Raw genomic sequence first — 137,055 nt, forward strand, 5'->3', positions numbered from 1 at the left:
GAAAATTTAATGGCCAAAGAAGAATCGCCAAATTGAATTTTTTTTAGAAAATAGGACCCAAAAAAATCATGATAAAAGAGAAAAAGTCATGAACCACATATACTAAGTTATTATCTTCTAGAGAGAGAGAGAGAGAGTCAACAGCTGGGTGCTTCCTCTTCATTTCCTTCTAGAGTGTCCTCATTTCCAATATTCGGGGAAACTCACTCACTCCCAAACAGGACGGGGAGAAATCAAATCACTGGGCTTGCCTAATTCTAACTTATGATCAAAGCGTACTGCTGCCGGCAAAAAATTCATTTCCACATATTTGACATCCATAAATTGATAAATTCGTAGATATATAATATAAAAGGATAAAACTTTTTTGTGCATGTAATTTTTTTGGAATGGGTTGACCAAAAGTAAACCTTGTTTTTGAAAAGGATGTACATATAGTTAAAACGTCGACGTTGGGGCTAGGTGACTGAGTCTTCCATTCCCCCCCCCCCCACTCCCGACTTAACTCGCTAGTGTCCACACGCTAAGCTCTCTAATTGATTTGATTTTAATGTCAGCCGCCGCCGTGCAATCAACGGAAGTCTCAACGCACCACGGAGCACACATCAAATATTCACTATTTCACCAAAAAATTACAATTCACTCTCTCTCTCCCTCTCTTCCACCTCTTTCTACTCTTTGCTCTCTCTGAACTTCTCATACTGCTGTGTCATTTCTCAGCCCTCTATTTATAGGGTTGATCTTCCAATCACTATTTAATTACAATTTAAACATAATCAATCAAAACATAGGAAGTTACAATCATGAGGTAAATAGAGATAAATTGCACTGCGTGAGATTAATTGCAACGCATTTTTCAACTCAGCTCCATGAATGGATCGCATCTCCAACTCAGCTCCAGCTCTAACAATCTCCCACTTGGAGATAAAGACGTTTCCTTTGTTAGAAACCTGTGAGCATCTAGATCAAAGTAACACCAAGAAATTTACGTGGTTCGGTCAATAACGACCTAAGTCCACGGAGCATACACCAACTATTCACTAACTCGCCGAAAATGTTACAATTCTCTCTCTCTCTCTCTCTCTCTCTCTCTCTCTCTCTCTCTCTCTCTCTCTCTCTCTCTCTCTTAGCTCTCTCTGCACTCTCTGTGCTTTCTCTGCACTGTGCTATGCTGTGCTGTGCCTGCACTACTATACTGTATCACTTTCCACAGCCCTCTTTATATAGGCTTGGAATTTACATCATGATTAAATACAAATCAATTACAAATTAATCACAAATTAGAAGTTTATAATCAAGAGATAAATAGAAAATAAAAGCACGTGTTTCCTGACTCAGCTCAACGCGTCTTTAGCTGTGTTTCTGGCTCCATCTCTAACATCCTTAACCAGTATCATGAATAAATAATGTGCTCAAAATATGTCTTCAGGCATGAAGACCAACTAAAGTTGAACACGACTTCAGTTTCTCTGTAGTTACCATCTTCCTGTCTGCTCGATTCCTACAGACTAATCTGATGGCTGTCATCTTCACAACTGGTGTAAAAATGTTGGTGTAACCAATCCCTTCCTTCTGCTCGAAGTTTTTGACTACCAACCGAGGCTTGTACCTTCTGGAGCCGTCATGCTCCTCTTCGATTCTGTACACCCACTCGTTGTGAAGGCCTTTGGGCAACTTCCACGTTCTATTGGAGGCGAGGGACTTTATCTCATCCTTCATCGCAAGCTCCCACTTGTTTGTATCTGCCACCTGACATGCTTCATCATAGCATTCGGGCTCTCCTCCATCTGTAAGAAGTAAGTAATCAATATACATTCTGTTTGGTATATGGGACCGAGTATATCTCTTAAGTTCTGGAGTTGGAGTAGGAGACGGTGGTGCGACAATTTGCTCTATTGGTTCCTCCACCTAAGGATTCTCAGTATTTTGCTGATGTGTTCCGACATATTCTGAGTGGACCAATTCTAGTCCCTTCTTCTTTGGGCACGGGTGTTTATCTGGAAACTAACTCTTTTCTATTTCCCGACTATATAATCCTCACACATGTCAATCTGCACTGACTGTAGACCACTAAATTTTTCCTTTGAGTGCATCACCCTGAGTCCCTTCTCGCTTATGTGACCAAGTCGTTGGTGCCAGATGTTGCTATCGTCATTTCTTGCAGCAACTGAAATAGACATGGAGGCATTGGAGGTTAAAAAAAGTGTTCCGCTTTTCTTATCTTGCGCAATCGTTAGTACACCCTTTGAAACTTTCCATTCATCGCCAATGAATTTCGTCGTGTATCCCTCATCTGCCAGCTGACCAACTCAGATCAAATTCTTTCTCAGGTCTGGAATATATCTGACATCCTTTAACTTCCATACTAACCCGTTTATATTAATCTTCACAACTCCCTTGCCGGTTATGTCGCAAGGTTGATCGTTGCCAATGTAACACCCCAAACCCTTAATCTTGGGTTCGGTGCGTTATACCTGATCATATCCTGATAAATCATAATCCATAACATACGCAGCAGAAAACATAATCATAATCTCTATATAATATAATACCAGAGTTTACTAATTCTAACTATAATCCATAATAAATCATCCATCACTTGCATTTCCATAAATCTACATAACTCTCAAAATAATTCAGTATTTTCACAATCATTCCTTATTCAATAGCCTTAAAACATAAAGGCATAAAACATAAATATTTACATTCCCCAAAATTAACATAGAAATATACCATTTTCTTTTTCTATTTCCCAATAATGCTATAAAAACCTCGAGCTCTCAAAGCTCGATCTCGAGAAAATCCTAAAAAAAAAGATACATTTTTATATTCGGGTGAGACACATCTCAGTAAGGGAAGAAACCATATATTAAAACAGTTTGGGCCAATATGAGTTTATATATAACATAATATTTAACATTTGAAAATCCTTAACATAATTTTCGAAATCATTTCCTGATCCTAATTAAACATATGCAAATGTTGAACCCACGAGATTACCCGAGGATAGGGGTGATTACCCGCCTATACAAGTAGCACCCCTCTGCTTTGATATTTAGGCAATCCAAAGGTCGCAACTAAAGCATACCAGAGCACTCACCTTACTCAGTAAGCCCTCAAGTGATAAATTGACCTCGTACTCACACAGTTCATACAAAAGTTTACCGGCAAAGGCCCTAAGGATAGGAAAATCTACCTGCCCATACAAGTAGGTTCCTTCTGCCCTAGTATGTTATGCAGCTACTGCCACATTTGTAGCTACTAGTGCACTCGCCTTACTCAGCAAGCCCTCAGGAGAAAGGTACGCCTCATCCAATCGTAACATGTTCTACGTACATACATACATACTTCTAATATCATAATACATCATTATTTCCATCGCTATTCAATCATTCACATTCTTTCATGTTCATAACTTAACATTTCCTTGGGTTTCACTTTAAGTGACTCTTTCCCATTTGTATTATTCACCTTTCACATTTCATTTCATTGTATTGTCATTCCTTGTCATTTCATTGCATAACATTTTCATTTCATTCCTTTGTACTACAGCCGTTCTTTAGCCGTCATTTGTTAATCCACATAGAAATGCGCTAAAATCTAACACAACTTCTTTTAGCTGTCATCAGTTAGACCACATAGAAATGCGCTAGAATCTGCTAACTCGGCTTTCAGCTATCGTACCTTTACATAGTTGCATTTAACATACACAGACAACATTGTCCATATCATATTTTATTCACATTGCTTTACTTACTTAGCCTGCATCTCATACATTTAACATATAATTTGCATAGATTCTCGTGCCACAAAATTTAATAGTAAAATTCATACATATTTATCATAAAATAAGCCAACCCACATTTAACATTTATGTGCTCAAAATACATTTCATTTCTTATTTAATTCATCGGAAAATTCTTTTCACTTTCATTCGTTCACTTTCACATATACATAACTATATCAACAATCCTAAACTCAAAAAACATAAATTTCATGGCTGCATTTTAAATCCACATAAAAAAAACATATATACATAAATAATACATAGTCATTTTTTATTCATGAAAAACCTAATTTAATATATAAATTTTCCCCTTACCTGATTTCTTGAACTACGCTAACAGGGACTCCGAAAAATACCTGCGACGCTCACCTAGACCCTGAAATTAAATTCCTAGTTCCAATAAATTATTTCTGAATAGAATATTATTTAAATATTTCCTAGGGTCATAATTCCTAAATAAATAATAATACCCTTAAATATAGTCAAATTTCTCAAATCTCACTCTCGCTTTGGAGTAGGACTTAGAAAACCTCAATTGAAAAATTACCTACGCCAAAATGACGACGACGACGACTAGGACCCCATGGTGGTATCCGATCGTCGATTTAACCGCATATTAACAGCAAAATTGAGAAAATAAAGAAAAATTACATTTTCCCAGGAGTAATGCCTAAGTCATTCTCATGAAAAATCTGCTCTAGTAGAAATATCGCAGAACCAGGATTCCAACAGCACCTTCCGTTTCTCGATCCGTCGCAAACTCGTCGAAAAATTGAGAGAATGAGAGAGACAGAGACGAACACGCAGGGAAATATAAATTTGAGAGGGGGGGGGGTTGCGTGCAGCTCTGTTCTTCTCGTGCTTCTTCTTTCTTCTTCTTCTTTTACTTTCTTCTTTCTCAGTTACTTTATATATATAATAAGTATAAGATAAGATTTAATATATATATATATATATATATTATATTAACCTACTATATAAGTGTGTATATATATATATATTTCTCTTATTTCAATTAGGTTTTTTTTTTTTAAATCCAATGTAAAAATATTTAATTTAATAACTAATTATTTAATTCATCTTAATTTAATTTAATTTCTTTAATTTTAATTTTTTTCTTTTTCCCATGCCATTCCTTTTATTTATTTATCTATTATTTTATTTATATTTTTTTTCTAATTATTTTAATCCTTTTAAATTTTTGGGTCTTTACAGCCAAGGTACACCTTACCAAAATTACCTGATGTGTACTCCTCTAAGCAATTTTTGTAGCATGTGGCATGAAATGAGGCTCCAGAGTCTAAGACCTAAGACTCATGCTTGCTCTCCAAAGAGCAGATCAACATCTTATATTTCTCGGAAGCAATATTTGCTTCTGTCTTTGCCCTCGTGTCGTATTCTTTCTTCTGACTTCTGTACTAGTTCTTGTAATGACCAGTTTTTCCATAGTTCCAGCACTCAATAACTTTTGTGCTCTGGGAACCTGTGTCCTGCGTACCTCTGGGATTTCTAGATTTAGACCGCCTAGGCCTAGATCTGCCGCGGTTGTTTGATCGTCTATGCCTATTTCCTCTACCTCGACTCTCCATGTTCAAGTTTGAACTCGAAGTGGAGCTATGGTTCGATTGCATTCTGATTTCCTCCGTCAAAATCATGCTGATGACCTCATCGTATACAAGCTTCGATTTTCTTGCGGAGCTATTGATGGCAGTGATGACACCATTCCAACTTTCAGGAAACTGACTAAGAATCAATAAAGCCCGAATCTCATTATCAAACATTATCCTGACTGAGGCGAGTTGATCCGACAACTCGTTGAAATTATTCAAATGTCTGCTTAAACTTTCACCTGCAGACATGTTCATCGTAAATAGTCTTTTCATGAGATGTACCTTGTTTGCGGCTGAAGGCTGCTCGTACATATTAGAGAGCGCATCTAGCAGAGACTTGGTGGATGTTATATGCTTGATATTGACGCCACAGATTTCGACAACGTCATTTTGATGGCTCCAAGGGCTTTTCGATCAAGCAACTCCCACTCGTCCTCATTCATGGATGTTGGCTTACCCTTCAATGGTAAGTGCAATTCCTTCCCAAACAAATAATCTCCTATCTGCATCTTCCAGAAACCGAAATTGTTTCCATTGAACATTTCAATTTTTGAGCTTTTTCATTTGACATCTTGATTTGCTAATCTAGAAATGGAATTAGCTCAAATGGATAGTATGGTTGGATTCGGAACGATTGAAAACCCTAGAAATAGTTCAAGTCGCTCGAAAAATGAACCCAAAATGACTCCGAAAAGCTCAGTCAAAGTTTGGTCAAACCTAGTCAACTATGCTAACGTGGCAGCTGACGTGGCAGTGGGGTCCACCTAACGTGGCAAGGTGGGGCCCACCTACTGATGTGGCACTCCTGGCTGGCATGGCACCCTTACTAACGTGGCACTTGGATGCTGGCATGTCACTCTAGCTAACTCAGCGATGCTGACGTTCTATGTCAAAGGGTCGAATCCGGTTCTCGGGTTGATTCGGGTATGAGTGATCTGCCGAGTCAGGTCGGGGTGTGAATCGAGTCGGGTCAAGGTTGTCCGGGAGAGGAAGATGCGTGCAACGCATGCAGCACGTGTGGAGCTGGTCACTGGTGCGTGGCAAGGCGTCCTGCTACGGCGAGGCGCATAAGGGCGCGTGAGGCCATGTCTGAACTCCGTTCGAGCTCGGGTCTGCACGGTTCTCTTCATCTTAGTGAGCTGAATGCGATGGTGGCCTCAAAACGTAGTTTTGATTCACTAGACAGAGCTCTGATTTCGGGATCACTTCTGATCTAGCTTTTCTGCTCCAACTGGGCTCTGATACCACTTGTTAGGAACCTGTGAGCATCCAAAAAGATGTGACACCAGAAATTTAACGTGGTTTGGTCAATATCGACCTACGTCCATGGAGCACACACCAAATATTCACTATTTCGCCGGAAAATTACAATTCATTCTCTCTCTCCCTCTCTTCCATCTCTTTCTCCTCTCTACTCTCTTTGAACTTCTCACACTGCTATGTCATTCCTCAACCCTCTATTTATTGGGCTGATCTTCCAATCACTATTTAATTACAATTTAAACGTAATCAATCAAAACATAAGAAGTTACAATCATGAGGTAAATAGAGATAAATTGCATCGCATGAGATTAATTGCAATGCATTTTCCAACTCAACTCCATGAATGGATCGCGTCTCCAACTCAGCTCCAGCTCCTAGCTATCTTTTGGCTCCAACTCTAACAAAAAAGATAGAAAGGAGTTCCCAAATGCTACCTCTTGGGATAAAAACCTCATAACGTCACAATTATCAACTAATCGTTATATGCAGATACTTTTATTAAGAGGGAATGTTGACTTTGGTGTATTCCCAATAAGGGGGTGAATTGGAATTTTAAAACTTTTTTTGGGTTAAGTTCAAATCTACAAGCAGTATATTGTAACCTAGAGTCTTTCTAAAGATATGCCAATTACCCAACAAGAATTTAACTGAGCAAATAATCAAAGCAAGTATAACATGCTCAATTTCTCAATCATTCACAATAATAAAACATAAATATCTTAGTGCAGAAATTTAAATTGCGGAGATTAAAATCAGGTACAAGAAATGTTATCGAGGTTCGGCCAATACTGTCTACGTCCCCTCCTTAAACAGCAGCTCAAGGATTCCACTAATTGCTCGCTTACGGGTGGAGCGACACCGATTACAATACCTTGCCAAGATGGTGCACCTAATTCTCTTAACCAGGTCTAAACCAATCCGGTGCTCACCTAACTGAGTCTGAGCAATTCGAGACTATTCATAGGGTTAGTATCCCTCTTCTGACCACCCATCGAGAATACAACAGATAATCAAATATTTGTGTACAAAGATTCCTTCATACACTAAGCAGATATGTACCACAATAAGTACAATGTAATCAATGCACTCACAAATGATAAGGAATGAAGCTCAATATGAGTATAGGCATTTTCTAAATGTAATCTTTGAGAATGATGTGTATGATAATGCACTTCAAATATTTAAACCCTAATACAAATTTTCTCCCCAAAATTTATTTTTTGATAAAAGTGTAGGAGAACCTAGGGTTTTACTTTCAAACGATTTATGCCCAAATATATGTATATGATTTTTGATTTAAAAACAGAATATGCAATAAATATGTTCAAAGATCTTAAACCCTTAAAAATCTTCTCAATAATGATATTCAAATAATATAACTCAAGGAAAGCAAAGGGTTAAGCTCAACAAGATTTTTGTAATAAAACAAATATGAGCTTTTGAAGTCTTGCAATGAAAGTGCAAGATTCACTAGCTAGAAATAAGTATCTTCCAAAAATATTTACCAATGAATCTAAATGAAGAATCTTTAGATTTTAGTCTCAAAAAGATGATTTAAAAACAATGAATAACAATGAGAGTAAATGACTTTTGGAATGAAAAATTGCCCAAAATAAATGCTCTCTAAAATAAATTTGTCAAAAATTAAGTGTAGTAGAGTATAACAATGAAAATGATCAAAAATATTTTTGGGAGGATTTTCTCTCTAATCTCATGCTTAATTTTGAGTAATGAAGGGGTATATATAGAGTTGGGTAAAAAAATAATCGTTGAGGACACAAAGGTCATTTTGGAATAAGATTAAAGACGTTTAATTAAAAATAACCTCGTTTACTTGCGATAAAAAATTGACCAACCCGAGAGGTTCGGTCGACCAAGGACAAGGTTTGGTTGACCACTTTTATAAGTTCGGTCGACCGAGACAAATTTGAACTACAGGTTTGGTCGACCATATTAGGGTGTTTCTAAACTCTTCATGGGTTCAGTTGACCAAGGCAAAAGTTGGTTGACTATTCATATAGATTTGGTTGACCAAGGTCAATTTGAATTATAAGGTTTGGTCAACTAAGTAGTTGGGGTATCAGAGGTTGATGGTTCGGTCGACCGAGGACGGTGCGTTCAATTCAGTATGGTCGACAAGTGAAATTAACATGTTGACTTATGAGCTATTTGGTCGACCGAGCCAATTTGTGCATAATGGGGTCGGTCAACCGAGGCTTAGTCAAACTTTTGACTTTCTGGCTTACTATCTGTTCGGTCGACTGAGCTAGTTAATACTAGAAGGGTTCGGTCGATCGGACTTTTAAATTAAGCCCAAAAATCCAATGTCGGTCGACATGCAAACCATTTTTTTTTTTTAACCATAAGTTATTTTAAAAACCTTTGCATGAGTTTTAGCTTTTAAGAAAAAAGTTTTGAGTTTAGGTTGGGGGTTTGGATCCCTACGATCAGACTATGGTCATTCTGAACTTGCCAATCCATATCATGCATGACATGCAATTATTACAAACTAAAATATTATAGACCCAAAATATAAAACAAAATGCATTTACAATATAGAACAAATGTCTTCTCCTTCTTCTTTTACTTCTCTGATTCGTCATGGAATACGCCGGATGATATGGTCTTTATGTTCCTTCTGGCTTCCATCTCTTCCTTATGTGTGCGCTAAAATATTAAGTCTACTCAAATATTGAATACACACATAAGTATCTTGCGGTTTGTCATTGTCGACACCCCAATTTTAATCAGGCTACCCCAAGAAGACCCGGCACAATAAAAGTTGGCTTCTTGTCTCGAAAATTAGACAACCCTTTTGAGAAACCCGACCGAATCTTGGTATGTTTTCAATGAGTCCCAATGTTTGTACCAAGTCCCGGTGTTTTACCAAGTCCCGATTTGTGTTCAATCGAGTCCCGATGTTTTTACCGAGTCCCGGTGTTTTTACCAAGTCCCGGTTTGTTTTTATTGTGTCCCGATTTGTTCTCAATGAATCCCGATATTTTTACCGAGTCTCGGTGTTTTTGCCGAGTCTCGATTTGTGTTCAATTGAGTCTCAATGTTTTTATTGAGTCCTAATTTGTTTTCAAAAAGTCCCGACGTTTTTACCTAGTTTTGGTTCGTTTTCAATGAATCCCGATGTTTTTATTGAGTTCCGGTGTTTTTACCGAGTTGTTTTTATCGAATTCTGAGCATTTTGGAAAAATGGAGTCTGAGTCCTTCCATTTTCGGGAAATAAAGTTTAATTTTTGACCAATTCTCTTTTTTAGGAAAGATAAGAGTCGATGATAAAATTACAAAAAATATACAAAAAAGGAAGAAAAAATACAAAAAGCCTATAATTATTAGTTTTATTATTATTAGTAGTAGTAGTAGTAGTAGTAGTGTATTATTATTAATATTATCAGTTTTAGTATTATTATTATTATTATTATCATTATTAGTTTACTAGTATTATTATTATTATAACTATTAGTATTATCATTATTACTAGTATTACTATTATGATTATTATTATTATTATTATTATCAAAACAAAAGGAAAATAAATACAAAAAAATGCCTATAAAAGGCCAGTGTTCACGCACGAGCAAGAGAGGAGATTTTGGCACAGTCATTTTCTTCTTCACTGTCCATTCTCACACCTGCAACTCACCCTTAACCTCCATAACCTCTCGCCTCTGTCTCCGGCCACCTCCCACAGCTCCAACACCACCACACTGCTCACCACTCTCCGACCACCCTCAACCTTCCCTCCCCTCTCAGCCGGCTAGCCGCAGTAGCGAACTATTAGCTCACACCGCCGGCCACCATTGTCACAACCGCAGCAAACCTTCCCCATAGAATCCAACTCGTTCCCCACTTCTAGCAAGCTTCTCTTCCTCTCACTCCAGCCGAGATTCACTCACCACCATCCATCTCCACGCCATAAGCAGCAAACCGGACTCTCCATTCTCCCCATTCTCTCACTTTCACTCTCCCCTATTCTGCCATCTCTATCTCCTTCACTCTCACCTACTCTCCTTCTCTCTCGGCTTCCTTACAGCTAGCATCCCTCACCTCGCTATCTCCCAGTTCTTTCACCCACTCACGGCCACCCAGCAACACAACCAAAGCTCCACCCAGCATCACCTGCCAGCCCTCTCGCTCACACGGTTATCTATCACCCAGTTGATTCCCCCAAGAACTCCCCACACCTGTTTGCCCTCTCACCCTCTTTCTCTATAGATCCCGCCTCACTCTCACCCATCATCCTCACCATCTTCCTTACACCTGCACAAACCGATCCCACCTCTTCGCCTAACTATCAACCCTCACGATCCTTGATCTCCCTCTTTGGACTACCTCATAGACTCGTCTCCGGCCATTCAGACCACACATAGCCACCTCCCACGGCTCCGGGCACGGTTCACCTTCTTCTTCATTCTCTCCTCTCTCTTTCTCTATTCATTTGGCCCAAAACCCCATTTTCTTCTGAGCTGCAACACCAAAGGAACAAGAAAAAATTGCAGAGGCACGGACCCCCCTTCCGGAGCAGCACCAACCTTCACCGGAGAAGCTTCTGCCCTTGGATCGTCTTTTTGGCAGGACCTTGGCTCTCTTGCAACTGTGTGGCTCCTCAAATGGCCTTCCATGGCTCTACCATCGTCGTCTTCTCAGTCGGCGGTCGGAGGTGATTGACTAATCCAGCGGAACCGCAGGGGGGACTCTCCATTTTTTTCATCCTCACGCTCGCCTCACCCACCATCTTCAGACCAAACCACCCCGTCACCTTCCTCCCAAGCTCTAAGTCACTATTCATCATCACGTTCTCCCCTCTCTTCTTCATTCTTCTTCCTCTCTCACCCACTCAGCAGTCCCCCCTCTCTCTCGTCCTCACTGTCGCCACCATCTCCTCATAGAGCGTTCATCCTTAGCAACAAACTGAACTCTCCACTCACCCTCATTCTCCCAGATCTCTCCCTTTTTTTTCAATTTTTTCTCCTCACCAACCTTCGTCTTCCTCCCTCAATGGCGGACTCAACCACCACAGCACCTCGACTTGCCATCACCGAGCTCCAGCACAAACGACAGCCTTCACGGTCCTCGGCTCTTCCCTTTGATCCAGCCATTTCCCCATCTATGGCAAGCATCTCCAACTCTAGCACCTCGCCTCTGCTCAATCTGTCCATGGCAGCATCTCTGTCTCAAAGCACCCTTGGTGTGCTCTCCCTCTCCCCCTCTTACATTTCATGGTTTTTTCATTGGGGTTCGTTTTATTGCAGAATGGTGGATCGTGTGTACATGGTCGTGAGGTGTTTGTGAAAATGCCTGAATGAAGACACACACTGTTCACACACCTTCACACACGCATTGGCACCCACTGTTACACACAACGCACACATTTGCACGCATACACTTAATACAGTGTGTTTGTCTAGGTACCTTTTGTACCATATCCTGTCTTATACTCAACACAAAGATGCCTCCATGGAATTGACTGGAGTTTCCATAGTTTGCTTGCTTGTGGGTCTCATTGGTTGTGGTAGGATTTACCTTGGCATGCACAGTTTGATTGATGTCATTATTGGCCTTGCATTTAGGCTAGTGATCCTTGCATTTTTGCTTGCCATGCATGAATACATTGACAATTTCATAGTCCCGGTGTAACGACCTGCTATTTATTTTCCAGTTCTGATTTTTTTTTTTTTATAATGTAAAATTTATAATGCTCTGATACCTACCAGATTAAACCAAACCATCAACCTATGCAGCGAGAAACGGAATTCATATAAACACAATCAAGAAAATATATAATACCAAAGTGCTAAAATGTGTCCCCAAAATGTACATATATGATTGTTTCCCAAAATACCCTCAATTAGGTTAGGGCTATACATAAATACTCTAAAAAATACTCACTCTTACTGATAAGGCAGTACTGAAGCCCCTCTATCTGCGAGCCTGATTTACTCGCCTACCTGGATCACCTGAAAAATGTTAAAGTTATGGGATGAGCCAACGCTCAGTAAGACGAAATATGCTATTACTAGTGTGTGGCAAATGAGTTACAATGGTATGAAGATCTATTTTTATATAATCATGTATAACTGAATTTGTAAATACAGTACACATAATATAAACCACCACCCTTTTCCATGTTGCTTAACATATCTGTGTTGTAAGTTTCTATACATAATACTTTTAATATAACTACATATATTCCTTATTTCTGTAAAACTGTATATATGTAATAATAACTGAAAACTTCCCTAGATGAATAACTGTATGTCATGATTTAATCCCTCATGACAGGGTTGTGTGGCCCGTAGGCGGGATCTGCCCTGGTTGACTGATTAGGATAAACCACTATACTCCATCAGTCTGATCAACCCTCCTCAACCCATATCTGATGCGAAGCTTGTCCACTCGTGGGCATTTGATCGACCTACTTACCGCGTATTATCTAAATAGGTGGTTGCACTCTATACTATATGTAGCAACGGTACCATGCTCTGTAACTATATATGTAATGATCCATTAGGGTCTGATACTATATAATTCATCTCTATACACAACTATCTGTTTTACCATGATTCTGTAATAACTATATTAACTATGACAATGTAGTAAACTGTATCTATATCAATTGTATTTCTGAAATGAACTGTAAAACTGTATGTCATGGTATTGTTAACTGCATAATCATAGTATTCTGTAATTAATGTAAAACATATCCACTATCTGTATATTCTGTCAAACATAACTTTGAAAAATACTGTAAAACATGTTTTTGTACTATATCTATATTCTCAAGTCACACAGTAATTTAAAACATATTATTCATAATTGATAAACTATATAAAGTTCTACTGTGAATAATGACCTGATAAAAATATACATTTCATACTGAAAATCATTCTAAAACTGCCTAGCATAGCATATTTCCCTTACCTAATTTCTGCTAAAATTCCCTTACTGTGACAGGTTCTACACCTGCAGAGTTCTCCACTCAACATCCTGAAAACTATATATCCTAAAAAAAAATATTACTATTTCTACGTCTACAACATTTCCTACAACTGCTGGAAAGTCAAATTTCAACAAAAAGGTCTTACCACCGACGATCTGCTCTGGCAGACTTGGAGAAAACTTCCCCAGGAGCGTCGTGGTGGCCTAAGATCATCGATCTGGTGACTAACAGGGCTGAAATCGAAGAGCAAAGAGGAAGAGACCCTAGAGAGAGAGAGAGTTTCTATGAATTTCCTACGTAAAAATCCAAGTTTCAACTATTTATAGAACCAAATTCGTCGACGAGACACGTCACCTCGTCGATGAGTCCTATAGAAAGTTCGTCGACGAACCTGTACCCTTGTCGATAAATTTCAAATTTTCAAAAATTTTCTCTCAGTATCTTCTCGTTGATGAAATTTGTCTTCGTCGACGAGACCCTCTTGTACCCTCGTCGACGAAGTTGACTGCCTTCTTCTGTTACTATTTCCATTTCCCTCACTCTTTATTATTTAAATACCAATATTCTTCGGATTGTTACATTCTCCCTTCCTTATAAAATTTCATGCTTGAAATTTACTATTCATATAGCTCATCATCCCTTAAAGGAAAAATGGTCTACTTATTTTATTACCTGCCCTCACTTATGGCGGAGGAATACCGTGGTTACATGGGTAGTTATGGGAGATTACAAGTATAAAATAAAATTTCCCCAAAACCAAAATACCATTTATCTTATACACTACATTACAATTCCACTGTTTAAACAAAATAAAATTACTATTACCTTATTTATACATCACTGTTGTAACCCACAAAACAGGTGGGGGTATTTCTGTCTAATCTCGTTTTTGAGCTCCCACGAGGTTTCTTCTACCGCGTGATTCCTCCACAGGACTTTTACTAGTGGTATCTTTTTATTACGCAATTCTTGTTCATTTCTATCTAAGATCTGTACTGGAGCTTCCTCATATGCTAGATCACCACTGAGTTCCAATTCTGCATAGCTGATGATATGGGGAGGATCTGGGACGTATTTCCTTAACATAGAAACATGAAACACTTCGTGAATCCTGAATAGAGATGGCGGTAAAGCTAGCCGATAGGCGACTAACGCAATCTTCTCAAGTATCTCAAATGGGCCAATGGACCTAGGACTCAACCTACCCTTCTTCCCAAACCTCATGATTCCTTTCAGCAGTGCTATTTTCAGAAATACATGATCACCCACTTCAAATTCCAGTTCACGGCGGCGAGTATCTGCGTAGCTTTTCTACCGACTCTATGTTGCACTGATTCTATCTCGAATGAGTCGTACTTTATCGTACGCCTGCTATACTATCTATGGCCCCAAAACTCGCCTCTCACCTAGCTCACTCCAATATAGAGGGGAACGACACTTCCTACCATAAAGTGCCTCATAAGGAGCCATGCTTATGCTAGCCTGATAGCTGTTGTTGTAGGCAAATTCAACCAATGGCATATACTGAGTCCAACTACCCCCAAAAATTCAATACACACACTCGTAACATATCCTTGAGTACCTGAATCGTTCTCTCTGTCTGATCATCAGTTTGAGGATGGAACGCGATGCTAAATGCTAGTTGAGTCCCCAATGCCTCTTGCAAACTCCTCCAGAACCGCGATGTAAAATGTGGATCACGGTCCGAGACTATGGATACCGGCACTCCATGGGGTCAAACAATCTCTTGTATGTAAATCTCTACTAACCTGTTCATAGGGTAGCTAACCTTAATGGGTAGAAAGTGCGCTGTCTTCGTCAACCTATCAAGTATTACCCAGATGGCATTCTGACCATGCGGCGCCGGTGGTAACCTAGTAAAAAAATCCATGGATACGTGGTCCCACTTCCACTCGGGAATGACAAGTGGTTGCAACTAACTAGCCGGCCTCTAGTGCTCAGCTTTAACCTACTGGCACGTCAAACACTGCTGTACAAATTCTGTTATTTCCCTCTTCATGTCACTCCACCAGAAATACTCCCGCAGATCCCTATACATTTTCGTACTGCCAAGATGAACATTGTATAGAGATTTGTGTACCTCTTTCTAGAATCGTCCTCCTAATACTGTCATCTGTAGGCACACACAATCTAGTGCGAAATCTCAAAGCCCCATCGTCAGAAATACTGAATTCTTCCCCCCGACCATCCTGTATTCTGGCTATCACTTCTGCCAATTCTGGATCATTCCCATGGGTAGCTTTAATCCTTTCATAAAGTGTAGGATGTACAACCAGACTAGCAATAAATTCCTGAGGATCATCTGCTACTAAATCCACGTCGAGCCTTTCCAAGTCAATTTGAATTGTGTGCTGAACTACTGCTGTTAGTTGTGCTGTATTTTCTGATTTGCAGCTTAAAGCATCAGCCATCACATTTGCTTTACCGGGGTGGTAACTGATGGTGCAGTCGTAATCCTTGATGAGTTCTAAACATCTCCTCTTGCGAATATTCAACTCTTTCTGTGTAAAGAAATATTTTAGGCTCTTGTGATAAGAAAATATTTCACATTTCTCACCATATAAGTAATGTCTCCAGATCTTTAGAGCGTGCACCACTGCAGCCAATTCCAGATCATGAGTAGGGTAGTTCTTTTCATATTCTTTCAACTGCCTGGATGCATACGCCACCACCCTACCATGCTGCATCAGTACACAATCGAGCCCTTTCAAAGACGCGTCACTGTAAATTACATACCCATCACCTCCTGATGGAATCGTCAGTACTGGTGCAGTGACAAGCCGCTACTTTAATTCCTGAAAACTTTGCTTGCATTCTTCATCCCACACAAATCTAACATTCTTCTTGGTCAAACGTATAAGAGGTCTTGACAGAGCCGAAAATCCCTCTACAAATCGTCAGTAATAACCTGCCAGTCCTAAGAAACTTCTGACTTTCTGCACGTTCTTCAGCCTGGCCCAATTCACTACTGCATCGATCTTGCTGGGATCCATTGAAATATCGTCTCCTAAGATCATGTGGCCTAAAAATGCAACTTTCTCAAGCTAGAACTCACACTTGCTAAACTTGGCATAAAGTTTCTCTTCCCTAAGTGTATGCAGAACTTGTCTCAAATGCACATCATAATCCTCAAAACTCCTTGAGTACACCAATATATCATCAATAAAAACTACTACAAACCGATCTAGATACTGGTGAAAAAATCTATTCATCAAGTCCATGAACACAGCTGGGGCATTCGTCAGATCAAAAGGCATAACGAGAAATTCATAGTGCTCGTACTTGGTCCTGAAGGCTGTCTTTGCAATGTCCTCTGCCTTTACTCTCACCTGATGATAACCTGATCTGAGGTCGATCTTGGAATACACCCGTGTACCTTAAAGCTAATCAAACAGATCGTCGATACGGGGTAGAGGATATTTATTCTTAGTAATAACTTTGTTTATTTCTCTGTAATCAATACACATCCTCAAAGACTTGCCTTTCTTCTTTACAAATAACACTCGAGCTCCCTATGACGATACACTGGGTCGTATAAATTCCCTATTCAACAAGTCTTGCAACTAATTCTTCAATTCTCCTAATTCAACTGGAGTCATACGATAAGGAACCTTAGAGATCGGCGTTGTCCCTGGAGGCAATTCTATAGGAAAATCCACCTCGCGTTCGGGAGGCAACCTTGGTAGCTTCTATGGAAAAAAATCTAAAAATTCTCGTACGACCGGGGTACTATCAAGCTTCGATTCATACTTTGACGCTTCGTTTACAAAAGCGACAAACCCCCTACTTCCGTCCCGGAGTAGTCGACTTGCCTGCATAGTAGATACCAACTGCGATGACGCACGTATACGTGAACCAGTAAACCTAATTTCTTTCTCACCAAAGGGTCTAAAAACTACTTCTTTCTGATGACAATCAATACTAACGTGATTAGTTGTCAACCAATCCATACCTAGTAGCATTTTTCCCTGAATTTCTATAGGATACCCTCTGAGCACCCTCTGACACCTCAACACTGACCCAGATGGTGTAGCTACTAACAGTCCTCTAACTAATAACTGAGTCTCACTTCTAGATAATTTAACATACGATGCAGAGACAAAGGAATGAGTAGCACCTGAATCAAATAAAACAATAACGGAATGTGATAAAATAGTAAAAGTACCTATCACCACATCTGTAGCAACCTCAGCATCACCCGACGTCAACGCGTAAACCCTCATCGGGGCCACATTCCTCTGCTGTCCTCCACGAGGCACCTGATATCCTCCTCGATAAAACCTGGGAGCTGGGAATTGGTCTGGCGGACTAGGGCATGCACGTCCCATGTGGTCGGTTCTCCCACAGCGATAGCATACATCTCTTTTTACCCGACACTCCCCCAAATGACGTCTCCCGCACGTCTGACACACTAGGAAAGTCAGCGCACCCTGATTCTCATGAGGTCCTGTCGTCTGCCTCTAATCTCTTCTATCGCGACCTCCTCTCCATGGACCCCTACTAGAGCCAGCTAGCCCTGAGGCGTAGGCCTCTTCCTCTAACTCTGAGCCCCTATACCCCTTTTGTATACCACTCTCAATGATCGCAGCTCTCTCCACAACGTCCGTAAATTTCTTAGCTCTAAAGCCAATCGCCTGCTCTGTAGTGACCCAAAGAATAATAGCATTTTAATAATAAAGAGGGAGAGAAAATAGATATAGAAACAGAAGGAGGCCATAGACTTCTTCGACGAATACAGGGTTTCGTCGATGAAGGCCTTAAGGATTTCGTCGACGAACACAGGGTTTTGTCGACGAGAAAATACCGAGAGACGATTTTTGGCTGCTCTGAATTTTGTCGACAAATACAAGGTCTCGTCGACAAATTTAATGAAGGACTCGTCGATGAGGTGATATGTCTCGTCGACAAATCTGGCCCTTTAATAGATAAAAACCTGATTTTTAACCCATTTTTCACACTTCTCTCTCTCTCTCTACGGATCCTCTCCCTTCTCTCCTCGTTTCTGGCCCCGCCAGATGCAGGATTGACGATCCAAAGCCACCACGACGTTCCTGGCGGAGTTCTCTTCAAGTTTGCCAGGACGGATCGTCGGTGGGATCGAGTTAGATTTCATCCCAAATTCAGGGTAAGGCATGTTAGTCCCTTTTTGGCCGTATGATAATTATATAAAATGATGTAGGCGGAGAAATACTGACGTTATGTTTTGGCAAATATTATTTTCAGGGTGTTTTGTAGGAGGCCCTGTGGGTGTTAGGCTAGTATTCTATAGGGGCTTTCCAGTACTCAGGTAAGGGAAATATGCTATGCTAGGCATTTTTAAAATATTATGCAGTTTATTAATTGATGAAAATTATGTATTACAGTATCGTGTGACTTTTGATTATGAATACAGTACGAATGTATATGTTACGATATTTCAGTATTCTGATTTTATGATATTTCAGTACCATGATTTTATGAATCTCAGTATCATGATTATACGAATATCAATATTATGATTATGCAGTTTCAGTATTATGATTATGCAGATGATAGTATTATGATTATACAGTTCTCAGTATTACGTATGAACTACAGTTACAACTTATGCAGCATCATGGTTATTTCAGTACTTCAGAATCACGGTAAATCAGATAGATATGTATAGAAATATATTATATGATATCAGATCCTGTTGGACTTGCAGCTACAGAGCACGGTACCATTGCTACAGATATTATGTTACTTTATGAGTGTAACCACCTATTCAGATAATACGTGGTAAGGTCGATCACCTAGGCCCTTGAAGAGGTTAGGCTCCCCATCCAGATATGGGTTGAGGTGGGCAGGTCGACTGATGGAGTATAGTGATTTATTCCTGGTTGGCTAGCCAGGGTAAATCCAGCCTACAGTCCGCACAACCCTGTCATGAGGGGGTAAGTCATGACACACAGATAGCCATGGGGAATAGTTTCAGTTACTATTACATACGTACAGATTTATAGAAACAGTGATCATACTTATGTATACTAGAAGTACTTTGAATTATAACCTATAATACTGCTATGTTAAGCAACATGGAAAGGGGGTGGTGTATTTTATTATTTGTACAGTACTTTTGTATTTAGTTATTCATGTTTATATGAAAACAGATTTCATGATATATAGTAGCTCATTTGCCACACACTAGTAATAGCATATTTCTTCCTACTGAGCGTTGTCTCATCCTAGTGTTGAAATATTTTTCAGGTAATCCAGGTAGGCGAGCAGACCAAGCTCATAGATAGAGGGGCTTCTGTACTACCCTGCCAGTGGAGAGTGAGTTCATTTTGGGAGTTTTTTTTTTTTTTTGGTATATCCTAGCTAGTTAAGGGTATTTTTGGGGAACAGACATATGTATATATTTTGGAAAACATGTAGTACTCTAGTATTGTGTGGTGTGGTATTGTATATATTTACATATGGATATGTTTATTTAGTTCTACTTCTTGCTGCATAGGTTTATGGTTAGGTTTATCCCAGTATGGTATCAGAGTATGTTGAATGTTATGGTATTAAAAAAAAAAATCAGTTTATTTAGCAGGTCGTTACATGCTCAAACAAGTTGTGCCTCAGTCCCTCTTCAAACTTCCTTACCTTTTTCTTTTCATTAGGTGTCAGATGTGGAGTAAAATACGACAACTCGATAAATCAAGCTACGTAGTGGGATACGGTCATCTGCCTCTTTACCAGAGGCATAAACTCTATTGCCTTCGCGCTTCGAACGATAGAAGGAAAATACCACTCGAAGAATAGCTCCTTGAATTGGTCCCATGTCATTGGTACTGGAGCCGCCTTTGCTCCTCTATCAATCGTGCTGATCTCCACCAGCGCTTCGCCTCTCCTATCAGTTTAAATGCTGCAAACACTACCTTTTGCTCATCTGAACAAGGAAGCACAGCCAATATCTCTTCTATGTCCCGGACCCAATTCTCAGCTACAATCGGGTCATCTCCTCCAGAAAAGGATGGGGGCTTCATCCGCGTAAACTACTCGATCAAACAACCACACTGTAACGACCCAAAGAATAATGTTATTTAAATAATAAAGAGGGAGGGAAATGGGAACAGAAACAGAAGGAAGTAGCAGACTTCGTTGACTACATTGCACTTTGGATATAATAACCCAATGAATTTTCTCATGGCCTCGTCGACGAACATAGGGGATTCATCGACGAGGGTACAAGAGGGTCTTGTCGACGAGGACATGTTTCGTCGACGAGAAGATACCGAGAGAATGTTTTGGGCGATTCTGAATTTTGTCAATGAAGGGGAGACTTCATCGACAAATTTCTTATTAGATTCATTAACAAGATGATGTGGCTCGTCGACAAAGGCCGCATTATAAATAGCCCTAAACTTAGTTTACTAGCAGAAAAATCAACGCAAATCTTCCCCTCTCTCTCTCCTACGGTCTCTCCTCTATCTCTCTTCAAATTCGGCCTGTTGTTCACCGGATCGATGATCTGAGGCCACCATGATGCTCCTGGCGAAGTTCTCTTCAAGTCTGCTGGGGCGGATCGTTGGTGGGATCGAGTCGAATTTCTCCAAGAATTAGGGGAAGACCTTTTATTCAGTTTTGGGCATTCTGGTAATTGTAGGAAATGATGGAGACAAAGAAATAATGATATTTTATTCTGAAAAATATTATTTTTAGGGTGTTGAGTAGGAAGCCCTGCGGGTGTTGGACCAGTATACCATAGGGGCTTTCCAGTAGTTAGGTAAGGGAAATATGTTATGCTAGGAAACCCTTTTACAATTTCAGTACGAACTATATGTTTTATTAAATTATTATTCAGATTATATATATTTACAGTTTCTAGAGCTTGATAATATTAATATTTATTTGTGTGGCTTAAGTTGATAACATAACAGTATTATATTTATAGAATTTGTGAATACCATGTTTACAGTTATTAACGGAAATACCATGATATTTGCATGTTTATAGAATGCCGAATTTTTTAGTGTACAGTATACTCAGAAATATGCATTTTCAGTAATTTCAGAATAACACGTTTATCAGTACCATAACACCCCAATATACAGGTATTTAGACAGTAGTTCAGTTATACAAAAAACAGATTTTCAGTCAGTTTATTTATAATTTTAGATAAATTCTATGGGGTTATGGTTATTTTAGAAACCACAATAAAAATAGTATATTACAAATATCAGTTACCTATATAGTATCAGATCTTGATGGCTCAGACAGCAAAGCACAGTACCGTAGCTAGAGATATTCAGTTCAGAGTGCAACCACTTTACTCAGATAATAAGTGGTATGAGGTTGATCGTGCCCACGTCGGGACAGATTCTCCATCAGATATGGATTGAGGGGGTCGATCAGACTATTGGAGTTCAGTTGACTTACCCTGGTTGGCCAGCCAGGATAGGTCCCGCCTTCAGGCCGCACAACCCTGTCATGAGGGGTTAAATCATGACATACAGCCATCCAAGGAAATTTTCTCAGATATTACAAGTATAAGTAGATTTCCAGAATTAGTAGTGGTATTATGAAAAGTAAATTTATATAGTTTTAATATATTTTATTTATACCAGCATTTACAATTTCAGTTATCCATGATATTATTTCTAAATCAGATTATTGATACAAAAATATAACTCAGTAGCCACACACTAGTAATAGCATGTTTCGTTTTACTGAGCGTTGGCTCATCCCAGTGTTGAATTGTTTTTCAGGAAAACTAGTTAGGTAAGCGAAGTAGACTCGCAGGTAGAGGGACTGTTGTACTACCCTTTTTGAGAGTGAGTATTTTTGGGTGGCATGTTTTTGTAAACCCTTGGTATCAGTAAGAGTAGTTTCAAGAGGAATGATGATTGTATATCGTGGGTTGATTTGTCACTCTAGTATTATATTATGTGTGGATTTATTTTATATGATTGGCCTTCCGCTATTTAGGTTATTGATTGAATTTAAAACTAGGGAAAAGATTTTATCTTATTAGCAGGTCGTTTCATATGCTCCCCAGAGCTCCTAGCCATCTCAATCATCACCTGCTGAGTGACGCTACGCAGCACAGCATCTATATCTCCTCCGCCTATGTTGGAAGGTCCTGGCCTATCCTCCACAACATTCGTACCACTGCTTCCCGGGTCCATCCTGAAACAAGAAACACACTTAAGCACCTTATCTCCAACACAGACCTATCCTATACCAATTCAAAATTAACTACCTTCCTTGACTTTAACTCAATATCTAGTTCTGTCACCTAGACACACGACCCGACAATAGTTTACTATGGCTTTCCTGAAATCATCACCCAGGAAAAACACAGAAACTACCATGGTAATCCTGTACCTAGATCACAAAACAAACCTCAAATCCTTTCCTATACTCTGGTATTGCTTCCGCTGCACTCTAAAGTCTACAAAACCTAACAATCTAGACTTTAATACCAAACTGTAACGACCTGCTATTTATTTTCCAATTTGATTTTTTTTTTATACTGTAAAATTTATAATGCTCTGATACCTACTAGATTAAACCAAACCATCAACCTAAATAGTGAGAAGCGGAATTCATATAAACATAATCAAGAAAATATACAATACCAGGGTGCTAAAATGTGTCCCCAAAATGTACATATATGACTGTTTCTCAAAATACCCTCAACTGGGCTAGGGCTATACATAAATACTCTAAAAAAATACTCACTCTTACTGATAGGGCAGTATAGAAGCCCCTCTATTTGCGAGCCTGATGTGCTCGCCTACCTGGAGCACCTAAAAAAATGTTAAAGTAATGGGATGAGCCAACGCTCAATAAGACGAAATATGCTATCACTAGTGTGTGACAAATGAGTTACAATGGTATGAAGATCTGTTTCTATATAATCATGTATAACTGAATCTGTAAATATAGTACAAATTATATAAACCACCACCCTTTTCCATGTTGCTTAATATATCTGTATTTTAGGTTTCTATACATAATACTTTTAATATAACTACATATATTCCCTGTTTCTGCAAAACTATATATACATAATAATAACTGAAAACTTCCTTGGATGGATAATTGTATGTCATGATTTAACCCCTCATGACAAAATTATGAGGCCCGTAGGCGGGATTTACCCTGGCTGGTCGACCAGGATAAACCATTATACTTTATCAGTATGATCAGCCCTCCTCAACCCATATATGATGCAGAGCCTATCCACTCGTGGCCATTTGATCGACCTACTTATCACGTATTATCTAAATAGGTGGTTGCACTTTATACTATATGTAGCAACGGTACCGTGCTTTGTAAACTATATCTGTAATGATCCATCAGGTCTGATACTATATAATACATCTCTATACACAACTATCTGTTTTACCATGATTCTGTAATAAATATATTAACTATGATGATGTAGTAAACTGTATCTATATCAACTGTATTTCTGAAATGAACTGTAAAACTGTATGTCATGGTACTGTTAACTGCATAATCATAGTATTTTGTAATTAATGTAAAACATATCCACTATCTGTATATTCTATAAAACATAACTCTAAAAAATACTACAAAGCATGTTTCTGTACTATATCTATATTCTCAAGCCACACAGTAATTTAAAACATATTATTCATAATCGATAAACTATATAAAGTTCTGCTGTGAATAATAATCTGGTAAAAATATACATTTCATACTGAAAATCATTCTAAAACTGCCTAGCATAGCATATTTTCTTTACCTGATTTATGCTAAAATCCCCCTACTATGACGGGTCCTACACCTACAAGGTTCTCCACTCAACACCCTGAAAATCATATATCTCAAAACAAAATACTGTTATTTCTACGTCTACAGCATTTCCTACAACTGCTGGAAAGTCAAATTTCAACAAAAAAGTCTTACCCGGGATCTGGGATGAAATCCAACTTTGTCCCACCGACGATTTGCTCTGGCAGACTTGGAGAGAACTTCCCTAGGAGTATCGTGGTGGCCTCAGATAGTTGATCCGACGACTAACGGGGCCGAAATCGAAGAGAGAATAGGGAGAGATCTAGAGAGAGGAGAGAGAGAGAGAGAGAGAGAGAGAGAGAGAGAGAGAGAGAGAGAGAGTTTCTATGAATTTCCTGCATAAAAATCCAAGTTTCAGCTATTTATAGAACCGGATTCATCGACGAGAGACGTCACCTCGTTGATAAGTCCTATAGAAAGTTCGTCGACGAACCTGCACCCTCTTCGATGAATTTCAGATTTCTAAAAATCCTCTCTTGGTATATTCTCGTCAACAAAACTTGTCTTTGTTGACGAGACCCTTTTGTACCCTCATCGACGAATCCTCTATGTTCGTCGACGAGGACCTGATAAATTTTCTCGAGTCATTGCATCCTAAAGTGCAACGTCGTCGACTGCCTCCTTCTGTTACTATTTCCATTTCCCTACCTATTTATTATTTAAATATCATTATTCTTCGGGTCGTTACACCTGGGACAGAATGTTACATCATTCTGGGCTGCCCTTAGCTTCTTGTTGCTCTTTGCTTATCCAACGCCTGAGCTTCCAACTCCAAGCTTTGAGTACCACACACCTTTCAATGGTGTGGCATTAGGAATTGTGACCGCGGTCCAGCAAACTCACTGTCAGTTTCATCATGAGAAGGTTGCACACATTCATACACCGCACACAGCACTACACACACTACAAACACATGCACACCAAGTGTTTGATATAAGCTCTCTGTGAACTTTACAACTCACTTACACACACTGCTCGCACACCATTACACACACTGCTAACACACCATTACACACATTACTCACACACTCCTTCACACACCCTCACCAACTAACTCACTAACTTGTACTAACTTTTACTAACATTTTATTTATTTGCTTGCATTCATACTAACTCTAACCCATGCATACTAACATTTATTTTTCTTGCATACTAACATTTACATTTCCGGCACCCTAACTTTTATTTACTTGCATATTAGCCCTTTTAATTTCTTGTATACTAACATTTATTTATTTGTGCTCTAAAATTTACTTCCCCGCACCCTTTTAACTCCTTGTATACTACTAACATTTAAATTCTTGTACTCTAACTTGCATACTAACACATGCTAACTTGTATACTAACATTTACTTGTATATTGTTTCCTTTTCACACATTTATGCACACACATTTTGCACATGTTATTTACACACATTCGTGCACACATATACACACTTGTGTACACATTTTCACTCATACCCACACATTCCACATGCCCAGGCACTTACATAAATCACACACGCATGCAATTTCATTGATACCCATACATACACATGCATACACATACACCCACTATAACGACCTCAAAAATCTTAATATAAAATGAAACATAATAAATAGAAAAGTCAACCCGAACTCATGGGTAACGAGGACACCTATCAATCACAACGGAAACCTAAGCAGCAGTAAATATAAATCACATTCTCAAAACCATAGAATACATAATATCAGAGTCTACTGTAATTCCATAATACTGTATTTATATACAACCTCCAAAACATCAAAATAACCCTAGGATTATACAAAAAAAATCTTGTGATCCTAGATCAACGCTTACCCTTCTAGTAGGGAAGCTCAACTCACTTAATGGCGGCCTAGAGCCGCCAGTCTCTCTGGGTTTCCTGAAAATCATTCAATGTTTGGGGGTGAGACACTTCTCAGTAAGGAAAAATAAACTAAATACAATTGTATGACAACATGAACATTTAATGATAATATAAATATACAGTACAAACTTTATACCAGAAAATATTCATCACTTAATAATTGCATAAAACGTATACTTTCATATTTCTAATACATCATACTAATCATAACTGTTTAGTATAGCTAATAGTAATGAAAACATACCCAGGATGAATAGTTAGCTGATGTCATGTATTACCCCCCATGATGGGTTATGCAGCCTGAAGGCAGGACCCGACAATGGTTGACCGACCACTGCTGAGTCAAAAATGTCTGTAAGTACGAGAGGCCCGCCACACCCTGGTCCGGACTACCAGGTGGATGTCCACACTTTACTGAAGGCCACATCGATTATCCATCTCTCACCCCCTTGTGGGGTGGTTAGCACCAATCTGATCATAGATATCTTATCTATAAGCTACAATACCGAGCTCCTAAACTGAACTAAACTAACATCCGGGTTCTGATAACATATAATACATGATCATATAGCATCTTTCATAATTTCATAAATACGGCCTCGCGCCGAAATCGATTCATAATTACAGCCTCGTGCCGAACATTTCACAAATACAGCCTCATGCCGAACATTTCATAAATACGGTCTCGTGCCAAACATTTCATAAATACGGTCTCATGCTGAACATTTCATAAATACGGTCTCGTGCTGACCATTTCTTACATATCATTCTGAAAATAAATCAATTATCATGTATTTCAAAATCATCATATACTGCATTATTACGTAATTCTTGAAAACATGCTTATTCGTAAAATTGTCGTAACGTAATACATTTCATGAAAAATAATACTCATGCCACACAATGCTGAATTAAATCATACGTTCCATCTAAAATCGTAATTTCTGTATGTCACAGTATTTTCCCAAATATACATTTACTCAATAATATTCATATATAATACATGTTTTTCTAAATATCAATTTGCTGAGAAATAATGGTAATTTGTGTGGAAAAATAACTACTTTAATTTATTCCCTTACTTGGCTACTGAGAAAGCCCCTATAAATTCTGGTCTCACACCCGTAGGATTTCTTACTCAATATCCTGAAAATGAAAACTTCCAGTACTAAAGTTCAATATTTTCTCGTGTATATCATTTCCTATAACTACCGTAAGACCAAATTTGGCTTAAAAAGCCTTACCTCAACTCAGGGATGATTTCTAACTTGTTTTCACCAACAATCCGCTCCGGAAGATTTGGAGAGAACTTCCCTAGGAGCATTGTGGTGGTTTCAGATCATCGAACCGACGAAAATTTGGCCCGAAATCGAAGAGAGAAGAGAGAGAAACCGTAGGGAGAGAGAGAGAGAGAGAGAGAGAGAGAGAGAGAGAGAGAGAGAGAGAGAGAGAGAGAGAGAGAGAGAGGTTTCTTAATGTTGAAGTTAAAATCTGGATTTTTGATATTTATAGGACTGGATTCATCGATGAGTCACGTCATCTCGTCGACAAGTCCTTCAATAATTTCGTCGATGAAACCCACTCCTCGTCGATGAAATTTAGACTGCTCAAAAACATCTCTTGGTATTTACTCATTGACGAATCTTGTCTTCGTCAACGAGGTTCTCTTATACCCTCGTCGACGAATCCCCTGTGTTCGTCAACGAGGCCCTGATAATTTTCCCTTCCTCTTTATTTAAATTGCATTATTTTTAATCGGGTCGTCACATTCTCCCCTCCTTATAAAATTTCTTCCTCGAAATTTACTATTCCTACAATTCATCATCCCTTATTAGGCAAAATGGTCTACTTATTTTATTACTTACTCTCACTTATGGCAGAGGAATATCGTGATTACATTTCAAGTCTTGGGAGATTACATATATCAAAAGAAAATTTCTCCCAAAACTAAAATACCTCTTACTACTAGAATATTACATGTACCTGCAAAAGTAACATTACATATTTACTCACATTTCTTAATTATGTATGGACTTCTTGGAATAATTGTGGATACTTCTGTCTAATCTGTTCCTTAAGTTCCCAAGAAGCCTCTTCTACTGCGTGATTCCTTTATAGAACTTTTACCAGAAGAATCTTCTTATTACGTAATTCCTGCTCCTTTCGGTCCAAAATCTGCACTGGTACCTCCTTATAAACTAGCGAATCACTGAGTTCTAACTCACCATAGCTGATAATATGAGAAGGATCTAAGACGTATTTCCTCAACATAGATACGTGGAATACGTCATGCATCCTGGATAGTGTAGGTGGCAAAGCTAGCCTATAGGCCACCAGCCCCACTTTCTCTAAAATCTCAAACGAACCAATAAATCTAGGGCTAATTTTACCCTTCCTACCAAACCTCATAACTCTTTTTAATGGAGCTATCTTCAGAAACACATGATTACCAACGTCAAATTCCAAATTCCTAAGGGAATTATCGGCATAACTTTTCTGTCGGCTCTGAGTTGCACTGATTCTCTCCCTGGTAAGCTGAACTTTATCATACGCCTGCTGTACCAGCTCTGACCCCACAACTCGCCGCTCACCCATCTCATCCCAATACAAAGGAGATCGACATCTCCTACTGTACAAAGCCTCAAATGGTGTCATGCCAATACTGGAATGGTAACTATTATTATACGCAAACTCTACCAACGGCATGAACTGAGTCCAACTACCCCCAAAGTCTAATACATACGCCCGGAGCATATCTTCTAATATCTGTATTGTCCTCTCAGTCTGCCTGTCTGACTGAGGATGGAATGTCGTGCTGAAAGATAGCTGATACCCTAAAGCTTCCTGCAGGCTTCTCCAGAACCGTAACATGAAACGTGGGTCACGATCTAACACTATGGATACTGGCACCCCATGAGAACGAACTATCTTCTGGATATAAATCTCTGCCAATCGGCTGAGGGGATAGCTGATCTTGATAGGAAGGAAATAGGAGAACTTAGTCAACCGGTTTACTGTCACCCAAATCGCATTCTAGCCATGCGATGTCGACGGCAGCCTTGAAATGAAATCCATGGATATATGATCCCACTTCCACTCTGGGATAAATAGCGGCAGCAACTGGCCTGTCGGCCTCTGGTGCTCAGCTTTTACCTGCTGGCACATCAAGCACTGGGCTACATATTCGGCAATCTCCCTCTTCATACCACTCCACCAGTAAAACTCTCGCAAATCCCTATACTTCTTCGTACAACCGGGATGAACCATATACAAAGATCTGTGAGCCTCCTTTAAAATAGTCCTCCTAAGGTCAGTATCAGCTGGAACACATAATTTGGAATGGAACCGCAAAACTCCGTCATCTGAAATGCAGAATTCCTCTCCCTGACCACTCTGCACTCTGTCTATCACCTCTACTGATTCCGGGTCTTCCTTTTAAGCAACTTTAATTCTTTCTTGCAGCGTAGGCTACACCACTAAACTGGCGATACATACTGAAGTATTACTCTCGATCAATTCAATGTCGAATCTCTCTAGATCCATCATAATCGGACTCTGGATCTCCATAGCTGCCAACACTGATTCCCTAGATTTCCTACTCAGTGCATCAACTACCACGTTAGCTTTCCCTGGGTGGTAACTGTTAGTATAGTCAAAAATCCTTAATCAACTCTAACCACCTTCTCTATCTCATGTTCAACTCCTTCTGGGTAAAGAAATACTTTAAGCTCTTGTGGTTGGAGAAAATCTCGCACTGCTCGTCCTACAGGTAATGCCTCCAAATTTTCAATGCGTGTACCACTGTAGCCAATTCAAGATCATGGGTAGGGTAGGTCTTTTCATATTCTTTCAATTGTCTGGATGCATACGCCATCACCTTGCCATGCTGCATCAATACACAGTCAAGTCCTTTCAAGGATGCATCACTATAGATAGTATAACCCTCCCAGATGGGATGATCAGTATTGGCGCTGTGACTAGCCTCTGCTTCAATTCCTGAAAACTCTGCTCACAGTTGTCATCCTACTCAAATCTAGCATTCTTTCTAGTCAATCGTGTCAAAGGCCCTAATAAAGTTGAGAATCCTTCAACATAACGACGGTAATACCCGACTAATCCCAAGAAACTCCTGATCTCCTGGACATTCCTCGGTCTAGCCCAATTCATTACCGCCTCAATCTTACTACGATCTATAGAAATTCTCTCTCCTAAGATTACATGTCCCAAAAACACAACTTTTTCGAGCCAGAAGTCTTATTTGCTGAACTTGGCATACAACTTCTTTTCCCTTAGCATCTGCAAAACCTGCCTCAAATGTATCTCGTGCTCCTCATAGCTCCTCGAATAGACCAATACATCATCAATAAAAACAACCACAAACTGATCTAAATATGTATGAAAAATCCTATTCATCAAATCCATAAATATTGCAGAAGCATTCGTCAGACCAAATGGCATAACCAGGAATTCGTAATGCCCATACCTGGTCCTAAAAGTCATCTTCGATACATCTTCTGCTCTCACCATTACCTGATGGTAGCTTGACCTGAGGTCGACCTTAGAATATACCCGTGTACCCTGGAGCTGGTAAAATAAGTCATCTATACGGGGTAGAGGATACTTGTTCTTGATAGTCACTTTATTAATTTCTCTGTAGTCTATGCACATCCTCATAGAACCATCCTTCTTTTTCACAAACAGCACTGGAGCTCCCCACGGAGATACACTAGGTCATATGAAGCCCTTATCAAGCAAATCCTATAACTGATCTTTCAGTTCTGCCAACTCTGCTAGTGCCATTCGGTACAGTGCTTTAGAGATCGGCGCTGTACCTGGAAGTAGATCAATAGGGAAATCTACCTCACGATCAAGCGTCAAACCTAGTAATTCATCTGGGAACATATTTGTAAATTCTTTCACCACAAGCGTATTGATAAGCTTCAATTCATTTCTTGACCATTCCCTCACAAAATTCATAAATCCCTGACAGCCACTTTGGAGCAGTCTCCTTGCCTGAACAGTTGAGACCATCTGAGGTAAATATTGCACCTGTGACCCTGTAAATTTGAATTTTGGTTTCCCTAAAGGTCTGAATATCACTTCCCTTGCACGACAGTCTATAATAGCAGAATTAGCTACTAGCCAATCCATGCTAAAGATGATGTCAAACCCATGCATATCCAGCACCACCAAATCAAGAGATAAAATTCTCCCCTAAACATCAACTGGACAACCATGAAGCATCCTACTACATCTCACCACTAACCCGGTCGGTGTAGCCATTAATAACCCGACATCTAATGATTGTGTTTCAACCCCATATAATTTAACACACCACAAGGACACAAACGAATGTGTGGCACCAGAATCAAAAAGTGCAATAACTTTAAATGAAAACATATTAATCGTACCTGTCACCACGTCGTCGGCTGCCTCAGCATCGCCCGGCGTCAAAGAGAAAATCCTGGTTGGGGCCATATTCCTTTGCTGGCCTCCACGTGGCACCTGGAAACCTCCTCGAGCAGATCTAGGAGTAGGAGCAGCACCAATTTGTGTCGGACACTCCCTCATCATATGTCCTAGCTCCCCGCACCTGTAGCAGACACCTCGCCCGGCACGACACTCCCCCAGGTGTCTCTTCCCACAAGATGGGCAAGCTGGAGATGGCTGCACACCCTGGAAACTGCGATTCTCGGTCTCCAGTCTCCGATCTCTATAATAGCCACCCCTCTTCCAAGAAGCACGGTCGACTCCCTGTTAGGAACCAAAAGGTGCGGATCTCTTCTTCTACCTCTGCTCCTCAGCCTCCAACTGCTCCCCAATCTCCGCTATAATGGCTATATCCACTAGCTCAGCAAAATCCTGCAACCTCAATATCGATACCTACTTATAAATTTCTCTCCTCAAGCCTTTCTCAAACTACCGTACCTTCTTTGCTTTATCTTGTATAATGTACAGGGAGAAGCGAGATAATTCGATAAACCTCGCCATGTACTGTTGTACGGTCTACTGTCCCTGCTTCAGATTCAAGAACTCCTCAATTTTAGCTTCCCTGGACGAGGTTAGAAAATACCTATCGAAAAACCTCTCCTTAAACCACTCCCATGTCGTCTCCACAGGTACTGTCCTCTGCTGCTCTAAAAGTCTCACTACCGGCCACCATCACTCAGCCTCTCCAGTCAATTTATAGGTAGCAAACAGCACCCTCTGCTCCTCAGAACACTGCAGCACTGTAAATATTTTGTCCATCTCCTACACCCAATTTTTAGCGACTGCAGAATCTGTTCCCCTTAAGAAAGCCAGAGGATTCATCTTAATAAACTTCTTTATTGAGCTACTGTGGCCTACCGATGGACCACCCTGTTCCTTCGAACTCTTGGCAATTTATGCCATAACTTGCTGCGCCACGTTGCGTAAGACGACATCTGAATCACTACCCACAGCGCCTGAGGGTCCAACACCCTCACTCCCACTAGCGTGGCTGTGTGGGCACTACTGCCACCAGGGTCCATCCTGAAAAACAAGTAACTTAACTCAGAATCCCTTCACTACATATATCCCCTAACCAATATAGTATTTATTCCCAAATTAATTCATCTCTCCTTATCTTAATTCAAGGTTCAATCCTGCAACTTAGATACCCAACATGACAATAGTTTACCATGAATTTCCTGAAATCGTCACCCCAGGAAAATCACACAAACCACCACGGAAGTCCTGCATTTAGACTATAAAATCATACCTCAAATCCCCTTATCCTATACTCTAGCATTATTACTGCTACGCTCTAGAGTCTATAGAACCTAGTATCCTAGGTTCTGATACCAAACTGTAATGACCTCAAAAATATTAATATAAAATGAAACATAATAAATAGAAAAGTCAACCCGAACCCGTGGGTAACAGGGACACCTGTCAATCACAGTAGAAACCTAAGCAGCAGTAAATATAAATCACATTCTCAAAACCATAGAATACATAATACTAGAGTCTACTGTAATTCCATAATACTGTATTTATACACAACCTCCAAAACATCAAAATAACCCTAGAATTATACAACAAAAATCTCCTGATCCTATATCAACGCTTACCCTTCTAGTAGGGAAGCTCAACTTACTCAACGACGGCCTTTACCCGCTGGTCTCTCTGGGTTTCCTGAAAATCATTCAATGTTCGGGGGTGAGACACTTCTCAGTACGGGAAAATAAACTAAATACAGTTGTGTGACAACATGAACATTTATTGATAATATAGATATACAGTACAAACTTTATACCAGAAAATATTCATCATTTAGTAATTGCATAAAACATATACTTTCATATTTCTAATACATCATACTAATCATAACTGCCTGGTATAGCTAATAATAATGAAAACATACCCAGGATGAATAGCTAGCTGATGTCATGTATTACCCCCCATGATGGGTTGTGTGACAACCCGAATAATAATGGGATTTAAATAATAAAGAGGAAGGGAAATGGAGATAGTAACAGAAGGAGGAAGTTGACAGCGTTCGTCGACAACATTGCACTTTGGAAGGAATAACCTAGGGAAATCATCAGGGCTTCATCGACGAATATAGGGGATTCGTCGACGTAGGTATAAGAGGATTCGTCGACAAGGAAATACTAAAGTTTTTTAGCAGACTGAATTTCGTTGACAAGGAGTGGATTTCGTTGACGAAATTATTAAAGGACTCGTCGACGAATGACGTGGCTCGTCGACGAATCCAACTCTATAAATATCAAAAATCTAGATTTTTACTTCCCAATTAAGAAATCTCTCTCCTCTCTCTCTCTCTCCCCTTCTGTTTTCTCTTTTTCTTTCATTGATTTTGGGCCAAATTTACACCGGATCAACAATCCGAAGCCACCATGACGCTCCTGGGGAAGTTCTCTCCAAATCTACTGGAGTGGATCGTTAGTGAAAGTAAGTTGGAAATCATCCCTGAGTTGAGGTAAGGCTTTTTAAGCCAAATTTGGTCTTGCGGTAGTTATTGGAAATGATATACACGTGAAAATACTAACGTTTAATACTTGGAGTTTTCATTTTCAGGGTATTGGTTAGAAAATCCTGTGGGTGTTAGACTATAATATTTTGGGGGTTTTCTTAGTAGTTAGGTAAGGGAATAAACTAAAACAGTTTTTTTCATGCACATTATTATTATTTATGAGAAAAGTTATTTTCTAAAAAGCATGTATTATATCTGTAGATTACGAAGGAAATGCACGTTTGAGAAAAATACTACTACTATGTTGAAATGTATATATGTGTATGAGATGCCAGAAACTATGATTTTAGAACACAATGTATGATTTTTATACAGCAAATGTGTGACATGAATATTATTTTACGTGGAAAAATATCATGATATGACAATGATATGAATGAAATATGTTTTGAGAAATTATGAAAGAATACAGTACATTATGATGTTGGAAATACATGATAAATTGATTATTTTCAGAATGATATACATATATGAATGATTTCGGCGCAAGGCCGTATTTATGTATGATTTCGATGCAAGGCCGTATTTACATATGATTTCGGCGCAAGGCCGTATTTACGTATGATTTCGGCGCAAGGCCATATGTATGAAATGTTCAGCATGAGGTCGTATTTATGAAATGTTTGGCACAAGGTCGTATTTATGAAATGTTCGGCACGAGGCTGTAATTATGAAATGTTCAGCACAAGGGAAGATGCTATATTATCACATATTATATGTTATTAGAACCCGGATATTAGTTTAGTTCAGTTCAGGAGCTTGGTACCGTAATTATATAGATCAGATATCTATGTTTAGATTAGTGCTAACAACTCCAAGAGAGGGTGGGAGATGGATAGTCAATGTGGCTTTCAGTAGAGTATGGACGTCCACCTGGCAGTCTAGACTAGGGTGTGACGGGTCCATTGTACTTACAAACATATTTGAATCGGCAGTAGTCGACCAGCTATTATCGGGTCCCACATTCGGGCTACACAACCCGTCTTGGGGGCAATACATGACATTAGCTAACTATTCATCCTAGGTATGTTTTCAGTATTATCAGTTATAACAGATGTTTTATGTACAATATGATTTATTAGAAAATATGAAAGCATGTGATTATTAAGTATGATATGATGAACGTTTACGAAAATATTAAATGTACTGTATATGTAAAATTGCCTTAAATGTTCATGTTGCCACACAGCTGTATTTAGTTTATTTTCCTTTACTGAGATGTTTCTCACCCCCAGCATCAATTAATTTTTCAGGAGACCTAGAGAGACCAACGGGTCAAGGCCACCGTTGAGTCAGTGATATTACCCCGTTAGGAGGGTAAGCAATTTACTAGGATCATAATTGTTTTGGTTATGTGATCCTAGATGTATTTTGAAAAAATTTGTAAGAATGTAAATAAATACAGTATTTTGGGAAATGTAGATAACTCTGGTATTATGCTTTATGGTTAGAAGATTAAGATTTTATATCTACTATTGCTTAGGTTTCCGCTGTGATTGACAGGTGTCACCGTTACCCACGGGTTCGGGTTGACTTTTCTATTTATTATGTTATATTTTATATTAAGGAATTTGAGGTCGTTACAGGTTGTGCAGCCCAACGGCGAGACTCGACAATGGCTGACTGACCATTACTGAGTCAAAAATGTTTATAAGTACATTGGGCCCGCCACACTCTGGTCCAGACTGCTAGGTGGACGTCCACACTCTACTGAAAGCCACATCGACTATCCATCTCCCACCCCCTCACGGGGTGGTTAGTACCAATATGATCATAGATATTTGATCTATAAGCTATGGTACCAAGCTAAACTGAACTAAACTAACATCCGGGTTCTGATAACATATAATACATGATCATATAGCATCTTTCATAATTTCATAAATACGGCCTCGGGCCAAAATCGTTTCATAATTACGGCCTTGTGCTGAACACTTCACAAATACGACCTCGTGTCGAACATTTCATAAATACGGCCTCGTGCAAAATATTTCATAAATACGGCCTCGTGCCGAACATTTCTTACATATCATTCTGAAAATAAATCAATTATCATGTATTTCAAAATCATCATATACTGCATTATTACGTAATTCCTGAAAACATGCTTATTCGTAAAATTGTCGTAACGTAATACATTTCATGAAAAATAATACTCATGCCACATAATGCTGAATTAAATCATACGTTCCATCTAAAATAGTAATTCCTGTATGTCACAGTATTTTCCCAAATATACATTTACTCAATAATATTCATATATAATACATGTTTTTCTGAATATCAATTTGCTGAGAAATAATGGTAATTTGCGTGGAAAAATAACTGTTTTAGTTTATTCCCTTACCTGACTACAGAGAAAACCCCTATAAATTCTGGTCTCATACCCGTAGGATTTCTTACTCAATACCCTAAAAATGAAAACTCTCAGTACTAAACTTCAGTATTTTCACATGTATATCATTTCCTATAACTACCGTAAGACCAAATTTGGCTTAAAAAGCCTTATCTCAACTCAGGGATGATTTCCAACTTGTTTTTACCAACGATCCGCTTCGGCAGATTTGGAGAGAATTTCCCCAGAAGCGTCGTGGTGGCTTTAGATCATCGAACCGGCAAAAATTCGGCCCGAAATAGAAGAGAGAAGAGAGAGAAACCGGAGGGAGGGAGAGAGAGTGAGAGGTTTCTTAATGTTGAAGTTAAATTCCGGATTTTTGATATTTATAGGACTGGATTCGTCGACAAGCCACGTCATCTTGTCTACGAGTCCTTCAATAATTTCATCGACGAAACCCACTCCTCGTCGATGAAATTCAAACTGCTCAAAAATCTCTCTCAGTATTTACTCATCGACGAATCTTGTCTTCATCGACGAGGTCCTCTTATACCCTCGTCGACGAATCCCCTGTGTTCGACGACGAGGCCCTAATAATTTCCCCTTCCTCTTTATTTAAATTACATTATTTTTCGGGTCATCACACCCACATCCACATACATACATGTACATGCGTGCCATTTCATGCATACACATTCATGCATGCATTCATATACACTCATATGCACATGCATATACATGCATGCAATTTCACACATACACATGCATACACATACACCCGCATCCACATTCATGCATATACATACACATGCAAGCATGCATTTATATACAATCACATGCACTTGCATATACATGCATGCAATTTCACATATACACATGCATACACGTACACATGCATTCATATACATATGCATATGCATGCATGCAATTTCACGCATACACATACACACACATTCCCATTCATGCATACACATGCCTGCAATCATGCACATACCCACACATTCACGTTCATGCATATACATGCATGCAATTCCACTCATATGCACCCATTTATATACCCATGCATGCATGCATGTAGTCACACATACACTCGCATCCACATACGTGCATATACATGCATGCAATTTCATGCATACACATGCATGCATACATTCATATACACTCACACGCATATGCACATACATGCATGCAATTTCACATATACACATGCATACACATACACATGCATATACATGCGTGCAATTTCATGCATACACATGCATACCCATACACACACATTCCCATTCATGCATGCATGCATATAGTCGCACATACACACACATTTACATACATGCACGTGCATGCATGCACTCACAATTGAAAAACACACATTCACGTGCACATGCATTTACACGCATGTAATGCACATAATCACATACTCATACACGTGCGTGCATGCAACCCACCTCATGCATCTCGATATCACCCATGACATCATCATTTAGGTTATTGTCCATTCATGCATGCACGCAAGAGTATTCTAGTCCATGCACGCACATCCATGTGTATTCATGCACTTACCCAATCATGCATGCACACACATTCATGCACATGCTCATTAATGTAGGGTTGGCAAAACGGGCGGGCGGGCCGAGTTTGGGCCAGTCATCAATGGGCCAGGTCATAAACAGGTCGGGTCATAAACAGGTCAATATTAAATGGGTCACATACATGCCAACCCTAACCCGCCCATTTAATAAGCGGGGCAGATCACGAGTCACCCGTTTAAAAAATAAATAAAATTATTTATTTTAAATTTTTTTAAAATGTTCATATAAAATGATATTTTTTTAAAAAAAAATACTGCAAAATAAAAGTATGATATAAACTATGAGATAAACATCAGTCTCATCAAAATCTCTGCTAAAGGACTCGGTTAAGTTCCCAACTGATTAAACAACAAACGGAATCTCACAAGTAAACAAAAAATGCTTGATTAGAACATGAACAAGCAGATGCTTCGACCCTAAAACCCTAGCTTCGTACGCCACCAGTGCCTGCGTTTCGCATTGTACTTGATGGTATTGTTAGTCCCCATACGGATTCTGTAACGACCCAAAGAATAATGATATTTAAACAATAAATAGGGAGGGAAAAGTTATCAGGTCCTCGTCGACAAACACAGGGGATTTTTCGACGAGGGTACAAGAGGGCCTCGTCAACAAAGACAAGTTTCGTCAACGAGAAGATACCAAGAGACTGTGTTCAAGTTCTGAATTTTGTCGACAAGGAGATAGTGTTCGTCAACGATCCTTATATGTAACCTCGTCGACAAGATGACGTGGCTCGTTGACGAAGGCCACAGTATAAATAGTGCAAAACCTCGGTTAAATATAGAAATTTAGCGTCATTTTCCCTCTTTCTCTCTCCTACGGTTCCTCTCCTTTCTTTCTTCGATTTCGGCCCCGTCAAATGTCGGATTGATGATCTGTGGCTACTATAACGCTTCTGGTGGAGTTATCTTCAAGTCTGCTGGGGCGGATCGTTGGGGGATTGAGTCAAATTTTCCCCAGAATCAAAGTAAGGTCTTTTATTCAGTTTTTGGCCTTCTGGCAGTTGTAGGAAATGATGGAGACAAAGAAATAATGATATTCTGTTCTGTCGAATTTTGTTTTCAGGGTATTGAGTAGGAAGCCATGCGGGTGTTGGACTAGTATACAATAAGGGCTTTCCAATAGTCAGGTAAGGGAAACATGTTGTAACATCCTGCTAAATTAATTGAAATTTTTTTTTTATACTATGAAATTTATTATGCTTTGACCTACTAGATTAAACCAAACCATCAACCTAAGCAGCGAGAAGCGGTATTCATATAAACACAATCAAGAAAGTATACAATACCAAAGTACTAAAATGTTCCCCGAAATATACATATATGATTGTTTCCCAAAATACCCTCAACTGGGCTAGGGCTATATATAAATACTCCCAAAAATACTCACTCTACTGACAGGGTAGTACTGAAGCCCCTCTATCTACGAGCCTGATCTGCTCACCTACCTAGATCACCTGAAAAATGTTAGAGTAATGGGATGAGCCAATTACTCCATCATTCTGATCAGCCCTCCTCAACCCATATATGATGTGGAGCCTGTCCACTCGTGGGCATTTGATCAACTTACTTACCACGTATTATCTAAATAGGTGGTTGCACTCTATACTTTATGTAGCAACAGTACCGTGCTCTATAAACTATATCTGTAATGGTCCATCAGGGTCTGATACTATATAATACATTTTTATACAATTATCTATTTTACCATGATTCTGTAATAACTGTATTAACCATGACGTAGTGATAAACTGTATCTGTATCAACTGTATTTCTGAAATGAACTGTAAAACTATATGTCATGGTATTGTAAACTGTATAATCATAGTATTCTATAATTACTATAAAAGATATTCACTGTCTGTACATTCTATAAAACGTAACTCTGAAAAATACTGTAAAACATGTTTCTGTACTGTATTTATATTCTCAAGCCACACATTAATTTGAAGCATATTAAACATACTTGATAAACTGTATAAATTTTTGTTGTGAAGAATAATCTGATAATAACGTATAATTTATATTGAAAACATACTAGAATTACCTAACATAGCATATTTCCCTTACTTGATTCCTACTAAAATCCCCCCACTATGACGGGTCCTACACCCACAGGGTTCTCCACTCAACACCCTAAAAATCATATATCTTAGAACAAAATATTACTATTTCTACGTCTACAGCATTTTCTACAACTGTTGGAAAGTCAAATTACAACAAAAAGATCTTACCCTGAATCTGGGATGAAATCCAACTTCATCCCATCGACGATTCGCTCCGGTAGACTTGAAGAGAACTTTCCCAGGAGCGTCGTGGTGGCCTCAGATCGTTGATCTTGCGACTGACAGAGCTGAAATTGAAGAGAGAGAGAGAGAGAGAGAGAGAGGAGAAACCGTATGAGAGAGAAAATGAGAGAATTTTGCTGAAAAATTATGCATTTAACCCAGATTTAGGCTATTTATACTATAGGATTCGTCGACGAGCCACACCACCTCGTCGACGAGTCCTGTGGAAAGTTCATCGAAGAACCTGCACCCTCGTCGATGAATTTCAGACTTCGCAAAAATCCTCTCTCGGTATCTTCTCGTCGACGAAGTCGGTTGCCTCCTTCTGATACTGTTTCCATTTTCCTCCCTCTTTATTATTTAAATACCATTATTCTTCAGGTCGTTACACATGCTATGCTAGGAAACTATATATGATTTTAGTACAAATTATATGCTTGTATTAACTTATTATTCAAACTAAATATACAGTTTTCAGAGCCTGATAACATTAATATTTATTAGTGTGGCATGAGTTGTTCATATAATAGTACTGTACTAATATGTATTATGAACACTATGTTTACAATTTGCTAACAGAAATACCGTGGAAATATTCATTCTCAGTGGTTCCAGAATATTATGTTTTACAGTACCATAATGCCTTGAAATTTAGTTATTTATTTATTAGTGTGGCATGAGTTGTTCATATAATAGTACTGTACTAATATGTATTATGAACACTATGTTTACAATTTGCTAACAGAAATACCATGGAAATATTCATTCTCAGTGGTTCCAGAATATTATGTTTTACAGTACCATAATGCCCTGAAATTTAGTTATTCAGACAGTAGTTTAGATATATACATATATATATATATATATATATATATTAAATCATAATATCCGACAGTTTATTTAGATTTTCAAATACACTTTACAAGGTTATGGTTATTTTAGAAACCATAATAAAAGCAGTATATTACAGATATCAGCTACCTATATAGTATCAGACCCTGATGAATCAGATAGTAAGCACGATACCGTAGCTATAAACATTCAGTTCAAAGTGCAACCACTTTACTTAGATAGTAAGTGGTATGAGGTCGATCGTGCCCACGTCGAGACAGGCTCTCCATCAGATATGGATTGAGGGGGCCGATCAAATTGTCGGAGTTCAGTTGACTTACCCTGGTAGGCCAGTTAGGATAGGTCCCGCCTTCGGCCCTTTCAACCCTGTCATGAGGGGTTAAATCATAACATACAGTCATCCAGGGAAGTTTCTTAGATATTATGAGTATTATCAGACTTTCAGGAATAGTAGTATTAATATGAAAATTAATTTCATAAAGATTGTCATGTTAAGTTATGTAGTTAAGGGTTTAATTATACATTATGTAATATCAGCATTTTCAGGTTCACTTATTCGTACTATTCTTAAATCAGATTATTTTTACCAAACTATAGCTCAATGGCCACACACTAGTAATGGCATGTTTCGTCTTACTGGGCATTGGCTCATCCCAGTGTTGAATTGTTTTTTAGGTGAACTAGCTCGGCGAGTGGAGCAGGCTCGCAGGTAGAGGGGCTGTTGTACTGCCCTTTTTGAGGGTGAGTATTTTTAGGTGGCTTTTTTTTTTTTTTTTTTGTAACCCTTGGTATCAATAAAGGTAGTTTTGAGAGAACAATGATGTTTGTATATCGTGGGTTGAATTGTCACTCTAGTATTGTATTAAATGTGGGTTTATTTTATATGTTTGGCTTTCCGCTGTTTAGGTTGATGTTTGGATTTAAAATTAGGAAAAAAGATTTTATTTTATTGTCAGGGCATTACATTGTGGTATCAGAGCTTAGGTTGCTAGGTTCTATAAACTTTAGAGTACAGCGGAAGCAATACCAGAGTATAGAAAATGATTTAAGGTTTGTTCTGTAGTCTGGGTATAGAATTTTCCGTGGTGGTTTCTGTTTCCTGAGGTGATGATTTCAGGAAAACTATAGTAAACTACCATCGATTCGTGTGTCTAGGTGGCAGAACTGGATTTTGAGTTAAGATTAGGGGAGAGTAGTTAATTATAAATATAGGATTTGAGTAGAATAAAATGGATAGGGTTTGTGTAGGAGATAAGATTCTTAAGGTGTGTTCTTTGTTTTCAGGATGGACCTAGGAAGCAGTGGCAAAAATGTTGGGGGAGACAAGCCGGGACCTTCTAGCATGGGTGGTGGTGATACGGATGCAGTACTACGCAGCGTCACCAATAAGGTGATGGTTGAGATGGCCACGAGCTTAGGGGAGCGTAACTACACAATTGAGCAGTTTACGCGGATGAAGCCCCCATCCTTTACTGAAGGAGATGACCTAATTGTAGCTGAGAATTGGGTCCAGGACATCGAAGAGACGTTGGCTGGGCTTCCCTGTACGAATGAGCAGAAGGTGGTATTTGCGGCATTTAAACTGACAGGGGAGGCGAAGCGCTGGTGGAGATCAGCGCGACTGATAAAGAAGCAGAGGCCGGTTCTAGTACCAGTGACATGGGACCAATTTAAGGAACTGTTCTTCAAGGGATATTTTCGTTCTATCATTCGGAGTGCGAAGGCAGCAGAGTTTATGCATCTGGTACAAGGGCAGATGATCGTATCCTAGTACGCAACTCGGTTTATCGAGTTGTCACGTTTTGCTCCACATCTAGCATCTAATGAAGAGAAAAATGCAAGGAAGTTTGAAGAGAGACTGAGACAGAACTTGTTTGAGTAGGTGATTGGCTTTAGAGCTCAGACATTTATGAAGGTTGTAGACTGGGCTGCGATTATTGAGAGTGGTATTCAGAGGGGTTTAGAAACTCAGAGTCGGAGGAAGAGGCTTGTGCCTCAGGGTTTTCAGGCTAACTCTAGTAGGGGTTCATGGCGTGGAGGTCGTGATAGAGAAGATCAGAGGCAGACGATAGGACCTCGGGAGTACCAGTGTATGCAGACCTTTCCAGTGTGCCAGACATGCGGGAGACGTCATTCGGGGGAGTACCTAGCAGGGAGAGGTGTATGTTACTGTTGTGGGAGACCAGACCATATGGCACGTGCATGCTCAGGGCCGCAGGACCAGGTTCGAGCTCCCAGACCCTATCAGGGAGGATATCAGGCAGCTCGGGGAGGATATTAGGCGCCTCGTGGAGGTCAGCAAAGGAATGTAGCCAAGCATGAGTTTACGCTCTAACGCCGGATGATGCTAAGGCTACCGTGGATGTGGTGATAGGTACTTTTATTGTGTTATCATATCTAGTTATTGTCTTATTTGATTCAGGTGCTAGTTGACTCTATGAGTCCAATCCATTTTTGATAATGACAAATCACTTGGTATTTGATCTGTGCATTGAGTTGTGAACAGGGAGTATATTAAGCATGTACAGAAGGATAACGAGTCGCGGAAGTCACAAAGTAAAGCTAACAAATCTTGGCAAGCTCCATGGAAATCAAAGAGTATAAAAATCAAGATGCACGCGACAAAGTTCAAGAACAACTTGGGAATGGGTATTTAGAACTCATGTACTTACATTTTCATATGATTTAATTTGAGGCTCAACATAACTTAGAAATACTTTAGGATTCATGCATTTCATATATATATATATATATATATATATATATATATATATATCTTTAGGGGACATTCATGGACTTAGAAATATTGTTAAAATCTTGGAAAAAGTTTTTATAAAAGAGCCAAGAAAGAAAGCAAAGCAGATTTTTAAGTTAGAAAGGAAAATTTGAGAAAAAGGGGACTTCGGTTGCCTGAAGATTAAGTTCGATAGCATGAAGAATTAATGAGAAACACAAAACCTAGCTGAGGCACTTCAGTCGCCTGAACTTGCCACTTCAGGAGCCTAAACCCCACTTCGATTGCCTAAAGTCACGGGAAAGTTTAAAAATCAAATTTTTATTAAAAGGACTCGCGAGCTATTTCTTTGATTCAACGGCTGAGATCAATCAGGTAAGACACTATATATACTAAATATCTAAACCCTAGGATAGAGGTTAGACACACAAGAAAGAGAAGAACACACCTTGTTGAAAGAACATTGAAAATTTGCTCCTATTGCTATACGATTGCCTACACTTCAATCTCTAATCTTTGAGCTTGGGCAAATCAACTCAGATTCTCAAAGGGAACTTGTTTACTCAACTGTACTTCAATCTAGTATTGAAGTTTGATCTTTCAAGTTATTATTCTTTAGAACTTTTCATCTCATTATGTGTTCTTAATTATCATTAGAAAAGTTTTGATCTTGAGTGTGCATATACGTATAAAAATTGATTTTTGAAAAGATCATTACTAGAGAAAGCTTGTTTAGCTTGGTTGATTGGTTTTTGATTCAAGAGTATAAATATACATATATATTTTTCATAGAGCTTATTATTGAAAACCCTATTTTGATTAAAAGATTGATCTTGAAAGTGTCTATACATATACATAGTTATTCTAAACAAGATCATTACTTGATTTAGGATGTGTGATTGATTGAAAGGTTTGATTCAAGTGTGTGTTTGCTAAAGGATCAATATTTTTGATATATTAACGCTTGATTAAATATCCTAGGTACTTATAACTATACATTCTATTGAGGGATTTTTCTGAAAAATAATATACTCATTTTGTGATTGAATATTGATTTTGATTGATTTAATATTCAAGACAAAGTTTTTTATTAATAAGTTCACATCAAATATATTTTGTGCATTTTTGCAAAGTGAACTAAGAACCCTAGTATACTCCAAAACATTTTAATTATATCATTACGTGGGAATTTTGATTAAATAGGGATTTGTGTGTTGAAGCATATCATACATAAAACGATTGTATCGTTTTCATACATTCATGAGCTTCAAGTTATATCATATGTTAATGTATTAGAAAATTGAATTGTACTTACAAGCTTTTATTAGAAGCATTGTTTTGAGTGTTATTTTTTAGATTCTATTATATATACGGTTCGGTGTGTGAACCGGCGTGTGAGGAGAGAGTTGTATCTCTTGTAAGCAGCGGAGTAAGAGGAAGTTGTGCCTCTTGTAAGCAGCGGATTATAAGGGAAGCTCCGTCCCAATTTAAGGAGTAGGGATTTAGTGAATCCTTGAGTGGTTGCTCAAGGCGAGGACGTAGGCCAAGTCGGCTGAACCTCGTAAAACTGTGTTTGTCTTCTCTCTTCCCTTTACTCTTTATTTTCAGCACTGCATTTAAATTGTGTATATTGCATGTATAGGTTAGATAGCCTTATACATAAGTAATTGAGTTACAAGAATTCATTGGTAAATATATAAGAAAGGTTTAAGTGGTAAATAAGTGTCAAAGAATTTTTAAATACTCAATTCACCCCCCTCTTGGGATTACACCTGATTCAACATGCTACACATTCATTTGTCTCTACATCCTATGTTAAATTATCTGGAAGTGAGATCCAGTCATTAGATATAGATTTGCTGGTAGCTACACCGTCAAGGTCAATGTTGCGGTGTCAAAAGGTACTCAAGGGTTATCTAATAGAAATTCAGGGGAGAGTGCTACCAACAGATCTGATTGTATTTGATATGTGTAGGTTTGATATAATATTGGGAATGGATTGGTTGGCAATTAATCACGCCAATATTGATTACCATCAGAAGGAAGTAATTTTTAGACCCTCTAGTGAGCAAGAATTCAAGTTTGTTGGCTCTAGTGTACGTGCTCCATTGTAGATAGTATCAGCTATACAGGCAAGCAGACTACTTCGAGACGGAAATCAAGGGCTTGTGGCTTTTGTAAAGGAAGCGTCATAGAATGAATCGAAGCTCGACAGTACCCCAGTCATGCGGGAATTTCTAGATGTATTTCCAGAGGAGCTACTAGGGTTGCCTCTCGAATGCGAGGTGAATTTTCCTATAGATTTACCTCTAGGGACAACACCGATTTCTAAGGTTCCCTACGGTATGGCTCCAGCTGAATTAGGAGAGTTGAAAGATCAGTTGTAAGACTTGCTGAATAGGGGATTTATACGACCCAGTGTATCACCATGGGGAGCTCCAGTGTTGTTTGTAAAGAAGAAAGACGGGTCTTTGAGGATGTGTATTAATTATAGAGAAATCAACAAGGTTACTATTAAGAATAAATATCCTCTACCTCGTATAGACGATTTGTTTGATCAGCTCCAGGGTACACGGGCATATTCCAAGATCGACCTCAGATCAGGGTACAATCAAGTGAGAGTAAAGGCAAAGGACGTTGCAAAGACAGCCTTCAGGACTAGGTACGGGCAATATGAATTTCTCGTTATGCCTTTAGGTCTGACGAATGCCTCAACTGTGTTCATGGACTTGATGAATAGAGTTTTCCACCAGTATCTAGATTAGTTTATGGTGGTTTTTATTGATGATATACTGGTATATTCAAGGAGTTTTGAGGATCATTAGGTACATTTGAGGCAAGTGCTGTAGACGCTCAGGGAGAAAGAACTTTTCGCCGAGTTTAGCAAGTGTGAGTTCTAGCATGAGCAAGTTGCGTTTTTGGGTCATGTGATTTCAGGAGATGATATTTCAGTGGATCCCAGCAAGATTGATGTAGTGGTGAATTGGGTCGAGCTAAAAAATGTGCAAGAAGTCAAAAGTTTCTTGGGACTGGCAAGTTATTACCATCGGTTTGTTGAGGGGTTTTCAGCTTTGTCAGAACCGCTTACACGTTTGACCAAGAAAAATGTCAGGTATGTGTGGGATGAAGAATACGAGCAGAATTTTCAAGAACTAAAGCAGCAGCTCGTCACTGCACCAGTTCTGATAATTCCATCAGGTGGTGATGGGTATGTGATTTACAGTGACGCGTCTTTGAAAGGGCTTGGTTGCATACTGATGCAGCACAGTAGGGTGGTGGTGCACGCTTCTATACAGTTGAAAGAATATGAAAAGAACTACCCTACTCACGATCTTGAATTGGCTGCAGTGGTGCACGTATTGAAGATTTGGGGACATTACTTATATGGTGAGAGATGTGAAATATTTTCTGACCATAAGAGCCTAAAGTATTTATTTACTAAAAAAGAATTGAATATGTGGCAAAGGAAGTGATTAGAACTCATCAAAGATTACGATTGTACCATCAATTACCACCCGGGTAAAGCACATGTGGTGGCTGATGCTTTGAGCCATAAATCAGAGGACACAGCACAGCTAGCAGCAGTAGTTCAACACTCAATTTAGATGGACATGGAAAGGTTCGGTGTGGAATTAGTGAAGGATAATCCTCTGGCGCTTATTTCCAGTCTGGTTGTACAACCTACACTTTATGAAAGGATTAAAGCTGCTCAGGAGAATGTTCTAGAATTGGCAGAAGTGATAGCTAGAATACAGGATGGTCAGGGGGAAGAATTCAGTATTTCTGATGATGGGGCTTTAAAATTTTCGCACCAGATTGTGTGTGTCTGTAGATGACAGCATCAGAAGGACGATTCTAGAATAGGCACATAGATCTCTATACAATGTTTATCCTGGGAGTACGGAAATGCATAGGGATTCGTAGGAGTATTTCTGGTGGAGTGACATAAAGAGGGAAATAGCAGAATTTGTGCAGCAGTGCTTGACATGCCAGCAAGTTAAGGCTGAGCACTAGAGGCCAGCAGGATAGTTGCAACCACTTTTCATTCCTAAATAGAAGTGAGACCACGTATCCATGGATTTTGTTACTGGGCTACCGCCAGCGCCGCATGGTCAGAATGCCATTTAGGTGGTGGTTGATGGGTTGACAAAGACAGTGCACTTTCTGCCTATTAAGGTTAGCTACCCTATGAACAGGTTAGCAGAGATTTACATACAGGAAATTGTTCGACCCCATGGAGTAGTGGTATCCATAGTCTCAAATCGTGATCCACATTTTACATTACGATTTTAGAGGAGTTTGCAGGAGGCACTGGGGACTTAGTTATCATTTAGCACCACGTTCAATCCTCAGACAAATGGTCAGACAGAGAGAACGATTCAAGTACTTGAGGTTATGTTACGAACGTGTGTATTGTATTTTGGGGGTAACTAGACTTAGTATATGCCGTTGGTGAGATTTGCCTACAACAATAGCTACCAGGCTAGCATAGGCATGACTCCTTATGAAGCACTTTATGGTAGGAGGTGTTGTTCCCCTCTATACTAGAGTGAGCTAGGTGAGAGGCGAGTATTGGGGCTAGAAATAGTACAGTAGGCGTACAATAAAGTCCGACTTATTCGAGATAGAATCAATGCAGCACAGGGTCGACAGAAAAGTTACGCGGCTACTCGCTGCCAAAAACTGAAATTTGAAGTGGGTAATCATGTGTTTCTGAAAATAGCACCACTGAAGGGAATCATGAGATTTGGGAAGAAGGGTAAGTTGAGCCCTAGGTTCATTGGTCCATTTGAGATACTTGAGAGGATTGGGCCAGTGATTTATCGGCTAGCTCTACCACCATCTTTATTCTGGATTCACGACTTGTTTCATGTCTCTATGTTAAGGAAATACATTTCAGATCCCTCTCATATCATTAACTATGTAGAATTGGAACTTAGTGGTGATCTAGCATACAAAGAAGCTCTAGTGCGAATCCTAGATAGAAAAGAACAGGTATTGCGCAGTAAGAGGATACCGTTAGTGAAAGTCTTATGGATGAATTAGGCGGTAAAAGAAGCCTCATGGGAGCTTGAAGATGGGATCATACAAAAATATCCCCACTTATTTCGTGAACACAGCGGTGATGTATATATTAGGGTAGTAGTAATTTTATTTTGTTTAGCATAGTGTAATTGTAATATAGTGTATAGGATAGGTAATATTTTAGTTTTGGGAGAATTTTCTTTTATAGTTGTAATCTCCCAGAACTACCTATGTAACCACGGTATTCCTCCGCCATAAGTGAGGGAAGATAATAAAATAAGTAGACCATTTTGTCTTAAAGATGATGAGCTATATGAATAGTCGAAGATGAAATTTTATAAGGAAGGGAGAATGTAACGACCTTGTCGACGAAGACAAGTTTCTTCGACGAGAAGATACCGAGAGACTATGTTCAAGTTCTGAATTTCGTCGACGAGGAGATAGTGTTCGTCGACGATCCTTCTTTGTGACCTCATCGATGAGATGACGTGGCTTGTCGACAAAGGTTGCAGTATAAATAGTGCAAAACCTCGATTAAATGCAAAAATTCAGCGTTGTTTTCCCTCTTTCTCTCTCCTACGATTCCTCTCCCTTCTTTCTTCGATTTCGGCCCCGTCAAACGCCGGATCGACGATCTGTGGCCACCACGACGCTCCTAGCAGAGTTCTCTTCAAGTCTACTGAGGCAGATCATTAGGGGGATTAAGTCGATTTTTTTCCCAGAATTAGGGTAAGGTCTTTTATTCAGTTTTTGGTCTTCTAGCAGTTGTAAGAAATGATGGAGACAAAAAAATAATGATATTCTGTTATGGTGAATGTTGTTTTCAGGGTGTTGAGTAGGAAACCCTGCAGGTGTTGGACCAATATACAATAGGGGTTTTCCAATAGTCAAGTAAGGGAAACATGCTATGCTAGGCAACTATATATGATTTCGGTACAAATTATATGCTTGTATTAACTTATTATTCAAACTAAATATACAGTTTTCAGAGCCTGATAATATTAATATTTATTAGTGTGGCATGAGTTATTCATATAACAGTATTGTACTAATATGTATTACGAACACTATGTTTACAGTTTGCTAACAGAAATACCATGGAAATATTCATTCTCATTGGTTCCAGAATATTATGTTTTACAGTACCATAATGCCCTGAAATTTAGTTATTCAGACAGTAGTTCATATATATATATATATATATATATATATATATATATATATAAAATCAGAATATCCAAAAGTTTATTTAGATTTTCAGATACAGTTTACAAAGTTATGGTTATTTTAGAAACCATAATAAAAGCAGTATATTACAGATATCAGCTACCTATATAGTATCAGACCCTAATGGATCAAACAGGAAAGCACGGTACCGTAGCTACATACATTCAGTTTAGAGTGCAACCACTTTACTCAAATAGTAAGTGGTTTGAGGTCGATCGTGCCCACGTCAGGACAGGCTCTCCATTAGATATGGATTGAGGGGGCTGATCAGACTATCGGAATTCAATTGACTTACCCTGGTAGGCCATCCAGGATAGGTCCCACCTTCGGGTCTCACAACCCTGTCATAAGGGGTTAAATCATGACATACAGTCACCCAGAGAAGTTTTTCAGATATTATGAGTACTATCAAACTTTCAGGAATAGTAGTATTAATATGAAGAGTAATTTCATACAGATTGACATGTTAAGTTATGTAGTTAATGGTTTAATTATACATTATGTAATATCAGCATTTTCAAGTTCACTTATTCGTACTATTCTTAAATCAGATTATTTTTACCAAACTATAGCTCAGTGACCACACACTAGTAATAGCATATTTCGTCTTATTGAGCATTGGCTCATCCCTGCGTTGAATTATTTTTCAGGTGAACCAGTTGAGCGAATGGAGCAAGCTCGCAGGTAGAGGGACTGTTGTACTGTTCTTTTTGAGGTTGAGTATTTTTGGGTGGCATTTTTTTTTTTGTAACCCTTGGTATTAGTAAGGGTAGTTTCGAGAGAACAATGATGTTTGTATATCATGGGTTGAATTATCACTCTAGTATTGTATTAAATGTGGGTTTATTTTATATGTTTGGCTTTCCGCTGTTTAGGTTAATGTTTGGATTTAAAACTAGTGAAAAAGATTTTATTTTATTGTCAGGGCGCTACAGATCCAGTGAGGAATAGGCCTGTTATGCCTCATCTTCTTGGCCAGCTTCTTCTTGATCCTGAAGGTCTTGTGTGACGGCATCTTCAATTCTTGACGATTGGAGAGGAAGCCGAACGGCCGAGGGAAACTCTAGCGACACAGGATCGTGAGGGAGCTTGATCTTACCATGGAGCAACTCGAGCTTGAGGTATAGAGTCGAGTGGTCTGTGGAGCTAAGGGGGCTGACGCCTGTGGAGGAGATGACGACTCGACCTCTAGGATGAGGAGTGGTCTGACTGTCCGAGTGGATCATTCGCAGCAGCACGCAGTAGGGAGCACTAAGGCAGCAACGCACCAGACCAGAGGAGAGAACTGAGAGAGTAAAAGACAGAGTGAGAGGCGAGAGCTGAAAGGAGAGCCGCGGGAGATGGATTAGGATTTAGGGTTTTTTTGTGTGGCGTATGGACCGTGTGGTGTGGGTGGGCTAATCATGTGGCCGTGTGGATTTATAAATTATTCAAATAAACGCCGCCCAAACTCGGTTAAGCCTGTTTGTAAATGGATCAACCTGTGACCCACCCGTTTATTAAACAGGTTAACTTCCTTAAACCCAAACACATTTTAAACGAGCGGGTCCAGGTGACCTGATAGGTCATTACCCGTTTTGTCAGCCCTACATTAATGCATGCACACACATCCACGCACATTCTCACATATGCACATGAACACTCATGCATTCCGATATCACCATCACTTCAGTTACTGTTCATTCATGTCGGCATGTGCGTGCATGTTCATTCACACATTATGCATGCATGCTCAATCTTATCCATGCACACACACATCATCATCAATGACATCATCCATCCATGCGTGCACCTATCCATCACATATCATGCATACATGCATGACCATTCGTGCCCTACACACATACATATATTCATGTATTACATCATGTCATTACTCATGCATGCATGCACGCATACGCATGTCTATTCACACGCTAGGCACGTGCGTGCCCTTTCATGCATTGCATCATTATTCGTCATGGTTCATTCATACATGCATACATATGCATACCCGTCCACACACCATGCACATGCATGCCCATTTGTGCTTTACATGCATACACACATTCATGCATCAGTGTCATTGTTCATTCATGCATGCTTATTCACACACCATGCATGCGCGTTCATTCTTATCCATGCATACACATGTTCATACATCATGTCATCATCTACGTCATCATTCATTCATGCATGCATGCATATGCATGCCCATTCATGTGTTATACATGCATATTCACACATCCATGCATTCATGCATATGCATGCCCATTCACATACCACACACGCATGCTCATTCTCACTCATGCTTACAGATACTTCATGTATTGCTTGCACATTCTAACATACACCTGAACATACACACAACCCACGCGAAAGGCAACGCGGGTTGACTTGAGATGGTCTCGACCAAGACCTTTAACTGGTTTTCCCTCGGACCGGTCAATGTTTGACGAGTTCACTACCCCCGAACCAATGGGCACCGGTTTTCTTCATTTTTTCTATTCAGTATCCTTCCAATATTTGAAAAGTTCACAAAAATCCACAAAAAAAAAAAAAAAAAAAAAAATCACAAAATTTTTAGAAAATTCCAAAAATATTTTCAGACTTTCCATAGTTTTTGTCTTAATTTTATTTGTGCTATTTTGAAATTCGGGAAAAATATTGAAAAATCACAAAAATCACAAAAATGTTTATTAGGCCCAAAAAATCATTTCCATCTCGAATAAAATTTCAAAAACCTTCCAGAATACTATCTTCATACTTAAAAAAATTCTACAGATTTCAAAACTCCGGGAGTGTATTTTTGTAAATTATTTTCTCATTTTTTTCGATCCTGATGATTGTACCAAAAGGCATGAACTCTTCGGAGTATTGGATTGTCCCAGTTATGAGGGAATATCTATATAATATATATTTTGTGCTTTTTCTATGATTTTTGGAAGAGAGTAATTTTGAAAGGGTTATTAAATTTATTTTGAGATAATTTTTGATTAATCTAGTATCGTTCGTAAGAACGGACGTATAGGGGATGCTAATACCTTCCCCTCGCGTAACTGTACTCCCGAACCCGACTCTAGTAACGTTGATCGATTTTACCCATAATGGGGTAGTAATCAAGTGTTCTAATCGCACTCCAAAAGGTTAGTGACGACTCATCACACATTATTTTTCCACGAAAATATCTTTTTTCAAAATGCACATCCATTTTGCCCAATTCGAAACCGCATCCGTTGCCAGAGTGATTTCTGACGGGTCCGAAACGTCGCGACAGTCATTATCAAAATCAATGATCAAACTCAAAAAGTCAATAGGGAAGATTGGATAAATATCTTATATCTCCAGTGATACACAAACCAACAAGCACTTTAATGCTGATGACATTTTGTGCACATGACAATGAAATGCACCAACCTCATCATTCAATAGTGATAAATGATTAGCTTACCCATATGTTTCTCTAATCAAGAACAAAAATACATTGTCTGCATTGGGGATCTGTTGCAAGATCAGATGGTTTTAAATACAATACACATTGTTTTTTCACGAAAATATTTTTTTTCAAAATACACATCCATTTTTCCCAATTCGCAGCCGCATCCATTGTCAGAGTGGTTTTTGACGAGTCCAGGACGTCGCGATAGTCATTATCAAAATTCAAGGATCAAACTCAAAAAGTCAACAAGAAAAATTAGATAAATATCTTATATCTCCGATGATACACAAACCAACAAGCATTTTAATGCTAATGACAGTTTGTGCACATGACAACGAAATGCACCAACCTCTTCATTCAATAGTGATAAATGATTAGCTTACCCATATGTTTCTCTAATCAAGAACAAAAATGCATTGTCTGCATAGGGGATCTGTTGCAAGATCAGATGGTTTTAAGTATAATGGTGATAGTTCATAGTTACAATATTAAAATAGTGTAGCATCAAAATAGAATATGACAAATAAACCACTAGTAGGAACTTCATATAATTATATTCAGAAAGGCATTAACCATGTATTGGAAAGGGTCACCCCAAGATGCAAATGTTAAGGATCTGGTGCTATGAAACACAGGCTTGAGTGTTAGGGATGGCTACTATGCACAAAGATCCAGGCATTAGTAAGTTAGCACCATATCCAGGACCATCCCTCCCAAGAAGCCATAGACCATATACCATTCTGAATATATATATTTATATATACATAGATATATACATAGAGAGAGAGAGAGAGAGAGAGAGAGAGAGAGAGTTCTGATTGTATGGATCATCTTGGGGTAACCCTTTTACTGGGATTCTGATTCCATCCGTCCAAGCGAACACCACTACCCCAAAAAAAAAATTCAATCATTTTCTTAACATATATGCAATAATTTAGGCATAACATAGGTCAAATACAAGATAAGAGAGGGACCATTTTAGATGATTTGGGCATTTTAAATGCAAGCCTAGTAAAGCACCTTTGATAAGGAGTGAGTTATTGTTTTTTTGCATGAAAAGGGGTACAAGCAGTCCTAATATAACTTAAAATGAGGTAATAACGAAAGATTTAATAACCCTTAATCTAGTAGTTGGAGAAAAACAATTCATGTAGCAAAGTCCATCTGTGAATGTTATACTTGATCAATGATGACTGAACACATCATCCACTGGATGAGGTTAAGAAGAGAAAGGAGATTTAAAGTCACTGCCCCATATGATGGCTCTCCAGCGGCCGGAATCAGGCTTCTTCACACTGCCGTTGATATTCCTCCAGTTTCTGTGCCTCATATCCTCATACTTTCTATGCAAGACATTTACATGGCCGAACATCAACATCATCAACAATATGCTGTGGTCGTTCATTACAGCCTTGGACGATGGCTCTGGTCCCCATGCCCTGCTTCTTCATTTTCTGCAGATGTACTGTGCAAGTTACAAAGACTTACAAAACGGACATAATGAAATCTACATATTGCAGACGGTTCCAAAATATTGCTGCCTGGGCGTGGGGGTAGGGGCATGTATGTTTGAAGAAGAAAGAAAGCTAACATGCATGCATCAAGGAATACAAGAGAGGGTGTCTGATTCTGATACGCAAACAAGAGACAGACAGCTGGTTCTCAGCTCAGATGTTAAACCTAGGGACGCGAGTTTGAAGTCAAGATAAAACATCACTGTTTTATCCATCAATGTGGACACGTCAACCATTGCACAATGTTGCTTTCGTAATAGTTAACAGATTTATCATGGCATTTCAGCCTGTATAAATAAAGGCAAGTAATCAATTCCAATGGCAATAAGGACAGTTACACAGTAACCATATAGCTCAAGCAAGCAGTAGCTGAAAAGCCTAAAATTAACCCCAAAAAATGGTTGATTAAGTTTTTCAAGCCAGAGGGGATAAATAATAATTGGAAACATACTTCAATTTGGTATAAGCCAATTCATTAAAATAATTATTAGAGAAGAAAAGTCTCCCAAGAAGTTAGAAAAAGAGAAAAAAAAATACAAACCCCTGCTCAACAATGCTTGCTGCTTCAGCATATCTCGAATATTTTCAGCAATTTTATGAAGAAATATATTACACTCCTCTTGCAGCAACAATGAATGAAGCAGCCAACAATGTTGCAAGTGCAATCCGCCAAAACTTGACAAATCAAATGGCAAGAAAACTAAATACATTGGCAATCTACGAACATAATTTCCAATCTATCACAATGAAAACCACTATTTATTGATGTGCCACCATAAAAAACACAGAAAAAGCAGCAAATGTCATCTGAAACGCACTTTTTCACTTGAGAACGGACTGAACAAGAAGTACATCACTCAAAACTCAGTTCACAATATCCCCATTTTTCCCATTTGTGTTGGGGGCAAGAAAAGTCCAATCCTGGTTAAAGAATAGTTCGAACATACCCGGACCCAATGACGTGATATTTTTTTCTCCAGTAAGAATCTAACATAAAACCTCCATCACGTAAGAGAAATTTTGACTTTATGCGCCAAGAAACTTCATCTACAGGATGAGAACACAAAATAGCAGCAACAAACAGTAAAACACAAACTTATCAATCCAAAATCCATAGAAGTAATGTATATAGCAGGCCGCAAGGATACCTCGATTAACACAATTTATTAACTCTCCTTCTCTCTCTCAACTATTATGCTTGTTGAACAAACAAAAATTGAACCGCTCCTCAAAGCCTCTTCTTTCACAATTCATTAGCACCACTCCCTCTAAATTCCCGTCTTATTATTAATTCAATACGACCAAGAAAGGAAAGGAAAAAAAAAAAGCAGCACAGCATAAGACTTGTGAACACAAACATGCAACGAGAATAGGATGTTTTTAAATAGATCCCTCTCTCTCTCTCTCTCTCTCTCTCTATGTCTATATGTATGTCCTGCTTTGCTCTAATGATTTTGTTTCTTCTCTGCTCATTAATTTTTCTCAGCACCTCAATTGGAAGAAATCAACAAAAAGAGAACTTAGGTTGGGGACACAGGTATATATTTGTGAGAATCGGAAAATGGTTTTCCAGCAACCAAAAAGCATAAAAACACGAATTTAAAGGTACTTTGAAAAGAAAGAGGTCCCCACTCCCACCCCCAATAATCCAATTTAAAGAAAAAAAAAAATTCTGATCCAATTTCCTCGTACACTTTAGATATCTGACCTAATTTCCTCACGAGGTATTCATATACTTCAGATGGAAGCTTCAATTCAGATAATAACCTAATTTAAAGGGGAAAAAATCATTAACCATTTCCATGTAACATGTACAGAAAATCAGAAACAAAAAGAAGCCTATAGAGGCAGTAATCATGGTTAAACGGTTCCTTTTAACCTTCACTACACCTCCAACAAGCTTGAACAAGCGTAGTCTCAAAGTTTTGCATGAAGAAGTGGAGCCTCACGAGAGACAGTGACAAGAACCAGCTGGCAATCAGTGCCAAAGATCGCAATGTACTCAAAGTGCTTTAGATAGATTCTCTTCAGGCCTTCTACAAAAGCCCTTACTTTGCACCCTATTCTATTCTCTTTTCTCTGATTTGCTACCTTGTCTTTATGCTTTGCTTGCCAATCTCTGGCCTAAGTGCCATTCCAGCCCCATTATGTACAGCTTAGTTCAACACATTGGTGGTGGAGGCATTCGTAACATGAGGGTCAGGTCAGGTCAGGAAGCCTAGATTGGCTTTTTATCCACTTTTTGGTGATTTAAGAATTTCTGGTGAAATTCTCGTACTTCTTTATTTCCTTTTGGAATTTGGGTATGCAATTCATCTATCAGAAAGCAGAGAAATGCCGAAGCTATGAGCTTGAATGCTAAAACGAGAACAAGCCCAGATCAAAATATTAAACAATTTCAGATTAAAATTTATTAATATTGGGATTTGGTGTGAATAGAGAGCATTAAAATGCTAAAGCTGAACCCCTAGTTTCAATTTCAAAACAGACCCACATCCAACAATAGAACTGAACTAGAAATGCCCTGGAATAAAGTTTTATAATGCTATACAGAAAACTACAAGTTCCCACCATTCCTCAATACAACTAATACCATGAATTTAAATTTCTTTTAAGGAAAACAAAAGGCAATAAATTAAAGACTGCCATCAGTACCATCATTTCTGCAACTTGCCTATCCATGGTGATGCTATCCTTAAGCTTTATGAGTTTCACAGAACACCTTGTTTCCAATGGCTTTTCACCACCCAATCTTTCCATGAACTGTATACAAAAGAGGAAACAAAAATCTCCCATATAATGCATTAACTTTAGCACTCACCACAAAAAAAAAAAAAAAACCATATTTGCAGTAAATATTTCCTTTTTTTTTTTTTAATCTGCAAATTACATCAAAAATGGTTCTGGCTCCAATGTATGTTGGGGTTTTACAGATCAAGTAATTAATGGAGAAAAATAAACAAAGCGCACACACACAAATATTGACACCAGAGTTACGTGGTTCGGCCAAATTCCTGCCTACGTCCACGGGAGCGAGAGATTACTATGTACTGGGAAAAATATAGAGGAGGAGGAGGATACAATCACTCAACTCTCACTAAACTCTTACAACTCTCTCTCTACACAATCTCTCTACTTCACGCAGCTTACACTGCAACACACTCTCTCACACTCGGCACTCTTATGCATGCTGCAACACACCACACCACCCTACACAACTCCACACACACATTACACGTATATATATATACACAAGGGGGAACAAAAATTCAACGGGCGGTGGCTAAATGTCAGCATGGCCGGAAAAGTAGGTGGAGCAGTAAAGGGTGACGGAGGAGCAGCCGGCGCCGAAGATGTTAAAGGAGCAGCAGCCGTCTGCTTTGACTGGGTATGGATCCATCAATTCTCCCCCTCCATACCCATAAGAGGAGAATAATATGTTAATCTTCAATTGACGTCCATCCCAGCTATATCCCTACATAGCTGGAGCTTCTCAAAAGTTACCCCCTTTGTTAACATATCTGTCGAATTCTCTTTAGTATGAATTTTGACTAGTTTCAACAGTTGTTGTTCCATCACTTCGCGTATCCAATGATAGCGAATGTCGATATGTTTTGTTCGGGAATGGTACATTGAATTCTTGCTCAAGTCCAGTGCACTCTGACTATCACAATGTACCTTGTATTCTTCCTGTTTGACTCCTAACTCTTGAAGAAACCGCTTTAACCACAACATCTTCTTCCCAACTTCCGCTGTGGCAATATATTCTGCTTCTGTTGTGGATAGGGCAACACACTTTTGTAATTTTGACTGCCATGATACAGCTCCCCTGCAAAGGTGAACAAAAAACCTGATGTGGACTTTCTTCCATCAAGATCACCAGTCATGTCTGCATCAGTGTAACCCTCCAAGATTGGTTCAGCTTCCCCAAAACATAAGCATAATCCCGATGTACCTTTCAAGTACTTGAGAATCCATTTCACAGCTTCCCAATGGTCTTTCCCTAGATTGGAAAGAAACCTGCTCACAACGCCTACAGCGTGGGCAATGTCTGGTCTCGTGCACACCATTGCGTACATCAAGCTTCCAACTGCTAATGAGTATGGGACTATTGACATTTCTTCCTTTAATGAGTGAGACAACTTCTTGTTTAACTTGAAGTGATTAGCCAGTGGAGTACTTACTGGCTCAGCACTTTCCATGTTGAACTTTTTGATTACCCGTTCAATATACTTCTCTTGTGATAACCATAATTTTCTGGCTTTCCTGTCGCGACTGATCCTAATGCCTAGGATCTGCTGAGCTGGGCCTAAGTTCTTCATTTCAAAAGATTTAGACAACTCTATTTTAACTTGTTGATCTTGCTTGCATCCTGACCAATGATCAACATGTCATCAACATAGAGTAGTAATATGACAAGATTACCATCAGGAAATATCTGAACATATGCACACTGATCTGCTGCAGTCCTCTTGTATCTGTGACTCACCATGAAAGAGTCAAATTTTCTATACCATTGTCTCGGTGCTTGCTTAAGACCGTAGAGACTTTTCTTCAACCTGCAGACTAGATGTTCTTTCCCTGGAACTTCAAATCCTTCTGGTTGCTTCATGTAGATGTCTTCTTCCAAGTCTCCATGTAGGAAGGCTGTCTTCACATCCATTTGTTCAAGCTCTAGATTTAACTTGGCTACTAATCCGAGTATGACTCGAATTGTTGTCATTTTCACTACTGGCGAAAATATCTCGTCAAAGTCAACGCCTTTCTTCTGTTCGAAACCTTTGACGACCAATCTGGCTTTATGCGTCACAATTTGTCCACTACCATCTTTCTTAAGCTTGAACACCCATTTATTCTTTAGTGCTCTCTTCCCTTTGGGAAGTCTTACCAGCTCATACGTTTGATTCTTATGTAAAGAATTCACCTCTGCTTTCATAGCTTCCATCCATTTGGTTTTGTCAGTATGAGACTGGACCTCTTGGAAACTTTCTGGCTCCCCCTCATCAGTGAGTAAAAGATATTCTAATTCTGAATATCTTCTCGACGGAATCAGAACACGACCTCTTTTAGATCTTCTGGGCTCAACTTCTTCTAGAGGAGGAGATACTTCATCATCTAACTGATGTGATGATTCTGTAATTTCTGGTGAAGGGGGTTGTTGCTCCCCCTGCTCAACACTGTCTACATCTATTTCCAAAGGATCATCCTGTAATTCTCCATGGTTCGTGGGAGAATATGATGGTGTAGGATCTGTTACAATGACTGGAGCACTGGAACTAGGCTGGTCAGACTTTGTTTGTGGTTCAAAGTCCTCAAACACCTGGTTTTCATGGAAAACCGCATCTCTCGATCTGATGACCTGCTTCCTCTCTGGATCCCATAATCTGTAGTCGAATTCATCATCTCCATAGCCAATAAAGATACATGGAATGGACTTCACGTTGAGCTTTTGCCTCTGCTCATTAGATATATATGCAAAAGCTTTGCACCCAAACACTCTTAGATGAGTGTAAGAAACTTTTCTTCTGGTCCATTCTTTCTCTGGAATTCCAAAATTAAGTGGTGCTGACGGTGATCTGTTGATAAGGTAACATGCGGCACGAATAGCTTCCCCCCAAAATGGCTTAGGTAATTTAGCCATACTGAGCATACTTCTAACTCTCTCCATAATGGTCCGATTTATTCTTTTAGCTACACCATTATGTTGTGGGGTATGTGGGACCGTCTTTTCATGCCTAATACCACGTTCAGTACAGTATGCTCTGAACTTGTTGGAAGTATACTCGCCTCCATTGTCTGCCCGGAGGCACTTCAATTTCTTCCCTATTTGCCTCTCCACCATAGCATGAAATTCCTTGAAATATTTAAATACCTGGTCCTTTGTTTTCAGAAAGTATACCCACACCTTCCTTGAAGCGTCATCAATAAAGGTAACAAAATACCTGTTGCCGCCGATTGATTATACTTCAATGGGTTTGCATACGTCAAAATGTACCAAACTCAATGGCTTCGACCTTCTCTTCACAGAGGAACTAAATGAAACTCTATGCTGTTTCCCAAATAAGCAATGATCACGTGGGTTCGAGGCAATACCTTTTGTGATTTTGATAAATGCCTTCTTGGCCAGTGTAAGGAGCCCTTTTTCACCCACGTGTCCGAGTCTCTTGTGCCATAGGTTTAGTGATGCTTCATCTTCCACTGCATTGATGGCATCAGTACAAATCTTTACTTGCGTCTTGTACAATGTGCAGCAAATGCGTCCTCGTGCTATTGTCAAATTACCTTTTGATAATTTCCAAGCACCTTTCCCAAAGTAACTTTCATAACCTTGTTTATCAAGGGCTGCCCCAGAAATAAGGTTGAGCCGAAGGTCTGGGACATGTCGAACATCCTTTAGTGTTATGGTGCAACCAATATTGGTCATAATCTGCATGTCTCCGATTCCCACGATCTGAGAAGAACTGGTGTTCCCCATCTTTACTGTACCAAAATCTCCAGATTTATACATCGTGAAGAATTCTTTGTGGGGAGTGGCATGGTAGGAGGCTGCTGTGTCTACCACCCATTCAGTGTCGTGGTTCCCAATATGACAACATGCATCTTCATCAATTGAAAAGACTGATATATCTTGAGTTAAGGTGACCGAGTTCTCACCTTCCTCCTTCTTTTGTTGCTGGCTACTTTGACCATGATCCCGCCAAAATTTTCGACAATCTTTCTTCATGTGGCCTTCAATTCCACAATAGTAACAAGATATTTTTCCTCTCTGCCAATTTCTACCATCACTGAATCTGCCGCGATCCTAGGACCTTCCTCTAGATTTGCTTCTTCCTCTGCCTCTACCTCGACTTCTGGTACTAGTACTTTGAGGTCGGCCTCTGGTTTCAGTAACAAAGGCTTGTGACTGAGCTACACCTGTCTCTTTTCTCCTGACCTCTTCGTTGAATAAGGCATCTTTTACCATCGCCATGGTAAGTTTGCCGTCAGGAACTGAATTGCTGAGAGTGATAACCAATGTCTATCAGCTATCTAGTAAGGAGCTAAGAAGCAGTAATGCTTCTGCTTCATCGCTAAGATCCATCTTCACATATGAAAGCTGATTTACTAGGTTTTGGAACTCACTAGTATGTTCAGCTATAGAGGTCCCGCTTTTTAACTTCAGATTAACAAGCCGTCTCATTAACATGGCTTTGTTGCGAGCAGTCTTGGCCTGGTACATGTTTTCCAGCTTCTCCCAAAGACTATTAGCATCAGTCTCTTGTGCGACGTGATGATATACCTTATGGTCAATCCATTGTCTGATTTAACCAATGGTCTTCCTATTCATTCTTCTCCAATCATCGTCTTTGACGGAATCTGGTTTCATACCTTTATAATCCAAAGGATCTGCCATATCCTTACAATTAAGGATCTCCATCCGAGACCTCCACAAAGTGTAATTAGAGGCCGTAAGCTTGATCATAGTACCCGAGTCTGACTCCTCCATTGATTTTAAGCACTAACTTGCTCGTACAAAAAAATTGGGGCAGAATCTCAAGAAACCGAATATACGATTGCGTCCGGAACAGTCGAAAACCCTAGAAATGGCTTAAGTTGTTCGAAAAACGAACTTGGAATGGCTTTGAAAAGCCCAGTCAAACTTCGGTCAAATTGGTCAACTCTGGTCAACTATGCTGACGTGGCAGTGATGACGTGTCAGGCTGACGTAGATATGGGCCCATTGCGGGTCCCAAGTGCTACTGTGGCACTGCCCGAGTTGCTGACTAGGCGCCACGTGTTGCTAATTGGTCGCGGGTCCCGGCTGACGTGGCCGCTGACTGTGCTGCTGACGTGGCGCTGAAGTGGCTCGCTAACTGTGCGGCTGACGTGGCCTGGTGCTGACTCAGCGCTTACATGGCCGCTGATGTCAGCGTCTTCTTCCTGCGAATGTGCGCCGGACGTTCGCCGGCGCGTGAACGCGCATGACGATACTTCCCGATCAATAGCCGGCGCGTATGGGAGCATGGAAACGTCCCCTGGACGTTGGCGGCGCGTGCGGTGTCTTCCGAAATCGTTTGGAGCTCCGATTGACACCGTTTGCTTCATCTCGATGAGTGGAGTTTGATGGTAGCCTCAAAATTAAATTTTGAACTACTGGACAGAGACTCAAAATCTGGGAATTTTCTCCGATCTGAAATTCTACTGCAACAATACGCTCTGATACCACTTTGTTGGGGTTTTACAGATCAAGTAATTAATGGAGAAAAATAAACAAAGCACACACCAAATATTGACACCAGAGTTACGTGGTTTGGCCAAATTCCTGCCTACGTCCACGGGAGCGAGAGATTACTATGTACTGGAAAAAATACAGAGGAGGAGGAGGATACAATCACTCAACTCTTACAACTCTCTCTCTACACAATCTCTCTACTTCACGCAACTTACACTACAACACACTCTCTCACACTCGGCACTCTTATGCACGCTGCAACACACCACACCACCCTACACAACTCCACACACACGTATATATATACACACAAGGGGGAACAAAAATTCAATGGGCGGTGGCTAAATGTCAACATGGCCGGCAAAGTAGGTGGAGCAGCAAAGGATGACGGAAGAGCAGCCGGCGCCGAAGATGTTGAAGGAGTAGCAGTCGTCTGCTTTGACTGGGTATGGATCCATCAATGTAAGGTTGAAGAGTTAAGCAGTGATTGAAGTCTAGCCAACCATGAAGTTCATCCTGACATTTTCTGTATCTATATGACAAGCAGCAGTAAATGATCCTCAAAATATATTAAAAAACAAAAAACAAAAAGTTATAAAACTTTTCCTGCATTTTCTACCAATTTCTTGTCTAATTTTCTCATAATTCCATCATGACAACGGTACATTTGACTTCAATTGATGGGATTTACAACGTATAATGACTATTACATCCATCAATCCAACCCAATACAAAAAAACATAACCATCCAGCTAGATCTTTCCTTACAGAGCTCTGCAACACCACCATTATTATTTCAAATGAAATTTCAGAAAATGATGCCTTCTTCATAGGAGACTCGGGAACTCTTCATCGTCGTGTGTCATTATTTAAGGCAATTCCTTCCAAGATCATCAGATAAACCAGTAATTTTTTTAAAGAAAAAGCAATAGATGCCATATATGAAATGAAATTAAGCAACATGGTGAAACTATCCTACCAACGAGTAGGCTCCGACTACTAGGAGAAAAAACGACACCGTTTCTATGATTCAATGTAGAGAACGCTTTTGCACCATATACCACTATACCACAATTCCTACCATGAAGAAAATTGCATATGGATCGTCCACGTCAGCGTCGGGACCAACCAGCGGACGGCCCAGATTCAACCGAACACAGAAAAATATGCAACATTAATGAGCTAAGAATTTAGCTTGAAACGCATTTTCTTTCTCCTTGATCTTTGTCAAAGGCATTGCTGTCGCCGGAACCCTAATCTCTCGTTTCTCAGATCATACTCCACGTAGAAATTCTGCATCTGAAAATTACCCAGTATTATGGACGGTCCCCCCGAGATTTCTGGACCGCCGTCGCCGTCCGTCACGATCGTCAAACACGCTGCGCTGTTGCCCACGAGCGAGTAATAATTCGCCGGCGGCAGCCGCATATGTGCACCGCCCTTGAAATGGAAGCTCAGCTCCGGGAACGACACCGTCTCGACGCCGGAAACATTGAAGCACGGTCGCAAACCGGTCAGAGCCTCGGTTTCGCGAGCTCTTCGGTAGTACCGTACCCGTTTCATGAATTCACCCGCCACGAGCCGGAACACCTCCGGAGCCATGAACGTGAACGTCGTGCCGGAATCCACAATGGTTCCGCCGTTTCCGGTGGGTCCCGGCGCGAAGTATTTGGACGGAATCTTCACGCGCTTCCCTCCTATGGCGATTTTCCGGAGACCCACGTAGTAAAAAGCCGAGAATGTACGGAACCCGGTGGCTATTGGGTTCTTGAGAAAGGGAGTGTAGCTGACGCCGGCTGTTTTTTTGCCGGAATCCGTTCCGCTATCCAACACGAGCGAGCTGCTCTCGCCGGTATCGTCGAAACGGTGAGAGAGTAGGCAGTAGGAGAATTTCTTCAGGCCTAGTTGGCTTGGCATCGACGCTCGGCCTCGGCCGAATCCGGCGATTCCGGCAGGTTGCTGGGACGAGAACAGGGAGCATCCGACGGCGAAATCGGGGACCCTCTTCTCCGCCAAATCGAGGGTTTCCGAGAGCATGATTCCTCCCGTCGTGCCGGAGCCGTAGAGGATAATGTACGGCGGACAGATCTGAGTACAATTTGACCGCGATTTGGGGTCGCAATCTCTGCATCTCAAGTGAGCGTCCGGGTTATGAATCCACCCACATTTGGGGTTCAAACAGCCTAAAATCTTCGAAGAAGACGATAATTTGGGACGAAATGAGGGAATCGGAGGTGGCTTAGAAGAAGAGAAAGAACAATTTGAGCAAATGTAGTTGCTCGTACAGGGGAACCACACAAGCTCGCTGCCGGTATCCATGATAAAGGGGATTGTCTGAGGAGGGGTGCCAAAGCTGAGGGAGATGGAGTAACCGCCGTAGCTGTGAGTGAAGAGAGGAGTGGAGGTGGTGGAAGCGGCGGGGACGGGGTTTTTGAGGCGGCGGGCTCTTTTGAGAGAAGCGGCGGCGAGGCGGTTGAGCATCTGCCATGACAGGAATGAGGAGGAAGACGAAGAAGAAGAAGAAGATTGGTTTGGGGAGAAATGGGAGAGAGGGATGATGGTACTGGCGGTGGATCGGTTGAGTGGTGAGGCGAAAATGAAGGGCAAGGAGAAATAGGAAAGTAGACAGAGAATAGAGAGGAGTGAAGGAGAAGGGGAAGCCATGTGGGAGGAAAAGAGGAGTTGGCTTCCTCGATTTGGGTGTTAATAAAGGCTGTACCTGCTCACTTGCTGCATGAGTTCATCTTTGTCTTTATTTATGTGTTTATTTATTATTATTTAAACTTTTATATACGGGAGGAATCAATTTTGTAAATTGCAACAAAGAAAGTTATTTTCTAATTTAATCCAATCATATGTTCAAGCATTCACTCATCCTTCCATGCACTTGAATTGTGTCAATAGAATGGGATACTTGAACTTGATTTCAATTCTATTGAGATTAAAATTGTTTAACTCAAACTCGTGACTAGACTATAATTTCTTAAAATTCAAGTTGAACTTGATTGAACTCGACTAAATTGTAAATAATATTAAATACATGTATAAAATATACGTATATACAGTGATAAATATAAATATATAATATGTTAGATGATGTATATGATATAAAAATAATAAATTTAAAAAATTTGATTAAGTTCAAGAGTAGCAGTATAAAATTTAAATTTGACTCGTTAAATGATTCAATTAGTTTAAAATCGAATAAAATCGAGTCGAATCAAATTATAAAATGAGTTAAGTATAAATTGCTCATAAATGAACTTAACTCTAACTATACTTTAGGTATTTAATTTTAAATCATCATGTTAATAGTATAAGTATGTTATTAATTTGCTCATATTTTAAAGTGTAGATACAAAAAATTCATTTTTTAAAATAATTTATACATGATGATATGAGAGTTAATGCTACTCCTTATTCTCTTCACTTTCCTTTTTGTCATTATAACTTATTTGACTCTGTCTATCTGAACTACGTAATGACTCGATCCTATAAAGGTACATAGTCAACTTGTTCAAATGACAAGTTCGGTCAATACTTTGTAAATACTACACCATAAATTGGGATAGAAATTTTTATTATGGAATGAGATTTTTTAGTCTTAATTTCCTTATTCTTGGTGAAACCTAAATCCTAAGATATCACAATACATTATTTGACTATGTCTGCATTGTTTAAATTCACCTCCTCTATTCTCGATCAATTAATTCAATTAATATATAAGTTCGGTTCGATTTAGTTCGGTTCCAAATTTAGATAATTTTGGATATTTATTTTTCGGTTCGGGTATGAATAATCTTTAATTCAGTTAACCGAATTACCTGAATTACTAATTAATTAATAATTAAATATAAATTAGTAATATTAATATAAGATATATGTTAAATCTTAAATGTTTAATTTTAAAATATCCCTTTTATCAATAAATTTTTTCATTAATTAAGTTAGAATTGGTAAATTAGATATAAAATTTACAATCATATTTTATTTTTATAATTAATTTAAAATTTATTCGCTCAAATCGATTAACCTAATTACCCGAAATGTTGGTTTAGTCAAGTACGGTTTGGTTACAACAACTAATTCAGTCGGTTTGGTTAGAGATTATTGTTAACTAAAAAAATCGATTAATTCTGTTAATTAACCGAATTTGGCCAAATCGACCGTTTGCACACCCCTAGATGCTATTGTGTCAAGAATTTGCTTTTATAATTTTACCTTTTATTTTAAAGGAGTATTTAGCAAGATTTTGATTTTGATTTTCTATTTTTAATTCTATAATATGACAACGTATTTGTTTATATTGTTTGTCTTTTTATTTATGTTATCAAATTTCATACAACTTAAAAAATATATTATTTTTTAATTGTTTGTTCCTACATTTTTTAATATATAGAATTAATTTTAATTATTAAATCACTTATTTTCATCCATATTTTTAACTAAAATTAAAATAAAGTGATGGTGTGAAATTAAAAATAATTAAAATAAGCAGATCCATAAAATTTACAGAAAAAAAAAACTAATAAAAGATATTGAATAAGTTGTTTTATGATTTTTCAATTGTCAAGATTGTTCTTTGATCACTAAAAAAGTGCCCTTGAATTATAACATTAAATAGAAAAATTATAATTAATTTTATTTTTATCATGGTATCATTTGATTTATATTATTGTATATTTTTTTATTTTTTATTATTTTAAATTCTTATTTATTCAAGTGCACGAATGAACATGAGTTCAATCAATTGAGTTTTTAAATTGTTTAATTATGAAAATATTAACCAAACAAGTAACTAATTTTTAATTTTTATTTTCAAATTTATTTTTTATTTTCATAATTTTTACAATAATATCAAACAACTTGTAGAATGTTCTTATGATTGTCCGTGTGCTTTATAATATTAAAACGATAAGATTACTTTAAAAAATTAAAAGGCAAGAGTAGTGTAACATGTGCATAGTTGCGCTTCATAGTGATTATAATTTGGATTTAACCGAATTAACCTACTGAGTTTGGTCTGTTCGGTTAATATATAGGTTCGGTTTGAGCTTTAGATAATTTTGGGTATTTGATTTTCGATCGACTATGAGGAATCTATAATTCGGTTCACCGAATTACTCGAATTACTAATTAATTAATAATTAAATATAAATTAGTAATATTAATATATGATATATGTTAAATCTTAAATGTTTAATCTTAAAATATCCCTTTTATCAATAAAACCTTTTATTAATTAAGATGGAATTGGTAATCCAGAAACAAAATTTGTAATCATATATATTTTGTTTTTATAATTAATTTTAATTTATTCGGTCAAATTCAGTTAACCGAATTACCCAAAGTTTGTTCAATCGGGTACGATTCGGCTACAATTACTAATTTGGTAAGTTCGGTTAGGGATTAGTGTTAATCAAAAAATTCGGTTAATTTACTTAATGAACCAAATTTACCCGAATCGACCGTTTGCACACCCCTAGCTATGGTCCATGATTATACATGATAGGAGTTACAAAATATTTTTAAATTAAAATTTATAAATATTTATTGAATTACCTATGCATCTGTATATAAATTTTAAATTTTATAAATAAAATAATAACTTGAAACTAGAATGGTAAATATTTGGAAAGATCTTGATTTTTATTTGTTTTGGATTAGATATGATGTGATATAAAATTGCATTGAACTTTTTTCAAATGCAATCAAATTCAAATCTAAGGTTCAATTTTATAGATTTGGAAAAAACTTAATACATAATTTACAAAAATTTAAATTCAATACCAGAATTTCACAGCTCACGCACAAATTAAAAGTTAAAAATTTTGGAAAATAATATGAAAAATATTTTTCAAATTTTCTATATAAAGTTGAAGAATTAAAAAAATAAGGTGATATTTTTGTAATTTTTGAAATTTAAGAAATATAAAATAAAACTATTTACGCAAACAAACTGTGTCACAACTCTTTACTTTATTTATTTATTTCATTCAAATATTTTTTTAAAAAAATAACTAATATTTTTTGTAATATTTCTTAAAATATTAAAATAAAAAATAAAATATATTTTTCACAGCCGAACGGATCATAGCTTAGTTTCTTATTTTCTTTTCACAATTCGAATCTTAAAACTATTCATGATTATCCAGCACAAAGGATTGACTCAATAATTTGACTTATTAATACATCTAAATTTTAAGAATCTAAAAATATTGTCATGAAAAATGTGGGCTAATACTAAATAGATTATTTATAGAAAAGGGATCACTAGAGAATCTTTATTAGATAAATTGCTTTAATGTTCTAGATTATATTATTGAAATTTTAAACTAGTTTAAATTATACTTTCAGCAATTTTACGGCTCGAAGATCTTTACATTTAAAAGTTTGATCATTTTCAATGCTCCTGTTCCTCGATAATTTTAAGATAGTGTTTGATAATATGAATTTTGAGTTTTGGGTTTAGATTTATTTAGATTTGGAAGAAATTCAATACATATTTATAATACGTTTTATTTGAATTCATGTAAATTTAAATTTAAAAACAAAAATTCGTACTCTAAATACAAGATAAGTCTTTAAAATACATTTTAAAATTACATTTTTAAGTCGTTTAAATTCCCAAATATTTAAACTATTTTCTTTTATTTTATTTTTTACTTTCCTTAATAATCAAGCATGAAAGTGTAAATTTCATCATGTTTTCCACTCATTTTTAAAAATATTTTATCAACTTATCCAAAAATCTGTACTCTGAATAATAAATAAGTAATACTTAAAATACATTTTAAAATTACATTTTTACGCCGTTAAAATCTCCAAATATTTAAAATATATTTTTTTATTTTTTACTTTCCTTGATAATCGAGCATGAAAGTGTAAATTTCATGATGTTTCCTCTCATCTTTTAAAAACTATTTTATCAACTTTTGAACGGGCCTTAAAAAAAAACCTTCGGTTCTCCAAATAAAGTATATTTCAATTAATTTAAAATCACATGAAATGCTTTTTTAAACTAAATAAAAATGATGGCCGAGCGACAAACACAGCGACTCCACTTGTGTGTGTCATTGGACTTCCCATTTGTAGCAACTCATAATCAGAAGATCGAGTTCGTCACCACATTCCCAGCATATGGTGTGAAAATTCCTCAAAACGTTCCGAGATTGGATACTAATCTCTTAAACGGGTTCAACTCGCATCTAACGCGAACTATTAACCTTAAAGATGACAATACATGAAGAATCATCTTAAATCATTAACATATCACTTCAATGGTAAATTACTTTAAACCTATTACTATTTATTTTAAAAAATTTTGAAAGGAATAATTCATTCGTATAAAACTTTGATGAACTAAAAGTAATGTAAGAAGTTGTTTATCATATGGTCTAAGGTTCGAGCTCACTGTCCCCAGCGCCAACCTAACGATAGGATTATTGAGGTGTTTAGGGCCTAAAAAATTTTGGTGCCCCCAATTTTTTTTTTTCAATATAATAATGTTAACATTATTTATAATTCTCTCTTCCCATATATTAACTTTCCTACTATCAAGTAAATGAAACTGTATTTTAAAATATAAAGTAAATGTAATTTAATTCTTTCTTTTTCAAGTCTTAATGTCTTATAAGCGTTTGACACAACCCTTGAAAGTTGAAATTGACTACATCTATTACGTCTCAAACTCTCTATTAGTCTCATATCTTTATCTTTGCCTCTCCATCTCTAAAAAATTCTCTCAATCTCTCACACTCTCATCTCTCGGTCTCTCTGTGATTTTTGTTCCGATTCTTGTGTTCATCGTCTTCGGGCCTTCGACTCTGTGTAATTTTCATCAACCCTAATTTTGATTTCAGTGTTTGTACATTATTTTTCTATTTTTTCACTTTGAAATTATTTTTTTCTATTTTTTCTTAGATTTTGGAAGTTTTGAGGTTAGAGCGCTGTATCAGGTAATAATCCAATATCTCTAAAGTCTCGTTCCCCGATCAATTTGCAATAATAATAATAATAATAATCATGTTATATTGTTTCAATCTAATATTTTTATAGATTTATTAAATTATTTTTATTTATTTACATAATTTGTTAATTTGTAGTTAGTGTTAATTTTGAAATTTAATTATATCTACAAGAAAATATGAATCTAAATATGAAAAAAAAAATTATTAAAGATTTCTAATTAAATCATTCGTTTATGACCCAAAAGAGCCGACCTTGACCATCCATGAGCTCATACTCAAGATACTAACCGGATGTTGGTGGTTGGATTTGCTAAACATCGCTGAATTTGTTGTCACAGGTCCAATGTCATGCCATGATGATCGGATCATAAAAACAAAATAAAAAATAAAAAAATGTAAGATTTATGTTTTTTTTTTTTTTTTAGAAAAAGGTTGATGTTGATGAAGCTCTGCCGCAACGGGCGAAAGCCACAAAGGGCTACACGCGGATAGATACATAGGTAAGGTCAGCCGTTAGATCCATTTAATTTTGGCGACCGTTGTGCATGGCTACTGGCTGGCACTTGTTTGCGGCCGCTGGTTACTTTCCCCACGCGCTCTCCCGGACGTGGTGCATCATTCTTCCAATTGTCGGTCAAAAAAGACAAGCGCGTCGGACTGGAGGCGCGTGGGCTTCTAAAAGGTTGAATTTTGGGTGAGGTGGCGTGGGCTCCAGTGGGCCCCAGGAGATGATGGGTGGTGCTTTGGCTTTTATTCACAGTTGGGCGGAGGTGCGCACATGCAACCGTTGGGGGCATGTGACTGAGTCGTCACTTTCGTTAATAAGTACCCACGCGAAAAAGCATCGTCTCCCCATAATTTTACCAACTTTTACATGAAAAATTAAGGGCAAAATACAACCACCTGCCCTCAACTGTGACAAAATCTCAGTACAGATTTTAAAAATGGTATAAAAAGGTTTTAAAATTTTATATATTTTTTTTAAAAATTATTTTTTATAAAATTTAAGAAAAAATTTGTGTCTTTTACAAGGATTTCTGAAAATTTTAAAATCTTAAGAAAAGTCCATGAAATTTTTGGTATCTCATGAGAGATTTTTGAAATTTTTTATTTTTTAAAAAAATTTAAGGAAAAACTTGTATATTTTACAAATCTCGGAAAAAATTCCTAAAAATTTTGAAATCTCATTAGAGGTCTCTAAAATTTTTGAAACCTTATGAGAGATTTATGAAAATTTTAAAACTCTGAATCATTGTCTTTTCATCAAATCTCATTACTTCATTAGAAGTTAATATCATTTACCATTTCATTAATTCTAAATATCATCGTATCAATATTATATGTCATACAAAGTTTAAAAACTTACTAGCTTCCCAAATCAAGAACATTAATTTTAAGATTGAGATTTGAATTTAGATTATGATTTGTATAAATCTCTTAATTTGTTTTTTTTTAAATAAAAAAATTCCTATTGAGTTCCTTTTAGGATCACCATCAATGTTAAGTCTATATTTTTGGCTATTTAGTAATTTTTTTTTAAAAAAAGTGGGTTTATAATTTTAATCTTGGTGAAATTTATCAGTAAGGGGTCTTATGGTTTTAGTCCTATAAGGTGAATTTATCGATGCCCTCCTATTTTATGAAATTAAGGGCCAATTTTATTTTGTCCTTTAAAGTTTAGGGTCATTTTCAATGTCCTTAGTTAAGTTTAAAATTAATCAGCTCCTATTTTTAACTAGTTCTCAAATTTTCTTTGATTGTCTAAATTAATGTTAATTGTGGGTTTAAATGATTTATTTTCAATTTATTTCCCAAAGTTTGAGATTATTTTCAATGTCCTTGAGTCATACTTAATCGGATATTATATGCACTTTCGGTTTAACATAAACTGTAACGACCTGCCTATTTTACCATATATATATATTTTACATAACAACATACATAATAACTCTAATATCCTACTAAATTGGTATAGTCATGATCAACCCGGACCCAGGAGTACCGAGGATATACTTGTCATATATCTTTGATACCTAAGTAGCGGAAAACATAAATTACATACATGTCATACAACAACGGGCACAATATCAGAATTCTACTGAACCTGTCATATATATACAAACATCCACAAAAGGACCAAAAAGTACCCTAGGTTCATAATCCCAAAAATCAATCTGACCATAACTCAACTATTTACCCTTCTGACAGAATAGTTCAGTCAACCTCTACTGCTGCAGAGCTCTATTTGCCCTTCTAACTAGATTTTCTAAAATGTTTATAATATTGGGGCAAGACACCTCTCAGTAAGGGAAATAAACTAATATTAGTGTGTGGCAACGTGAGTATTGTCGTGCTTAAACATGAACTGTACATAATACGTATATAATTGATAAAATTGGCTATATAAATTATGAGTAAACATTATTCATCATATCATAATAAATAACGTACTAATTCTGTAATCATGTAAACATCTATAAATGTACAATATTGAAATAATACCTAGGATAGATAGTTAGCTGATGTCATGTCTTACCTCCTACATGATAGGGTTATGCGGCCCATAGGCAAGACCTAACAATGGCTGTCTGACCACGCTAAGTCAAACATATGTTTGTAAGTACAATGGGCTTGCCCCACCTGGTCCGAACTGTCAGGGGGACACTTGCACTACACTGAAGCCACATCTCCTGCTATCTCCCACACTCTATCTGAGATGTGTGGTAGCACTAACATAAACTTATACTTAAACTTAATCTTATCATATAGTTACGGTACCGTACTCTGAAATATAAACTAAGTTATTCGGGTTTTGATAACATATAGTACATTTCATATTACTGATACATAGTTGTTTCATATTTCAAAGTAGTATCTAACATGATAATATTTTCTTGATTTCTGACATAACATACATAATTACGACATCTGCGCCGACTTGTAAATCATAACATATAAATCACGGCATCTGCGCTGACTATATCATAACATATAAATCACGACATCTGCGCCGGTCATATCATAACATACTGAACATAAAATTTCTACATTGTTTAACATAATATTTCCATCATTCATATACTATTTTTATGGTTTTTCTGAAAACTGTCGTAACATGCTTATTCTGGAAAAATCATATTATTCTGATATAACATAATTTTCATGAAAATCAATACTCATGCCACACAAATGTGAGTAATATCATAAACATAAAATCTGATATGAAATCATATTTTTTGATAAAATGTATTAAATATATTTTCATATTTAACAACAATATTCTCAAACACTAAACTATAACATACGTAATTTTCTGAAAATAAATGTTGTATATAAATAAATAATTTCATGAAAAATACTGATTTAATTTATTTCCTTACCTGACTTACTGAAAAGCCCACAAATCTAACCAAACCTATTCTTGTGTGTTCCCTGCTCAACACCTTGAAATTTACATTTCCTCAACAAATCAACAATCACCAGTATAATACATTTCCAACAAATACCCCTTAGTTCAGAAATACCCAATAACTTATAAAATTTAAAATCACAAACTTACCCAGATTTTGAGATGGTGCCCAAATGTCCAAAATCAAAATTCTGATCCGGCAATATTGTAGAGAATCTTCCCAGGAGTAATGTGGCTGCTTCCGATCATCAAATTAGAGAGAATCGAAGCCGCAATTCTAGAGAGAAGTCAGAGAGACGAATTTTAGAGAGAGAAAGGGAGTTTGCATGTGATTTCTCGCTGAAAACCCAATTTTGGCCTATATAGAGTGTTGTCCACGTGATCTCGTCAACAAGCCACATCACCTCATCGACACGTGATCTCGTCAACAAGCCACATCACCTCATCGACGAGTCCAAGGAGGGAGTTTGTCGACAAAGATTATAGGTTCATCGACGAGCCAGCATGTCCTTAATCCTGCTCTCGGTTTCTCTTCGTCGACGAGACATGTGTCCTCGTCGACGTTCCCAAGAAGGCCACTTGTCGACGAATATTCTGTGCTCGTCGATGAGACCCTACTAAACCCCATTGGACAAATCATTTTTCTTTCTTTTCCTTTATTATTTAATTGTTACAATTCTCCGGGTCTCTACATAAACCCCCATATATTTTGTAAGTAAAATCATTTAATTTTAAGTTAAGTTGGGTCGAGTTTAATACTATGGGTATTTAAAATATTTTCTTAACTATAACTTGGGAGGATGCAACTGCAACCATTGAGACATGTGACTACAGGTCATTTTTGCTATTAATTAACCTCGCGAAAAAACACCCTTAGCCCATAATTTTATTAACTTTAGATTTCATAAATTCCCAATATTATCCTGTCATGTTATATAAGGTTAAAAAGTTACTATTGTTTATAGTGTGACTCTTATACTTGGGGTTTCATATACAAAGGAATGAAGAAAAACATAAGAGTGCTGCATAATAGGAACTTGTCGATGAATGTCCTATCCTCGCCAAGGAGTAGATATCGAGAGACCCAAAAGTTTAGAGTTTCTAAGATACCGAGAGTAGAGAAATGGGGTCGTCGACAAGTGTTCGTAACAGGTAGGCTAACTTCGTTTAATAAAAGTTCAAGGGTCTACCTTCTCTATTTACAATGGTATTTATGGACTTAAATCTATTTTCAAAAGGTTTCTTCATTTTATCTTTTTAAAACCAAACTAAACTAAACTGGCACCTCAGTGTTTTCAAACAAAATGGTTAGAACAGAACCATTGATTTGGTTTTCTTTACTTGTTTGATTTTATTAAATCACCAAACATATTGGTTTATTGGAGGGAGTTGATTTTTCGATAAATTATTGATATAGAGAAGGGAACAAAGTGGTAGATGCTTTGACTCGACAAGGTGCTATGGGGAGGAATAATTTGTTTATAAATAGTAGTCAACTCCCTAGAGTTTGCAATAGTTTGTATAAATTGGTGAAGATGGGAACGACTTATATGAGATATGTTTAACTGATTTCCTTTTGGTTTTTGCTTATGTTTTATGATGTTTATCTTTTGTTTTATTTTGTTGCGTGAGATTTGTTTTGTAAGTCCTGTTTTGTTTTGTTTGGACTTGTAATCCGGTATTTAGCTGGATGTTGGGTTTGTTCTTTGGGAGGTTTTTTAACGTGTTATCTTTTGTTATCTCTCATTGATTGTCTTGTAACCACAGTATTCATTCGCAAAAAGTGAGAGGTTATCAATAAATAATTGGAGGTACCGTCATTCTTTAAAAAAAAAAAAAAAAACCAAAATGGGCAATTTGAGCTTGATATTGATAGTCATAAAAAAAAAAAAAACTACACTATTATCAAACAAATAACAATCTAAAACTTTTTGGTTTCTTTGAAACTTGAAAAACATTAGGAAATAGTAATGAAAATATGAAGAATCTACTTTTCATGTTTACTTATAAAAAAAAATAAAAATTATATCAAATCAACAAATACAAATTCATTTTTGCATATCATTAACATTTGATTGTTTTGTTTTACTTCTAATTTTTTGAAATAAAATTTTATTTTTAATAGCATTTGATATATTGATAGAACATAATAGAAAAATAAAATTCCCATTATTTTTCTTTCTTTGCTTTCCCAAACAAAATTGATCATTCAAAAGGACTCTTAAAAACGAATAGAGAACATATAATCATTCTCGATTTTTACCATAAAAAATGTATATTCTTCTCATATTCCATCATATTGGTTAATAATAATAATAATAATAATAATAATAATAATAATAATAATAATAAACAGACAAAAATGAATGATTATCTTTATTTTAGTTAATCTCTTTCTTTCGCATGAAATCCAACCACTAATTACACTTGAAGGGCTCATTGAAGACACGATTGTGCTCAACCACAACATTAGTTGGGCAAATCTTTCTTGTACACTTGAATTTGTTGTTGACTTTTGTTTAAAAGAATTTCTTTGTAAAGTGGATAGCACATGCAAGCTCATGCTCCTCCAGGCTTTGAGCTTTTTGTTATCATTCCAAATCCTTCCACCACGCTTGTGTAATAATTATTAGCTCCAAACATTGTTCCTTCTCATATTATTAATTAACTTTTCTCTTTTTGGATTATGCACCGGGTTTTCATGAGTCCGTTTTACGGTCCACATGACTAATCCTGCGCCCCATGCCAGCCGACCCCACAGCCCACGGAGATGGTAAATTCAAGAGCTCAGGGGCGGAATTGAACCCGAGAGGGGTGACAACCCTGACCTTGTGAAAGACACTCCCGGCATCCACTCTACCACCTGAACCACGCCCTGAGGGTATTAATTAACTTTTCTTGACTGCATTTTTATAAGGACGGTTTGATATTATTATTAAAAATTTTGAAAATTAAAATATTTAAAACTAAAAAGGAAGAAGAGAAATACTAGTAATCTATTTGGTTAATAGTTATACAACTAAAATAAATTAAAATTTTGATTCATTTTATCCGTAAATTGGATGCAGTTAAAAAATATGATTAGCATAATCAAAATACGAGAGAATACAAATTAGAAATATTATGTTGAAAAGATAAATTATTATAATTATTTACTTAATTATTGTATTTTAAATTTACTTCACAAGAACAATCTTATTGTACAGAGATGAATAATAGTAAAAATACTTTTAAAATTCTTTGTACTATTTTTGAAAAAATTAAAATAAATTATGGATAATTTTATTTTAATCATATTTTAAATTCACATGATAATTTATTTTAATTTTAATTAAAAATTATAAATATATAATGGATGATTTGCTTCATAAAAACTAATTGTGAATATTAAAATATTATGCTAAAAGATTGTCAGAATAACTAAAAATGATAAAATTTAATTTTTAATTTTTCTGAAAAATAATTAAAAATCGAACAACAGAAATAGAGAACCAGAAACATAAACAAATGTATTTTTCATAATCAGTTTTTTCCATTGCACATAATGAAAACAAAAATAAAAATAATATCAAACAAACTCTAAAAAAATAATAATAAAATACAAGAGTATGGTCAAAAAAAGAAAATATAGTAGTGGAAGAAGGGTCAAATGGGTCATAAGAGGATGCAAGTAACTTTTCCATATGGGCTTAATTTTGTTAAAAAATATTTGCACATTAGTTGTCTCCCCTCACTTTGTCCCAATAATTTCCAATTAAATGGTGATCCACTTTGCTTTATTGGGTCAAAGTGAGCTGCTCACTTTAATCCATTTCTTAGATTACTTTATGAAATCTACTCCTTAAAGCTATTTGATGACAATTATAAAGAAATTATAAATTTAGTCGATGGTTTGGAAAGCAATTAACCAAATTTGTTAAGTTATAATAATCATTTTTATAGAATTTCCTTTTTTTTTTATGACAAACGTGGTAAAACTCACGTGCCCCCTAATAATAACCACGCACCCGCCACTATTGATTGCATAGTTCATATATTTTGACCATTATATTTTTTTGTCAAGAATTATATTTGAATGCTTTTTGTGTCAAACTTCAACATCTCTCGAATTCATTCAATTTGTTTGTAAGTTGAAAATTTTGTATTAATAGTATTTTGTATCTTATGCAATTTTAAAGTTTTTCATATTAAATTTTATTCTACAAATATTAGATTTAAATAAAAATTTGTTAGTATTGCATTTAGAAATGCACAACATGCTTCACTTTATTTTTTTGCATATTTATTTTTTTTCCAAATTATCTATTAAAATGCAAGTAAAAAATCTAAATTCAAATAAAAGCATTATGATGATTACGTGTAAAAAAAATTTCTTAATATATAAATGTGTACTAAAAATAAAACATAAAATAAATTTCACTTTGTTAAAAATACACATTTTCTATTAAAATAATCTGTACCAAAGGGGATTTCCCATTTCTTAGTTTGGTTTTCAATATCTCAAAATGTCTGTACAACTACTCATGAATATTCTAAAAAGAAAAAAAGTCTTTATAACAACCTATAAAATATTTCAAAAATATTTGATAAATAATCGTAAATATTTCAAAAATATTTTTATAACCACTCATAACTATCCAAAAATAATATTTTTCTTTAAAATATTTATTTATTATTTTTCAAAAGATTAGTTATTTATTAATTTATTTTATTGTAATTATCACTCAAAAATTGCCGCATGCCCGCAACTGGTCTTCCTAATAAGTTTATTAACTAGTTGGATATTTATATATATTACAAATTTGTCTAAGTTACTCTTTCAAAGTAGAATTATAAGGGTCAGTTTGATTTTATAATTGTTTTTTTTATGTATAGTGAAGAAACAAATTATAAAAATGTGTTTGTTTATATTATTAGTTTTTTTTTTTTGTTTTGTTTTTGTTGTTGATTTTCAATTGATTGCAAAAAATCGAAAGACAAATTTTATGATTTTTAGTTATTTTCACAGCATGTTGTTAGAATTTTTAATATCCAATGTAATCTTTTTTGAATAAATCATTCATTTTATACACTTTTAAATTTTAAAAAAATAAGATTATTATATAAATTTAAATATAATTAAATAAAAAAATATGATAATTTTATAAAGCTAATTAAAAAATATTTTTACTATTTTCAGTTGTCATGTTTAGTAAATTATTTACTGTAAAGTAAGTTTTAAAATTATAACAATTAAATAGAATAATTATAATAAAATTTATTGTAATATTTTTTAATGTGTATTTTATTATTTTAATTATTTTCTACATATTAATTAATTTAAAGATGAAAATAAATATTTTTTAATTAAAATTTTAATTTATTTTAATTTTATAAAAATTAACATAATAAGTTATTGATTTCTGATTTTTAGTTTTTATTTTTTATTTTTTAAAAAATAGAGCACATAATATATTTTTAATAAAAAAAAGAAGCATTTTTACCAATGCCCATAGGGGATGATGCCATGGGTACTTCTCTGAGACACCGATCCCTCAGCCACCGTCTAAGCCACCCAGCACCGCCGCCCAGCTCGGTGCTCGACGGCCCCCATGCCTACCTCCACCGCCGCTGCTCCGCCGCCTCACCGCGCTCTATCCATTGCGGACGATCCTCGCGCCTGGAAGGACGACGAGTCGGTGGACAACAGCAAATGCAGCTTTTTAGTGGTAGCTCTCTGTCCCTGTCTCGTCTGCTTCATTTTGCTTCTCATCGTTCTGTCTATCGTCCTCATTGTGAAGTTTCGTATCTTTTGTCACGTTCACACTCTCTCCGCTCTGTTCTACAAGAAAAATTGCTAGCTCCCAGCCCTAGGGGGTTGCATTCAGTTTCTCTTACTTTTAATTTGCGTGAAAAATTGTCTGATTTGAATTTCAGTGGGTTTTCGTCCCTTTTCCTATTGTCCAATTATGAACTGCATGAAAAGGCATTGAAGTTCAATTCCAGAGGTTTTGCTGGGGTTTCACGCTGGCACAAGGTTGGTTTAGGAGAAAAAATGATAATTTTGAACTGTAGGGGGTTTTCTGGGGTTCCCAATGGTGATTCAGTTTCTGGTACTGAGCTCGATGGTGAGGAAGGTGGTGGGGAGATTGATGATGATGATGATGATGGCGGTGACTGGAATGTGTGTGAGGATGTTAATGTTAAATCAGAAGCAGATCCTGAAGAGGTTGCTAGAGTCTGTAAGGTTATTGAAGAATTGTTCGCATTGGATCGGAATATGGAGGCAGTTTTAGACGAATGTGTGGTTAATTTATCACATGATCTGGTGGTAGATGTGCTTGAAAAGTTCCGTCATGCTAGGAAGCCAGCATTTCGTTTTTTCAACTGGGCAGGGCAAAAGCCTGGGTATTCTCATGATTCAAGGACTTGTAATAAGATGATGGAGATACTTGGCAGGACAAAACAGTTTGAGACCATGATGGCTTTGCTCGAGGAGATGGGTGAAAAAGGGCTTCTCACAATGGAGACATTTACAATTGCAATTAAAGCTTTTGCTGCTGCAAGGGAGAGGAAGAAAGCTGTTGGGATATTTGAGTTGATGAAGAGGTATAAGTTTCGGGCAGGTGTTGATACCATCAATTATTTGCTTGATAACCTTGGTAGGGCAAAACTTGGTAAGGAAGCTCAGGCCCTATTTGAGATGCTCAAGGATAGATTTTCACCAGATTTACGGACTTATTCAGTATTGCTTAATGGATGGTGCAGGGTAAAAAACTTGCTGGAGGCTGGAAAGATATGGAATGAAATGATTGATAAGGGTTTTAAGCCTGATATTATTGCCCATAACACAATGCTTGAAGGGTTGCTAAGGTGTAGAAAGAAGTCTGATGCGATTAAGTTGTTTGAGGTCATGAAGGCTAAGGGCCCATCTCCGAATGTTCGAAGCTATACCATTTTGATCAGGGACTTATGCAAGCAAACAAAGATGAAAGAAGCTATTGAATACTTTGATGAAATGCTTAATTATGGCTGCCAGCCGGATGCTGCTGTTTACACATGCTTGATCACTGGGTTTGGAAACCTGAAGAAGATGGACAAGGTGTATGGGTTGTTGAAGGAAATGAAGGAGAAGGGTTGCCCACCAGACGGACGGACCTACAATGCTTTGATCAAATTGATGACTAATCGGAAAATGCCAGATGATGCAGTTAGGATTTACAAGAAGATGGTTCAGAGTGGCATTCAGCCAACTATCCATACCTATAACATGATGATGAAATCATATTTTTTCACAAGAAACTATGAAATGGGTTGTGCAGTTTGGGAGGAGATGGGGCGGAAGGGGTGTTGTCCTGATGATAATTCTTATACTGTTTTTATTGGAGGGCTTATAAGGCATGGACGGTCAGAAGAAGCTTGTAAGTATCTGGAGGAGATGATAGATAAAGGAATGAAAACTCCTCAGCTTGATTACAATAAGTTTGCAGCTGATTTCTCTAGGGCTGGGAAACCTGACATATTGGAGGAGTTGGCTCAAAAGATGAAGTTCTCTGGTAAATTTGAAGTCTCCAATGTCTTTGCCAGATGGGCTGAAATGATGAAGAGAAGGGTCAAGAGAAGAGATCATGTTAAACTTGACAGGCAGTGTGCTTGAGTTTCAAAGATTTCAAGGATTACACTGGTACTAAGAGGGATTGATTACTCTCACTTACACTGGTAGTAAGATGAATTGGTTACTCTCACTTATTACGCTTTTGACTTTGGACAGTTGTTATGATTGTACTATATCAATTGTACTTGGCTGCCACTGCTTTGGTGCCCTTAATTAATTCACTCTTTCACTGATAAAACAAAAATGATTGTACTATACCAATCACTGGTTCTGGATTGGAGATGCAGGATTGGTAACGTTGTATAGTTTCTTTATGCATCTTGTGTTTTTTACTGTTTTAAATCTTTACAGATTTACCTAATCTAATTTGTTCATGAGTTGTAGTCTCTCACTTTTCACCTCTTTGCAGCATAGTTCCTCAATTACCATTGTTTTATATGTTTCCATGGATGCTCCCACCCTTTTTTTGTTTCCAACTTTCTCTCTTTTTTGGGGGTGCAGAAAGTCGTTTGAATATGTTGTTGGATGGCTGTGTAATGAATGATGCGTTTTCACTATAAATATTCTTCCACAAAACATCTTGAGTGAGCCCTTATTGGATTGTTCTGTTCTGCTGTCACGTGCTTCAAATTGTTGCTTCTTTTCATTTTTAACTGCTGTATAATCTTTGTATATTTCTGAGATTTTTGATTTTTGTGTGATGTGGGAACAATTAAAGAACCTGATTACATTACAGAGTGGAGCAATATGTGAGGAAAAGCACAAAATCAATGGCATCTCTATTGCTCTGGTTAGGGGAGCCGCAGCTGATTCGCTGGGCCCTTGGATATTGATAAATGCAAATTACTGGTGGGTGCTGCACTCAACTAAATGTTTTGATAACAAAAGAAGATGAATTGGTCAGATTTGAAAAAATACACGAAAAGAAGAATAAAAAATCCTCCTTGACAAAAAGAAGAAAAGAATGAAATAAACCGATAAGATAAGAAAGCAGCAATCAGACTAGCAAAGCTAGCCAATCCCATTAGATATCAGAAAACCTCACTCCTCTGAAGCAACCAGAAGCACCACACCAGAGTGTGGTTAACTAGTGAATCTTCTCCCATAACCATGAGTGATTCAGCTTTTTCCTCCTAATTATATGAGCATTTACTTCCAGTCACTCCGTAGAACTGTGAAAACCAAATCCTCCTTGACAAAAAGAAGAAAAGAATGAAATAAACCGATAAGATAAGAAAGCAGCAATCAGACTAGCAAAGCTAGCCAATCCCATTAGATATTAGAAAACCTCACTCCTCTGAAGCAACCAGAAGCACCACACCAGAGTGTGGTTAACTAGTGAATCTTCTCCCATAACCATGAGTGATTCAGCTTTTTCCTCCTAATTATATGAGCATTTACTTCCAGTCACTCCGTAGAACTGTGAAAACCAAACAACTTCACAAAGCATGTGCACCCTTCTACCAAAACAAGTAAACAGAATGAGCAACAAATTCTCCACTGACTTGGACAAACCCAAGTTTCTCCCAAAGGACCAAAAGGCTTATCCCAAATGGTCCAAGCAGAGGTGCAATGCAAAAACAGACAAGAAGCTGTTTCTGAATTATCAAGACATGTAGAACACACATAAGGGGAAAGTGCCTTTGTGGTGTAGGACGGGTAAGGGTGACCTAGTCCTACGGTTTCAACCCTCACACAAACACATACACTCAAGGCACTTTGATTTAAGAACTCACTTAACTAAACATAAAGACAATAAATCAAGCTTCATTTCACATGTTGTTGAATTTTTAAACGGTGTATGATGCTGTTCAGAAATAAGTCTGAAGAGTTCTTTGACAAAGGAATCAAGTTATATACAACAAATATGTTATTCAAAATTTCAAGAATTTAAGTTCTTTTGTTAGCAAGCAATATTCCCACAATTGATTTTAAACTAGCAAGTGTCAATATTGCAATCTATGGATTCAAGGGGCTTATCATTCAAAGGGCTTATCAAATATGGAATTTCAGATTTCTAGAAAAGGCTTCAATATAAGCAAGGGTTTACAATATATAGCAAGGATTCAAACACAAGTACTAAATTTACCAAGAGAATTGTTTGGATGACTTGACGTTGTTCAACACAAGTCTTAGACCATGCCAGAAAATTCCTTGGAACAAGCTTTGTAACCCCGAGACTAATGCAACGATGTAATGGAGGGGAAGTGGCAGTGTGGGGGCGTATTTTGGTGTGGCCGTGTGGATGCTTTGGAGGATAGTTAGAACTCGTCTGAAGTTCTTCGTGCACACTTTGAAATATGGATATGTATGCAGCAAATGAAATGATGGATTGGTGGCCTTGGTGTGTAACTTGGAGATGGCTGTGTGGGTGATGGAGGGAAGTTGTAAAGTGAGATAGGGATGGAGTCGCTGGATAGAATAGTTGTCTCTCACCACCTATTCTCCGAGGAGAACGACGTAACCTCTCACTACACAATCACAAGGATTGGACAAAGCTTAACAAGTTTCACAAAGGAAATACCTTTTTAATTCAATAACAATACTTTTCTCTCTACATAGTTCTTACAATGAAGGGGTATATATCTAGCTAGTATGGGGGGACAAAGACATTAAACAACTAACAATTCCCATACAAGCATGGGAGACACAAATAATAAAGACACCAACTTACTAGACACATTAATTACTCGTACAAGTTACTAAAAAAATAAATGTTCCAACTTTCTAGACATAATAAATACTAACACAACTTGCTAAGACGTGCACATGCAAGCAAGCAAGTTGTCTTGCATGTTTACAAATTAAATACAAACAAAAGTCAAAGAGAGGCCCAATTCCATGTGGGAACCACAAGACCGTGTGGTGCCCACATGGGTCTTGAACTCGGACTTGCTTCGGCATCTCTACTTGGGTCTTTTTCACACTTAAAAGTCTTCCAAACAAGACTTCAAATAATCCATTTAAAATCTACAAACAATTATGAACTGATGTGGACATCGGGAGGTCGTCCACGTGTCATCATGTCAGCAAAGGAAATGTGGACATTAGGAGACTGTCCACGTGTCACAACATCTGAAAATAACATTGGTAGGGCATGTTGATCCCCATCACTTTGGAGGTCTCTTGTTCTGGAACAGATAGTTGGTGCTAATTTTGTTAAGAACAACCAACCAAATAAAAGCCTTGATTTTTGAAGGAGCTCTGGCTTTCCAAATAGATTCATGGAACAAAAAGGAGATATTTTTATTAGTTAGAAGATCAAATAAAGATTTGCAGGAATAAACCTCTGCAAAATCTAAAGATGAAGAATGACCCCTGCCTTAAAAGAAGGACACCCTTCCTCCAACAACATCAAGGAAGAAAGTTCCTCCACCTCCCTATCATTTAGAGATCTACAAGAGTGGAAGTCCCAAGATGGCGTATGACCATTAGAAATAAAAAAAGAGGGGAGAACCTTATTATGCCTCGGAGTCAAGTGGTAAAGATGAGGGAAAGAATTGGAAGGAGTATTACCCACCCATATCTTCCCAAAAAAGAAATCAAGAATCATTACTTGAAACCAACTTTGTGTGAAGAATGAAGAAGGGGTAAAAATCTGAGAAATACACCTTCGTGGGCTTTTTGAAAGACATGTAATTCCCAACTTAGTACCCCACCCATTCACATGCAAGCCAAATTTACTCTTAATGACTCTATGACAAACAGGGGAGTCCTTAATGGTAAACTGGCATAACCATTTAGCTGTAACAGCAATGCTTTTAGACACCAACTTACCAAGACCCAAAACCCCATCCTAATTAGACCTACACGTAATCTGCTAACTAAATGATCCATCTTATCTGCAACCCTAAACCAAAAATCTCTCATAATCATGTCAGCTTATTAGCTATCCCTACCTGAATCGTCAAAATAGACAATTAATCATGGGGTGTACTAGCAGGACAAGCTTGACTAAGAGTCTAAGACTAGTGTGAACCACTAGGGAAAATAACTCACCTTTCCACTCATCCAAACACTTAGACACCCTCTCCACCACAGTTGTCAAATTGAGATTCAATCATTCAAATCATGAACCGAAATCTCAATTTTGAGAATTGAGAATCGAGAATCGAATCAAATTGTAAGGTTCGGTAAATTTTCCAAAATCAATTCTAAATTTATGTTGATATACAAACAAGATGGAAAATAATAAAATACATTTAAATTTTGATAACAAAAAAAAAAAAATCATATTTCATGTATATGCTGTCCCTGAACAAATGAAAAGTAAGAGAATGAGTTAGGAAATATTAATAATAATGAACTTCAAGCTGTTTAGGGAAGGAATCGAGAAACAATAATAAAAAAAAGGAGAATGAGTTAGGAAATATAAATAATAATGAACTTCATGCTGTTTAAGGAAGGAATTGAGAAACAATTAAGGAAGGAATTGAGAAACAATAATAAAAAAATTGAAATCATGCATTTTCTTTGTCGTATTAAAAAGAAAAAAACAATTAACCTAGAAAAATGATAATAATTGAACAAAACTACTAAAAGAGCAAACTTTTGAATCTTAACAACACAAGAAACATGAGTACACTTCAGTCGGGAGTGTTCTGCCCCTTTTTCTCAAAGGTAGAGCACTATACTCCTAGAGTGAAGAATGATTTTGCGAAGGCAATGTAAGACCCAAAGTTCTATTTTCTCCTTTTTTAAGCACAAAACTGACTTAAATACGGAATGGAAGGTAATCATGTGAGGTCTCAAACTAGTTGGGTTTGTCAGGATATGATAGGTCTACAATTGTGTGAATTGATACATTCAAAATTGATTCACTAGATTCTCAAGGTGAAACTTTAGATTCGGAAATGATTAAGTTGATTTTAGATTCACTAGTAAGATTCGAATCGATTTGATGCATAATTGATATGCTCTCCACCATCGGATCCCAAAAACCTGTTGAACTAGGATTACCACGCACTGTGACTCATAAAAAGACAAATGCCAATCCAGAAAACCAGAACCTGCTAGCAAACTCAACTCCCGATATGGAATTCATATTAAAATAGCTGCAATGTCACTCTTCTCTAAATTAATTTTAATCCTAGAAACCTTCTCAATGATTTGAAGAAGAGTTGGAATGTTAATAAAATACTATCTATCATGACCGAAGAAAACATAGTATCATTGGCAAATTGAAGATGTGATACACAAACCCCTCTCTATTTACTTCCAATCCTTTCAGTAGATCCTTGTCAACCACCCTCTCTACCATTCTACACAAGGCATCAACCACTAACACAAACAAGAAAGGAGATCATGGATTCCCTTGTCTAACACCCCTTGTTGCTCTAAACCACTATTTAGGTTCTCCATTCACAATAACTGAAAAGAAAGCATTACACAAGCAACCTCTCATCTTGGAGCACCACCTCTCCCCAAAGCCCTTCCTAACAAGAATCTTATCCAAAAAATTCCAATTTACCCTGTTTCATAACCCTTTTCAAAATTCAATTTATAAACAATTCATTCTTGGAAAGAATCTTATTATTCTTACCTAACATCACACTCAACTTATTAGCTAGCACTACTACAGCAATGATTTTATATGCACTAGTCTCTAAACTAATATTGCCGAAAATCAGCAATCTTAATAGATTTATTCCTCCTAGGTACCGAAGGATAAAAGTGAAGTTAATACTCTTCCTTAGGACCCCATTACAATAAAATTCACTGAAGACCTTTCACTTCCTCCTCCTAGAACTGGGATTCGGATCTAACCCTCAATCACAGGCCCACAAACTTCCTCTGTAAAGATTTGAGAAAATATCACTGACCTCATTTGCAATCCAGCAATGAACAGAAGTAACCACTCCCCTTCCCAAGTCCAATTCCCTAATCAGGTTTTTCTCCATCCTCATCTTCCCATTAGCCGACTTGTGAAAAAATTGTGACAAACTTTTGAATTACAATCGCCTTCTTTCACCCATTTAAATTTAGCCTTTTTGCCTACAACTTCTTACGTGAAAATAAAATCCTCCAACTCATTTCTCAACAAAACCTGTTTAGCCTCCTTACTCTCCGAAAGACTGCCACATTCCTCTTTTCCATGTATATAATCCAATTCACCCAAAATGCTAGCACTCTTAGAGATGGCCATTGGAGGAGGCCTTCTCAAGAACGGGGAAGAATGGTAGTGCAGAAGTTTCCCATCTTCTTTTCGCAGGAGGCATCATCATTTTTTGTCAAGGGGATCCTTAACAAACCCTTAATCTTAGATGCATTCTCTTGGGTGAACTCAGTCTCAGATTTGAGGTGAATCTGGGTTAAATTGAAAATTTTCCAGTGGGGAACAGCACTGGGGGGCCTCTGCTTGCTGGACTTTTGGGTTGCAAACTAGGGATCTTCCCCATTATGTACCTCAATCTCCCTCTTGGAGCCAAATTCAAAGATACTGGAGTTTGGGTCCCCATAATTGAAAAGTTTGACAAGAATTTGGCAGGCTGGAAAAGGAACTAGTTGACAAAGAATGGGAGACGTACTGTCATCAATAGCACCTTGACTAACCTCCCTATCTACTATGCATCCCTTTTCCCTATGCCTTGGCCTGTTGTCCAATGCCTTGAAAGGGAGAAAACCCATGAGGAGCTTGGGGGTGGGGTTCAAATATCAGCTTGTCAATTGTGTGGTGGTTAAACAACCTATTTGAAAAATGGAGTCTTAGGGCTGTAATCCCTATCTACTTTCATCGAAGCTCCTTTGGGAAATGGATTCATGAAGGAAAAGGACCACCTTTGGAGGGTAATTATCACATTTAAATATGGTCTTCAACACAATGATTAAATTGGGAGAGGATCTTAATATCTTATGGAGTTGGAGTTTTTGGAAATTCATCAAGAAAGGCTATGATAATTTTTTGCCCTCATCAGTTTTTATGTGATAGTGGGGACTGTTTTCTTTTGGCACGATATCAGGCATGGACAATCACTTAGTGCTAAATTTCCTTCCATTTTCAGTTTAGTGCGTGACATGCGTCATAAGGAGTAATCATCTTCAGGTCACAGGTCAAAGGATGTTTGGGATTTGGGAACATTCCCTTGGTAAGAAATGTTGCTGATTGAGAAATTATACCATTTTATGGGCTTCTATGACAGATTGTAAAAATTTCATTATTGGAACACTATAAATGATCCAAATTCCAAAATGGATCCCAGATAGAAACGACAGATTAACATTCTGATCCTTTTACAGGATTCTCTCCCCATCAGAAACAACCAGCAACTACTTCCCTTGGAAACTCCTTTGGAAAACGGCAGTCCCCACAAAGGTTGCTTTCTTTGTGTGGGACTTTGATAACCTGCAGAAAGGGGGCTGTACCTTGTTAATAGGTGCCTTTTATGCTTTGGATAATGCTGAATCTGTTGACCACATATTCTTGTACTGTTCCTGACAAGGAGCCTTTGGAACTTGGTGGCTTCTTTAACCAAGTAGAGGTTACTGCCAAATCAGTGGGACAAGATTTATTGGCTGGAAAAGATATCCATTTCCAATGAGGAAAAGAGCAAAACTTGGTCTCTCATTCCCCTTGCCATCTTTGATTTGTGTGGAGGGAAGAGAACATGACTGCTTTTGAAGTATTGGCTAGACCATTATGATAAGTAAAGAGCATCAAATTGCTATATAACAAGCTGGCATGGCGGGTTGTTTTGAATGATTCTTTTGTAGTTCTCGATTTTTATGACTCCTTGCAGTGTTGGTAATATTTTTTCCTTTTGCTGTACTTGGGTGGCATCCCCTTAATGCTCTTTTATAAGGGTTTCTTTACTGATAAAAAAAATAACAGTATATAAACTTTAATAGCCTATAGAAAAGGACCTACAGTTGTGGTGCAAGTGAAAAGTGAATCTAACAATGCATGAAATGTGGCGAATAGAAATTTCTTGTTAATCAGCAGCCATGTTTTAAATGGCTCAAGATGAGACGTGCCTTAAACACCTTGATGCTTAGTCTAAAATACCAAATCCCAAAAGGCCAATGCTTTACACCATGAGGCTTAAGCATTTGTACAAGGGCATGCCTTCAGTGCCTTTTGGTTGAGGCTTATGCATTTTGGGTGTGTGAATCTCAAGTTAGATTTGGCTAGAAAGTTTTAACTGCATGTTTATATTGAAGGAATGTTGTAATATGAGATGATTTCTAAAACTCTTGAACCTCAAGCTTTCCAATATAATTGGAAGTGGAATCTTAGGTACAACAACAATAACAACAACAGTGCAAGCCTTAAGTCTCACTAGGTACTACATGAATCCTTTTCTACCAATTTTCATGATCGTGGTCACGGTTATTGAATCCTTATTCACTATCTCATTTCAAGTAATATTAGGTCTATCCATTCATCGTCTATTGGCCCTAATAGTAACTAGCTCACTCCTCCTCATTGGTACACTATTTTGCCTATGTTGCAAATGTCCAAACCATTTGAGCCACCCCTACCTTACACCTAACTTACCTTGAATATGTTCAATACTTAATTTATCTTTTAACATTACAACATTCATCCACCTTAGCATTCTTATTTCAACATCTTTTACTTTTTGGATATGTTATTTCTTAGTTGCTCAATATTCTGATCCATATATAGCTTAGCCAGTCTTATAGCCGTCCTACTTAATTTAGGGGTGTTCTATGATCACACAACACACGTAAAGAACTTCTCCATTTCACTGAGCTTGCTTTAATTTTGTGTATTACTTCTTCTTTAATTTCTCCTTCAGCTTGCATAATAGATCCAAAGTATCGGATCTACTGGTGCTATTAATTTCTTGTCCATCAAGTTTTATCATTTCCCTAATATTTCTCTTATTATGACCTAAAAGTTGTATGTTAAAAAAAAAAAGGGCAGCCCGGTGCATAAAGCTCCCGCGTATGTGGGGTCTGGGGAAGGGGTGGATCACAATGGGTCTATAGTACACAACCTTACCTTACATTTTTGCAAGAGATTGTTTCCACGCCTCAAACCGTGACCTCTTGGTCACACGACGACAACCTTACCGTTGCGCCTAAGCTCCACTTTTCTAAAAGTTGCATGTTAGATCTTGAAAATAATTTAAACTTTGTAAGATTATAGATATCTCTTGGCATGATGCACTTGATGAATTCAAGTGAGCTGTTTTTGAATGCTCAATAAGTAGATTAAAAATTATATTTTTGATTTTCTTTGTTACCATTTTATTCATATTTTCTTAAATTTTTTTTTAATAATATGTGTAATTTATTTACATATTTTTATTTTAAAAAAATTCTTCAATGCCTTATGGCTTACGCCTCACCTCTTAAGGGTTAAAATGCATTGTCTTGCGCCTTTGCCTTTCAAAACATTGATTAGAAGAAATCACAAGAAGAAAATTCTGGTCCTTACCTCTTTGAGAATGGTGCCAGCTAATCGTGTTCCCATGCTAACCTAAGAATGTTTTTGACAAGCCCTTAAAATAGTCATACACAAAACAAGAAAAAAAAAATCAATACTAATAATCATGTGATCTGAGGCTTTATACGGGAAGGAGGATTGAGCCTTTTTGAGACAGGAACTTTCATTGTTTAGAATGAATTTTGTATTGTTGAAGTTGGAATCCTAGAGAAAATTTAAGGATATTTTGTTGCGAATTGTTAATAGATGATGGTAAAACTCTTTTCCCTTAGATTTCTAATGACACATTTATAAAAATTTCCTTGTAATGGAAACCCAAGTTAAGAAAACTTAGAGTACTGTGTGAAGAATTATAAGGTGATGTTGACAGGGCATATAGTATTGATTTTGATTTATTTACTTTAGGATGCTTTTGTCATTTATACTTTAAGCATAAGTAAATTGCTTTATCTTTCTGAAAAAAAAAGTTGGTATTTTTTGTTAGATTACTGGAGTTGACTCCTATATCAATATGGTAGTTTTGAATATTATCCCTGTATTATCTGGAATCGTTCCTGAACTTTTTAATTTTATTTAGTTATTGGTTCTTATTTTCTCTGTTTCTATAGCTGCCTGCTCAGTTCTGCTCTTCAATTTATGATAATATGTGTTGTTATTTGTTGTAGTTGTTATCTTTTGCGAAAAAATCATTACATGGCATATCTTAGTGAAAAAGTGAAAGGTCCTGGATTCCTAATGAATAATTTTGCGTGTATCTTGCTGCCATATTTGATTGTTGATGTAGATATGTATTTACTGGTTTGAATGATTGTCTCATCAAGATTTGGTTGATGGAGACTGCATTTGCTTGGCTAGTTGTCGAGGAGTTGTTGATGTTGTTATTATTATTATTATTCTTATCTTTTGCGTTAAAATCATTACATGGCATTTCTCAGTGTAAAAGTGAAAGATCCTGGATTCGTAAAAATCATTACATGGCATATCTCAGTGTAAAAGGGAAAGGTCCTGGATTCCTAATGAATAATTTTGCTTGTATCTCGCTGCCATATTTGATTGTTGATGTAGATATTTAGTTACTGGTTTGAATGATTGTCTTGTCAAGATTTGGTTGATGGAGACTGCATTTGCTTTTCATTTTGTCTAATATATGGAGACTGCAGTTCCTTGGTTAGTTCAAATGACTTCTGTTCTGAGTTGTAAGATCTCTTTCCCAAAATGTCAAGTGCGTCCTATTTTGTATTCCTTGATGACTTCATGGTTCTTTCTGGTCTATCATAGTTGTGCTTTCCAGGCGGGTTGCTATAGGGGGACAAACTGGAGCTGTCATGGCATTTGCATTTTAGTCCCATGCATAGCTGTGCTGTCTCTGTGGAATACTTATTTTGAAATCAGTCTCGTCATTTGTATTTATTTATAGAAAGAATATCCACCCATTTTTTTTATTTTTCTTTTTAATGCTCAACAGGTAAGCAGATTTTATTATATTAGAAAAGGTGAAAAAAATGTCATATATGCAATTATCCCAACCTCTTAAGAAGCAGTGCCTCCAGCATTGAGATATGCTGTGTTTTGCTTAGTACACAAAGTTATATTTTGTGAGCTGTTATGGTCTGGATGCATGATCCTGGTTCTCAAGTCCATCTCATGCAGAGGACCAGCAATGGTAGGATTGTTGGCGAGTTTTATGAAAAGAGCACTTCTGAGAAAAAACTTAAGATTATGTTATAGTTTAGGTTCGCAAGAACATTCAAGGGACTGATATTACACTTTTTTGTTTTTTTGGATTAAATAGCTTGGAATCTATTATGTGTAAAACTATTGCCAAGGTCTTGGGAGGAAGATTGAAGTTGGTAATTCAAAGCGTGTTGTCTTCTTTATAAAATGCAGTCTTAGTACTAACTACTGAGAAAATTCCATGGGCAGTGCTTATTTGCCAAGTCACTGTTAAAAAATTTGGGTTGGAACTGAGGTTCTTAGTTTAGCTTTCTTATTGGAGTTGGAAAATTCCTATGTTTTCAAGTCAGTATTTTGATGAATTCTCTTGATGATGGCAAACGGGACTCTAGGAGGTTCTTTTAAGAGTTCAAAGGACTCTAACAAGGGGTTTCTCTCTTCCTTGTTCCATTATGGCTATGATGGAAGCATTAAAAAAATCGTTAAGGGCGAGCTTTAGAAGGGAATTTGTTTGCAGGTTTTATGGTTGGGGATGGGGTAAGGTAAAGTTGGATTATTTGAGGTCATTAGTGATTTTTGAGAGGAGTTATATTCTCATTTAATTTGTAAATTTTAGTTTATATGGCATTGAAAAATTCTGATGTCTATGTGCTTTCCAATCCTTCTCATTAAATGAACAAAAAGAAAATTCTGTGTAGTTTATACTTTATACATATCTGCTGATTTAAATTATTTAAAAATTATGTTTATTTTTGAATAAGAAAAATTTTAAATAAATTCTGTGTGGGCTTCATCAATGGCAGTCAATGAAATCAGACCAAATTGAGTGATTGGCAGGTGGTTAACATTCAATCGAACTCACAACTGCAGTGGAGGCAAAGGTGGTGCATGAATTTTGTTGTAATTGGGTTTCAATTGAGGGCAGTAAGTTTAGGATGCGTCTGAGATCCATTTGCCAAAGATAATAATTTTTAATGGCAGTGGATTTCGAGACTGGGTATCTCACTCTTATGTTTGCTACAGGAATGGAGGTTTCTGCACTGTCCTCATTTCATTTCATTTTATTATTGTTGTTTCTTTTTGTCCAGTTGCACGTTTTGATGCAAATTGTTTCTGCAGGTTGGCTAAATTATCACAACCCCGATGACATTGGTGGTTTAAAGATCTGCTAATTGTTCTTTGTCGTGACACACCCATGGACATCAATGGCTTGCGAGGTCGGTGCAGCCCGTTCCCTTGGTCATCAATCAGTTCTTTTGGCCTTTCCTCAAAGATCAGTGAAGCCATATTAAAAGGCACTGCTGAGGAATGAGAGGACCTCAGAGTCACTGCTGAGCTTACTGTCCAGAACTGTCAGGCCGAAGTCCCCCTAATTATGGTAAATTTTCAGTTCTTAATATTTTGTGTACCTCTAGAATTTCTTGCATGCATGAAGCATATGGGGAATTTTCAACATGATTTGGAAAACAAGCCTCATGAATGGATCTCTCCGTTTCTTTCTGCCATGATTTCTCACTTTTTTTTTTTTTTACCAAAAAAAATTATACAGATTTAGATAAACCTGCTGGAACATCAGGAAGTAAATAATTTGTTTGTTTGTTTGTTCCTTGTATCTTCTTTTCAATGTTTTAGCCACACATTTTCTTGAGCATGATAAGGATACAGCATACAAGTGGGAAATAATAAACAAGAAAATTGGCTACAAGCACTGCCAATTCACTTTTTTAGAGATTCTAGTCTATTTCTTTTTATTGAATTTAGTTTTTTTTTTAATTTTTTTTTTGGTTATTTAGCATTTTCAAAAGCACCAACAAAAAACTGAGATAAAATTTGAATTTCAAAATTTGTTGAAGTGTAAACCTAAATAAGGCAAGTATTACTTGCTATGATTTTCCAAATATTCTTCTTGCTTTCCTCTTTTTATTTCCTTAGGTGTATCTAAGTTGCTCCTTTTGTATCTATTGTGTATGCAAGAAACCCACCCTTGTTTAGAACATTGAACTTGGTGAAAATTTGCTCTTTTTTTTTTTCTCAATTTATGTAAATAATGTTCTGTCTATGAATCAGTATATGCGACGAATAGTATTCAAAATACTTTTTTCAATTCACCCTAATTACTAAGTGGCAGTATAACCATAAAGGCATAAACTGGAAAAAGTTGAAATAAACTAATGAAGTTGATAGGCATAACATGTCCCCTTTGTCATTTCTGAAGGATGTGAACAATGTTTCAGAAACTCTAGTGATTTGTTGTTAAGTGGTTATTTTTAGGATGCATGTGTAGATATGTTATACGTTATTTGGGTGACATTTTAGTTGAGGCCTAGTTATTGGCCAAGTTAATATAATATAATAGATGATGCTGGTTCTCTTTATGGTTCTCTTTGACCCTGGCTATAGTGCGGTCCTTTCCTACTAGGCATTGCCTCTGTGTGCTTTATTTCTATTGCATTTTTTATATTATATTTCCATTGTAGGATCCTGTTGATACCTTTTTAGTTGGTAGAGGTGGGGAAAAATGTGATATTAAATCCAGCAACAATGGCATCCCATGGAAATGTCTCTTGAGCGCCTTCAACTATGATGGCACAGATGTAAAATAACACTTGGGAGTAGCTGGGACAAGTGGAACCGACAAATTTTCAGACAATTGGCCACTTGCTTTCCAGCTGCCGGCATGGAAGTACATGGGATGTTTGCATCCCTTTCTGCACCAAAAAGCTTGGTTGTGGTACAAAAGTAGGCAGATATTTTTTTGGTTAGTGTTGCAGAGAGAATGGCTACTTATGGTTGTAGACTTTGAGTTTCTAAATCAATTATCCACTTCATTTTCAATTTCCTTGTTTGTTATTTTTGTGGGGACTTTTAATGGAATATTTTTGATGAGTGCTGTATCTGTTCCAGATCAAGTGTGCACACTAATGTTGGACAGATCGAAACAGAGGGAGAACCGAGGGAGAGAGAGAAGGAGAGAAGGAGAGAGAAGAAGGGAGAAGAAAAGAGACTGCTGCTGAACAGAACCGGGAGTAGAACAGAGTAGACAAAGAGGCAACAGAAATCAGATAAGAACAGAGTGAGAAACAGAAAGAGAAGGGAAGGAGAGGAAGAAGAAGAAGAAGAAGAGAAGAGGGAGAAGGTGCATGAGAGAGAGGGAAAACCAAACTGTATTCTGTTTCAAATTTGATGACTATTTTATACAACACAACTGCCCAAGATTACATAATTATCCCAACACAACAGGAAATCACACAACACTGACAAACCATAATGCACAGTTTCCTAAATGGCCTAAAATAAGTATGCTAAATAGGTGGCCTTAATGATGCAGGTGGCCCTCTTATCTTAAACATTCTGAAAGAAAGAGAGGCTTGACATTTGCGTTTCTTCTATCCAATTCAAATTCTTACAGGGCTGATGGCTCGGAAGTCATTGGCATGGCCCCCTGCTAGCTGGACAATGCAAGGTAATGCGCGATGGCCACAAAGCTAGGGTAATCTCCAATACTTTCGTTACCCTAGGCTTGAGCTTAATAAACAGAAATAGATGCCTAGATTTTAGTACAATTGAAAATTAGCATTACCATCATTTTTGCTAGCATGCAGATGATGTGCACAGAAAATCACAAAATCAAATTATTTTAACTAATCAATTGCGGGTAATGCTACAAGCATTTAATCATCAACCATCGGGCAACTGTGACTGCAAATGACCAGTATATATTTACATGTATCCATTTTTCTCTGTTTCTGTTCGAGAATAATTGTCACGTCCGAGCTAATCATGCTGAAATATTTTTTGCACTTCATTTTTTATAAATTGACCCATTTATAGATACTTTTATTCCCCTCTAGACGGCGTGTTAAGAGTTGATTTGAACTGCAAAACCAATTTTTGACTTGGCTGAATACTTTACGTTTTGGTGGGTATTTTGGCCTTATGACAATACTAATTTAGTTCTACATAAATTTACAGTCTTAAAATTCTTAGTTTCAGTAATTGGCTGACCCCATATCTCCAACAATTAAGCCTTGTTTGTTCTTATGTGTATTTTTTTTTAAAATTTATTTTCTTGCTTGATTTGATGAACTTGTAAATAAATTAGGCTTTTTTTTTTTTTCTTAAGCTTGAGTTTCAATGTCAATTTAAAAGAGAAACAATTTGTATCTATTTTGAGTAAATGCAGCAAATCGGTATTTGATGCACGAATATCGTCCTTGTATTGATCTCTTGATTTTTGGCTACACGAGGTGAAAGAATGACTTCAAGTCTGCACTTTCTTTAATTTTATGTTTGGGAGGGAGTTTGCATTTCGATTGTGGGAGTAAAATAGGTAGTGAAGAAAGAGTTCATGATGCTATGATGATTTGACTTTTGCAATATAGCTCAGATCCAGAGGTTGCATTTGTCTGGCCCAGCAGTAGGCGTTTCTTTTTTTTTTATTTTTATTTTTTTGGATATCGTCCGAGTGTCCCCAGCCGGCATCTACCAGATTACCCTGGGATGCATCACAGCCGAGACTAATCCCCACGCCCCACAGAACCCACCCCAAGACCCTGCAGGGAGGTAAATCAGGATTTGCTCAAGGCAGCAAGAATCGATCCCGAGCAGCTAACCTGGGTCACAGGTTCAGCCGGGTCGCCCTTGCCACCTGAGCCAGCGCCCGGGGGTAGCAGTAGGCCTTTCTTGCCATATGATACTTTGTAGAGGCGTGAGATCCATAGATTTTTTGGGGGGGAAGAGAAGACTTTACACTCTTCTTTTGCTATATATTATTTACAGTCGGTAAGACCCAGAAGTTGCAGCATGCAAATCCATTTCAAAAGATTGTGCATCCAAATTTGGATGCCGTGTGCGCAAAAGCTGTTTGGTGATATGCCCCACAGGGATATTGTTTATTGGAATGCATTAATTTGGGGGTATTCGCGGAATGGGTATGATTTTGATGAGTTGGGATATTTTGTTCTAATACTAAAAGAGGGTCTTGATTTCTTTTGATGCTTCATCTGATGTTCTTGTATGCATTTTCGTCTAGGTTCAGCATTGCTTGCTGTAGTAGCAAAGTTTTGACATCTCTGCCTTCGCCCGCCACCCTCCATTCTCAGTGTTCTTCAAGGTGGTTTCTTATACAAGTTTCTTCTTCATTTTACTGAACTTCTCTCTCCTCTTCATTTATTCATCAATCGGTTTATCTAATTTGAAATCTTGAATTACATACACACTTTCACTTTCTGAATTTTATTTTCTTGGGAGTGAAGAAATCTAATCCTTAAAATTTTTTCTGCTTAGTGTTTTTGTGTTTCTAGAAGTGCCAAATTCAGAGTCCTTTCAAAAGATTGAACCAATATAATTAAATACGCAAGAATGCACATTTTAGTTCAAGGTTGTATCGAAAAAGAGCATACGGATTTGATCAAGGTTAACTGTGAGGGGATTTGAGTCTAGTGAGAGGTGATGTTAGCATAATTGACTACTCAGCTCCATTGCCAATCTTGAATTTGAATCTTGAATTTAGATTGAAGACTTCTTGTGATCCCTCATTTTTTCAATATTCTTCGATTGATTTTTGTTAGTAGCATATCAAATTTTCAGCGCCAAAGGGTACATACTGTAGTATTTTTAGTCGATTATCATTGCTTTTTAGTTTCAGCTACCGGTGAGATCTTCTCCTCTCTTGTTATTATTATTATTATTATTAATTTTTTCAATAGTTGGTTGTAGAGTAGATTTTGTGTTTATGATTTGTAGGTTTTAATATATGCATTTTTTGTGTTTTTCATTTGCAAATTTGGGAGTATTCATTTTTTTTTTTTTTAAATACTATTGCATGAGTACTTTTTATTTATTTATTTTTTTAAAGTCTAGCCTGGATTCACACCCAAATTTGTATGCATTAGATTTTTAAACACATTATGTTGTTTGTATGATTTCTATGGGTTGTAGGGTGTGATTTAGAAATCGTCTATGTCGAAAAAGTTTTGAAAAAAAGAAAAGAAAAAGAACTCAAACATGTACTTTGCCCGAGCAACACAAATTATCCTTATACACACAGTCTGTCCCAAGACTAGATAAAGGAGTAGGGTTGTGTTAGTTGACAATTAGTGTAAAACTTTATCAAATTTTTTTATCATGAATTCTTACCAAATTTACCTAATTCAGAGAATAAACTAGGTTAGTATAGAAGGGGGAAGAATAAGAAGCTAGCACAAGCAACTAGGTTTAGATTAGTAACTTGGAATAAAAAACACTTATGAGTAAAAGTATGGAAATCGTGGAAATAATGTTTTAAAGGAAAATTAACTTAGTCTGCCTTCAAGAAATGAAGTGAATGGAGGAGAAAGTTAGAGAAATTAAAAAATTAGGATTTAAAATTAAGCTGAAAAAGAGAAACATAAAAAGCTGGTGAAATTATTGTAGATAAAAACTTAAAAGATAATGTAGTAACTTTAAAAAGAATAGTGGCTAAGATTATTAAAATTAGTGTAGCTCTAGGCTTGGAGATAGCAAATGTTATTAGTGTGTATATTCTTCAAATAGGCTTAGTTGAAAATTTTAAAAGATAATTTTGAGAAGATATGATTAGCATTTTACAATGAACACCAATGTCTAAAAAGGCATCCATAGGAGCTAATTAAATAGACACATTAGAAAAAAAATAATATAGGCTATGAGAGGGATGCATGGAGGCTATGAGTATGGATATAAAAATGAGGCTAGTGGTACAATCTTAGATTTTGCCATGTCTTAGCATTTAGTTATATTCAATACTTGCTTTCTAAAAATAGAAGAACACTTAATAATTTTCAAGAGTGGACTTAATAAAAGTCAAATAGATTTCTTTAACTAGGAATGGGGATAGGCTATCTTGTAAGCTAGTATTTGATGTACATACTAAAAAATAGAAGAGAAAGAGTAACATAAATCAACACGAGGGCTAGATGGTGGAGCTTGTAGGGAGATAATATTTTAAAATTCAAAGATAAATTAATCAAAAAGTGTGATTGGATAATAGCGGGTAAGGTAGATGCACAAAATGGCTAACTCTATCGTAAGTATAACAAAAGAGATTTTACGTAAATTCAAAGGTAGATACTTGTATAGTAAAGAAAGTTAGTGGGATCAAGAAGTCTAAAAATCAGTTAAAACAAAAATAAATTGGTATAAAATATGACAAAGTTATAGAAATATAAAAAATTTTGAAAAATATAAAGAGGGGAGGAAAAATGCAAGAAAGGCTATTAGTGAAGCTAAGCATAGAGTTAATGATACTTTATATACTGGACTAGATATAAAAGAATGATAAAAAAATATTTATAAACTTACTAGAGTTAGAGAAAAAAAATGCAAAGATTTTGGTGATATAAAACATATAAAGGATGAGGATGATATTGTCTTTACCAGAGAAGAAGATATAAAAGAGAGGCGCTGAAGATATTTTGTTAAGTTGTTTGATGGATGCCAAAATAAAAGATTGGGCTTGGAAGTGATTGACAAATGAGGAGAATACTAAAATTAGGAGATTTATTTGTAAAATTAGAGTCATTGAAGTTAAAATAAAGTTAAAAAAAATGAAAAAGTGGCAAATCCATAGGACTAGATAAAATATCAATTGAAGTTTGGAAATATTTAGGGGATAAAGGAAACATTTTGTTAAATAATCTATTCAATATTATTAGAAAAACCAAGACAATTTTGGAGGAATAGAAGAAAAGTATTTAATACCTTTATACAAAAACAAAGTTGATATACAAAACTATAATAACTATAGTGGAATTAAGATTATGAGTCATATGATAAAATTATGGAAAAGAGTAATTGAGCAAAGAATAAGATCGAAATGAGGATAACAAAAAATCAATTTGGTTTTATGCTTGAGAGATTATTAACATAGACTATTTATCTTTTAAGAAGTTTAATGGAAAGGTTTAGGGAAAAGAAGAGGGAGTTGTATATAGTTTTTATTGACCTAGAGATAACATATGATAGAATACCTAGGGAAGTTCATTGGTGGGTGTTGCTGGAAAAATTTGTTTAGGAGATTAAAATCAATCATGACTTTGATCACTTGCCACAAATGAAAAAGAAAAAAAAAACAACTTGGATGACCCATAATATACTCGGGGGACTACTTTGATACCTAAGTCAAGGAGTTTGGAAGGATTATTTGATCACAACAGTAAATGAGTGAGAATGAGATGAGATGCCTTACCTTCCTTAGGGGGCCATTTTTATAGGCATTTAGGATATCTCCTTATTGATTTCCTTACAAATGGATTGAAGGGGTTACATTTTGACTATAAATATGTTACTAGGGATTAAAGATTGGTGTACTAACCCCTTGCTTTAATTAGTGGATATTACCTCCTTTCCATTGATCTCTTGATGTCTTTTCATTTTTTTGGTCTTACATAAGTTAATGCCGAGTTTAATGTTGGAGTCTCTTTTAGATTATATCAATTGCCCCCTGTTCTCAAGTTGTAGAGTCACATTTTTTGGTAAGAGAGTATATTGAATTTACTATAAGTCCTTTTATTATCACTAGATTTAGATTAAGTCATCAAATGAGTATCTTTTGGTCTTATGTGCTTTGCTTATCAGATGGATCAATACTCTGCTGACTAGTAATCATTTCTTGTTACCTTATAAGTGGTGCTCATCAAATGGTCTATACTTTGTTGAGCAGTGCCCATTTCTTGTTACCTCATCAACGATGCTCTTCAAATGGACTAATTTTTTGCTGAGGAGGCAAGGAGTGCTTGCCTTTTGTTGCCCCATGAGCGGTGATCATTAGTTGGACATATTTGGGTTTTATGAGTTGTGCTCATCAAATGAGCCAATTTTTTGGCAAGTAGTGCCTCTTGCTTGTTGGTTCATGAACGGTGCTCATAAAATGAAAATTTTTGGGCCTAATGAGCGGTGCTCATTAGATGGACCAATTTTTTGTCAGACAGTGCCTGTATTTTATTGCCTCGTGAACGGTGCTCATTAGATGAATATTTTGGGCCTCATCAATGGTGCTTATCAAATGGGCCAATTTTTTGTCGAGTAATGGCCATTTTTTGTAGTCTCATGAGAGGTGCTCGTCAGATGGACATTTTTAAGCCTTATGAGTGATGCTCATCAAATGGATCATATCTTAGTGAGTAGAGTTAGCTCTCTAGGTAGATTTTCCCAAATCATATTTATTTTTGTGATTTAATTTTTTTTTTTTGGATTTTTTGAGTCAAAAGAACTCAAAAATGTTTTCATAATTATTTTGATTTTTGGGAGTTTTTTCTATAATTTTCTCAAAACTTTTGGATTTTTGTGAATTAAAAACTAATTAAAAAAATAATTTTTAATTAAGAAAAATAAATGAGGCGATTCAGGTGGGTGAATTGGGCCAATTGGTCCAATCAGTTTGACCAGGTCAACATAAGGGATCTCGGTTGACGAGGGTCAAATTGGGTCAACCCAATCAACAAAAGTCAACCCAATCAACAAGGACAGACAATCCCATATGTCACCTATTCATGGTGACATGTGGCCCACTATAAATTACTAGAATATTTTTTTAAAAGAAAATTTGAGTGCTGACATGTAGCAGGATAACAACATGTTGACGTCACTTGCCACATCACTTGCCACGTAGCACATCGCTGTTGGTCCAAAAACCATCATTTGGATCCTTGATGTGGTAGAGTGATTTAGCCATCCACAGAAAATAAAGATGAACAATTGGGATTGCACCATGTTATTGATTGACGTCACGCTGATGCTACCCACTAAATGCGGTCCCTATTTTGTTGTGTGCCACCACCCGATGAGTGACACATGGCCTACTATGGACATTTAAAAAAATATTTTTTAAAAGAAAATAGATATTTAATTTTTATCTTTTTTCTTTATCACTACGTTGTTCACTCAAATATTCCCTCCTTTCCTCCTATTTGTCTCTCTTGCACTCAGTAGAGAACCCTAGGGCTCTATGCTCTCCTTCATCTTACTACTATGTTTGTTAGCATGGTCTTACACTCTCTTTCTCGCTCTCTCCTCTTTTTAATCTCTTTTCTCTCTGTTCTTTATCCTCTGTTCTTTTTTATCTACCTTTTTCTCCTTCTCTTGATTTTTCTTTTGATCTATCTCTTTATTTCCCCACTCTATGTCCTCTCTATTCTTTCTTCCTGACCCCTTTAATCTCCCTCTTTTTGTAGGTTTTGATTGAAGGGCACAAAGTAGAGAGCCTTGAGCTCTCTGCAATCTTTCTTTCTCAGTCGCCCCAAACCCTAAGGTAAGCTCTCTGATATTTCTCTATTCTGATCTTTCTCTGTCTCTCTCAATCTCTCTCATTTTCCATTTTCCTTTCTCGTGAGCCAAATAAGGGGTCAAGGTTCAGTTAACCTGGGTTTGAATAAGCTTGAATTAGGGTGGGCTTGGTTGGGTCAGGGCTCAAATTTTTGGGCTTAGGCAAATTGGGCATGGGGTTTTGGGGTTCGTTTGGTTAGGTTGGGATTCGGGTAGTTGGGCTAGGGGTTTTGAGCTTTAGTTTGATTAGGTTGGGTTTCAGGTTGTTAAGCTAGGTTTGGTTGGGCCTTGGTGGGTTCAGGCTTAGGTTGGGATTTAGTTTGGTTCGATTTAGGTTAGATTGGGTTGGGGCTTGAGGTTGGGTTAAGTTTGGGCTTTGCTTAGGATTGGGTTGAGAGCTTAGGGTGCATATTGGGCTGCATGTCTAATTTAGAATTGGGCTTTAGGTTTTGGGCTTAAGTTGAATGAGGTTGGGCTAGCTAAGGTAGGTTTGGGTTTTATGATTTGGGCTGGTTCGTATTAGACTTGAGCGTGTTTGGGTTTTAGGGTTAGTTTTAGGCTTGGGGCAGGTTGGGTAGGTGGATTGGTTGACTAGAGTTCTCGGGTTAGGTTGACTTGGATCTGGGTCTAGTTGATCTAGTTATTCAGGTAATGTTGAATTGGGTCGCGATCAAATTGACTCAGGTATCCAAGTGGGGTTGACTTGGGTCCAGGTCACTTTAAAGCAAGTATTTGGGTCAAATTGGGGGTATTACGGGGGGGTCAAATTTTAGGTTATGAGAAATTGAATGGGGTTTTGGTAGGGTTTTTTTAATTTGGTTGGGGATTTTTGCATGTTTTGCTTTTGATTTTGTGATTTCAACAAATGTTGATTTCAACAAATGTAGGCAATAAAACCCAAGGCATGCTAGGGCAGTGTTCAAATGGCGGGTGTTTGCGGATTCATTTTTATGCTTAAATTCAATTCCAATTTTTGCAAACGAAATACTATTCACATCAAAATTCTGCAATTTGATTTTGTCATTCAATTTTCCCAACCATGCAATGATCCCTAACTTTCAAACATTCTATAATACTAATTCAATCAAACAATTCAAGCATAGATCAAAATGAGAGAGTGAGAGTGCTTACCTTTTAGAATACCCCTCTTTCTTTCTTCTTCACTGCTTCTATTCTGTGTCAGCCATATTCTCTTTGGACTGAGTCCTCTCTTTGATTTCTCTCCTTGGTTTCTCTTCACTCTCTTTGAACACTCTTTGCCTGCTCTCTGTCCTACTCTCTCCAGACATTGTTCGCTAGAAATTCCCCTTGATTCCTTCTCCAACCCATATTTATAAGCAAGTTGGGCATGGGGGCTAGCTCTTTTGGGATTGCAGAACACAACTGGCCAGGGGAACTAGCCGTGTGGGGATTATGGCTTGCATGCTATAGTTTGATAATGGAAAATGGAGCATAGGGAATGATTGCCATTCAATGGAAGGCCCACAATAGGCCTTTAAGAGGCTTTAATTAAAAAGAAAGGCCCATAGTGGGCCTTAAGCACCAAAAGCAGCCTATTGTGGGCTGCCACTGAAATAAAGGCCCTCAGTGGGCCTTAAATCAACAAAAAAGGCCAAGTTGGGCTTGAATAAAAGTAGTGGGCCCATATCACGAATTTTTCCCAAATTAGGCTGCTATTTTTTAAGTAAAATGCCTTTAACTTGTGAAACTAATTTTGAAGTATGTTGTGCATGCACGTGACTGCACATGGGTAGGGTTCAGTGTAAGCAATCCCAAAGATGAAGACCAACATTTCTTTTCGTGCTATTTTTATTTTTATTTTTTGATGTTGTACTTATAATGCACAATGGATGAATGTAAACAAACACTTTGTACAAAAGCCTGGTGAATGAAATTTTTATTTTAGGGTTATGAGACTAAGATAGTAAAAAAAATGAGAGATTCCATTTACGGGCAAAGACAGTTAGAAGAAATCTCCACTAACAAAACATGATTAATATCCTAAAAAAGAACTAAGTGAGAACTCAAAGGAAAAAAAAAAAAAAAAAAACTCAAAATTTTTAAAAATATTTATATAATAGTCAAATAAAATGAGGTGTCTATAATATTTTACTGATTCGTAAGTTTTGTGCCGTACCAGGGGGTCCGAAGGGCTTGTTGGTGGCTGGAGTTCCTATGTAATCAAAAATAAATGTTATGATTGGTCTAGTGCTATCCTAATATTTCACATAATATGGTTCTAAACGTTGATGGTTGAGTTATCCATGGATTTTCCCCAATGAATGCTTTTATTTTGCATCCCTTGGCTCAATTTTAGAGATATGGATGATTCTTTTCCATCTATAATCAAAGAAAAGTTATTAGGTTAGACTATCTAAATATTTCTTATTTTTGGTAATCAATAAATTTATTGAAACTAGTAATTTTAAACCGAGGGCTATTTATTTAAGTCAATTATAAAAAAATCGGAGGATTTAATGGTTGTCCAAAATAGTGTGATTAAACAAGTTCCAAAAAGATATATTATTAGGTTTGGTTGCTTAACCATATCTTATTTAATTTATGCAATTAATTAAAAAATTAATTTATTAATATTTTAACTAATAGTTATCTATCCAAGTCAAACTATTCCACAATTACAATTTTTTTTTTTTAAAAAAATTGTTTTCTTAGCTTTTTGATGTTAGATAGCATAACTTGACAAAATAATAAGGTGAATTAGAGTTTGCAAGAGCATTTAAACAAGATAGTAAATTTGATTAACCTACCTTACTATCATGGAATTTGCTTAGTAAAATTATGAGACTAGGAAATTAGTGTCAATTTTTGGAAGTATGATGGAATGCAATGAAGGAATGTAATTTAGAAAAATCATTTATGAAAAAGTTATTGCTTGGCTATCCAACATGAGAAAAGATGGGAATATACATTTTCATGTTCAAACTTGGAATAATTATTTATTTGTGGATTCAAAATTTGTTTTATTATTAATTTATTTGTTTTATGTTGATAATATATATATTAAAGTCCTTCTATTATAAATGCTCTATTTGTAAGAATAGATATTGCATAATCTCAACCTAACCTAACAAAAAGTTGCCTCTTGAGAACTTTTTGGATTTCAATTTTATGTGCAAAAAAATTAGGGGTTGATCTATAATTCTAGAGTTCTACAGATGAACTCCAATTAGGTTGGGTTTTATGTGCAAATACTCCTTTCTTTTTGCTTGACCACATAGATTTATACTTTTTGAAATATCTTCTTTTTAAAAAATGTCAATAATTTGACTACTCTGTTATTAAACAAATTTGAAATTTAGTAGGAGCAATGAGCTATCTATTTTACTTTTGAGGATTTCGAAAGGTGAAAAGCAATTAGACAGAAAGGTGAAAATTGTTAGATCTGATAGAGGAGGTGAACATTATGGAAGGTATAATGAAATTGGACAACTACCTGGTCTATTTGCTAAATTCCTTAAAAAATGTGGTATTTGTGCTCAATACACAATGCCAGGTACACCAAAACATAATGGTGTATCAGAAAGGCGTAATAGGACTTTGATAGATATGGTTAGGAGCATGGTAAGGAGAAAGTCTTTACCCAATTCATTGTGGATGTATACTTTAAAAACTGCCATGTATGTATTAAACAGTGTTCCTAGTAAGGCAGTTCCAAAGACACCATTTGAGCTTTGGACTGGAAGGAAACCAAGTTTGCGATACCTGCATGTTTGGGGTTGTTAGGTAGAAATTAAAGTTTATAATTCACAAAAAAAGAAGCTGGATGCAAGAACAATTAGTGGTAATTTCATTGGTTATCTAGAGAAATCGAAAGGGTATATATTTTATTGTCCTAATCATGTCACAGGAATAGTTGAAACTGGAAATGCTAGGTTCATTGAGAATGATGAAACTAGTGGGAGTTTGGTTCCATTAAATGTGGAAATTAAGGAAATTACAACTCCTGCTATTCAAAGTAAACCTATTATAGAAAAACCACAAGAGCTTGCGTTAAGGCAATCTCAAAGAGAAAAGAGATATGCTATCTCGGATAATTATGTGGTTTATCTTCAAGAGTCAGATTTTGACTTAGGAATTGAAGATGATCCAGTTTTTTTTTTTTCACAGGCCATTAGCTGTGATAATTCTGATAAATAGATGGATGCCATGAAAGAAGAGTTAAAGTCTATGGAACAAAATGAAGTCTGGGATCTTGTAGAATTGCCAAAAGGTTGCAATAGAGTTGGATGTAAATGGGTTTGTAAAACCAAACGAGACTCTCATGGTAACCTTGAATGTTACAAGGTCAGACTTGTTGCTAAAAGCTTTACTTAGAAAGATGGTATTGATTATAAAGAGACCTTTTCACTGGTCTCTAAGAAAGATTCTTTTAGAATCATTATGACTTTAGTAGCCCATTATGATTTAGAGTTACATCAAATGGATGTGAAAACTGCCTTTCTAAATGGGAATTTATATGAAAATGTTTATATGGATCAACCATTCGGTTTTACAGTGGAAGGGAAAGAAAATTTAGTGTGTAAACTTAAGAAGTCAATATACGGACTTAAACAAGCTTCTCGACAATGGTATCTTTAGTTTAATAATACCATTGGTTCCTTTGGATTTAAAGAAAACACTGTTGATCGGTATATATATTTGAAGATTAGTGAGAGTAAGTTTATATTCCTGATTTTGTATGTTGATGACATTTTTCTTGCAACTAATGATCTTGGTCTGTTACAAGAGACTAAAGGATTTCTCTCTATAAACTTTGAAATGAAAGATATGGGAGAGGCAATGTTAGAATTGGTGTATTCCCAAGAGGGGGGGGGGGTGAATTGGAATTTTAAAAACTTTTTCTCCTAAGTTAATCTATTCAACAACAGTATATATGTAGTGACCCGAAGAATAATAACGTTTTAATAATAAGAGGGAGAGAAAATAGAAACAGAAGGAGGCCGTAGACTTCGTCAACAACATTGTAATTTGGAGAAAATATTAAATAATCATAATTTCAGAATTTTCCAGGCTTCGTCGACAAACACAGGGTCTTGTCGACGAAGGTCTTCAGAATTTCGTCGACGAACACAGGGCTTCGTCGATGAGAAAATACCGAGAGACGGTTCGGGGTGCTCTGAATTTCGCCGACGAACATAGGGTCTCGTCAACAAATTTTGTGAAGGGCTCGTCGACAAACCTGGCCCTATAAAAGGCGAGAAATCGAGATATTTCTCATTTTCTCTCGCCACTCTCTCTCTCCTCTCCCTCTCCTACGACTCCTTCTCCCTTCTCTCTTCATTTCGGCCCCAACAGTTGCCGAATCGACGATCCGAAGCTACCACGACACTCCTGGCGGAGTTCTCCACGCATCTATCAGAGCGGATTGTTGGGAAATCGGAGTTGGAAATCATCCCAAATTCAGGGTAAGACCCTTTAGTCTCCTTTTGGCCTTATGGTAGTTATAGGAAATGATACAGGCAGAAAAATATTGATATCTAGTTCTGGAAATTATTGGTTTCAAGGTATTTTGTAGAAGGCCCTGCGGGTGTTAGGCTTGTATTCCCTAGGGACTTTTCAAAGTTAAGGTAAGGGATATATGCTATGCTAGGAAATTTCTAAATATTATGCAGTGTATTTATTTATGAAAATTATGTACTCAAGTATGGTGTGGCTTGAGAAATATGTATGTAGTATGGGAGTGTGTTTTATGAATTGTAGTTTCATGATTTTATGTATTTTAGTGCTATGATTATGTGAATTACAGTACCATGATTTTACGGATTTTAACACCATGATTATACGAACATGCCATGAGGGGTTTAAAGCATGCCATGATTTCTATTACCATAACATTCAAAGTATATAGACAGAGCATTTACAGAATATATAGACAGTTATATAGAGATAGCATCGAGATGCTACAGTTATAGTATGTGCAGAACAGAAAGATAGCATTATGGTAATTTTGAAAACATGATGAAAACAGTGAAAGAGTATATATATGAATACGTATATAGTATCAGACCCTGTTGGACCATATAGTTTACAGAGCATGGTACCGTAACTAAATGCAATATACAGTTTACAGAGTGCAACCGCCTATTCAGATAATAGGTTGTAGGTTGATCGTATAGTGCCCTTGACGTGGACAGACTCCCCATCAGAGATGGGTAGAGGTGGGCAGATCGACCGAGGGAGTATAGTGATTTACCTGGTCGGCCAGTCAGTGTAGATCCTGCCTACGGGCCGCACGACCCTATCATGAGGGGTTAAATCATGACATACAGATATCCACTGGAAAAATTTTATAGTTATTATTATGTATATTATGATTTACAGAGACCAGGGAGTTACTTATGTATGTTAGAAGTATTTTGAATAGTAACTTAAATGCAGATGTGTTAAATGACATGAAAATGGTAATGAATATTATGATTTGTACTGTATTTATAGATCCAAATATGCATGAATATATGGAAACGAATTTTTATGATATGATGACTCATTTGCCACATACTAGTAATAGCATATATCGTCTTATTGAGCGTTGGCTCATCCCAGTATTGAAACCTTTTTCAGGTGATCCAGGTAGGCGAGCAGATCAGGCTCGCAGGTAGAGGGGCGTCTGGGGTGCCCTGACAGCAAAGTGAGTATAGTGGAGGGTTTTTGTATTTGCCCTAGTTAGCTAAGGGAAATTTTGGGGATTTAGTATCACATGTATATATTCTTTTGGGAAACATGATAGCACTTTGGTATTGTACAGTATGGTATAACACTATGTATGGAAATGTTTGTTTGTATTATGCTTCTCGCTGCTTAGGATAATATTATGGTATCAGAGTATGATAATTATTTCAGTGGAAAAAAAAAATCATGTTAATTAAGGAGGTCATTACAATATACATAACCTAGGATCAGTCTATGCAATTTCCAAATGCGTAGATAAATATAATGTAGAAATTAAGTTATACGCATCATTCACCCATAACATACATATGCTATAAAAGTAAAATGCAGAAATGCAAACAAACACACAATATGTTATCGGGGTTCGGCCAACTATGCCTATGTCCCTGCCTCCAACTCGCAAGCCAGAGGATTCCACTAAAAGGCTCACTTAAGGGTGGAGCGGCACCGATTACAACCAGGTCAAATTAACATAGGGCTGACCTCAACCTTCACGCCTTAACAGGACGACGTACCTAACTTTCCTAACCGGGTCTAAGCCAATCCGGGACTATTCCAGGGCTAGTCTCCCTCTTCAGGCCCGTGCCTGGATATACAACATATGTGTATATAAACAGATGGTACAATGATTGTGCTTTCGTGTAAAGCAGATATGTACCCAAATGCGCGCAATAACATACACCACAATATGATTCAATATGTAAACTCAGTGTGGTCCAATATTTCAACTCTCAGATATATATATTTACTATCAGTGTAATGAGTGCGTGAGAGTAACAATCAAGCAATCTTTGTTTCACAAGATATTCAGGCAAGATGTTCACACAAAGATGCTAGCCCAACAATATATATATGTATATTTCAATGAGCTGGTTTTCTCAATCGTATGATGCTCTAGTAATGTATATGTTTGGTTTGCAAAAAGATATTCAATCTTTGTATTCAGCAAATAATATGTAGGTCAATGAATATTGCAACAAAGATCAATATCACATAAATAAATATCTTTTCAAAGTTATATCAAGATAAATCCCACAAGATATTTGGAAATGTTTGAAGAGATTTTACAATCCAAAAACAAATACAAACTTCACAAGATATTGCAATAAATGTGCAATACTTAGAAGTTTAATATAATTCTTCTTAGGAGAGACTTATTAACAAAGTCCCCTAAGAATACTCGGGTTGTCTCTCAATTAAAATCGTCACAAACAATTAGCACACTTGGGAGAGCAACCCTAGAAAGCAACAACACTTAAATCACACTTACAAAATATGTTTGAGTGGAAGATCTCGTAAGAATAAGTGTTGGAGGCTCAATAAATGAGAATTATAAACTTTGGAATTTTTAGAGAATTTTCCCTAATCAAAGTGACTAATTTTTCTTAATTTTCTCAAATGAACTCATATATATAGACATGTGAGAAAATATGACCGTTGGGGACCTATTGGGTATTATTAGGAAAGTTTAATGATGTTTAAAGCATTTTAACCTTGTTTAAAAATATTAACTGCGGTAAAAAAAATCAGGGCAACCCGAGAGGTCCGGTCGACCAGAACAAGTTCGGTCGACCAAGTCTCATATGGTTCTGTCGATTAGGGAAATATTGAACTAAGTGGTCGGTCGACCAGGAGAGGGCAATTTCTCAATTTTTTGAGGTTCGGTCGACCATACCATTGAGAATTCTCCCGAGGACCCTCCGGTCGACCAGGTAGTTGGAGAACAAAAGTTCTCGATCGACCAGATGGTCAACTATTGACCAAGGAAGGTTTCGGTCGACCAGGTCTCTTTGAACAACCTGGTTTGGTCGACCAGGTGGTCAAATTTTGACCCAGGGAGGTTTCGGTCGACCAGTGCTTTTTGAACTACCTGGTTCGGTCAACTAGATGGTCAAACTTTTGACCCAGGGAGGTTTTGGTCGACCAGGCCGAAATGAACTAACTTGGCTGGTCGACCGAAAGTGCATCATGTGTGCATTTCGGTCCTATTTCGAAACATACAAGCCCTATTCAAGTGCCTAACAAACAAATGTGTATATGTGTGTGTCCTAGGGTCACTTGGGCTCCAATTTGAAGACACCGAAAAAGTCCGGTGTGGTCGACCGAAGGGTACACCCTAAGGTCTTTCTAAGGTCCTTTCTCATTCATGATTTGTTTGAGCTTATGTAGTAAATCATATGTGTGATGTGTGTGAGCTTATTACAAACCAAATACCTACTTACTATTATAGACCAATTGAATATATTACAATATTGAATAAAATTTGGTCTTCGGACTTTACTTGCTTTGTGCACATCTTTATCTTAACATTCTAAGTTCCTGCACAAAAACTTAAACACTCATTAGATATAATGAGTATTTGTCATAATCAAAACCGGGCATGACCAATAAGGTCAACAGGCAAAGTATGTGATTGAAATAGAAATATTTCGAGATTGGTCCCAAGGACTGGTTGGTTTGTCTCATAAAGGTTATATAAATAAAGTTTTAATATAAACAAATGCTCAGTATCACCCATTCCATTTTCGAAAGGAGACAAGTTCAGTCTTATGCAATGTCCTAAAAATGATCTGGAACGGAGGCAAATGAAGGATGTACCTTATGCATCTGTTGTTAGGAGCTTGATGTACGCTCAAACGTGCACAAGGCCTGACATTAGCTTTGCAGTTGGAATGCTCGGAAGATATCAAAGTAATCCAAGAATGATTCACTATGGCAGTTGAATTTGTAGCTTACTTTGAGGCTATAGTTTAGGTTAATTGGTTGCGGAATTTTATTTCAGGACTTGGAATAGTTGACAGTATTGTCGAGCCACTAAAAATTTATTGTGATAATTCCGTAGCTGTCTTCTTCTCTAAGAATGATAAGTATTCCAAGGGTGCTAAGCATATGGAATTGAAATATTTTACTATTAAAGAAGAAGTACAAAAACAAAAAGTGTCAATTGAACATATTAGCAACGATTGTATGATAGTAGATCCTTTGACGAAAGGATTGCCACCCAAAACATTTATTGGTCATGTTGAAAAGATGGGCATTATTAAATCTCAATGTATGTTGTTCAATTGATATTTGAACTCGATAATGAAAATGGTTCTGTTATTTTTGTTTTCCATTTTGTATACATAATTGTTATGGAATGATGATAACATGATTAAAGTTGGACCTAATGTATGCCTCTCAGCTAAAAAATCATTATATGTAGTAGAACTTGTATTGTAGTGCATGGAAGGAACTATGTTAATAAAGAAGATATAGAACCGTCATGACTCCTACAAGTTTTTTACATATTAATGATAACTAATGTATGTGCGTTATGATAAACTATGTTAAGTAATTTCACTTGAGCCAAGTGAGAGAATGTAAGACATAAATAAATTGTCTCAAATAATATTATGATTATATTTATTTAAGTAATATGAAAAGTTTTAAATTATGATTATATTTATTTACATGATATGAAAGGTTTTTAAATATAATAATGTTATATAATATTGGTTTCCCAAATATGAAGAGTCTATTTACAATAATGACTTCTAATGACTTCTCGGAATTTGAGGAGTCATAATTATGATAAGTTATGAATGTTAATTAATCACTTGATGGAAGTGATTAGTATATAAAGGTGGTTGGGGCTGGTCCTATCTCATCCTAGGAAGCTTGTGCTACTTTTCCATCAAATTAAGAAAAGAACAAGGAAACGTAAGGTTGTGAGATAGAAACACAGTTCAAGGATATTCACTTGGAAGCAAAGATCAATGTATGAGTTTCGAAGTTCCAATGATTAAATCATGTTTATATCAAACTTACAATTTCAAGATTGAATTAAAGTGATCATTTTTTATTTAAAATTATTCAAAATCTAAAACTATGATTAGTTGTCTAAAATGTGATATAGTTAAGTGGCTTGACATAATTGGTGACTTTTTTTATCATTTATGTTTCAAGACGTGCATATATAGGACATACTTTTGACCAACCACTCATGCTATTGTTGTGAGTATCCAAGTCATCCAAAAGAAAATTTAAAAATAGAGTAAAAAACTATTTAAACAATTGTTAGAGGATTTTCCCTTTCCAAAAAAGTAGCAAAAAAACATGGATATTTTTAATTAACTAATCGACTTATCCGAAAAAAAAGAAGAAACAATGAACAAGTAATTAGATAAGGCTAAATTTCAAAATTATTGCTAAACTCTAGGCTTGTTTGGTGTAATAGGTAGATTTGAATCCTGAAAATTATGATTTTTGAATTGAGATAAGACCTTGTTTGGTATAATATGTAGATTTGAGTCTTGAAAATTATGATTTTTGAATTGAGAAAAGACACTGTTTGGTTTAATGCGTAGATTTGAGTCCTGAAAATTATTATTTTTGAATTGAGATAAGACCCTGTTTGGTTTATTATGAAGATTTGAGTCCTAAAATTTATGATTTTTGAATTGACATAAGACCATTAAAATTTTTTTGAGTTATGAAGTATCATGTAAGTGATATGACTAGTGGTTTGAGACCATTCTTGTTCCAACACAGATATTAATTAAGGTATAAAAGATAAATGAGAAAAAGAAAGACTTACATATTCACGCGCCAAAATAATTAGAGTGATCCAAGTTCACCTCTTAAAAAATAGAAAATAAGAGTAAGGAATTTATTTAGTGTTTGGTATATACGCTGGAAAGGAATAAATAGGAACTAGATAAATGAAAAATGAAAAATTATAGGATAGAATCCAACAATACCTCCATTAATTGACCATTTGTTGAAAATTAAACTTGACTCGTCGGCAACCGCACGAACCAGCCGCTTCTGTTGACATTAGAGATCGGCGGCCACTAACCTCACCAACCAGCCCACCATCGTTGATTATTTTGATTTAGAATTTGCTATAAATAGATGTGTGTGTGTGTGTAATGTAGTGTGGTGAATGAGGGTGAATAACCAGTGAGAGATTTTTTTTTTAAATTCCTCTGTTTTTTTTTCAAATTGAAATTAATTGTTTTTCAATTGAGTGCAATACTCACTGAGTTTTAATCACAATCAGTGATTGAGTGAGTCCCCTCCACCCATTAGCGGTATCAGAGTGCCCAGGTTCACTGAAATTTGCCAAATAGAGGCGAATAGAGGGAAATTCATTTTTTTCCCTAGATTTGAAGTTGCTTAAAATCCAAAATTAAGCTTACCATTGTGCAATTCGTGTTGAGACAATTCCAACGGTGAAAACCATGCTTCAAACAGAGTCCGAGAGCCCCCGCACGCGCTCCCACGTGCCGACAGATGACACAGCGTCTGCCACACGTGCTACATGTGCTGACAAGAACACTGACAGCCGGCATCACACGCTCCACGCGCCCGCACGCGTCTTCCTCACCCGTTTGGTGAGATCTGACCCGAAGACTCGATCCGCGACCCAGCCTAGCAACTAGAAACCCGAAACTTGACTCGCGAGCACGACTTGACTCGGTTGATCAACATGCATCCAATCACCAACACGCGGCACGCTCAGAAGCCGCTATGTGGCTTAATGGTAATAACTAACGCCATTACTCTCCATTAAGTCAAACCGTTTTTTTTTTTTATAAAAAAAAACGGTTTATACTTATTTTTGGGTTGGTTCAGTGATTTTTAGACCGATTCCTTGCAACCAAAAATCGGTTCCTAAAGTTTTTCGACCTTCTAAACACATTGGTGGCATCCGATTTGCCAAAATCAATCTCCATCACTTTGTTTTTTATATATTAAATACAATGGCGAACGGTGCTACCCAAGCGGTCATTCCAAAGTTGGCACAGGAGAATTATGACAACTGGTATATTCAAATGAGAGCCCTACTAGGTTCTCAGGATGTCATGGACATCGTTGAAGATGGGTACATAGAAGCCCCATCAAAAGAAGACGAAGCATCTATGTCTGATGCTCAAAGAACGATCTTGCGAGCCGATCGAAAGAAGGATTGTAAGGCGAAGTCCATAATTTGCCAAGGCCTTGATGAGGTCACATTTGAAATCATCGCCTCCGCCAAGACATTCAAAGAAGTTTGGGACTCTCTCCGTAAAACACACAAAGGTGCAGACAAAGTAAAGAAGATTCATCTTCAAACATTGTGAGGTGATTTCGAATCCTTAAGAATGAAATCTACTGAATCTATTGCTGATTATTATACACAAGTTATGGTTGTGTCAAATCAATTGAGAAGAAATGGTGAGACCCTCAATGACGAGAGAATTTGCGAGAAAATTTTGTGATCTTTGGATCCAAAATTTGATTATATAGCTATAATCATGGAAAAAACAAAAGATCTAGAAACCATGTCTGTAGAAGAACTTGTGGGCCACTCCAAGCCCATGAGCAGAAAGTCAACAGAAGGAGTGATAATAAATCACTGGAGAAGGCCCTCCAAATGAAGTTGTCCCTCATTACAGGTAGATACAACAAAGGGGGGATGTCACAGCGAGGAAGAGGACGAGGTCGAGGATCTCGTGGAAGAAATTATGGAAATTTTGACTTCAGAAAAGGCGGTAGAGGTGGAAGAGGTACCACTAGAGATGGATGCAATCAATAGAACTATGTCCCACGAGGCATAGGACAAGGAAGAAGAGGGGGATACAATAACCATCCAAATGTAGACCAAAGAAATGTTCAGTGCTACAACTGTCACAAGATGAGTGCAGAGGTAATCCCAAAAATCACAAAGTAAATGAAAATGCTAACTTTGCAGAAAAGGAGAAAGCCAAAGGAGAATTGTTGATGCTGATGGCACACAATTCAACCCACTAGGACCAAAATGTTTGGTACCTTGACTCTAGAGCCAGCAATCACATGGCTGGAAGAAAGAACCTGTTTAATGAACTTGATGAAAAAGTTCAGGAAGAGATATCATTTGGTGATCTCTCCAAAGTCCTAGTTCGAGGAAAGGGAAATGTCTTAATCAAGAGGAAGGATGGAGACCATGTTTTTATCTCCAATGTATACTATGTGCTAGCCATGAAGACTAATATACTTAGTCTCAGACAGCTTATGGAGAAAGGCTATCGACTTAGCCTTAAAGATAAGCAGATGGTGATAACAGATGCTCAAGGTAAGCTCGTTACTGAAGTACAAATGGCAAAGAATCGAATGTTCCTGCTCACCGTTCAATATGATATGCCAAGGTGTTTGAGCACTATCATCAAAGACAAATATTGGCTATGACGTCTTAGGTACGGACATCTGAATTTTGAAAGCTTGAAACAATTGGGAAGCAAGAAGATGGTGAAAGGTTTACCCAACATCCACCATCCAAATATGATATGTGAACTTGATTAATTGCAAGAACAACTTGAATAAAATCAGGAAAACTCAATAAATTGTCTTGAATAATGGTCTACCAATTAACATAAATTTGAGTTTTCTTTATCCATTTAGTATTCATGGTTTACACATAGAAAAACTAACATCGCATAATTTTAATTTATAAAGAATTAATTTTGAAATTTTAGTTTTTCTTTTTTCTTTTTAACACTATGCGTGACAAGTTACTTGAATTTAAAAATATTGAATTATGTTTTATTTATTTTATAATATGTTTAGACATTAAATTTATATGAAAGTTAATTACATCTTTGAAAGTTAATTACATCTAACAAATATTTTGTAGTAATATAATTACTATGTATTTTTATAATTCTTTAATAATTCTATTTTTTCATATATATATATATATATATATTAAAAATTTAAAAATTGTAATGAACTTATTTTTTGTTATGTTGATGTCAATTGGTTGTTCAAAAGTGATTCAACCAAATAGACTAATTAATTTGAGAATCAATTAGGTCTTTCAATTACATAATTAATTTTTAAGATATTATGTTGATCAATTTTTTCAATTTAATTTATTGAACACGTGTCATTTTAAAACACCATTTTATTATGACTAAAATTATATTTTTTTCACATATACATAATAATTGACTAACGGTCAACTAGTGGAAAGTTTACTTTATCAGTAAAATTAAAACTCAAAAGGTTGTTTGGTAGTTCTTGAAGATACAAGGAGTAAAATGTCATTTTTTAAAAACTCAAGGGTATTATTGGATTTTATCTAAAATTATAAAGACAAATTTCATATTATTTCATTTCATTCTTCCATACCAAACAATAAGGAAAAAAATAAATATTTGAGAGGCACTTTTCAAAATTAAAGTAGGAAGAAAGTACTATGTAACTAACTAATAAAATTAACCAAGAAAATAGCGACTAACAAACTACAAATTATTAGATAAGAGAGTTACTAATCAATCTCCCACACTCCATCGATCATGTTTACGACGGTGATCCGGTGGAGGTCCCGGAAGGTACCCACGAAGAAGAGATCCCTGTGGAGGCTGATATAAACATGGAAATATAAATAAATTATTATTTTAAAAAATTAAAATTATGAAAATTGAATAAATAGTTTTAGTAATTTAGAAAAACTTAAATAATTCTATTGTTACAAAATATTTTCTATACACATTTTATGAAAATTATATTATTAAATATATCTTTAAAAAATAAAATATAATATAAAATTAGCTCGGATCAGACAGTTCGTGGAATTGTAGCTTGGCTTTTACGAGTTTGGTTGAATAACATATTAAAAACATGGGATTTTGTAAGTGCATTCAGCATCATTATCTGCTTGATTAACTACTAGAACCAACTTGAATAAAATCAGGAAAACTCAATAAATTGTCTTGAACAATGGTCTACCAATTAACATAAATTTGAGTTTTCTTTATCCATTTAGTATTCAGGTTTTACACATAAAAAAAACTAACATCGCATAATTTTAATTTATAATGAATTAATTTTGAAATTTTAGTTTATCTTTTTTTTTTAATACTATGCATGACAAGTTACTTGATTTTAAAAAAATTGAATTATGTTTTATTTCTTTTATAATATGTTTAGACATTAAATTTCTATGAAAGTTAATTACATCTAACAAATATTTTGTAGTAAAATAATTACTATGCCTTTTTATAATTTTTTAATAATTTTATTTTAAATATATATATATATATATATTAAAATTTTCAAAATAGTAATGAACTTATTTTTTGTTATGTTGACGTCAATTGGTTGTTCAAAAGTGATTCAACCAGATAGACTAATTAATTTGAGAATCAATTAGGTCTTTCAACTACATAATTAATTTTTAAGATATTATGCTGATCAATTTTTTGAATTTAATTTATTGAACACGTGCCATTTTAAAACACCATTTTATTATGACTAAAATTATATTTTTTCCACATATACATAATAATTGACTAACGATCAACTAGTGGAAAGTTTACTTTATTAGTAAAATTAAAACTCAAAAGATTGTTTGGTAGTTCTTGAAGATATAGGGAGTAAATTGTCATTTTTTAAACAACTCAAGGGTTTTACTGGATTTTATCTAAAATTATAAAAACCAATTTCATATAATTTCATTTCATTCTTCCATACCAAAAGAGAGGAAAAAAAATAAATATTTGAGAGGCATTTTTCAAAATTAAAGTAGGAAGAAAATACTTGAATGTAACTAACTAATAAAATTAACCAAGAAAATAGCGACTAACAAACTAAAAATTATTAGATAAGATGGTTCCTAATCAATCTCCTACACTCCAATAAGAAATCGTGAGTCCTAATCAGTCTCCCTTCACCAATTCCTCTGTCCCTCTATATATTATATGTGTGCACAACCCCTATGAATTAATAACCATGCACTCACTACCTACCTACTTAGCTACGTCAAGAGATCGATAGAGAACTAGTTGATAATCCACTGTCGATCATGTTTGTGATGTTGATTCGGCGAAGGTCCCTGAAGGTTCCCACGAAGAAGAGATCCCCGCGGAGGCTGATGATAAAGATGCTAAAGCAGCGGCGGATGTTTACGACGGTGATTCGGTGGAGGACCCTAAAGGTGCCTACGAAGAAGAGATCCCCACGGAGGGTGATATAAACATGGAAATATAATTAAATTATTATTTTAAAAAATTAAAATTATGAAAATTGAATAAATAATTTTAATAATTTAGAAAAACATAAATAATTCTATTATTACAAAATATTTTCTATATACATTTTATGAAAACTGTATTATTAAATATATATCTTTAAAAAATAAAATATAGTATAAAATTAGCTTGGATAAGACAGTTTTTTGAATTGTTGCTTGGCTTTTATGAGTTTTTTTGAATATTATATTTAATAACATGGGATTTTTTAAGTGTATTCAGCATCATTATTTGCCTTATTAAATGCTAAAACAACTTGAATAAAATTAGGAAAACTTAATAAATTGTCTAGAACAATGGTCTACCAGTTAACATAAATTTGTGTTTTCTTTAACCATTTAGTATTCATGTTTTACACATAGAAAAACTAACATTGCATAATTTTAATTTATAAAGAATTAATTTTGATATTTTAGTATATCTTTTTTTTTTTTAACACTATGCGTAACAAGTTTCTTGAATTTAAAAATATTGAATTATGTTTTATTTATTTTATAATATGTTTAGACATTAATGTTCTTTGAAAATTAACTACATCTAAAACATATTTTGTAGTAATATAATTACTATGTATTTTTATAATTTTTTAATAATTTAATTTTTTCGTATATATATATATATATATATATATATTACAATTTTCAAAATAGTGATGAACTTATTTTTTGTTATGCTGATGTCAATTGGTTGTTCAAAAGTGGTTATACCAGATAGACTAATTAATTTGAGAATCAATTAGGTCTTTCAATTACATAATTAATTTTTAAGATATTATGGTGATCAATTTTTTCATTTTAATTTATTGAACACATGTCATTTTGAAACACCATTTTATTATGACTAAAATTATTTTTTTCAACATATACATAATAATTGACTAATGGTCAACCAGTTGAAAGTTTACCCTATTAGTAAAATTAAAACTCAAAAGGTTGTTTGGTAGTTCTTGAAGATACAGGGAGTAAAGCGTCATTTTTTAAAAACTCAAAGGTTTTCTAGATTTTATCTAAAATTATAAAAACCAATTTCATATTATTTCATTTCATTTTTCCAAACCAAAACGATAAGGAAAAAAAATAAATATTTGAGAGGCATTTTTCAAAATTAAAGTAGGAAGAAAAACTTAAATAATTCTATTATTACAAAATATTTTCTATATACATTTTTTGAAAATTATATCATTAAATATATCTTAAAAAAATAAAATATAATATAAAATTAGCTCAGATAAGACGGTTCGTTGAATTGTTGCTTGGCTTTTATAAGTTTGGTTGAATATCTTATTTAATAACATGGGATTTTGTAAGTGTATTCAACATCATTATTTGCTTGCGTCGCAACGTTCCCAAGCGGAACAAAGCGAATAAAAAGTGAATTTTAAATTTTCATGAAAAATAGTGTAATGGAGTCGTTACTAATCTTTAGTGTGGTCAGAACACTTGATTACTACCAAATTGAGGGTAGAATCAGTCTGCATTACCAGATATGAGCTCGAGAGTACGGTTACGCAAGGGGAAGATATTCTCACCCCCTACACGCCAATTCTTATGAATGGTACCAGATTAATTGAAAATTATCCCAAAAATTAATTTAATTTGCCTTTAAAATTACTCCCCTTATTAAAATTGTAAAACAAATACCAAAAAAAAAAAAGGAAAAAAATAACATATAGGTATTCCCTCAGAACCGGGGCATATCATGCTTCGAAAAAAACTCAACGCCCTTCCTTGCAATCAATGGGATCGGAAAAAAGAGAAAATAGGTTTTTTACGAAAAAATAACTCCTAAGTATTTTGAAATTTATAGGATTTTTTTTAAGGAAAATTGACATTTTTGAAACCTTGGGAGGTTTTGGGCTCATTCAGGGTGAAAATGATTTCTTGGACCTTGAAAATGTTTTTGTAATTTTTTCTAAGTGTGAAAACATTTTTGTGACTTTTATGATTTTTCAATATTTTTCCCGAACTTTAAAATAGCACAAACAAAATTAAAACAAAACTCATAGAAGTCAAAGTTTGAAAATATTTTTGGAATTTTTCCTAAAAACATACTAAATAAAATAATAAATCGGTTCCATACTGATTCAAGGGTTCAAACAATTCGTAGAGAGATAAACGGGGTTTAGGTTCGAGATTGAACCTAACTTTGGATTTGAGTCTTTGATTCACAACTTCATACCCCATTTATTATACTTTAGAATGTAACCCAGGAAGGGAGGATCCATTAGTTTTACCTCTTGTTTTCCTCTCCTCCAGTCTTCTTTTCCTGTCGGTGAGTCTACTGGGGCCAGTCTATAGCGTCCTCCCAAGAGTTATTCTTGAGCTCTGACTCGAGGCACTACGGAGTGCCTTCTTCAGATGGGGTGACTCGGCACTGGTAGGAAACGGGATCAGTTGACCGCTTGATCTTCTAAGAGAATGAAACGTAACCTGAGTTAGTAGAAGACTTCAATATTCAAAATCTTCTCCTTACCACTCAGAAAAACTAGCTTCACAAACTTATAATAGAAGACTTTAATATTCGAAATCTTCTCCTTACCACCACCAAGAACTCTCCCTTGTGCTTAGAATGAGAAGACTATTTATAGACTTAACTTGGGGCAAGCATGAGAAAGAAGACATAGAGGAGTAATTATGGGGGGAGCAAAGCATGGGATGAAGAATGATGAAGGGATTATAGCATGGGAAAAATGATAAAGGGAGGAAACATGACATGTGGTGAGTGATGATGGAGGAACAAAGTATGGGGTAAAGAATGATGAAGGGAATATAGTATGGGAAGAATGATAAAGGGAGGAAACATGACATGTGGTGAGTGATGATGGGGGAACAAAGTATGGGGTGAAGAATGATGAGGGGAATATAGCATGGGAAGAATGATAAAGGGAGGAAACATGACATGTGGTGAGTGAGGATGGGGGAACAAAGTATGGGGTGAAGAATGATGAAGGGAATATAACATGGGAAGAATGATAAAGGGAGGAAACATGACATGTGGTGAGTGATGATGAGGGAACAAAGTATGGGGTAAATTATGATGAAGGGAATATAGCATGGGAAGAATAATAAAGGGAGGAAACATGACATGTGGTGAGTGATGATGGGGGAACAAAGCATGCTTGCATTTGAAAAATTAGATAAATAATAATAATAATAATAATAATAATAATAATAATAATAATAATAATAATAATAATAATAATAATAATAATAATAATATGAGGGTCCTAGAAGATGTGCGGAGTCCAACGGGGATGTGTGGAGCTCAATGGGGATGTGTGGGGCTCACGTGCCATGTGAGGTCCACGAGCCGTTTGAGGGTTATAGGAACCCGAGCTAGCGTACCAAAGGGGGTAACGTGCACCGGATGTAGGAAACCAAGCTAGCGTACCAGGAGATGTGGGGCCCACAAACCATGTAGGCCCCAATGGAGATATGTGGGGTCCAAAAGTCATGTGGGGTCCACGAGCCATTTAAGGGTTATAGGAACCCGAGCCAGCAGGCACAGACATGCCAAAGGAGGTAATGTGCATTGGATTTAGGAATCCGAGCTAGCGTACTAGAGTGATAACGTGCACCAGATCTAAGAATCCGAGCTAGCGTACCAGGAGGGGTAACGTGCACCGGATGTAGGAATCCGAGCTAGCGTACCAAAGGGGGTAACGTGCACCGGATGTAAGAATCCAAGCTAACGTACCAGGAGATGTGGGGTCCACAAACCGTGTGGGGCCCAATGGAGATATATGGGGCCCACACATCATGTGGGGTCCATGAGCCATTTGAGGGTTATAGGAACCCGAACTAGCAGGTGCAAGCATGCTAAAGGAGGTAACGTGCATCGGATGTAGGAATCCGAGCTAGCGCACCAAAGGATGTGGGGCCCAATGGAGATATATGGGGCCATGCACCATGTGGGGTCCACGAGCAGCGCGGGACCTACAAGGATGTGTAGGGTCCACAAACAGTATGGGACCTACAAAGATGTGTGGGGTCCACAAACAGTGTGGGGTCTACAAAAAGTGTGGGAAGGTTTGACATGAGGTCTCATCGAAAAGGCCTGGTTAAAATTGGGGTGTCTACAGCCTGATTAAATGATAGAACAACTTGAATAAAATCAGAAAAACTCAATAAATTGTCTTGAACAATGGTCTACCAATTAACATAAATTTGACTTTTCTTTATCCATTTAGTAATCATGTTTTACACATATAAAAACTAACATCGCATAATTTTAATTTATAGAGAATTAATTTTGAAATTTTAGTTTATCTTCTTTTTTTTTAACACTATGCGTGACAAGTTACTTGAATTTAAAAATAATGAATTACGTTTTATTTATTTTATAATATGTTTAGACATTTAATTTCTATGAAATTTAATTACATGTAACAAATATTTTGTAGTAATACAATTACTTGTATTTTTATAATTTTTTAATGAATTTATTTTTTCATATATATATATATATATATTAAAATTTTCAAAATCGTAATGAACTTATTTTTTGTTATGCTGATGTCAATTGGTTGTTCAAAAGTGATTCAACCAGATAGACTAATTAATTTGAGATTCAATTAGGTCATTCAATTACATAATTAATTTTTAGGATATTATGCTGATCATTTTTTTCAATTTAATTTATTGAACACGTGTCATTTTAAAACACCATTTTATTATGACTAAAATTATATTTTTTCGACATATACATAATAATTGACTAACAGTCAACAAGTTGAAAGTTTACCCTATTAGTAAAATAAAAACTCAAAAGGTTGTTTGGTAGTTCTTGAAGATACAGGGAGTAAAGTGTCATTTTTTAAAAACTCAAGGGTTTTAACTGGATTTTATCTAAAATTATAAAAAATCATTTCATATTATTTCATTTCATTCTTCCATACCAAAACGATAAGGAAAAAAAATAAATATTTGAGAGGCATTTTTCAAAATTAAAGTAGGAAGAAAATACTTGAATGTAACTAACTAATAAAATTAACCAAGAAAATAGCGACTAACAAACTACAACTTATTAGATAAGAGAGTTCCTAATCAATCTCCCACACTCCAATAAGAAATTGTGAGTGTAACGACCCAAAAAATATATATATATATGTAATAATTAAAAAAAATTAAAAAAATTTATTATTATTATTAATTAATTAATCATTATTAAGAAAATTAATTAAATTGAGAAATTTAAGGATTTTGGATATATATATATATATATATATATATATAAGTATATATAAGTAAGTATATATAAGTATATATAAAGAAGGACAAAGGTTAAAGAGGATAAAGGAAAGAAAAAAAAAAGGAAAACTTAAAGGTTAATTTTTCTGGAGAAGTAGAAAAGGAGAAGAAAGAAGAAGATTCACGCGCAGATAAGGACAGAAGGAAAGAGAAAGAAAGAGAGAAAAATTAAATATATTCTCTCACGCTCTCCACTCTTCTTCTTTCTACGATTTCGCGGCTGATTCTCGCCCAATTGAAAATTTGAGAATACCACTGAACTCTATACTTCGTCACATATGTCGTAGGAGTAACATGGCATATCTCATGGGGTAAGCCAAATTCTCATTTTTATCTCAAATTTTCCTAAATTTTAAGCTAAATGGACGATTGGACACCACCACGAGAATCTAAGGATGATTCTCTAAAGTCTAGCGGAGCAAGTTTCTCGTGGGGTCGTTGTGGAAATAGCTCCAAAACTAGGATAAATGGGTTATTTAAAAATTAATTATTATTTAATTATTATAAATTAGGAAATGTTAAAATAATATTTTATTGGGGTTGATTTGATCAATCAAGGTTCAGGTGAGCACTGCGGGTATAATTTTGGGAGCCCTGTAAGCGTGAATCAGGGAATCAGGTAAGGGGGAATAAAATTATATCAGTATTTTATTAAAGTGAACCAGTTATTTACGAGCATACGAAATTTATTATTTATCTATATGATTTTCAGAATAGCCTGATTACTGGGAAAATGATGGTTTTGGTTTAAGGTTATATTTGGGATAATTGTTGATGATATTAAAACCGTGTGGCATGAGAACAGTTTCTTTCTAATAAATTGAATATGAATTTTTGTGACATTTGGGTTTGCATGTGGGAGTGTTTAAAATGATTATGGCATGATGAATGAGTTGTTATGTTTGACTCCTGTGTGAAAATATAATGATCTGTTGGATTACTATGTGGGAATGTATTAATCTGTTGGATTCCTGTGTGGAAATGCATTGATGCGTCTGTGTGAACTAACTGGTGTGGTTATTCATATGCATCTCAATATAACGTTGGCATGAGGAGGTTGTTATATTGCCTAGATGTAAATCATGATATGACATTGGCAGGTTGAGGAGCTTGTCATATTGTCATTTATATGGGGTAGAACATTGGCAGGTCGAGGAGCTTGTTCTACTGATGTATGACGGGTAAGTCATGGGGATTGGATACTGGTGAATAATGACGCCTGTGTGGGCCATGTTATATACCCTGTGTGGGTAGTGGTGCCTATGTGGGCCACGTTATATCCTGTGTGGATAATGGCATCTGTATGGGCCATGTTATATACCCTGTGTGGATAGTGGTGCTTGTGTGGGCCACGTTATATCCTGTGTGGATAATGGCGCCTGTGTGGGTCATGTTATGTACACTGTATGGTTAGTGGTGCCTGTGTGGGCCACGTGTAGATAAGAAGTACGTAGGTGTCTGTGTGGGCCACGTACTGACATGTACGCAATTGCTCTGTGTGCCCCGAGCGGCGAAATTAAAAATCAATTTTATTTTCAATGAAAAATCATGGAATGTTGGAGTCGCCACTAACCTTTAGTGCGGTTAGAACACATGATTACTACCCCGTTAGGGGTAGAATCGGCCTACGTTACCAGAATTGGGCTCGGGAGTTCGGTTACGCGAGGGGAAGGTACTAGCACCCCCTACGCGCCCGTTCTTACGAACGGTACCTAATTAATTCGAAACTATCCCTAAGTTAATCTAATAAGCCTTTAAATTACTCCTTTTTATGACTTTATAATTACACGTGAAAAATAAATAAATAAATAAATATAATATAATATATATATATTCCCTCAGAGCTTAAGGTACGTGATGCCCGAAGGCTCATACCCCCGCAATAAAATCATAGGGATTTAAAAATCAAGAAAATATTTTATCAAAATATATACCATAGTACGTATAAGATCAAATAAAGAAAATACTAAAAATAGTGATGATATTATTAATAACGACAAGAATGATAACGTTAATAAATAATACTAATACTAATAACAATACTTATATCAATAGTAATAATAGATATGATAATAATAATAATAATAAATGACAATAATGGTGACAATAATAATATTTATAGTAACAATACTAAATATCATTAATTAACAATGTACATATTTAAATAACATGATATTTATCTTAATATTAACACGCTGTCAAAGATATGCACAATACACACATAGGTAAATCACTAACTAAGGAAGCAAATCAAGCATAGGGTTAACAATATGGAAACCAAGGAGAAGCCAAGGAAGCAATGAAATTATGGAGAAGATTTATTTCTAAAAATAATATACACCTATTCAATATGGTTACCAAAATTAATACTCAACCCTAAATATACAAACATTATATATAAAATATGTGCAAGAATAACCAAAACCCTAAATGCGTAAAGAAACCTAGACATGCATAAAAACCTAAATAATATCTACACATGATTTGATGACAATAAAAACCTTACTTTGATAATACATAATAGACACAATTTAAATTTGAATATCTAAATTATAAAACAAATAACATAACAATAAGAGAAAAACCCTAAATATGAATATATTATTTACTAAATAAATATATGACAACAAGAAAAAGAAAACTCATTCAATTAACCAGAATACTACTTATTTAACGGATACACAATTCAAAATTGAAATCAAATCCCAACAAACAAAAAGCAAACCTACAAAAATAAGAGCAACCCAATTAATATTTACAGTAATTAAAAAAAAAAATATAAACAAATGTCACCACAATAAAATGAAACACATGGAAACAATATTAAAATTTTAACATATATACAATAAGAAAAAAAAAAAAAAAAGAAGCCAGATGCGGATATTACCTGCATACTACAATAAATAATATATTAATATACATAATAGCTTTAAACATTAAAACAAATCAGAATAATAAAAGAAACAAAAAATAAAAAAAATAAATAAGAAAACAAGTAGCTAAATAAATAAACAACAGGAAAATAACATAACATAAAATACACGTGCGTGTGTGCTGTGTATGTGTATATACAGTGTGCAGCAAAAAAAACAGAGGGAGGCACTTACAGTGGGGACTCACCGGGGAGATCTTGGACTGTCTGGTGTGTAGCCGAAGGGAGGGGCGTGGTTCTGCTGCACTGCAACTGGTGTCGGCGGCGTGAGGAGGGTTGTGGTCGTTGCTGGGGTGAGATGATGACGAAACAGCCGTGCGAATGTCGGAGAAGACGACCGGAACTGAAGAGTCTGAGACACAGAACCTCCAGAGAACCTGCGACCGAGCGAAAAACAGAGAGAGAAGAGAGCGATGCCGGAACTGGATGAGCAGAGGGGGGTTTGCCAAGATTGCAGAGGTCCTCGGGTCTGCTTGAGTTTTTTTTTTTTTTCTGCTGGTGGCCGTGGGAGTGTTGCCGGAGGCTGGAGGCAGGCTCGGATGGAGAAGAGAGGCTGTGGTGGCTGGAGTTGCTGAGAAGAGGATGGATGTCAGGCTGGGGAGACGAAGAGAGAAGAAGCAGAAGCCGAGAGAAAAAGAGACTGTGAGATTTTTTTTTTTGTTTTTTCTTCCGCGGCTCCTGTGACTGTGGCCGCCCCCTCCCCCCTTAGCTTGGCTGTGTTGAAGCCTTTTTAAAGGCTTAGGATACCCCCAAAACCCTAGTATAATACATAAAATAATAATAATAATAATAATAACAGAATAATAATAATACTAATAATAATAATAATAATAGTAACAAAAAAAAAAAAAAAAAACAAATATTAATGGCAATAATAATAATAATAATAATAGTAATAAATAATACTAATAATAATGATAATAAAAATAATGAATAGTAATAATAATAATAATAATAATAATAATAATAATTGTAGCAAATTAATAATAATAATAGTAATACTAAATAATAATAATAATAATAATAATGGTAAAAAATAAAAATAAAAAAAAATAAAATAAAAAAAAATAAAAAATAAAAAAATATTAATAATAGTAATAATAATGGAAATAACAATAATAGTAATAATAGTAAAATAAGAGTAAGAATAATAATAATAATAATAATAATAATAATAATAATAACAGTAAAATAATACTAATAATAATGATAATAAAAATAAGCAAAATAATAGTAAAGTAATAATAATAAAAATAATACCATAATAATAACATAATGTCTAAAATAATAATGTAAATAATAATAAAAAACACTAAAAAAATGATAACAAAAATAAATATATAAAAATAATAATAGTAATAATAATAATAAATAAAAATACTAATAGTAATATAATAATAATAATATTGGGCCTGGGTAAAAATGGGGTGTCTACAGGTAGTGGTGCCTATGTGGGCCACGTTATATCCTGTGTGGATAATGGCATCTGTATGGGCCATGTTATATACCCTGTGTGGATAGTGGTGCTTGTGTGGGCCACGTTATATCCTGTGTGGATAATGGCGCCTGTGTGGGTCATGTTATGTACACTGTATGGTTAGTGGTGCCTGTGTGGGCCACGTGTAGATAAGAAGTACGTAGGTGTCTGTGTGGGCCACGTACTGACATGTACGCAATTGCTCTGTGTGGGCCACGTACTGAGGACATTAGAAGATGAAGTATGAGATGCATGATTCCTATGTGGATGTGTTGTGCACATGTGAATTTAATTTTAACATAAAAATAATGGTATAGCATATTGTGAATGCATGTGTGTGCATGCGGCGAGGTAAACATACCACCGGGGGCTTGCTGAGAAAGGCGAGTGCTCTGTTAGGTAGTTTCTTGGTATCAGTGCAAAAGGATGCTACTTGTATGGGCAGGTAGACATCCCGATCCTCGGAAACCTTCGCCTTTAAAATAATAAATATGTGTGGACTGACAGCGAGGTAATTCTTCACCTGAGGGCTTACTAAGTAAGGTTAGTGCTCTGGTAGGTAGTTTTTAGTACCAGAGTAGAGAGAAGCTACTTGTATGGGCGGGTGATCTTCCCTATCCTTGGGGACTTTCGCTTGCATAAAAATTATGTACTTGTGCATATTGAATGTGTGTGTGATATTGGATGTTGAGAATGTTATTAATGGTACGTTTTCTCAGTTGTTATTAATGTTATATGAGAAGCAATTTATTTTGAGATATAAATATTAAAACTCAATTGTCACACACTGTTATAATTTATTCCACCCTTACTGAGAAGTGTCTCACCCTAGTGGATTAACAATTTTTTAGGTTCTTCTGGAGACCGGGTTTGAAGGCCTAGGCTGTCACTGTTTTTGTTGGTTTCTTTTTGGGCTAGTGTGAGATACTGATATATGTAAAGATATATTTGTACGAGATTATGTTTTAAATATTGGTTGTGGAGATAGAAATTTGGATGTTGTAGTGTTCGTTTTGGGTTGTTTTATAGAACTGTGGTATTTATTTGAGGTTTTTTATTTATGTTCCGCTGCGTGCATGATAATTATGGTATCAGATGCAGGTGATTGGAACACGTTGCACTCGGGCCCCACTTGGCGGGTCGGGGCATCACAGTGAGTCCTAATCAGTCTCGCTTCACCAATTCCTCTCTCCCTCTATATATTATATGCATGCACAACCCCTATGAATTAATATCCATGCACACCCTACCTACCTACCTAGCAATGTCAAGAGATCGATAGAGAACTAGGTTATCATCCATCGTCGATCGTGTTTGCGATGGTGATTCGGCGGGGGTCCATGAAGGTGCCCACGAAGAAGAGATCCCCGCGGAGGCTGATGATAAAGATGCTGAATAGCGGCGAATGTTTATGATGGTGATCTGGCAGAGGACACTGAAGGTGCCTACGAAGAAGAGATCCCCGCGGAGGCTGATATAAGCATGGAAATATAATTAAATTATTATTTTAAAAAATTAAAATTATGAAAATTAAATAAGTAATTTTAATAAATTAGAAAAACTTAAATAATTCTATTATTACAAAATATTTTCTATGTACATTTTATGAAAATTATATTATTAAATATATCTTTAAAAAATAAAATATAATATAAAGATAGCTCGGATCAGACAGTTCGTGGAATTGTTGCTTGGCTTTTATGAGTTCGGTTGAATATCATATTTAATAACATGGGATTTTGTAAGTGTATTTAGCATCATTATCAACTTGATTAAATGCTAGAACAACTTGAATAAAATTAAAAAATTTAATAAATTGTCTTGAACAATGGTCTACCAATTAACATAAATTTGAGTTTTCTTTACCCTTTTAGTATTCATGTTTTACATATAGAAAAACTAACATCGCATAACTTTAATTTATAAAGAATTAATTTTGAAATTTTAGTTTATCTTCTTTTTTTTTTAACACTATGCGTGACAAGTTACTTGAATTTAAAAATATTGAATTATGTTTTATTTATTTTATAATATGTTTATACATTAAATTTATATGGAAGTTAGTTACATATAACAAATATTTTGTAGTAATATAATTACTATGTATTTTTATAATTTTTAATATTTTTATTTTTTCATTTATATATATATTAAAGTTTTCAAAATAATAATGAACTTATTTTTTGTTATGCTGATGTCAATTGCTTGTTCAGAAGTGATTCAATCAGATAAACTAATTAATTTGAGAATCAATTAGGTCTTTCAATTACATAATTAATTTTTAAAATATAAAGCATATCAGTTTTTTCAATTTAATTTATTGAAAACTTGTCATTTTAAAACACCATTTTATTATGACTAAAATTATATTTTTTCGACATATACATAATAATTGACTAACGGTCAACTAGTGGAAAGTTTACTCTATTAGTAAAATTAAAATTCAAAAGGTTGTTTGGTAGTTCTTGAAGATACAGGGAGTAAAGTGTCATTTTTTAAAAATTCAAAGGTTTTCTAGATTTTATCTAAAATTATAAAAACCAATATCATTCTTCCATACCAAAACGATAAGGAAAAAAAATAAATATTTGAGAGGCGTTTTTCAAAATTAAAGTAGGAAGAAAATATTCGAATGTAACTAAATAATAAAATTAACCAAGAAAATAGCGACTAAAAAACTAAAAATTATTAGATAAGAGAGTTCCTAATCAATCTCCCACACTCCAATAAGAAATCGTGAGTCCTAATCAATCTCCCTTCACTAATTCCTCTCTCCCTCTATATATTATATGCGTGCACAACCCCTATGAATTAATATCCATGCACACCCTACCTACCTACCTAGCAATGTCAAGATATCGATAGAGAACTAGTTGATCATCCACCGTCGATCGTGTTCGCGACGGTGATCCGGCGCAGGTCCCTGAAGGTGCCCACGAAGAAGAGATCCCCGCGGAGGCTGATGATAAAGATGTTGAAGCAGCGGCGGATGTTTACGATGGTGATCCGACAGAGGACCCTGAAGGTGCCTACGAAGAAGAGATCCCCGCGGAGGCTGATATAAGCATGGAAATATAATTAAATTATTATTTTAAAAAATTAAAATTATGAAAATTGAATAAATAATTTTAATAATTTAGAAAAACTTAAATAATTTTATTATTACAAATATTTTCTATGTACATTTAATGAAATTATATTATTAAATATATCTTTAAAAAATAAAATATAATATAAAATTAGCTCGGATCAGACAGTTGGTGGAATTGTTGCTTGGCTTTTATGAGTTTGGTTGAATATCATATTTAATAACATGGGATTCTGGTTTACGTGTTGGTTTGTGCGTACTAGAGATGGTGCAGCTCCATTTTTAAACCTATAGTCCCCACAGGTTTGGTTTATCGGAAAGTATTTGTTTGGTGGTATCTCCCTGTTTCCTTCGATGAATTGATAATAAGCCCAAACCTGGCTATCTGTGGGTTGGTGGGTTTTCTTCATTTTTGAGCAGTGCTTGTTCCCGTGTATATTTGTTTACAACTTCATTGGAGGGTCATTGTGCCTGTATGATTTTTTGAGCGTGTCATTGTTTCGGCTTTCTAATGTGTGTGCTGAAGGCAGCCCGTGCTTTCGTTGTAGCCTCCATGGCTTCATGTGTAACCCATTGGGCAGTCACACTTCATGCACACACCACTCACGGTAAAACACGAACACAGCACAACCTTTCTCTCCTACCGACACCACACCAACCACCACCGAATACTCTCTGCAACACCGGATGCTGCAGTGGAGCACCAGGCAACGCAAATCACTTCCAGCTGCGGCAGAAACCGCACCAGCTCTAGCCACGTAAACCCCCTACGGTGACCTACCCTGCAGCAACTCGCCTCCAAAAACTGACACCGCTTTTACCACCTCCATCCTTCATCCCCAACCACCGCAGCTTCGCCATCGTTCACCCAGCTCTCCCAATTCCATTCCTCACCCTCATAGCCATCTCTTCCGTAGCCTCACACCACTGCAGCACCAACCTCCAGCTGTTCCGGCCAACAACCATCACTCACGGCATCACCCTTCATTCACCCACGGCCAACACAACCACCATCCCAGCCAGACGAACACCATCTAATTCCAACAACCCACTCTCACCCTCTCCATCCTCACCACCCTTACTCTCGGGTCTTCCACGCAATCCATGCACGTACCAGTGTCACAACCCAACCAGCCCTCTTGGCCAACCCCCATCTTTCCTCCGGTAAACCACCCACGACTTTTCATTGTCACAGTAACCAGCATCCATCCCCGAGGTCTGCTCATCACCCTTAGGCTCCCCTTTGATTCCCCACGACCGTGAACACTGTTACCTCCATACCCGAGCTCTGCTCCACACTAGTAACTCTGCTTCCCACCTGCAACCAACTCCCATCCCTCTGTCTCTCGGCCTCACTCACGGCACCAACAACACACGAACTAGAGATTCTCCCCAACTCTCACACTCTCTCGGTTTCTGTCACGGTAGCACCACTAACCTACCCCACGAGCATTGCCCCTTACCGAGACTCTCTTCTCCTTCATCTCTTCCTCTCTCCCCCATCTCTTGGATCCTCCACAGCAGCAATCTGCTACCAGTCGAGATCTCAGCCACCCACAGAGAGAGTACACCCCTCCGTCCTCACCATTGCTAGTAACCTCTGCAGCTAGCCACCCCTTTTCAGCCGCAGTGAACCCCCTACTCTGGCATGGCCCTGTTCACACAAATATACACTACACATGGTTTTTATTCACGGCCTGCACAATACACACACAGCTTCACACACTAAAATACACACACTATTTACACACTAGTTCACAGAAATTCATGCTACACACATTACTTACACACACTAAAACACACACATGCACTGCCCACACACACATTCTTATGCACGCACCACACTCACCTCACAGCCTGCACCACACACAGGAAAACACTTATTACTAGACACACATAGTTTCATACACATTGTTTCACACACTATACATACACTGTTTTACACACCAAAATACACACCACACACACTTATACACAGAGTATTTCACACACTAAAATACGCACTCATGCAGCACCTACACACACAACACTCACTACACCTGCACACACAGCACTCACTAATTCCTACTCATACCTGCACACACGCATACACACTCTTACACACGCTGACACACACACCACTACCCATGATTTAAAATTACCCATACACACTTACACACACACACACACACACCACTAACTTACATACCCAAGCATCCCATGCATACACGTCACACATGCACTTGATATTTTATTTACATTATTCTTATATATGTACCCATGATTATTGCACATTTATAAAAAATACAATACATAAAAATAAAAAATTAGGAGAATATCAGAAAATTTATTGGCCTTGACCGGGCCTAAAACGGGTTGACCCTTCTTGGACCGGTTCTTCATCGAATCGATTGGGTCTTCTGAACCAATATGAAACCGGTTCTATCTTCCACTTTATTCTTCATCTTCTTCTTAATTTTTGCAGATTTAGCTTTAATTTATTTATTTAATTACTTTGAAAAAATGTTGAAAAATCATCAAATTGGTCTCGACCAAGACCTTAAATTGGTTTATCCCGGACCGGTCAACGTTTGACCGATTCGTCCTCTCTCGAATCGGTTCATGCCGGTTTTCTCCATTTCATTTGCTTCTTATTATTGATTCTCAAAAAATTTATAAAAATTACAAAATTTTCAAAAATCCAAAAAACATTTTCATACTTTGATTTCTATTGATTTTATTTGAATTATTTTTGAAGCTTAGAAAAATCACAAAAATACTTTCACACTTAGGAAAAATCACAAAAATATTATTTTAGGCACAAAAAAAATCATTTTCATCCCGAACAAATTTCTAAAACCTCCTGGAATACTATTTTCCTATTTAGAAAAATCTACGAATTTCAAAAACCCCAGGGAGAGTATTTTGTACTCTATTTTCGATTTTCTTTCCCGATGATTGCAACAAAGGGCATGTACTCTTCGGAGTATTGATTTGCCCTGATTCTGAGGGAATATCTATATAGTATTTTCATACTTTTGATTTTCGAAAGGGAGTGATTTTAAAAGGCTTATTCAATTTATTTTGGGATAATTTTGGATTAATCTGGTACCGTTCATAAGAACGGGCGCGTAGGGGGTGCTAATACCTTCCCCTCGCGTAACCGTATCCTTGAACCTGACTATGGTTGCGCAGACCGATTCTACCCCTAACGGGGTAGCAATCAAGGGTTCTAACCGCACTTCAAAAAGTTTGGGGTCCACAAACAGTGTGGGAAGGTTTGACATAAGATCTCCTTGGAAAGGCCTAGTTAAAATTAGGGTGTCTACAGCCTGATTAAATAATAGAACAACTTGAATAAAATCAGGAAAACTCAATAAATTGTCTTGAATAATGGTCTACCAATTAACATAAATTTGAGTTTTCTTTATCCATTTAGTATTCATGTTTTACACATAGAAAAACTAACATCGCATAATTTTAATTTATAAAGAATTAATTTTGAAATTTTAGTTTGTCTTCTTTTTTTAACACTATGCATGACAAGTTACTTGAATTTAAAAATATTGAATTATGTTTTATTTATTTTATAATATGTTTAGACATTAAATTTCTATGAAATTTAATTACATGTAACAAATATTTTGTAGTAATATAATTACTATGTATTTTTATAGTTTTTTAATAATTTTTTTTTCATATACATATATATATATATATATATTAAAATTTTCAAAATAGTAATGAACTTATTTTTTGTTATGCTGATG

The 137,055-nt window shown here is 36.4% G+C and overlaps 3 protein-coding genes across 6 annotated transcripts; 1 reads left to right on the plus strand and 2 right to left on the minus strand.

The window, feature by feature from the left end:
• Positions 1-38,640: 38,640 nt before the first annotated feature.
• On the minus strand, positions 38,641-51,367 carry LOC131156762 (large ribosomal subunit protein eL39-like). Its single transcript, XM_058110690.1, has 2 exons — positions 51,290-51,367; positions 38,641-38,718 (listed from the first exon to the last, which is right to left on the minus strand). Exons 1-2 carry the CDS (start codon positions 51,365-51,367, stop codon positions 38,641-38,643), a joined length of 156 nt encoding a protein of 51 aa, XP_057966673.1.
• A 12,740-nt stretch (positions 51,368-64,107) lies between these two features.
• Positions 64,108-66,246, minus strand: LOC131156763 (probable aspartyl protease At4g16563). The gene has a single exon (XM_058110691.1). The coding sequence runs from the start codon at positions 66,158-66,160 to the stop codon at positions 64,724-64,726; it is 1,437 nt and encodes a 478-aa protein (XP_057966674.1). The 5' UTR covers positions 66,161-66,246; the 3' UTR covers positions 64,108-64,723.
• A 14,110-nt stretch (positions 66,247-80,356) lies between these two features.
• On the plus strand, positions 80,357-96,778 carry LOC131156764 (pentatricopeptide repeat-containing protein At3g62470, mitochondrial-like). 4 transcript variants are annotated; one of them, XR_009137062.1, is made up of 3 exons: positions 80,372-82,573; positions 94,675-94,933; positions 96,460-96,778. XR_009137062.1 is itself a non-coding variant. In XM_058110693.1 (2 exons), exon 2 carries the CDS (start codon positions 80,910-80,912, stop codon positions 82,509-82,511), a length of 1,602 nt encoding a protein of 533 aa, XP_057966676.1. In that variant the 5' UTR covers positions 80,361-80,583; positions 80,792-80,909; the 3' UTR covers positions 82,512-82,724. The 4 variants fall into 4 exon arrangements, 2 of the variants coding, with proteins under 2 accessions (XP_057966675.1, XP_057966676.1); XM_058110693.1 differs by lacking the exons at positions 94,675-94,933; positions 96,460-96,778 and having other exon boundaries at positions 80,361-80,583; positions 80,792-82,724; XR_009137063.1 differs by lacking the exons at positions 94,675-94,933; positions 96,460-96,778 and adding an exon at positions 94,393-94,460.
• The last annotated feature ends 40,277 nt before the right edge of the window (positions 96,779-137,055 follow it).

Source organism: Malania oleifera, chromosome 5, assembly GCF_029873635.1.
Source record: "Malania oleifera isolate guangnan ecotype guangnan chromosome 5, ASM2987363v1, whole genome shotgun sequence".
Classification (NCBI taxonomy): Eukaryota; Viridiplantae; Streptophyta; class Magnoliopsida; order Santalales; family Ximeniaceae; genus Malania; species Malania oleifera.

Excerpts from the sequence above, each read along its gene's own strand:
- LOC131156764 (XM_058110692.1), top strand. The coding sequence starts at position 80,361 with ATGCCCATAGGGGATGATGCCATGGGTACTTCTCTGAGACACCGATCC.
- LOC131156762 (XM_058110690.1), bottom strand. The coding sequence starts at position 51,367 with ATGCCGTCACACAAGACCTTCAGGATCAAGAAGAAGCTGGCCAAGAAG. Across the intron at positions 38,719-51,289 it reads ACAGGCCTATTCCTCACTGG|ATCCGTATGGGGACTAACAA; the intron begins ATCTGTAGCGCC and ends GGTCGTTACAGA.
- LOC131156763 (XM_058110691.1), bottom strand. The coding sequence starts at position 66,160 with ATGGCTTCCCCTTCTCCTTCACTCCTCTCTATTCTCTGTCTACTTTCC.